Here is a 121,896-nt window from a genome sequence, read left to right as displayed (position 1 = left end):
TAACCTACCTTCTCCATTTTAATTGTAATTCCGAAAATTTGTCGCGTTGCAATCTGTTTTGAGACTTCGTCGGTAATATTGGCGGTGACACTAAAATGATAATGGGATGCTAGCACCCCAAAAATCAGGGACAGAAAAATACATAGGATGTTAGGTCTATTATTATCTAGTCGGTGGTAGAACTTAAGATAAGATAGGATGTCGGTATGTCAGTTTATACGTCAAACAAGCTGCCCCGCCAGTCATGGATTTAGACACTGGCGGCGCCTGAGTAAGGTTCCCAGAACTATGTTTCTAGCAAGTCGGCATAAGCTTATTCGAAATTCCCTGCATCCCCTAAATTTAATTCTGATAGAATCAATGGAGCTGTGTGTACTTCTATTTTCCCTTGTTCATTCCATTTAAGAAACTAAACCATCATCTTAATACAAGTTGTGATTGAAAATCAGTTAATCGCTGTAAAAATATAAAAAATCTGCCTCTAACATCAACTGTCACACCAGAAATTTGAATTTCTCTCTCCACGAGAAAGTGGCAAGGGACATAAAAGAATAGTTTCCTCAAAACATGAGTGTCATCGAGCTTGTGTCGAAACAATACTGGATCTAGAGATATACTTTGATAAGTAAACGCAAGGCGTCGCCGCCATCGCTACCACGTCCACTCACACTTGCGCATCATCAATCGTATATTTGGGAAAGCTTTGGAGGGGGTATGTTCGGCAGCATGCATTCGCGATAGTAGCGGACGATATTTTTCGGTCGACCGTACTACCCTCTGCAGTCAGGTAGCGAAAGGAGGGGGATGCGCGAGTTCGTTCCAACGTTAGGCGATCAGCTGTGCGCGCTCCGAGTGGGCATTCACCGTGCGTAGTGACGGACGTTAATAGTTTCTCCGATTCTCGTCGCAAACGAGCGTATTATCCACGTATCAAGGGCTCGAGCGGTTAGAAGCGGTAAACGTCGACGAGTGTCCGCGGTGGCGGCGATAAATCGGTAGTATTTTCGGGTGTAGGGGGGGAGGCAAGTGAGGCATGACGGGAACAGGTGACAATAGAGCTTCGCCATGTTAGATTTCACGAGATCGCGAAACGTGCGCCGCCGCTACTGCTGCTGCCGCTGCTGCTGCCGCTGCTGCTGGTGCTAGTGGAGAGAGAGAGAATTTATTTTGTTTTCTCGACTCTCGTGCTACTTTCCTCGGCGGTGATCCAACTGAAAATCATCCAAGCTGGATAGGTTACCCGAGTATCTCCGCGATACCGTGGACTGGTTTATGGGGTAAGTTTTTCTCCACCCGTGGACAAAATAATCCGCTGCGCGGCACGAACCCGCGAATTTCCCGAAAACATCGTAGAGAACCGCCAGAGCCACGGGGAGGGGAAATAGTGGAAAGGTTAACCTCTCGACGTTCTATCCTAACCTCCCCGTGTCGAGGTTGACGCTCTCTCGCGAGTACTCGGTCCCTCGCTCTCGATCATCGACCGTCTTCTCCCGTTTTTATGAGAGAAACTAGTCACCAGGATATCTCGTGTCTGTCGCGATTACCGAAACGCACCTCAGCGCGCGATGTCATCGCGAATTTCGACTGCTACTGTCACGAAATAACGTGTGCATAGAAAACAGTGTTCCCTCGATATAGACTCGCTGCTCACTTTAGAACGTAGGACACGTTAGGGTTTCAAACATAGAACACGTTTTTGAGATCGATTCGTGCTTTTGGTAGTTCACTTTGGTCTTGTCAAAGTGCTGAGTTAACTACTTTGTTCTAAATCAGTTTAAGTTATAATGAGTATAGCAACGAGTTTATAACCAGGAATACTGTGCCCAACGTAAAGTGTTACCCTTCCGTTTTCGTCGCGAAGAGCAATGACAGTTTCGATCGGTTGTCGTTGACGAGGGTAAAGTATCTCGCGGTGAGTAGAGGCCTATCGATATTTCGAACGCGTTAAGAAAATGTCTATATGTGTTCTGTATCCTGACAATTCGCGTGTTACTTTGATCGGACCTCTTATTTCTGCCCTTTTATCGTTCGATACGTAAGAGCGAGGAGCGTTTACCTGAAGTACTTACGTAAACGTCAATTATATGATTTTGAATAAAAAGTCAATAATGGGAGACGAAATTCTTGAACATAGTAATCGTATTGAAACGTGTTACGCTTGCCCTTTTGTGTGTAAGGGAAAAGGAGGAATGAAGTTTTGATCTTTGAGAATCTCTAGCTTCCGACAATTCTTTGAGTATTTGTAATAGAGTCCTGCAACTTAACAATTCTAAGAAAGAATAGAATAAAAAACATTAATTTTATTCAGTATGGAACCATTATTCAGTATCAACTCTTTTTAGATTTGAGAAACGCATAATTAGTGTTCGAATCCCAGAGATGAAAACTTATTTCCCTTCTTTCCGTAGTCGTACTGTATCGAATCAAATTACTTTTCATTTTTTTCTGTCGATGCGTCGTAAGTGTATCCAGACGCAGTCGATATCTTCGAAAATGTTTTATCGGCGTTCAATATGTCGTTACTTAAGGTACAGTAGTTGACCGTTGAGGCAAGGTAGTGTGTATTGTTGTCCAGTTTTAGGTATCGTTATGTTGGCTATATGTAGATATAGAAATTGACGTATACATGTGTAAATATATGTCTATGTAGATTGAGAAACCGTGAGTATGTCACGTTGCCTCCATTCGTTTTACCCCTTTTTAATTGTACCGCGAGCACGTGTACGCCGTATTTATTAAACTCGTCACGTCCAGGAACAGTGTCATGTGTTGGATATGCGTTGTTACCAAAAATAAAATGTGGTGTGATCAAATGTAGTGCATTTATTGGGCGATCGTAGTAGATACGAGAATTTGAGTGACGAAATGCGTGGACAAATACATAATCGTTTTAGTGAGTTACATATTCTAGGATCAAACGGTATCGTTAGATTTATTGCCAACTCAAGAAATATTCATGTTTCGGTGGTTGTGAAGCAGAACTACGTAAGTCAAAAACTTGGATTTTCCAAACATCAACGTTCACAGTTTTGACTTTTTCTCATATGTTGAGTGTGTAGCTATATTCATTAAAAATTCTAAAATATTAAAACTTTAAAAAACTTTAAAAAAATGTATGCTTATATGCGTAACATGGCAGTTAGTGTTAAAGAAAAAATACCTTTAATTTAATTCATAAATTTCTAAATTTATGAAAAATGTGATTTATGTCATTTTGCTTTATAGTCACAAATTTATACATCCATAACGCGTTGGTAGTAGATACTGTAATAATTTTTAGTAAACGTCAAAAATGATGAGATTGAATTTGAACAAAGCTTTATTGAGTTTTCGCGCTACGAAATTACCTCAATAGCATCGCAGCGATAAAAATCGGCGTGTCCCGTTAGCTATCGCATTTCGCACATACGAACCATTAAGAAGAGCTGCATCGACAAATAGACAGCTCGTTCTGTAGTTCATGACTAATATGTCATCGAGGTCAGTTTCTCGTGGTATCGCCGCGTAAACTGGTTATCAAACACAGAGACACTATGAGCAAAGTGAAAAATAGATGTTCGAAAAAATATAAGTCTACACTTAATCGGTTAAAGCATTGCCTCAGAAATAATAGATATATTGTAAAATATATTAATTTGTATTTTTAATGGAACACACGGTCAAGAGTGAGCACTCTTAACGATGATATTCGCTTTTCTCGAATTGCTTTAATCAGTTAATGTACATGTAACTGAATGCTAAAAACCCAAAATTAGATTTTTGTCCCAAAATCTTCATTCAACGCACTGTGCCGCGAGGCGAACAAAAGGATGTCGATTTCCGTGAGTGAGGTCTCTCCACGACTTCTTAATGGCTTGCGGTCTACTTTTTTTCCTGCTTGTAACCGCATTTTGCGGTTAGAAACGTATGGTTTATCACGCTGTAACAATGGCCCAAGTGAATATGAAACAAAAAGCGAGTCCAGAAAAGTTGGACAGCACTGTTTGTCAGTTAGTCGCTTCATTGCTTTCTCCCCAACTCTGTTGATCTGCGCTATTATTTCGTTATAAAATTAGTATTAACTCGATATTATTCAAACCAAGAAGTTTTACTTCTTTGCATTTTCACTTACATCTTTGGTAGGACCAAAGTGTCCTACCATAAGCATGAATTCAACTTAGAAAAGCATATCTCGCTAAAAACAATTATGGTCGTTTGATTCTGCGGAACTGTTCGTTTTAGTGGTTTTAATTGATTCATTGTTGCCTCTGGCAAGATTTTTCGAATGAAATTGATTTGAAAACAGGAGCAAGCGGTCAACGTTGCTCGTAAAGGTAAAGGATTCGTAGAGAACGTTGCTCTGGCAGAGCGAGATCTCTCGAGCAAGACGGAAAAGACAATGGTTCGGTGACTGGCCGTTCGATTGGACGTGGGTCGTGCGCTTTGCCGAGGAACACTCGCTCGTGTTTGCACGCGAAAAGTGAGCGAATAGTGTGGTCGCTGGCTCGAGACCGAGCAAAACGATGACTCATGCTGCTCTTTCGCGGCTCGATCGGCTTCCACCAGTGAATCATGTGTCGATCCATCGCTCGCCAAAACCGCGCGCGCGCGCAGCATTCTCGAACTTCGAGACGTCGCATCGTATGAAAATGCGCGCCATTTCCTCGTTTAACTCCTTTGAGACTCTCAAATTGAGAGTTGACTTGCAACACTTAGGAAATAAATAAAAAATTCTATAATTTTAAACTTAAATTTAATAATTAATAAATTTTGAATTTTTACAGATGTTATATATTTTTGTTTATACAGTGATTAGAGTAGAATGTTGTTTGTAAGGTAATCTAAACATTAAAAGAATATAATGCAACCCACTGTATTCTTGAAATAAAGCCGCAACCGACCGAGTATATTGCCTGCACAGATAAGGCAGTGTTACCGCAACGGTTTTGACGATAACAGCTTTTACCAACAGTACGAGTATACGTGTAACCGTTCGTGCGCGTGTCGCCCATCCACAAACGTATTTATCGCTCGTAGTATCATCTTATGTGCACTGCTTCTAACAAAGAAGTCTTTCCTGCCCTCGCGAGACGGCGTATTAAAAAATGCATCGACTAACAACGTTTCATGAGCAAAATATTTATCTCGACGTGGTTTATTTTTATGATTCGTTAACAAATGTATCATTTCAACTTGAACACGTTGACAACGGTATGAAATAAAATATAACTTTATATTTAACTCATTCAGTGTGAAGTCGGTCGAAGAAATAGCCATCTTTCGTATGTACTTTGTATAGCATGTATTAATAATACCAAGATGGTTGATATAATTGTGAATTATATGTACAGTAGCTACCTTACATAATACAATTACATATATAGTAGTTCTTACAGTAGTGAACAATTGTTGACGACAGCAGTTTTTGTTCCTCACAAGATGCTACCGTCCTTTCTTATAGATCTCGTGGACAGAGGACAATTACAGTTTTTATCGCAAAAGAGGGAAGGGGAGGGAGTAGCACAGTCTGTCTCAATCCTGGAACAGACAGGACTCCCGCGGGACGTGTTGGAGCACGTAAACGACCCCAGTGATGTCGCATTTACTTGACATTCATCGGTGCTCTCGTTATCCCCGTGTTCATTTTTCACGGTAATGTCATCCGGCGTTTGTTGGCAGCTGTACTCGTGAATGGATAAATGTCGCCTGATTCATGAGCGCACGGGCTAAAATAATTGACCAGCAGCACGAGTTCGGTGGACACGCTCCCTATTTTCGTGATACGCGCGACGTGTCGCAACACTGACGATCTCGTCGATTTTCGGCAACGAACTTCATGAAAGGGTTGTTTTCTGGACCCTGGCTAAGTGTTACGCAATGTTTGCTGCAAATTCGATTACATTCTCGACTTTATAGGGGGTCGAAGTAGGAAAAGTTGTAGACTGTCCAGGAATCGCGAGATATTATGTAATATCGGGAGATCGATATTAACATTGGTGGTTTTCACGTGCTATGCTCTGGTGACGTCAATAAAACAGGAGTTTAGGGAAGAGGAACCTAAGAAATATTCGTGGTTCGCGTTTCATGTCTATTATGGTCGGGACAAACGTTCAACGTGCGAGATCACCTAGAGATCACGCCTACTCTGTGTCATATTTACATAGTATTCACGTTTGTTTGTTTACTTTGCCTTCTACGTGTTTACGAAACGCACAGAAATCTTTATTTACTAATAGTGTTGTGTCGAAAGAAGCTCGTGACTTGGAATTTAGTGGAAGCTTAGAGAACGTAGGAAACTAGTTTCTCAACCTAGCAAAGTCGCATTGGGAATTAGAATTTGCTATCTCAAAGGCAGAGTTAAAGGAGGACTCCGATTGAAATCGACTGAACTGGAATATAATAAGCGAAAATAGGTCTAAGAAAACTTGTTTAGTTTACTAAGCTTATATTCAGTCAACTGTATAACAAATGCTTGTCCAACAATAATCAGCACTAAGAACAGTTTAGCTTCCATATCTACTTTATCTCTAATATAGTTTACCTACATATTAATTTATTAGTCTCTGTATAAATGTACCAATGCAGCAGTACTGAAATATTGATAATAAGTGTTGATTATCTGTGGGCTCCCTGAGAGAGAAGGAATTTGTGTTAGGAATGTAGAGACACACTTTGATCGCTTTATGTGTTTTACAAGCATATTATAGGTACATGTATGCGATACACTGTATGAATTAACCAGTTTTGCCAGGTTAAAGTATGAAAACATGAGTTACTTCTTTTTTACCAAGAGGAATTGCACTTGGGGACTGGTGTGCTCTCGAGACTCGAGGATGTTTCACTCTGCTGTTATGTCATGTATTACGAAGCATTTATAATATCATGCATCGACTGGCCTTAACCTTTCATATTTTACGCGCGAGCCCGTGAACCAGTTGCGCGCCCACCTCTTCGCCATAGAAAATTGTATATCGGCTTGTGGTAATGTTCGTACGCTGAAGTAACACGATACACAGAGTGTGCATTTTGTTCTATAAACAAAGCACCCTTCGACGTTGGTCTGCCTTTGGGAAGGTCCCGTAGCAACTCTGTTTGCCCCGATAAACAGCGCGAATGTGTTTGTCCCCGAATTCTTTCATACTTGACATTGAAAGAATGATAAATGAGTGCACGTTTTAAATATTTCTTGAATTCGATAAAATGAAATATAATTATGTGGAATATTAAACTGAAACATCCCGGATACACACAAATTTGCGCATATGCCGTCTCCTTTGATTCAAAGTTCAATTTGAAAAAACTATCGAAGGAGTAGAACAAATTTACTGTATTTAAGGTAAAGAGGAAAGAGGAAAGACTAATTAAAAATACAAGGTTCACGTGATAATGATTTCAAACTTTGAAATTGTAAGATAAATATTCGTAGTTCTGCTCATTCGTCACAGAATAGATAGAAGGTCGATATAAAAGAAAAAAATTATAGCAAAAAAGGTAGAGATAAAGAATCGATTACTGAACAGCCAAGGACATTCGTTAGAAAGAAGTCCTTTGTCTTGGTGTTTGTTTCGTTTTATCAGAACGTACATACATAAAGAATCTAAACTCTACAACGATTCATAATTCCGATTGTAACATACTATTTTAGACTCTTTTTTTATAATATTCCTAGAATATTTCTAGGGAAAATTAGTCTTCCATGACGCTATAGTAATGGCCTGAACTTAAACAGTGTTCTGGCATAGACCTTATAATTCGGCTAATCAACTAATCACCATTTCTGATAATAAATTTCCTGTTTTTAGCCGCTGTCATAAAGGAATATTTCTCGAATCTTCCTCTGACCAGTTCTGCCAAGCTTCTCAACTGCAAGGCAATATATTTGTGTCGTGCAGCAACCTCGTCCGTTCTTTATCTCAGCTCGGTCGGGGTCCAGTCCGGTCAACATCTATCCAACCTTTACCGACACACCGGCGCGACCCTGAAGAGAACAGGTACGCGGCGCACTCGCCACGATCCCGTCGCGCGGATGTTAAGGAGAAAGAACTTGTTCGGTTTCGCTGAGCGCGCTAGCCTCTCCTCGTAATTACATTAGACCGACAGAGAGAGGGGGAGAGAGAGAGAGAGAGAGGCAGAATGGCGCGGGAAAGCAAAAGGAAACGCAACTAAGCGCGCGTTGGACAAAGACGGAAGCGCCGTCCTTAGGGAGGAAGCCCCTTTTGTGCAGATTGCTCTATCTTTCTCTTTCCCTACCACGTTCACTCAAAAACACGTACATATTTCTATATTTCTCTTGAGCTCGACAACATACACCCACGCACACGATTTTTGTTCCACTCCAGGTGCACAAAGCACCTCCTTCTCCCCTTGTTTTCCACCTTCGACCGCGATTCTTTCGTCAGTTTCTCTGGTCCCCGGAGAGAGACTAGCGCCCCCACTCCTCTCTCCCCACCCCCCGAGTCGCTTTCTCCGTTTTATCGTTGTAGCGGCCGATAGCCGATAGCGGTCGCGGCGGTGGTACCTGGCGAACGCCTGGAGAACGGCGACGTCAGTCCGTGCTCTGTTGTCGATCGGCTGCGTGCCTCTTCCAACCGGATCGGAATCGAGTTTCCTGCTCTCTTTCCCCTCTCTTCCTTCCTCCCAGCCTCTCTTCTCTCTCGCTCTCTCACTCTCTCACCTTCGTTGCTCCCTTCGACTCCCAGGTGCTTCTTCCTGTTGTTCTGCTTCCTTTCCTTCGTCCACTCGATTCAGTGCGAGAGCACCGCGATCGTCTGGTGCTAGTGTCCCATCAGTGTCGATTCGATGTTCGGCCTGGGAAGCAGAAAGGTGCTCAAATACTCGGCCATCGACACGTCCCTCTCCATCGACGTCGAGGACACCGTCACGTGCTTCTGCAGGTCAGTCTTTGATGTGTCTGTGTCGCGTTCCAATCGCGTTCCGACCTCTTGTTCCTTCGACGAGATTCATTCGCGAACTCCCTTGGCTCTACGAGACGCGTGCATCGATGGACTTTCTCCGTCGACGAGCCGAATGTGGGGAGATTTTGCTCGGCTGAGTGCTCCAGCCTGCAATCGAATTTATCACGGCGGATTCTGTTGTGGGACTAGAAGGGATTCGGTTGGGAATTGGGAATCGAATCGATTCGCTTGAATGATGGTGGATCTCTGGAGTGGAAGATTCGAAGATTGGTTACGTTGTAATGATGTGTTATTGATCGGAGATTGTGGCTCGGTGTGAATTATTGACGGTGACGTGACTCGAGGATTTTTCGAAACTGAATTCGGTGATTTACTGTATTCTACTGTCATGGTTTCTAGGTTTTATTGAGTCTGACTTGTAAGCATTATATTTTAGATTCTAATTGGAAGTTCTTATCTTGTTTGGTATCTTAAATTTCTGGAAAAATTTGTTGGGAAAATTGACATGATTCTGTTTTAATGTGGAGCCATTTTTTATTTATTTATAGAATTTTTCGCCTGATAATTTCTTTTAGATATGTTTAGATCGAACCTTAATTTCCTTTGTATTATTTTAGCTTGTTATAATTAAGGTTAGAAAGGCGGTCAACAGTCAACTATTGAAGATAACTGTTCAATTATACATCTTCCTTAATTACTCAATTACTCTAATTAGTTTGCTATTCTGGTTCGTCCAACAGACTTGTAATTCTCAAGTAGCAGTTAAACCAGAAGCTACTGCATTCTAACTAATCGTATATTCAATAGTTGACCCATGCATAGAAACAATTGGTAACTGTTAGAGGATAATTATTTCACAAATGACACTTTCAGCGTCAGCGCTCTGTATTCGCATGAGCAGTTAGACTTATCGAAGCTTAACGGTACTACGAAAGTGATTGTTGTAGTCGAGGTTTAGAAGCTTTAATGACAGCAGGAGAATTGTTTGAACAGTATGATAAAGAGTGAGCTAGAGACCTGCTTTTGTCGCGTCGACTGTCGTCGCTAGTTGAAGTAATGTGCAAACAATTGGTAGCGAAGGAATTAAGGGTCTTATCAGTGTAAACATAAGTCTCGAAAAGAGGAGAGGAATTAGGTGTAGTATGGTCGATCAATTTCTTTGGTATTACAAGATGTTACGAAAACTTTAAGTTTTGATTAAGTAATGGAAAATTGCGAGACAATCAAGGGTAATCTTCGATTTCAAAACAGAAAATACATTAGTAATTAGAATTTATTATAGTTAAATTACACCTAATTTTAAACCCAAGAAATAACGCAATTCATCTCATTACGTAAGCAACAGGTGATCGTGTTATTAAGTGAGTCACGTGTACCAAAGAAAGATAAACACTTCTTTGTAATATAAGTTTGTATAGATACATAGTTATATTTTCCAATACATACTATTGTGAAAGCTTTGAATCAGACTTTAAAAAAGTAATGTAGTTTTGCTTCGACTCAGCTTCTGATTATTTCGAGTTAGATTCATTCGAAACAGCGATAATTTTGAATCGTGTTTGGATCGATTTTTCTTTTATGTGCTCAAACTTTGATAACTGCGTGATACTAGTCCTAAAACCATGCAATCAACGGGTTTATATACTACATAATTTATATAAAGAAGAATACTAACACAAACTAATATTGATAAACCGCTGATAAAATTCCTGTTTGTGTAAAATTTTAATATAAGCATTCTTACGGTGACCATTAAGGTAATAGGTGTTTCAGTTGAGTTCCCACTGCGCACGTGTTTATTCCAATCGAAAGCAAATCGAGACATTGACTCGTGTCTCGGATTAAGCCCTGGCATTGCCTAAATCGAGGACTCCTAAGTGGAATCGAATTAAAAATAGTTCAGAGTCGAGACGTAGATAGACTAGCTATACTTTAACCAAATCCACCGTTGTTCGGTTTGATTCAGTTTTAGTCAGGAAATGTACTATTTTTGCACTTGTTTTCGAAATGCTTAATTCAAGAACTGACTCCTTGAATCGTAGTATCGTCATTAAGAATTTTCTCTAAATTACCAATGTATAATTAGCCAGCGTAATTTTAATCTTACAGGTTGCAACTTGGAGGGATTTAGAAAGGGTTTTTCTTCCCATCGCCGAGACTCGTTTTTACTCATTTCCATATTTTTTCTTTTACCGTTAATAGCGTTCTGATCTCATTTCGCTGTGAATCGATAACGCGAGGAGCGGCAAAATCATGCGACGAAGGTTTACATTGGACGATAGTTCTACCCTGCAGCCCATCCGTGGTCCAATAATGTCGCATTGACGCAAAAACGTCACGGATGTTCGGTTCCTTTCGCGACCGTCTCTTCCAGGACGCTCGAATGCGACGCGAGCATTAAGGTTAAGTCAATGTTTGATCTCTGTGGAACTCCTATCTGTTGGAACGTCACGCCTCCGCGATAAGAGATCGAAGCCAGAATTAATATGCGACGCTACGGTTCCAATCCTCGCCTCCGATACAGCGTGTCGGCGAAATTGAATTTTCCCAAGGAATAATTGGAGAACCAATATTGACCCGTTACCCTTGTGGAGAAAATTTTGTTATTCGACTCGATCATGGCAGGGTAGATACCTTTTCACTACCCACGAGATCTTTGTAACGCTACGAGTCGCATTACCTGTCCAATCTCGTGTCCAGATCTCAATTTCGAAGATATCTAAATTAAAGCCTTGACGTAGAGAATTCGCTTTACTTGTTTGAAGAATTCATTTGTAGTAGTTTAAGGTATTAAAAATTCAAGTTGTTTTGTATACTGAATCCTCTGAAATTTAATTAAAGAGTAGGTGTTTGCATCTCGAACAACAAGATTTACGAACCTGAATTCCAGTAACCTTAGGAATTCTTGCTACTTTACTTCACAGTCACTTCAATTAATATTATCCACAAACGCGTGAAAGTGAAATCGCGTTCCCTTTTAGGTGTAATTCGAGTCAGTACTCAACTGCAGTTCACGTAACTCCTACTACTTTATCTGTGAATCTAAACTATTCCAGCTGCTTCAAACTCGGCATTGGAATGCTCTTTGAACTTGTTAGTAGGTCCAACTCGTCAGAGTCCAGTTAGCCCGTGCTAGGCTCGTCATAGTGACTCAGGGGGTTAATCGAATAATTTCGCTGTGGAGACAGGCCGCGATGCCTGAACAGGCTCGACATTGGGGAATCAGAGTTTCCACGAGCCGACCTTCATTGTCCTTAACACAAGAAAGAGAGGTCGTATTTGTGGCTGTTTGTGTGGCCTAGTTTTCTTGGATAGACTTTTGCGAATTTGAGCAAGTTTTAGCTAACAATAGTACAGTACTCCAATTTTTCTACTAACCTCTACAGAAAACTATATTGGCCACTGTCATATCAATTGACGTCGAATTTAGTTCTAAAATAATTAGAATCTTTCTGGTTAATTTGGTTAATCTTTCGACCGACATCTAAAACGTGCAAGAAATTTCGCAGACTGTGGTACAAAAGAAGGTCGTGCAAAAGACAGGGACTTGGTTGCATCGCAAGGAAAGATGAAAAAAGTTGTACTCTGCTTAATTAACCGTTTCGCCTACATTTCGAATTTAATTTTAGCCAAGGAACAGCCAACTTATTCGTAATCTTCTCAACCCTGAACATTTCAGTCCCTCCTACGTTCCCTCCTTCAGCACGGAGCCTCGCGCTCCCTAACAAGCTCCTCGCGCCGCCACCACGGAAATTCGTTTTTCGTATTTCTTTCTTCCGTTTGCAAAGGGTAGCGACGATCTGGGGAACACCTTCGGGGGACTCTAATACCGCTTAAGAAACTTCTCTCGGGGATTCTTCCCCGGCATTCTTACCTTTTGTCGTTCCCACTCTTTGTTACCCGCGACAGTTTTCCTGCGATACTTGACTCGCAACCGACAAGTGTGTTCTGTCCAGGCTTCTTCACCCTTTCAACGCTACCATCTGGATCTGTGAGAAATATTGGAATATGTATTGAGTCATATGATACGAGGATATCGTTAGGAAAATCTGGGTAAATATTGTTTAAATCTAGTTTCGCATAGACAGTAAAGGAGTTGAATAGAGGATGTATTAAACCTTTGAAAATACATGCGTAGGTATCTAGTTTTTTTTATCAAATTTCAGATTATAATAATTCGCTCTTTTCAAATTAAGGTATAAGGTTATGGAGAAGTCTGAGTTTTATAAATCAAAGATTTGAGAAGCATGTATAGTATAGACGTCTCATCCTGTATTTTTTTCATTTTATTCCTCCAATCTTATCTTATACTTGAAGTCAAAGAGGGCGATGCGTTTTGTCGATAGAATACTATTCCGAGGTACCAAACATGAAAAGTTCCGAATCGCATCGCTTTCATCACGAACGGCAGCGATATTTGTCCATTTTATTGCTATTTTTCTGTCGTTCTACTTCCCCCTTTCGCTCTGAGGACACAACAAAGAGCTCGAATCGCTTCGATTCCTTGGCCGTTAAACTGATACTTTGATGTTACTTCCAATCGATTCGATAGAGGATGCGTTTGCGTTCACGCTGTTTGACGGCGCATGTTTGAAGGGTGCTCCTTTTACTACTACGCAAACTCGCTCGTTTCCGACGAATCAAGGTCCTTTGTCACTTAAATAGACGGAGGTATTCTGCTGGTCTAAGATCTGTCTCGTCTACATTTTATATAGGGTGTAAAAATATCAATTTGTTCTCGTTATTCCTATATTTTCTGCTCGAGTAGAGACTCCAATATTGAAGCAACACCATTTGTTGCGAAGAAACTGTTTCTACATAGAAGATTGTTAAACTTTCAGTCATTTAGGTCGCGCAGAGTAGCCTGAAGGGATGGTACACTCCCCACACTTCATCTCCTATTGGTACAGGGAAATTCCATCAATTGATGATCATAGTGACTCTCGCTAGACAAAGTTGGGAGACTGAGGAAGACATTTCAATTTTAGATTTCGAGATCGCTAGCACTTCTTGCTACAGAAGGTGGATTCGCTTCTGAAGCCTGTGCCCATTATTTTTTTCTACAACCTGTACAAAGAGTCATTGGTGGGAAACCTTTTGAGGCGTTTCTAGCGTGTTCTTTCGGACGAAAAATGGTGATACCACGAAACCTCCGTAACTCGAGCCGATTAATGGACTTCCGCTCTTTCCTGGAGAAAGGAAACCTTCTTCGAGCAGTGGAAGGACATGTAAAGGGTGCAAATGGTGTACATATGCTCTGTACATGAACCATAAGTCGGCTGAAAGTGGATATACTTTTCAGAACAGATTTTCGGCAAGGTTTAGTGTCTCACTTCTTACTAAAAAAGAAAAGAAACGAGTCCTATAAGTTGATAAATTTTGAACCATTCGAATGATCAGTTTATTACACTATAGAACTACTTGTTGTACCCCAGTATCCAGATCAAATGGAGCCATATTTATAGTAACTTTTTGTCACTCTTATTTCAATTATTATTTGAAAAAATTGAATCTATTGAACAATAATAATTAAAAATATTGAATAGTGGTCATTTTATTACTATGAGCCATTCAATTTTGTTCTTTTTATGATAGTTTTGTTGCCGACACTGAAGCACAATTCTAGAAGTTCGCTACATCTTTTCCATCCCGTATATAGAAGTTTCCCGCGCTGTTACGGAAACGCGTCACTCGACAAACAGCCCGCTGCAAAGGGAGGGGGCCTTTCTTTGATCGAGCGTTCGCGGGGTGTTGCAGAATCGGGTCGAAAGTGGCGTAGGGACAGTTAATGGCTGCGAACGCACGAAGGAAGAAAGCAGCACAGTAAACAAACGCGTAGGAAGAGCTCGGAGCCGTCTCTCGGGCGCCGTTCGCCCATCGATCGCATCCTTCGCGTAAACTATGGATGCTGGCGCCAATCTTCGTAGCAGAGGCTCCTACACTTCACCAGAAAATGCTCGATCGCCTGAATAATCACTACGCGTGGAAACAGGAATCAGTTGCAGAGTCCAAATTTCACTTTGTGGCTCGTTCTGAGACCCTGCTTTCTCTTGAGTCAACGATTTTGCTATTATGTACCTCTTTCGGTGAAATTCATTTATTCTGTCTTTAATGTCTCTCATCTTACTTTTAAACTTCTAAAAGTTGGATCTCGAAGCTCTTTTGTTCCACTGCATAGGCCAGTTGTCGTTGATAAAGAAGAAATAATTTATTTAAATGGTCGATGGAGTATTTACTAAATTTACAGAGACTTGAGGAGTGAGGATCGTTGCAGGCAGTCGATAAGGGCCGCAAATGGCTATGTACCTCGTTAACGTAAACTGATTGCTCGAAATTCAATAAATATTCGAATTACCAACTTTCCTCCTAAATTATCAGATAACCAGGTGTTCTCATATTTTGTTATCGATTTTACTCGTCGACCATTAACAAGCAGCGTCTTCATCGTTGACATGAACTTCCCAGCAAGTAATTATATGTAAACGAAGGAAGTAGCCGGTGTAATTAAAGTGACGTATGAATTTTTGACCATTGACGGACGATACTCCGCCATATGGTCTTCCATTCGACGTTTATTTAACGATAAGCGGTATTGATTAACTTAGAAAACTGGTTCGACAAAAATGACCGAACATAATGAATAATCGAGCAGTTTTTCGATAAAAATATTATATTGAACGGGTGAGATTAAGCAATTTTCTGTGAATCTTACATATATGTCTTGTGATTTCAATTGAGATAAAAATAACCATGGAGGTCTTGTCGTTGCAATTTAACGAGGAAATAAGAAAATCGTGCTTAAGGCAGGAGAATTATATTGCAAAAGGGATAACATGATACCATAATTAACAGTAAATTATATCGGCTACTGTTTAAGTTGTTAATTTCCGCTCTGAGCATACGAAATTATGCAACTTGCGCTTCGATAAGCGTCCTCGGTGGAGCGTAACGTTGAGTACTCTTCCACCTATGCATCTACATTGCTTCGTTTCACGATATTCTCGCGATCGAACTGAGTGATATTTTTGTATAATATTCAAATGAACATTTACAGTATTCTGTCTCGAAAAGCTTGCTCGATTTGCTCGAACTTCAACACAATTGCCGGAATAAAAGGTGCAGCAGGAAATCTTCTGAACGTTTCCGCGATATTATCTCGTGATTCCCTAGGGAGCGTAGCTTTATTAATTTTATTATAGCTTTTATGCAGATACTGGCAAATATTAATTCAAGAAAAACAAGAAATCCCAATAGTGCAATGCAGTTAAAAGAAGCTCAAATAATTTTTCTCAATTTTACTAAACAAAATAAACTCGTTTCGACAAAGATTGATTATTTTCACGCGGTTAACGATATTCATCTTCCTTTCGTGCTAGAAATTTCTTCCTCTGGCTTTCAGGGAAATGAGGCAAGTTTTTAGTCAACTTTGCAACTCTTTAGGGTCCTTTTGTTTTACATAATTTTGTAATAGTGCAGTTACGAAAACCACGCGGAACTGTGGTCTGTTTATGCAAAACGATTTAAAGGAGAGAGAAAGCAAACTCCATGGACGGGAAGAGTATCGAGAAAGAGAGAGAGAGAGAGAGAGATAGATAGATAGAGAGAAAGATCCCTCGTGAACTGTCTTGCAGCTCTCCATTTCCCAAAGGACGTTACGTCATTTTCAGGAAGCGTGTGTGCTAGGCAGAGGGTAAACACAGAATGGTAATAAAAATTGTTGGAAGTTAGAGTGGATTCAGGCACCGTTCGTCTCCATCTCCGATGTTTAATTTAACTCGGCGGTAGTATCAATATTTGAAATGCATCGCTCCCCTTTTTCACATCTTGCGTATGTGTTCTGTTCTAATAAAAACCAGGGAATAAACAGAGTAATGAAGCTAGTGATTGAAGTGTGCGATATCTAGATTTATGTGTTTCCGCGAAAAACAAAGGGGATGAGACAACAAATCGAGTTTTGATGTTATTTGTAGTTTTGTATGTCATATGATCAGAAATTACTGAGATCCAGAAAGTGAACACTCAGAAGTCGAAATTACAGAACAAAATTTTAGGGTGGGGGGCAAGGTACTAGTTGCGAATATAATTTGTACAGAAAGGTGCAATTACAAGTTTACAACTTGATTCTAGTTTAGAATTTCTAATAAATCCATATTATTATAATTGCAATAAAAAGAATTGGAGTTACGGTAATTACACCCTATTTTATAATCAGAGCACTAAATTGATAGCTAGAGACCCTTAATTTGGTCCAACCCCATTAGTTTATAGTATGATATGATTCACTCCAATGACTCTTGAAACATATAACGTTTATTTTCCAAAAACATATAATCAAGTCGCACCTGCAGAAAATAAAACCGCAGTAAAGTTTTGTCAGCTTATCAGAATCGTGTAATATTGCAAGTTGGAGAATGGGGTTTAACAGCTTTATGAGAAAACTGTTCGTTCGCGACATATGGTGCTAAACTTTTTATTTCTCTCCAAATAGAATTTATAACAATAAAGAGGAAAGTACGACCTTATATTCGAAGACATAGATTCGTCTATGAAAACAGTCGCCACGCGTTTTCCACTCGTTTCACGATTGAAATCGCTCTCATTTGAATTCCTGCGATGAATAGCGCTCGCAGTCAGCTGGGCGGGAAATCTCGGTCGACGGCCCTTTTCGATCGCTCGAACGAAGAAATCGAAGGTTCTTCGACGTTGTTTGTTCACCTCATTCGATCGTTAACGAGTCTACTCGCCTCATAGAGACTTTCCACGTTTACTTGGCTCCTCGTGCTTGTCCTCTTCTTCGCCTTCTGCTAAATGCATCATTATCGCGTCTCCTCGCCCTGGGCTCGAGTTTCGAGGGGTTTCGGTAGAAGTCGCTCACGAGTCAAGGTCATGGTCTACTTTTCGCCCTCGCACGCGCTTAGAGTCGCGTGCTCGCTACCTATAGATTCTACATCTACGTTTCCAAAGAGCTACAAACTTTCTGTGGTTAAATTGGAGAAGACACGAATTGTGTAATCTTAATTTCTTTCTTTAATTTTTTAAGTCTCTTAGGAATTCTAGTCTGCTGAGCTTGCTCCCTAAGACACTCTATACTTCACTATCCAAGCTAGAAATTGCGCTAGTGGGTGAGAATACTTAAAAAGTAGAGTGCTTTCTCTTAATCACTTGGTTAGTACTGGACCCATCACTTCTGTTTCTCAATTGAGCACGTAGCATACTCCGCAAAACATGTGTGTGGCGGTACCTATGAAAATGGTCTAAGTAAAAAAATCTAAAAAGTTGAATTTACCACTTATTCGACGTTGCATCCAGTTACATAAAAAAGTAAGTAACAAATTGCACTTTTGTACATTTTTGACTTAGACCACTTTCATAATGAGTGGGACATGCATCCCTCGTTAGATACTCCTAAAAAATGTCTCTGCAATTCGATAGAATGCTGTGAGCAAACAAGGTCAAATTACTCTTCATTTAAAAAGAAATAATCAGGATCCAGTAGCCAGCACCCCATCAGCCAGAATCCACCCTTCGAGATCTCAACACATAAAAAAGAAATAGCAACCACTCGACTCGAAAGCGTGCTGTATCATTCGCAATATGCCCGTACACATTACCAAAGACGCCGAAAGACGATACACTTGCCATCGAAGATCGCTTATCTCGGCTGATAGAAATAGAGTCGACACAGTGCATGACCTTTCGGCTCCACGAGCGACCCAAAGAACACGTGTCGCTTCTCGGTCAGCGAGGAACAGCTCGCGCAGTGGTTCGCGAGGGCCATTAGGGGAAGGTCCGCAGAGGAGGAAAAATTGGGAAAGTCTGGGTTATGGGAGTGCGGAGGACGTTCCGCGCGAAGGGCACCGGGTTCCTCGCGCCGAGAGGGGCAGCTAAGGCGCGAGAGGAGAGGGAGGGCAGCAATGCGACGGTAGTTGCGCCGCGACGCGCTACGCTGTGTGTCGGGATCAGCTGTGAGCTGGCAACTCGAGTCAGCTGACTGGCCGGCCCCTCTGCTGCCACTCCAACTCTGCGACAATCAATATTCCGCTCTGCCCCCGCGAATCCGCCAGTCCGTCTAGCTGCCCTCCCTCCTTTCGGGACGCCACGCACACGCATCGTCTCGCCTTTACGCTTCTTTCCCTTCGCGCCTCTTCCGAATCCGATTTATCAGCGCCCACGGGCCGCTGGATCACGCGTGCATCGGGGAAACTTGAACCTTTCTGGGGAAAAGCCTGAGCGCTGGCTCGTTAAGCCGTGCTCACGAGCGATCTGCGCGCCTGGGGCTATTTACGCGCAAATACCTTGGGGGATGGGATTAACATTCTTTCATCAAATTGAGAGGGTATGATTTTTCTGCTTTTTCTTTAATACTTCTGCGGGGTGTTTTATTGTTAGTTGTATAGAATGTATAGTGTTAGCAGATATTACTTTGAAGTAATCAGTGATATATGAATGTAGCAGTTCTTCTTGGATGATGACTTATTATCCATGGAACATAAGAAGACATTGTTATAATTATTCCTAATAAATGAAAGACCCTCTGTAATCAGTAAATATTTTTTCGCATGTCTCATTGTCGTCTGTCTACATTGTAATAGTATGCACGCACGGTCGTGCTAATAAATTACTTTTAATTCTATCCGTCTGTCGCATTGTGACAGAGCATGTTTCGAAGCGCACTTATCTCAAGCTAGATACCTGCTCGTCGGTTTTATTACGTGATTTCATTAATATAGTTTTTGTGTCAACGTAATTTTCCATGAAAGTCAATTCGCTTATTAAACTGTGTTACAGTTATTTCGATATGATTAAGTAGAAACCTTTATCGTTAATTACTCATACTTCTTATTATTAATTGGACAGAGATATATTTTTATTCCGCAGTGACAGGTAATTGAATAGGATACTTTTGTAAATCTAGAGTTCTTGTTTATAGACTGAAGATAAGAACTTTGCATTCGCTCTGATTTAATTGCCTTCGTATTGTTTCCTTTTTTGTTATGGAAGTTATTCATTGCGATATTGAAGACGCTCAAGTAGGGACTACATGCAAATTCGCGGAAGAGAAATATAAATTATCAAGAGTAGCTATACGAAGGGGTACAGTCAGTCACGAAAATCTAAATTACAATCTTTGAAAAAGTTAATTTCACTGAGTGTATGTCAGCCTTTACGACTGACTGCATCTATTTTGAATGGAATAAATTACTTAACCTTATCATGACAGAATGAATTTTTTGAGCATCTGTTACTTTTTTGTTAATTAAGCTCAATATCATTCTAGGTACGATACCAGAAAAAAATAAGTAGGACGAATACATCCTACTAGTCACGAAAAGGTTAATATTCCTCCAAAAAAGCCGTCTGAAGATGAGAAAAAAAACGCGATGAACCCCCTGAGAAGGAGTGCCGCGGTGACACAGAAAAATTGGAAAATTTGAAGAAGCTCGACGAGAGTGGCACAAACAGCTGTAGGAGCTACACGCGGAGTGATTACTCGAACGGTGACAGGAAAAAAGGAAAATTGCGAGGATTATCAGGAGCGCGCAGATTCGCGGGAGGGTTTCAATCAGTTCCATTTGCCGCGTCGACGCTCCGGATCTTTTGTCCTATCTGTCGTTTCCTATCTACATATTTGCCCATCGTGCTTGGCCGCTTCAACAGACGCCACCGGCTGATCCTGTTTGCCGCTGCAATAACGCATTCTACGTAGCTTTGTTGCGCGCGCTGCTAGGTATTTGTTCGTCATTCCCGGTTCGCCTGAACGCTTTGCCGTTCTTCCATCCCTCCAATCTCTGTATGCCCGCCGCGACACGCCACGCCGCGACACAAAGAGGGTGCACGCTCTGCGCGATGAGCAGTAATTCCGTGGCCTAGAATGGGACGATAACAGTGTCGTAATTTCATTCGAATGATACCTTTATCCATATGTAATTAGACTAAATGCAATGTATCTGGATATATGATGGCCCCAAGGATGGAGAAATGGAGGAAGTTGAAAATCATTTTATATTACAAAATTTTCCATTTTTTACATTTTTAGATATTCAATGTTACAAATATCCAAATTTTGTAGTCTCGCAAACTTTCCACGTGTTTCTTTTTTCATTTTTAAACTGCTATTTCTGGAATATATATCCCATCATTCTTCTCCGACACGTTTACGTTGATCTGGCGGTATCGTTTTGTCGTTTTCATGCCCTTTATTCCCACCTGATAGAGATTAATCCTTACATAACCGACGGCTAAGCTGTTATCTTGGGGCTCGCATCCATGCTAACCCAGATCCTAACCCAGACCTCGTTTTATAACTTGATCCAAACGTGACCCAGATTTTGTTTAGATTCAATCCTGACCTAATCCATTGGTTTTATCTTATCTTTCAAGTTCACGCCCACTGGTACATTTAGACGAGCCTTCTATATCTAAGCCCAGCTTTTCCACCACGCCCAGCACCAATTTCGTCTCGGCTTTTTATTCGTCGGCTTGTGCAATGTAGATATGAACTTTGTTGACGATAATTGAGGCTATTAAAACATGACTTGTGGGAAACGCAATTTCAGATGTTAGTCAGTGCCTGAAGTAATTTTAATAATGACACAAAAATTGAAAAATAAAAGTAGTATTTCTCTCTTACGTCCTATATTGTTCTTCAAGTTTAATGGGATTTGAGTTTAATTCAACGTAAACACTTTCTGTACAGAGCCGTGACCCATTTTATATTCTGGATCCAGTTCCAAGTTTGATATAAGGGGTTTTCTCGGGTTATCTCGGTTTATCTTGCTTTATCTTCATTTACCCTAAATACATTTTATTAGCCACTTCAAGCGCCAATTTGTAATTCATATAAAGTATTTTATACTGAGATAAAATTCTTTTTTATTTTCAGAGCTATAGCATCTTTTATGTAACATGTTTAAAATATATTGAACAGCCCTTAGAAATCAATATTGTTCATTAAAAATGATCTTGAAAGGGAACTAAGGTAATGTGCACATTTAGGGTATAAAAATAACTACCTTCGGTTCTACTCCCAAGCCCTTCTATAAACTGGATGCTTCTTCATCCTTTTAAATATAAATGTTGATCCAATTTTTCTAATATCAGTATGAAAGCTTCGATCAATCTCCGTCACAAATTTCCTCTAGAAAAATTCGCTGACTGATTGAGAAAGAATTGCAATTATTTGAAAGTTTCCAAAAGAATGAAAACTCGTGAGGTAGATATTAGATATTCCCTGGAGTATCTACCTTCTTTACAATTCATTTAGAAAATAAAACACAATTAGTCTATTCGGCCTGACAAAGATTCCTCCCTCAAGAGGGTAAAACTAACCTGCTTTTGCCTCATCAAAATCCAAAGATCACAATTCCAACCCAAGTGCCTCCAGCACCGTCATTGCTAGGCAACTAGCAATAGGCAGGTCAATTAACAGCTCTCCATTGTCACGCCCCATCGACCACGGTCCTTCCAAGAAAGAACCGAACTACCCGTTAATTGTTTAAACAAAGCCCCCGCGGGGCGAGACGCCGAGGCATTATTCCGTCGATCCTCCGCACCCCTTTGTGTCTGCCATTTCCGGGTGATGGGCTTGCACGGCTGGACGCTCGTCGTGTCCTCCCCACCCGACACCCCGGCGCCTGGCGTCGTCGTCGCGGAAGGGGGCATGCAAGGACTTCTGTATCAGTCGCGTTCGAGCACCCGACGGAGCCGCGTCGAGACGATCGCCGTCAACCGGTGAACGAATACGAGACGTCTTGCGGCTGCAGCGGGCTGCACAGTGCCGTCGTCAAAGAACTCTTCCGCCGACCACGTGGTTAGAGGACCATTATCACGCCCCATTCCTGCTCGACGCCAGTTTTCTGTCTCTGCCTACTCCATTCTCGCTGTTCCTCCTCTCATTCACTTGGCCGGTCAATCACTAGAACTCCTTTCTAATTGAACCGAGTCCAAATGTACTTACTCGGGTCCTTGTGTTCTAGACACTGAATGACCGACACAGGGGTGACTCGGATGCTTCCTTCCCGATGTGTCATGGAAGTTTGTGTGGGGAAGCTTTAGAGAGGTACGATGGATTTTCTTCTTCATGGTAGTCCTTGTTATAGGGTGTGAAGACTGGGTGGGTTGAAAGGCAAGCAAGTTGAAACACGTACTAGGGAAATGTTTGATATTGTATTATAAATCTGTGGTCAGATGACCAAACTTGATACATCATGATTTTCTAATTTTTCCTGACGGCAATTTTCAAGTTACGTAAGCCCATATTTCAGGAATTGCCATCTTACTTTTATCTTAATCTACGTGATATCTGAGAGATTTCATCTCTCTCGGTATATATCTGGATTTTGAAAGAAAAGTGATATATCAGGTTTTGCCATCTGGCTACAGATATTTGAAGAAGCTTTGCAAATGTTTGGAGTACATTGATACGTGGAATTTCTTATTAAAGGATCTTGAAGCTCGAGTTTCTTGATTTCGATTTTATCGCCATGTGTATTGGGCAAACTCCTTATTTGAAGTTTAGGAATCTCAAACGATGAGTGTTCTCAGTTAGTATTCCCAGCTAACTGAAACTGCAAACAGGAGATGCTTTCGAAGTCCTTCAGTCACCTTCTCCTTTCTGCTAAACTAATATTTTGTTTAAACTCTCCTGAAATCTAGTTAAAGTTTTCCATTTCGTTTATCCTTCATTCAAATTGACTTAGCAAACTAAAGCGATCACGGCAATCGCGTGCGAATCTATTTTTCAGTACACTTAATGTCACTGTAGTTATTCCAGTCGGAGAGGTGCGCGTTATTTCTGTAATATCAATGAAAAGTGAACGAGGAGGAATGTATCAAGCGCGAAAGTTGCAGCAGTCATCGGGTTCTCCGACAAGCAATTTCCACCGTGATTTCATGGTAAAGCGATGCAATAGTGAAGTTCGCCTTGCTGCCTAAATTGTGTATTCTTCACTTGGAATCGAATTTCTTCCAGACTTTAATCTCTTCCGCGTTGCTATCTTGAAGGCAGTTAAACATTCTGAGAATCAAATAGTAGCTGATGAATTCTTGGTAACGATCTAGCTGTTCCGAAACCATAATCCTAGATGAAACATATGGTAGACTTTATATAGCTATTTATTGATTCTGAAAGGAACAGGATAGTAATTCTGGGACTAAGAAAATTTACGTGTTCCGTGCCATTATATGAATATTTGAAAATTTGAATATTGGAATATTTGAATATTTAAAAATTTGAATATTTAAAAATTTGAAAATTTGAATATTTAAAAATTTGAAAATTTGAATATTTGAAAATTTGAATATTTGAAAATTTGAATATTTGAATATTTGAAAATTTGAATATTTGAAAATTTGAATATTTGAAAATTTGAATATTTGAAAATTTGAATATTTGAAAATTTGAATATTTGAATATTTGAAAATTTGAATATTTGAATATTTGAAAATTTGAATATTTGAAAATTTGAATATTTGAATATTTGAATATTTGAATATTTGAAAATTTCATTAGACTTTTAGAAGTCTTTAGAAATTTTGAAAATTAAATATTTTTTTGATGGCTTTCTTCATTTCTTTATCTCTAGTTTTCTGTTTAAAATCTAAAGGCCAACAAGTAGTTTAGGTATGAAATTTGAGTAGACTGTTAAAGCTTAGCGATCCAAAATTTTACAAGATGTTGGGTCTTACGTCTCGTCTCCGTTACATCTGACGCGCTTTATCAAGAGGCAGTAAAACTTGGATTCGAACTTGAAGAGGGCCGGAAAACGCCTTGGAGTCGGGAAAGAAGGGACAAACAGAGGTTCCTCGATCGTCTCCTGCAACATTCGACTCGACTCTTTGCGACTTACGGTTATGTACAGTTCAGAGAAAGTTTCACGCTCTCTACTGACGAGATTATCGTTGCTTTTACCGGAGACACGAATAGGACGTAATATTAGCTTTGTGAATAAATAATTTATCGATCTACTTGCCGACGTCTCTGTTTGTCAGTTTCGATCAATTATCTGATGCAACTGACGTTATCCGAGCGATATGTCGGCGCCTTTTGATGACAATAGACGCGAAATCCAGTGAATTATTTGGTAGTCCTTTCTTTATGTAACACAGCTTGCATTAGGAGTCTTTATCAAATAGATTGTGTACAATAATATTATTTAATAAATTTAATTCTATTGAAACATAGTGTTTGACATCTTGTGTTACCATTTCATGTCAAGACAAGTTTGATTGGCAGTGTTTGTGTCAACACCTGATATTTCTGTGCGATCAGCTGTCTTACTTCTGACGTTAAGCTAGGCTATCGTGCTTACTGTGTTTGGTGTATATAATGATAATTTTTTTACTGACAGTCAGCACGTGATAACGGTTTAGTTCAGATATTGCCACTTGGGGAATTCGATAATATAATAATTAAGTGTTATATTCACTGTTATACTTATTAAAGTTTCTTTTTTTAGATATACTTCAAAATTATGAATCAGTTTTAGTATGAATGTGAGTAAAATCGATAACTCCATTCACACTTTAGTATATAATATTCAGTTTAATATTTATTTTAAGCGAGAAAAAGATTGAAACGAAATGAGTAAGATGAAATCCACTTAGCCACGTCGCTCCAATAATTAAAGAATAGTCTAATTCACTTTCTGTGAAGCTTGCTCGTGCTAAGTCTAATTAGAATCGACTAGCCGCATTGTCGTCGTTGGTGGCTCATTGGTCAATCATCACGTGTCCTTGATTAGGCGTGGAAAATGAATATCAATGATGTAAATTCGCTAGCGTAGACACGCGCGTAGAGATTCAACGCTGTCGATTTAGTAATTAGCAAAACTTCCGTCGATCACGTCTATTTCTGTTAACTTCGGTAATCCTTGAAGTCTACGCAAAATATCCTGAAACTACCTTCAACTATACAGCACAAAATTGATGGCATATTAAATTAATAGATTCGTAAATGGGGCCCATTAATTTAGAAAATAATTTTGAAAGTTCATTACGTATGTTCGATATTGCCATGATTTGCTATTGACTAGACCTACTGTATCACCGTTATTGATTATCACTCTTAATTGATTTATGGGCACAACCCCAATTTGTAATAGTCAGAACAGAAGAAATTGACTGTTCAAGGGTACTGGACCACCATTCCCAATTACGCCATTAGTTATCCCCATCACGTCTTCAGTTTCCACTACTGTTAATTGTTACATTTCTAGGTTCCCTCAGCTTCCTATCTCTCGCTTAGCTATGCAAGGCTGCAATCAAGATCTCGCTATCTCTTAATCCATCAACTGTGTTGTTTCTCTATTAGAAATCCAATTGGAACTTGATATTCCTACCATTGCAGCGTTCCAAAGATAACAGGACCATCAGAAAGCAGGTTATCTCGATTTTATCTTCGTCTTCTTTATCTGACGTTACACTTTATAATCTTTTATAGAAATATTGAAAAGTGCAGTCTATGAGCTCTTAAAATCATTTTCATAGCAAACTTTACTGTGTCACGAAAAATGCACATTTGGGTCTATTTTCTACGACTTTATTCCATGATTATTTGAATTCAAGTTTCGCTCCAACGATGAATCATCTTTTCTGATATCTTCTTGGGTATTTTGGACAACCTGTACGTTGAACTCACCCACCCCTCCCAAAGCAAAGAGGAAGCGAGACAGGTTGTTGTTGCGCCAATCACGTACGTTCTATCATCCGTCTCCGTGACTTAATGACGTCACGTTAATGAGGCGCTCGGTCGAGCATAAATTTCGATCGTCGATGTGCGATTGATCGCGACCGAAGGCTTGGCTCCGTTGTCGTCGGCGTCGCGGAAATTTTGCAGCAACCACGCCGCTAACTGACGTAAGCGGCCCAATGATTTAATTTATACGGCGCTGGAAAAACCTTGTTTGCCGCGAGCTGCATGTTACATCCATAATACTTTCATCCTATTACTATATCGAGGCGCGACTTATCGTCCCCCTCCCCCTCCCCTAGGGTTATGTAAATTGTTGATGTCTCTATTAGTATCGACCTTTCCGTCAGCGCCGAAAGATCTATTATGTGGCATTATTTTTCGAGCAGAGGATACCGAAGATGTGTAACTTCTCTTCCAGCTTCTAGGTCTTCTTGTGTAAAGAAGATTTGTATCTTGATCACTTTTATTCTGTTAGTGAACCCTGTCGTGACGGAATGATAGTGTTATATATTTTGAAGTATGAATGCTAGGAGATTTTGTTAAATTTTGTGTGGCAAATGTTGAGGTAAGGTTGAGATAATTCAGTTAGAAGTATCTATTTGTTTTATCGGTGAAAGGAGAAAAGTGTGTTTCCTCGAACGTCGCAATTTCTTAAAGGAAATATTTATTCCGAAGTACTTTGTATTCCTCTCACTTATTGTCTCGTTATCAGTCTGCCACTGCCTGTTTTACAATTCAATACAGGCATTTATCGTTGCTGTGTCATTTTCAAACATCATAACAGACAACGATATATGCCAGCCATGTTCTAGTCGCAGTAGCCAATTATACTTTCTGCGAGTAGATTTAGACGTTGATCTGACTTTGAAATTCAATTTAACTGGTCGTTGCTAGAAATAGTTTAGAGAAAATTTAGCGAATACAAGCTTTCGGAAATAGTCGTGACACTCTGGCGTGTATGTTTTAAATTTAACAGGAAATAGAAAAAAAACACGTGTAAAGGAATATTTTGTGTCAAGTACTTCAACAAAACTTTTGTTTCGCGAGAAAAAGTACTTTCAATCTATCGTTTAGTTACTCGAAGCAAGTAATTAAGTTTTTCCTATATATATATATAAAAATTATACGGCATTTTGCCAGCACAAAAATTTTGTGAAGCAAGTAGGGTTCACGTTATAAGGGGACAGGTGATAAATATCGAGGAACCGGAGCGAACTTTGTGAAGAATGTAGTTCCTGCAGGCGGACATTTCTTTAATCGCGCTTGAGGGGTCAATAAATTGAGCCGAATTTACGATCCTGCTTACATTCGATGCACGCTCGTTATTTCCGTCTGAGCAGGCGTCTTGGAAGCCACTGGATTATGAATCGTGCAATGATGAACATAACTTCGTCTCGCCAAAAAGCAAACAATTCTCGCAATGGTACGAAATGAAATTCCGAATACAGTCTCGATATAAGCTTGTCTAAGACACCCATGTTTCTTCTAAACCATTATTTCGCTTTATCTGGACTTCGCCTGTGAGAAGGTAACTTGAAGTTGCTATTGTAAATATAGTGCTGGAACTGAGCTTCCTACGTTCCATTAACTCTTGCCTGATTTTAAGTCGCGAGCTTATATCGTGACAACACTATAGTATGGCTCATAATTGAGTGAAGGTTCTTCAAAGTCTTCCAGTGTTGTAGTTATAATCTAATCATAATCTCGAGACAGAAAATTAATTAATAAAGTTTGTATTATGCGTTCAATAAGCTTCATGAACTCAGGAGAGGCGATAGGTCGATATTTATGTAGGCAGTTCCATGCTCTATAAACGAACATGCTCGTCGCATTTCGATCCTCCGAAGATGCCGAAACAACCACTGACAAAGTCACGCGGCCACGTCCAAGTCTTTGGCGCTGGTCCAGCAGGGTATATTCGAAAAATTCTTTTGCACTCCAACCCTCTCGAGAAACGGGAAACAAGGAAGTGAAACAACCGAGGAGACGTAATCGCGATCGTGATACGTTCTGGTTTCTAGATCCCTCGAGCTGACGAGAAACACGCGGCTTGCTATTCCATTCTTTGTTTTCGGAGAGATTCGTTGTTGGAATATTGTACTATCCAGGTGAATATTGGGTCATTTGGCTAGCCACGTTCCATTATGGAGAGTATTAAAGGTGAAATGGTCAGGGATTTCAAGAAAGTATTGCAATATTTTTTATGAGAAGATAATTTGTTTTACGGTCTATCTTGGTTATGAGGTTCCTCGGATCCTACTTGGAATAAACATTACTTTTTAAAGAACTTTTAAAGTCCTATCCTAAACAGTTTCATTATCAGAGTAGCGAACATCAAAGAGAACGGCATTCCGAGATCCTCACTTAACCTAGAAATCTTCACTTAGTCTCTAAATTTGATATAGCGGCTAATCAGAACCCAGAATACTGGGAATACCCAAGAACGAGTAGGTGGAGGAAGCTAAGTTGAACAGTAATCGAGCCTTGTCGCGCGTACACAGATTCTCGGTTCATCGAGGCGCGATCTTGGTCGAGCCCGCGGTTCACCAGTAAGTGGATCGATAACTATTGGACCCGCAGCGAGGAACATGGCCTCGACGACGTTTTGCTATGACCCAGAAGAAGACTGCATCGACCTAACAGCTTTAAAGTCCAAGCAACTCGAGGCAAAGGAAGTTCGGCTAAAAGCGCCTTGAGAAAGTAACGGATGAACGAGGACTAACCCAAACGCTGAGAAAGAAGGTGGACAATTCGGGGGTCTAGACTTTCGAGAGAGTCGTGGAACAGTAGAGAGTTGAGGAGCTGAAGAGTTGAGGGGGACAGTTGAAATTGTCGTGCGGTAAGGCGAACACCAGGCGATTCGGTGTCGCGGCCGGTGTTCGATGAGAACCGAACAAGATTTGGTGCATACCCAGCGTACGTGAAAAGGTCCTCGGACACGAGGACGGGGCGCCGAAGAGATCGTCCTCGACGACGACGATCACCACGACGACGATGCTGCGCTCCCCGGCGCGCGTCGTTCTCCAGGATTCTTCCGCCTCGACGTCCTCGACCTTATCGGCCCCGCCGACGCCCGTCCACCATGGCGCCGGATCCGCCACCAGCTCCACCGTCTCCTCGCGTCTTTCCCTCCTCGACACCTGCCACAGGAAGATCAGGTTCTTCGGCGAGCTTGTCGCGTGAGTCCCTCCGTCTAGTTCCATCTCGTCTAGATCTCTCTCTCTTTCTATATTATATCTATGTATTGTATATGTACCGCGTACAGAGTGTCTTTGAATCAACGATCGCTAGAGTCGAGAGGGAAGACTGGCTGATCAAGGTCACTCAGTGGCTGCCCTTATTTTTCCTTTATTTCTCTTTTATTTCTCCTTTATTGTCCCTTTATTATCGGTTGGTACGATCATGACAGTGACAGACGCGTCTCATGGTGTACTATAAAGCTAGGTCTCCACTGAAGCAACAGTGAGTTCAACTTCTTCGTTGCTGCTCCGTGTATCTTGAGAAAGTCGCCACTTGTCATCTAATATTTCTCCAGGTTTTTTCGTACTTCTATTGTTAGCGGCAAATATTCCCTTGAAATCGAAACAAAAGGCAAATATTATTCGGATTATGTTGCTTCAGCGGGGATAAAATGTGTCTATAAGTTGGCGTTTGCTAGAAACATTATGGAAAATGTAGCAGAAAAAGGTGACGAGGTGTTCGATGTCATTGCTTCAGTGGAGACATAGCTTAAGTCACCCTGAACTGTAATGCCAATATCCCTTGTATCATTAGCCATGTCCTTACTGTCAGTCTCCTACTGTTTTATCGTTAGCCATGCTCCATTACACGCTACATGAGGGGAGAAAATCGAGGTGAGATGATTAAAGTGTGAAGTGGAAAAGATTCGTAATGATGGAGTGACCTTGATCAGCCAAACTGTTTTACTTCGACTGTACTTCGAGGACACGCTGTATATACAGGATGTGAAATGGATGTATAAGGGGTTGACTGAGAAAATTATGGTGGAAAATGTCGATATTCTCATTTTAACCCTTTTCACTCGATTGTCCCTTCTGAGTAGGTAAAATGTATGGAAAATTCACAAACTTCGAGTGCAAAGGGTTAATACTACGTATGTGAGAATCGATATGATGATTCTTTTGGCAGAATCAGCTCACAGTAAAGTAATTTTCCAAATAGAATTTTCTCAAGTGGAACACAGCTATTCAATTAAATTTCAACACTATTTGTTCTGAAAAATGAGGTTTCTAAACAACGAAAATTACTTTATCCTTCATACGTATGTCGAAAGGAAGAATCACTCTGCTCCTGCCTGCATCGCAGTTTCCGGTCAACCCTGTTACGTCTCTCTGTGTATGGCCGGCTGAAAGTCATTGATTATGTTTTTGCATGGCATATATATCTGATCACGCACCAACGAACGAGGTTTTTCATTGTTTAGCGCTTCCGCTGGTCGGTCTTTTAAGTACCTTTCTGTTTCCACTCGTGTTGAGTCATACGACCCAACGAGACAGTCTTGAAACTCAACGCAGAACTCGTTGCTCTTTTCGAGACTCGTTTCTCTCTTTTGTAGATGGGAATTGAGGAATCCTGGCGCAGAAATCGAGGAATGAAACGAACGTATGCATTGACAGAAAGAGCAGAAGCAATAAATGGTTTTGAAAAATTGCTGGCAAACGAATTGATAGAAAAAGTAATGTCGCGTATTCATTCGCGGAATTGGATATTGAGGTGTGGTTCAAATTGAAAAAGTCGGAAATATATCTTCCTGGTGGTCATACAGTACCGTCCACAAGTTAAGGATCGTCATGAAATGATTTATGCAAAGTTATTGGGACTGTTTGATAAACAGTCGACTTGTTATTACTAAAAGTTATTCATTGTTCATGGTGTTCTTGCATGTACATTGTTTATGTGTGTGGCAATTTATTTTATATTTCAACAATAAAAATAATATTGTTCGACTAAGAAAAAAGCAATTCATTCAAATTTTCAGACTTTCAAATTTTTTCGAATTTGACATGTTACAGAACTTATGTATTGCCATTGTATTATACACTTTGCTCAAGTAATTTTGATTCATTTCTTCCGAACACTCAAATCAAAATCATTTGAGCTCTTCGTACACTTGCTAAATCCATTTTTTAGAGTGATTTCAAAACGTATGGATAGTACTGTATATTATTAGCTATAAAAAAAACCTATAAAAACCGTAACGAGAGCAATTTGTTATCTTGGATAACCCAAAGATATCGCAACATAGATACGTGATTATACGTGCATGAATAAACATGGCTGAGCCATTAATTCGGTGAGACCTGAACAAGTTGAATGGTAAGATGCTCAGTTGATAGCCAATGTGATTAAGTTGATCGAACGCAAGAGACTGATATCCGTGGCGACGTTAAATACCCTCAGGACCGATGTGTATCGGGTTCTCAGAGCGATTACGGAAATAACGGCAACGTGATCGCGCTAGATCTCTCTTTTCCGTTATTCGATATGTCACGGATTATCAACAGTTCCTCTTCTTTCTTTTTTTCTCTTTCTTTTTCTTCTTTTAACGTCAATCAGGCGAACGATTAGAGTAGACCGATAGATAGGCAAGGATTTTATCGAAACGAGAACCGACACTAATTTTTTTTAAATTAGAAAGGAGTGGATTAGCGACTGTCAGAGGAATAGTCTCTAGAGGTGACTGGATGTATGTTTTGCAATTTAGTTGGCGGTCTATGGTTAAAACTGGCAAGGGAGAACGACTCGTCGGTGCCTTTGAAGTTATAGACGATTGGAAAGGCCGGAAGAACGAGTCGGGCCAGTTTTCTCCAAGCACAGCGCAGCTTCTTTCCAGTGGCATGAGCTTCATAGAGGAAAGAGAGTAGTCGTGGCTGAATTTTGTGGCTCCCGTTATATATTGCATGCGAATAGACCGTTTTACGACCAACAGGAATCTGAGTGTGCAGAGCTGCCACGTGTTAGTCGGAGATACTTGCGCAAGAGATACATAGAAATTTTAAGGATCCACTGATTAATTATACATTCTCAGTGACTGAATTCTGCGATATTCCTTGATTTCGATTTTATCATCTTTGATCTGTCAATGTTTGATAGTCAATGGAGAACAGTCTTTAGCGTATAGCGATAGTGAAATAGATTTAGTCACAATTATAGATCTGTATATTTATTAGATATTAGCTTTGCAAACTTATGAAGTGTCTCAAAGGTAAGAAGTCACGAAATTCTCAATGATAGTTAGATAAAATACTAGTATAGAAATTAGGAATTGTTAGAAACTTCTAGTTTACACTCATGCCATTTTTCTAATTTTTTTTACTCCATTTTGTTGAACCTTCAAATGGCAGTGTTCTTTCCCCACACAACAAAAGTTTCACTTTAAAAAGATACTGCTAGAGAACGTTTCATTTAACAATAGTACATATTGTTTAAAAAAAGAAGAGAAGTACTTGTCCTCAAGGTCACCGAGAGTCACTATCAAGCCCACATATTTTGAAGTACCCTGTATACTAAGAAAATTATCAAACATTTTGCAAGTTCGCAACGCGTCCTGTAACGATTATCAATGAGATCCTCAATTTTCGGAGAAATTTGTCTCCTGTCCTCGGCAACGAATGACGACCAATCGGTTAAGCGATGCGAATTTTATCGTTCCGTGAATGTATAAAAAAAAACGTAAAAAATGGATTCCATCGATCTTAGCAGAGAATTGCTCGAGGTATAACGGAGTAAAGGAACTTTAATCAATTAACTTTCCGGCCGGGAAGAGGCCTCATTTGTCGTTCAGAACACGAGCTGGAAAGGAGGAAGAGGGGAAATGTCCAACGAGGAGTTGGCGATAGATTAAAAGCGAATCGAAGGCGAGAAGCGTTCGGGAGCGTCTCGTTTTGCCCTGTGATGCCGATAATTCGTTAATCTAATCAGCGGACCTGGTGTCAGTCGATTAAAGACGAAATGTTCTGTATACGACGCGATTAGTATAGTTGGTGTTCCTCGAGGGCCCTCGGTATATCGTCGAGCGCTCGTGACAACGACGGATTCGTGAATTGCTAATTACGACCCTCGTTTCTGTCTTTGAAGGGAATGATTCTCGAACTACAGCACGCAGACTAATTTTGAGGCTGCATTAGTAGGTTGAAGATAGCATTTCTGGTGGCAGTTATAGGTGCGAGTGTATCCTTAAAATAGCAATTTTTATTCAATTTTAATTTCTATCAGGAGAAGAAGTTAACTAGTGGTGGTACTTTTTGATTTAAATTTCAGTGAAATGTGACGATATTTTTAGTATTAAATGGAATTCTTATTTAAAATTGATCACAAATTTAATTAAAAATCGAAACAGGTACCTTACAGTCATTATTCTTGTAACAAATGAGTAGCTTGAGTATTTTCTGGATCAATCCAACCGCTGCTAATTGCCAAGTTAACAGATACTTTTGATCAAAGAAATATGTGTTAAAAACTGTCTTATCTATCGAGCGAAGCTTTGGTCACCTTTCTGTATTTAATTGGACGTCATATTTGCAATCTCGGAGATGAAAAGTTCATTGCAACGCGACAAATTGCGAATTTTAATTAAAATGTACACCCTTTTCCAAAGCAGACGATGGTGACGTTAATAAATAAAACACATACCGCGCAATTAAAAATCTAGTATACACCCTTCAATCCTTTAGCAGAAACTCTCCCAGACTCGCGTCGGAAATTAGTGTCTTCCTCGAGTGTAACGAGAATTCGTTCCGTGAAAATTACATGAGCGAACATCTTCCTCTTTCTAATTTACTTCAAAGTCTTCTCGAAATAATCTCGTTGCAATATCCATCTGTCGTTATGCAAAGTACTCGAAAGACCACTGACAGTTGGTTTCCGGTTGAATCCAAGTTATAACGAAGCTTTCGTTTCGATTAAACATGGATCAAGTGGTTGTTGGATCGCAAATTGGGATGTCCCGTTTTAGGTATATTCGTTGCAAACCTTAAATAATTAGTTCGATTAAGTTATCTTTTAATTGAGGATATTTTACCACGGCTATATTATGCCTTTTCTATTACTTGCAAAATCATATCTAATTTTGATCATTTTAGCATGGACGATAAAATTACAGTAATAGTTTTACACAGGTATCCTGTACAATTAAAATTAATTCACGTCACCCTAGGTTCAATTAGGATTAATTGAAATTGCTCCACGAAGTGTAAACAATAAATTTGGTCAGAAGGTAAATTGTGAGATTATAAGACTTTCGCCACGAAAGGGTGAACCCCAACTAAGGGTTAAGTCCCCACATTGGTTAAACTTACGTTAACTACTAGATCGATCAGGTTTTCGTTAAATTAAGTTACACCGACTATATCCAAGTTCGATTAAGTAGACCAGAACAAGTTCGGTTCGTTTGCATTCGACGAGTCCACTCGAGTGGATATGTAATCAGTTTCGAGTTGGAGTTTCTGGTCGTTTCAATGGATTTTGGTTTAATCTGAATTAAGTTTGGGTGTAATTTCGCAGTTAAATTTGCTCTGTTCAGGTCAGGCGTTGTTCGTTTTTCGAACGCGATACAATTCGTGAGACACCGTAGCAATTTCGGAGGCTCCTGGATGGAAACTTGCTAATTACGAGACATCCGAGCGGACATGAGAAGAGGCTGACACAAGTGCATCGCCTCAAGTGCGCCGAAACATTTTGGAGCAAGCTTCGCTCTCCAACCTCGTGATTACCTGAAACCCCTACAAGTCCCTTCCTGCTCTCTAGTTGAGTCCACTTTGAAAGAACTTACCAATTTTTTAGCCCAACTTGTGTAATACATACGTACCCCTATTTCATGGAAACCGAGTAAAATGTAGAATTTCTGTTACGAGGACAAACTTCCTTTTTCAATTATTGTGCAATTATTATGTATTTCTTCACACCTCTTAAATTATTAGTCACAATATATTCTTCGAAAAAGGGTATTACATTATTCGGCTTCACAAATCCCAGAAACTGACGGAAGGTTCATTAAAAAGTGAACGTCATACTTGGGTGGCTCTCCACGACAGTAATACTGCCACGTAATAGTCTTCATACTAACTCGTCTTCATGAATACCAAAATTGCACAGTGCAGGTCACCTTCGAGTATATTTCCACCTGATCCTGAAACCGAGTACGGCTAATACCATTCTATCTCTCGGCGAGAACACTCCAAGGATGTAAATCGATAACAGTCTACTTGTATCTGTCTGTAAAGCCAAGCTTAACATTGTCCTTTAATTCCTGGTCGCCTTCGAGCGACAAATGAGGGAAGAATCGATAGAAATGCGGTAACATTCGTGGTACATATTGCCGATAGTATTAGCGATACGGGACTAATGAGCTTGAACATGTTCCAAAATTCGAGAGGGAAGGAAAATCGTGGTGCGGATCGGCCTCTAAAGTGCATTTAGGACAACGTAATATTGTCCTTGGTCCCGGAATGAAATTGCTTTTTCGAGTTACGTTCACGTAACCAGAAACACACGGACACGCTTACTACGATGGCCACTAATTCGTTTTCCATCGGTGCACCGTAGTATATTTCTGAGGAGACCGTTACCAACAGCTCATCAAATTATAACGTACAATTTAGGAAAGCACGTTCTTAACTCTATTTACTCGAATTTTTCGCTCAGTAACTTTCGTTCACCTCGTGGTACAGTTGATCACAGAAGTATCTGGCTACCCTAATACAGTAGTAGACTTTCATCTATTCGTTATTCATTCAAGTGAAAATGTATGTATATTTACAAATAATTTTTCATAGTATTATTGAAGTATTTATTAAAGATTTGTTAAAAATGCATTCTCAATTATCTTCCTCTTTATTGATTACAGGGTGGTACACTTAAATTAGGTCACCTAAATGTCTCTTTCAATTCTCTTATTTAAATGGACCACCCTGTATAATTTTATACAACACTTACTAAACAATTAATGTGGCCATACATTTTTGTACCCACCTGTATATCGCGTACGGCAAATGGCAAAGATATGGAACGAGTCCGTGGATATTTGCGTTCATTTGAACTACTGTGATTCCAAAGTCGGGTCACGAAGAAACGCGTGGAAATAAAAGCGCATTAGATTATGAGAAACGTAGAATTCCAAGCGTGACGGCGATAGTTCAGTCAGAATCGAGGTTATAGAAATCAAAGGAAACCGCCGAGAGCCGCGAATCTCTTTGGACAGAACTTCCGTTCGCTTTTCTTGGGGACACAATGAACGCTCGAAATATAATTACGCTTTCATGCCACGCGGTAATGAAAATCTATTCTCCTTTTAAAACGCGCGGCCGTTGTCCAGAGAATCGCCATTCAGTTTCGAGCAGCGTCACACAAGGAAACGAGAGTTCTTTTGTTTTATTTATTTATTTATTTATTTACTTATTCATCGTTTATAATGCTGGCGTTGGCTACTTCGCTGTCTACATACGCGTGGTCTCCGATAACCGTATCAACGAATCGCTGAATATGATCATCAATGAATAACGTCGAGGGTCTCGTCGATAATTAGCCGTCGGTTATACCCAAATCAATGGAATGTAATTTCAGACGAATCACATATCACGCTCTGGCTATAATCAAAGATCTAACGCGCGAAGAGTAATGCCGCGTGTGTCGCGAATGACGAGGCTATTGATACTGGCTGTATAATTGATGGTTTCCGGAGCGACACGAACAGTAAACTGAAGCTTCGTTTCAATTTTGCACACGATACTGTTTCAATTTACGATAAGAAGCTTATAGGACGCGATGCTTCATATTTTTTCGACGCTTGCGAAAATTGAAAATAATTTTCATTGGTTATTGACAATGATTGATAATTCGGGATAATAAGAAGAGCAGCATTACGTCAATCTGTGGAAAATATACTGCTATGTCTAGGGTGGAAAATGTGTTACTGAGTTTGTGTTGGGAAACGTATTACTAGGTTCACTACATATGAAAAAATGTCCAGGGTGTCTGGTAAATCAGCGGCGACTTTCAAATGTAGTTGGTGATGCCTATGTTGAATTATACGGGGAATAAGTTGCAATGGTAAGACATGTTTTAAAGTTCCTATGTGCAAATAGATGTTAAACTTAGGATGTATGCCAACTCAGGACATATTTCAAAATAGATATTCACTTACCAAACACTCTATACTATACTGAGCTAACAATGAGCTTATAGCACGGAGGCATTTCTGAAGTCAACTGTCCGCTGAAAGCTCATTTTCGTCTGAGGTATAAGCTGGATGACAATTCGTCGAAGCAAAGCCATTTACTCCAAACGATTCCTCAGTACAGTGACTACGATAACAAGTCCATTACAAGAAAATACTGCAGCACATTTCCATTAGAAACGTCCCACCACATCATCTTATGAAACTAAATACGTCCCATTGTTTTCAAGAGTTACCTTTCCACGTACACGTAGCGCTACGTCAGCAACACCCACGTCCAATCAAGAGAAATCTATATCACGTCACGCGTATCGGGACACTGTTAAGCTGGAAAGAACAATAACGATCGGACCGTATTTGTACAAACGGAGAGTTAGTCCTCCTCAAAGGAACTGCCCTAAGGCCAGTCGTCTTTGAACGAAGCCCTGGAATCAGTGCATTGGTTCAAGAAGTCCTCTTCTTTCATTGATTTCACCGGATACCAACTCCAAAGTTCGTCTGAACTTTGTCTCCCTCGTTAATTAACCGAATACGTGACCAGCCGGATCAATCAAGAAGTTTCGCGCGCTCCCCGATCGCGACTCGACAAATATAAATAAAACGTGACATTTGAGGCAATGGGAATCCTCCGAGGCTCCATTCCATTTCCGTTTATTGAGGCAGGCCAGGTTCTCTTAGAGATATTTATGCATTAAGACTTGCGGTGGGCTGCAATCGGACCACGATACCTTTCGCGAGCTCTGGCATAGGAAGACAGCTAATATTTCATGCAAGCACTACATTTACTTATGTTGATGTAACTTCTACCAACCTCGAAAGTGCCCACCACGCGATTTGCCCGTGCTGGGGGGCTGAACATATTAATGCGAAGTGGTGTGTTATCAACCCTCGTCAAGGAAACCATCCGAGTAGCCGTTTCAGTATTTCGGCCTGACGAATCTGACCACTTACCAGGCTGGCTGAAGCAATAATCCATTCTTTTGAAGGCACGTACTCCGTGTTACAGTTAATCTTAACCCTAGAAATAGCGAGCCTTAACTTAAAAAGAATTGTTTTAGTATTTGTACATATCAGGGTTAATGTGTACGGCAAAAAGATTTTTTTTAGAAAATTTTTCACCGAAAGGAAGTATCTCAAATTGAACATTTTTCGAGATGTAGGCCCGAAAAAGTCGTCTTTTTCGGTATTTCTAGGGTTGAAATAGTGATCCGTTCTTTCGAGGGCACTGTACTGTAGTTATGGTTAAAGTTAACAATGTTCCCGCTTATGAGAGGAAGTTGCACTAGACGTGTCGTTCCCAGTCGGGGGAAACGTCGTCCCTGTCATTTATAACTTTGCTACCTTGCATTTGCGGTAACTGCTGTATAGTTTAAAATTCTAGGCAAAATTAGCTGTATCCACGAGTAAAGTTTGCCATTTCACTTATAGAATTTTCGGCAGAATTTGTCCCCTGTCATACTGGTCGCCAGCGAAGTTAGTATGAATTTCGGTCGTATCGTATTCTGTCACAGGTTGAGTTCCAACCCTTCGTGGGTATACGTGTACTAGCAGCACTCGCGCTTAAAATCTTCACTGTCCACAGTCACGCCATACGCATTGCTAATGACATTAGCACGTCATTTTGCGAGTGGGTATATTAATTGTACGTTCATTGGTAGTGCCGTTTTTACCGGGAGATGAGTTAAGTGGTAGCTTCGAAACAATAGCTTGCCGAGACTCGCACTTTGTACCCGTATTAATCACTTATTGTAACGGTGTTTCTGCGCCTCGATATTTAGGCTCCTTCTTCACCACTCGTTTCTCGCGCTCTAGATGCGCTCAATCTCTCGATCGTTGTGCCGATAACGCACGCTACTAGCACAGGTTCGTAACCAAACGTCGAATTCGTGGTTACCACTCACGCTGTTTCCCTCTTCCGTTTTTCTCTCGATTTCGATCGAAGTGGAAGTTTCATTCAGTTGCAGAATGTTTCGGTGATTTTCGTATGGGACATTCAATATTGTTTCGTCGATTCAATGTTTTTTTGCCATTCATCTGTCAAAGTAAGATATTTCTTACTCCCTCGTTCAATAAAGTAATTTCAAAGGTGAATAATTGGATCAACGCATTCTAAAGTAACATTTCAAATTTAATTGACTACTTCTTTTTTTAATGACTATAGTCTGAGCAAATGTAGGTGATCCTTCAAGGTCATACATTTGTCTGCTTTCAATTTCTTTATCTGTCTAACTATGGATATCATGTATATTTTTAAGTTTCAATGACCTTGAGCGACAAGTGGATATTATTTACTTTATTTAGAGTCTACATAATGTTTAACACCCATGCAAAAATACCACCACCATCCTGCGACTATTATAGTCTGAACGAAATCAGGTAGCTACTCAGAATTACTCCTCCTCCCCTAATTCAGTGGTCTCTAGTTTCCCTTCGATTTTGTTCAGACTATAACCATCAGAGACATGGGCTCCATCCCTGAGCGATAATTTGCTTCGTTGCTTGACTGTCAGAAGTAGAGAGGACGCGTGACTGGAAGACGATCCTGACTAAATGAGCGGTATTAACGCTGTTCGTAGAAAAGCCCGACGAAAGGAGAAGGATGCGGGAACCACAGAGGATCCGAAGTTGTACCTCGAGGAGGCGGCCCTCGAAAGGCAACTGCCAGAGCTGGACCTGAGGATGTTGGTCGATCTACCACCCGGTTTGGACTACAACGAGTGGCTGGCCTCCCACACCCTCGCACTATTCGATCACATCAACCTCGTTTACGGAACAATATCGGAGTTCTGCACCATGACGGGCTGCCCCGATATGACCGGTCCCGGCTTAAGGTATGCATTTCGGAATGATCGTTTAGTTTCGATTCGTTCCTAATCACCTTCCAACACTTTTTCATGTTCCACTGACGAAGGACCTTTCGAGGCGATAGACTCTCAGATTTCAATGCAACTTGGTACGTGTGTAGACTTTTTCCTGCGGATACAGAATACGTGTGATTGCAGACACGGACAAACGATGGCCAAACTGTAGCCCCCGAGCCGTATGTGGCTCTTGCAGATATTGATTGTAGCTCCTAGAAACGTTTCAGGAAAACAGAACCACCTTTACTTTCACGCGTCACATCTGTGTAGAAAAATCCTCTTCGAGAAAATCCAATGCAGGGATGAAAAAGTAGAGACAATGCCTTTTAAAGTGAGTCCAGGCTGAAATCTATACCTGTACCAAGTTGCATTCTAATTTTCTCGCGAGAGTGCCATGTCGAGAGGTTCCTTCGTGAGAATTTGACGTTTTCTAATCGTAATACCGGAAGTTAATATGTAATTTTGCTGTTGTTTGTCTTCAATCTACGATTCGGTGGGAGAAGAAGGCTGAGATATTTGCTCACGTTTGGCTACAAAAGAAAGAGCAGGGAAGGATGAAAGAGTACCGATTAAAGTCCATTCTTTGAACGGTTTTCCTCTCGCCTTGACCCTTTCTTCTCTGTTATTTCCTTTGACCGACATTACGCGGACGAATAATTCGCTTTCTTATCGTTTCAGAACGTATCTGTGGTTCGACGAGAAAGGGAAGAAAACGAGAGTGGCAGCGCCACAGTATATAGATTATGTTATGACTTTTACACAACGCACCGTTAGCGACGAAACTATATTTCCTACGAAATATGGTAAGCCATTTTCTGTCTAGCTTCATCACTAATTAAGTAACTCGTCGAGGTAACACTAGGCTTGTGTTAAAAGGGTTAGAGAGAAGATACTGTATTTGTTAAAAACTCTTTAAGTGTAGTGTCCTCGATAGGCAGAAAGAATATTTGACTGACAATTAATTTATTCACTAAATCCTATACCAAGCAACACTGATACTATTCTATAGTTCACTAACACTATTATTTACAATTCCAAACAGTCAGAAACTACTCGATGACAAATTTCACGAATGATGTAGGTTGCCCATGCCAACGAAGGTTATAATCATATTAATTAGTGGCTTTCCTTGGATGTTCCAGCAAATGAATTTCCTAGCTCGTTCGAATCGATAGTGCGTAAGATCCTGCGGCTACTGTACCACGTGGTGGCACACATTTACCACTGCCACTTCAGAGAGGTAACACTTTTGGGGCTGCACGCTCACCTCAATTGTGTGTTCGCCCACCTCACGCTCCTTAATCAACGCTTCAATCTTATCGATCCCAAGGAGACAGAGATCTTAGGAGACTTAGAGGCTGCCCTCTTGGGTAAGCTTAACTGTCTAGAAAATCGATAGATTATTACGTAACGCTTGCCGGCGACTGTATTATCCATAATAAGATTATGTACACAGTTTTAAGCGGAAACATTAGCGATACAGGTGATATCATTCCGCTAAAATTGTGCGACTACGTAAACGCTGTTGAGCCTATTTAGATGCTGAGTGGAGGTTTGTAATTGCAGGTGACTCGACATCATCATCTGCGCCTTCACAAACCTTAGCCATCCAGGAGACTCCGACCACAGCCACCTAGATCGCGATGCACAGCAAGACAGAGGTTGCAGTTCCTGAGACTAGGTGACGATAGGCGTTTGTTTTTCTCCTTTTTCTTTCCTATTTCTCTCTCTCTCTCTCTTTTTTTAAAAAAAGGAAAAATAGAGTACGTGAACAACAGAGTTTAAAGATAATGACTACACGCAGGTGGAGCGAAAGCGCAATTCTGTAAAAACCAGTAGTACCTGTAAATAGCGAAGTGTGAACAACTACATGATGTAATTAGGTTCCTCCGTTTGTTGTTTGTGAGATTGTACATAATTTATTAAACAGTAAGATATACGAAAGAGACGAAGGACGATTATTGATTATTATTGACAAAGTTAGTTGCTATAAGAAATAATTTGTTCTGTAAAAAAATGAAGAAGAAAGATGAAATGAAACAAAGTGAAATGAAAATGATAATAATATTGTAAAGTTAAAGTAATACCAAATATATACCTGGTGTTAAGGCATGTGTTATATTCGTTGGAACTCGGATGAATTTCATTTCCGAATCTTCTTTTAGTTATCTTTATCTCAATCCTGTATATCATTTTATCTACGTCCACTATTACTTACTGTCATCCTTCAGACAAAAAAAGACGAAATTCTCTATCCTGTTATACAAATAAAACAAACATTACTAGGCGTTTCAGAACAGTAACTAACAATTAAAGTAAAAGCAGCATATTTTACATTATTCTAATTTCTTCCGCAGGTGTTCCTGACGAATTTTTGTAGAATTCCTTAAAATCTGCTTTCATTCTACCTCAGTCCATTTACATAGAAATGCAGCGAATCATTTGTTGTCCTTTTCTACCTGAAAACACAAAACGCAAGTGCAAAACCAGGATAGAATTCAACCAATTTCACTGTTTTTTAATGGACCAAAATAATTTGTTAAAATGTTTACTTGCTCGTCACTCACGGAACCACAGTTAACACTTTCTTCCATTCACTCGTCAAGTGCACGGAACCGAAGGAGCAGTGTTCTGTTTAATTTCCACGAGTCTAATCGCGGCACAGAGGTTTGCGATTTCTTTCAAGAATAACCCTATTGCTTCAGCAATTGGTTCGCAAAGATCTCTTAGAGATGTTGCGATGTTGTACAGCAATATGAGCACTGGTTGTATGAACGCATTGAATATGATGGATAAAAATGGTTTCACAAAATAATCCGCGAACAGTTGCAAAATGCCCACAGTAAGCGGTCTTATTATACTGTAAAGAATAAACCGAAATAATTGTAGAATAAACGCTGTAACGAAAGCGGTTCCAATATGAATCGTTCCGAATATTTCGGCCCAGAAACGAGTCGCTGCTTGATCAGTTTTTTCGGCACACTTGTCGGTTATTAATATTGGAGGCGAATCTGTTGTTCGGTAATAACTGTAGAGAAATAACGATTATCAATGGATTAACAGTACTTAAGGAACGTTACTTATTTCTATAACTTTTTAATGAAAAGGTTAAACTGAAAGCAACCTCTGAATAACTAAAAGAGTCATGTAATCATGAAATGTAGTTGTACCTACGCAGAGTTTCCATGATCAAAGTAATAGATGTCAATCCTTTCTGCCGCTTCCCTTTCTTTATGTTTCTGTTTTTCTTCATCTCTTAAAAGCTTGGCCATTTTCTGGTCATCACGTTTTCTTTTATTTGGTATCCCTTCTGATATCTCACAGCACATAAATGGCTAAATGAAAAGAGACTGTTATGGATAATATTGGATAATTGTCCAATATTATGAATATAGAAGATAAAAATGAATCAGTATTGCTGTATCCCTCTATACATATTTTTTAATACCTCTGAATAATGAGGACACTGTCTCTGTTTCAGTTTTACTTCATATGTTTTATCTTTTCTTTCCAAGTATCCCTTCTTTGGCCATTTCCACTTAAAGCGACACCAGAATGGTCGTAAGCACGACGAATCTGAATGTATATTCAGAAAAGGTTTTAAAAAATTTTTTAAATTAATTGTAAAATGAAAATTTAAGTTACATGACTGAAATAATTACCTTTTTTATATTTCAGAGGCAAAGTGTAGGCACTGCTAGAAAAGAGAAATTATTTAATTAACTTTGCCATGTGAAATGAATAGAATGGTATTACATTTTGTGAGTATGACATAAACATGGCATAGTGGAGTCAATTTGCTTCATTGAACACTGATCTTTTAATGCCTCTTTCTGTGATGTCTGTTTTGCTATATCTGTTATTCCACACTGTTCCGGAGGTACTCCAGATTTTATAGGCGAATGTGTCTCGTAACATTTACAATCTTTAACTTAATCAACACAATATTTAATTTATATTTGTTTTATAAATTGTTATAAAATATCAATCTAGTCTATTATAGCTTTTTCAGTTGTTAATCCTTTAAATTACTTACAGTTATATTCCTGAAAAATATTATCCCTACTTATAGGTTCACAATATTTTCTGATATTGCTATCAGTTACACAAGTATCTGACTGTAAAGATGTTATGTTAGAAACTTCTGTAGCATCAGTGCAAGGGCAATCGTCTGCAGAAACCATGTTGAACACATTTCTTGAAAACAAATTGAACAAAATTGAAATTAAACTAACGTGAACTAAAACAGAACTAAACTGTCAAATTGACAGCAATGAAAGTTGATGCATTCATATGTTTACATCAAAAGTGCATTCTTTGGACTTTCAGTGACATTCAGTACATAGTAATTTGATGAAAACATCTTTTTTATTGAGAAAAAACACTATTTAGAAATATTTTGAGGAAATTAAAAGCATGATAAAATGTTTACAAGGAATAATGAAGGAGAAATAAACTGCATACTTGTATTTTCTTTATTTAATAACACTTAGTAATTTTGATTCAATTTTGCGCAATTTACCAAAAATTTTTACACGTCTAACACTTCACGTTTCTAGACTTTATTAATCCTCGAAACGTAGTTCGAAGTAAAAGAGAATAGTATTTACATCGAGTTGAGTTGGAAGTAGAATGGTATATAAATAGCCTATTGCGATTTGATACAATAATTGTAAACTCATCTACGTGACATAATGCCTGGTGAAAAGCTTTATAATTCTTAAACGTGTAACAAGTTACGAAAAGAATTACAGAACTATATATTTTTTCCTTCCACCGGCAACTTCAATTAGAATCTAAGCATTCAAAATGTTATTACATTTTCATTTTTAAATCCTTCTTCCTAAAATTTTTACATTTATAGTGTTTCATTCGTAATCAATTTTCTTACACTTTTTAACACAAGTCATTTACAGCCTACAAATGAAATATTTGAAAATATTAATTATAAAAGATTTTCTCATTTTATATTTATCTGTTTGTTGCGTATATATATCTAAAGTATAATACAATTTGAATCTTTTATTCGTTGATGATGGATCGATAATTATGGAATCCATTTTTGCTTTACACACTTAAAAAATAAGAAGACTACTTATTAGAAATAGTTGGGTGCATCCCATCGTTTTTATGAGGTAAATGAAATGTAAATATCAAATTGCCTTAATATTGATCGGACTAGAACAGAGATATATATATATATATATATAAATACTAAATGTGTATGCCACTGTCTTTAAATGAAGTAAAGATATTTAACAAACGCATTCGTTCGACATAGTCAATAGTCTGGTACAAAGTAATATTACGTATAACTTACATTTGTATATTTATAATATTTATACACGTGTTTCTTGCAATAATTCAGACATGGAGTATTCGTTTTTTAATATCATTGTTCGCGCGACAGTATCTATGTTTAAAATTTGCATATACGTTTCAACGGTTTGTACAAATACCTCTTTAACATTCTGTATCAAGCAGTCAAAGAAGTTGAAGAATTTGTTCTTGGTTAGATAAAAGAATACCGAAAGTTAGTTTTTTCCTGTACACGCGAATACGAAACGTTTTTCGTAACTATCAAAATAAAAGTAAACTAGCTGAATTATTTACACCGTTATATAATCAGACCGAATAACGTACATATAAAAAGTAATCGATTGCATGAGATAAAAATAGCCTGACAACAGAGAAATTATATAATACAATTGATAAAACGATACAATTATCTTCATTATATAGTTATCGTGCAGATATCTAATAATGACCAAATGAACAAATTATTACGCGTGATAGACCTGTTCCCTTAGAAACTATAACTGAAGTTAAAAATGTATCCGCACATTTGCTTAATTCACATATTTTTCATAAATTTGTATGAGACAATAATGGTATATTTAGGCACCTATTTAAAATGCAGTGTTGAATATATTCGCGCTCTTTTAACATAAGTCTTTAGTGTGAATATTCAGTAGTTGGATCATACGATCATCGACCAAAATATTGTTTCCTTTATAGATTTTTCCAGCTTTATTTCAATGTCAAATTTAAATGAAACCTATCCTGTTAAGGATGCAATTAATTATTAACATTTAATCTGCCTGCGTTAATTGTGCGTAAAACACAACTTTCACAGTACTAAATATTTAATTATATTTTATAATGCTAGAAAGTGAATTGACATAGCACTTGCAGCCTTAACAGCACAGTCTGATTTTGACATATGTATATTAGTATTGCTGTAAACTTAAATTAGAAGGGAGCCTTTATTCTTAACAAGATGCTCGTATTAGAGGCAAAAGAAGCAACTCGTAATTGTAGATCGAAGTACATTTTTGGAATGTAAAATATTTAATAATTCTCTATTTTTACTTGTCACGTGTGTAATTACCGTACAAAAAATTCTAAAAGATTTTTTCGCCTGCATCAAATTCCTATTATCTTATATTTTTCTTCTTTCTTGTTTCTTTCTTTTAATATCTACAGACAATTAATAAGATAGTTCATTGAAAATTTTACGATATTATTAAAATGTGACATCCATTGAAACAGACATTGTAAACAATTTATATATACTATGCTGTAAATATTTTATATTGCTATCGATAAAACGTTTTCTCCTGTTTTACGTAATGCAATAATGGATTAGATATAACAGTTAACGTTAATCAAACCTTATAAGATTAGAGCGTAAGAGTATATGTGTACGTGGTGGATGTCTTTCAAAGAGTACAAGCATGGCACTTAAGTCAGGTAAACTTACTCGTAAGTACGAAAAATGGATTGAATAATTAACAGTTAATTTACAATATAATTTTCCTTCGTGTAATCGTATCATACAACATTTGATTTTATTTTTCAAATTGAGATCAGTTTAAATATCTCTAAACACGCGTATGCCATACTTTCTACCGACAATTTTGTCTTTTTTTTGTTTTTAAACTAGTTCTGGGCTCTTCATTTACAAGTTTTATAACTTCAGCAAAAAACTCATAATATCTCTGTCTACAGCACTTATAAGCTACAAAGTACAAACAATCGTAATAAATAATATCGATAAAAATACATTGTACAATTGATCTCATAAAACTGACTGTCATGGCTCTTTCTTATAAAGGTATTACTGTTCTCCAATACGATTAAAATTGTACTTTTTCGTTATACATATGTGTATATATATATATATAAATCATTTATAAGACAAACCTGTATTTCTTTCATAGGATACAAAGTGTTAAAGTAACTAAAAAAGAAACTCTTGTCATTAAATGTCTTAACGTATTCATATTTAATGATTACGTTACGATATACATGAAAAATATAGATATTTACAATGCAGTATAATGTAAATCAACGTTCTATTTATATTGAGTAAATAAATGTACAAGGAGACAAAAAAAAGCTTGCTTTTGTAATCTTTTGTAAAAATAGAGTCAAAGTACTTGTGCAACTTGTTCTACTGGTCGATGCTTAAGAAATAAAATACATAACAGGGGTGGGATATGCATACTTACGTCGTAGAACAGTCTTTTACAATTACACGAATGATTAAAAATCGTGTTCGCTGACCGCGGGGAATTCCTTGCAATATTCCGTACAATTTAAATCTGTGTATGCAAAATCACTGTGTATCTTTAAAAAAGTCACTTCCAATCTTGTAGTAACTCTTTGGTAGCCCAGAAGTGCTTCAGGCATAATTGATATGACACAGGCTGTTAGCTTCCGACAGCTAATTACGCTTGTTCCACAGCGGGTCCTCCAACTGTTAAGAAAATATTCTAAATATATTGGAAATTGTCTTTTGTAGCGAGTAAAGGCAATTTTTCGATGCCTTGTTTATTATCAAAACTATGCAACCAATCTGAGCTGGGCTTCGCTTTCACTCCACAGAAGCTCAAATTACAAAAATCTGCTGCATTTTGAAGGGCACCACGGTGGAAGGGATTTCCTTGTTTAAAGTGAGTGTAGCGTCCAGCGTTCATTCGTTCATTTGTGGTCATACCGAGAACCATAATCTAATCGAAATGATATAGCTTGTAAATATACCTATATTACTTGCAAAAAATTCGTCGAAAAAATGGCAGAAGAAAAAAATATACCTGATAACATTGACACGCTAGTAGTGTGCCGACCCAAAAGAAATGCAAAGATGTATTTGCTGTAACCCACATTACCCAAGCATCACAAGTAGCTGCAGCAACTAGGTAATTATCAGCGCTATGACCATTTGTCAAGTTTGTCCAGCATTCGAACTGCCAATATTGTACACTGGCAGATAAAATGACAATACACAGGCCTAATAATGATGCTAAAAATCCAAGAAAGTACTTGTGGTTATGCGCACCTGAAAATAGTTTTTAAGATTGAAGTTAATACGCTCTCATTTCTGAATTTTTTATTTTAGTCGACATACCGATGCAATTATTGACCCACGGACAATGGTGGTCAAATCGCGCTACGCATCGGTCACATGTAGAACAATGTTTAGATCTCATAGGTCTTCTGACTAAGCAGCTACTGCAAAACGATTGCGGTTCAAAACCACCTGATTCTGCTAACTCTATAATCGTCTGAAAAATAATAAAACTAGAGAATGTACATTGCTTACGAAAGATAATCCCATTTAGTCGGTCATTTAGCATACAAATTTTTTACATTTAACTTATCCTCATGAGTAGCTGTAATTACACCTGGATCACCTCTCCAGGACTGCAAAAAACATATCCAGAGTGGTACTGATCCACTTACTAGTAGTAACCATAAATACCAAGCAGCGTGTATGCCTAGCCAAAATACCCATGTGACATATATCCACATCTGCAATGAATGATAATAGAAAATTATCACTGAGCAAACGTAACGAATATCAATCGAACAAGGAATGTCAGACGTATTTGTATTTTTAATGATAGAATTAACTCAAAAGTTTTTATTGTGTTTCTGTGTGTGTTATCTAAAATGTACTTGTCATGATAAGATGCTTTTATCACCTATCTAAGATATATAACAGGAAACAACTGATAATTTAAGAACTTCTACAACTCAGATTGACAGTGTTACATTTTTACATGAAAGTAACTAATTGTGGAAAAATGTTTTTTGACCGACTGATCTTGAGAACTAGATGAACTTACCTTTGTAGCCAAATAAATTGACATTGGTACAATATGAAACAATCGCTCGTCAAAGACAAAATGATTAGCTAAATATAATGCTATATAAAGAGTGACAAAGGCACCTAATTTCACTAGATAATCTAATCCACTTTGAAAAATCATTCCGATCACATAAAAAACTATAAATGGTGTACTGACCATACAGTACCAGCGCATTCTCTGAAAGAAAAAAAATTAAGAATGTAGAGAAAAACAAGATTACCCAAGCAATGTTATACATACCTTATCTCTACACCATGTTCTAGTTCTTCCCTGTTTTTCTCTGATTTCTTGACTGATTTTATGTCCTAACCAGGCTGCCCCGATATGGCGACCAAGTAATGTCATTGGTGTTTCTTCTCTCAAGTTGGGTACATCTAATGATGCACCATGATGAACTAATGTAGATATTGCTGTACTATTTTCGGCTATGATAGCCCAATGCAAAGCTGTATTGCCATGTATATTATCTGCTAGCCAGTGAGATGCTCCTAAAGTTAATAACAAGCGAGTTGGATCTAAACTGTAAAAAAGAAAGTTTTCAAAGTAACCAATGCAATGTGATTTAAAGCACAAACTGTAGATCTTTTATGTGTACCTATTAACTTTGTAGGCACTCCACATAAGGGGTGTCATTGCGCTTCTATCTGGCATATTTGGATTTACTCCTTTTGCGACTAGATAAGCAACAATAGAAGTATGACCAAATTGTGCTGCTAAATGAATACATGAGAATCCTTCTGAATCTCTGAGAGTTGGATCTGCTCCTGCTCTCATCAATATCACAACTGTAGCCAAATGGCCCTGCCTGAAAACAATTATTTTTCCATTAAAATTATGTATAAATGTAAAGTATTTAATAAAGTATTTAAAGAATGTGATTCAAGAATTACCTTGTGGCCCAATGTAATGGTGTGGAACCAAGTTCTCCACCCACTACATCCACAACAGCCCCTTTTGCAATAAGATATTTCACAATATCTTTTCGATTATTTATTGCAGCCCAATGTAGCAATGTTACTGTCTCTGAATCTGGCTCATTTACATTAGCACCTGCTTCTACCAATTCAGTGACACGATCCAATGCTCCATACTAAAATACATATATTCATTACATAGAAGTTTGAATTGGAAATATCGATACAATAATGCACACTCACTAATGAAAGATAATAGTACCTGTGTTGCCCTAACAATGTCAAATGAACTACAATCCTCTGCTGGAGATCTAGTAGGTTCTTGATGATGCGTAGTTGAATCATCAGGCTCACCACTGCCCTCGCTCTGGCAGGCAGTTTGCATTTTTAGAGCATACATCTTGAATTTGTTAATTTCCTCTACAAAATCACGTCATAGATACAAAAATGAATCGCGTTTTGGAACTTGCTTTTAGATTACTGAAAGGTGACTGAAACAGCAACAAAATATCGTTTCAATGAATTATATATGTTAAAGACTCTCACTTATTTATTAAATATAATTCATCTACATTTTGTACACATTCAAGTCCGAATACTAATCGAAGTATCATTTTAAATAGCGAGTGGTAAAAAGTAAATGCAAATAAAGTACTAGCGCTTGAAATATTTGGCTGCGCCCATGAATGTTAATAGCAGCGATTCGCCGATATTATTTCGCGCGAATGTCCTCCATCCGGCGACTAATATCGCTCAATTTAGCCGGCAGTATAATCAATCTGTCGTTTGTATTCACATAGTACAATGCGTTGTAAATACGATGTGTACTACTTACAGCACACCAAGCATATTAACAATCGATTCTATATTCGAGTCAGAGACTAATAAACGTCGAGATGCACTATTATCTCCAACGTTTTAAAAGATCTACTGCATTACTACATTCTACGATGGAATCTTATCTACGTTATACATGTTGCACTAAATAAAATAGAACGTGCAATCTTTCTTTCGTCGTTGCAAAAGAGAACGACACGTGCTCGTTAAACGTCAAGACGCAAATTGAAGAGAAAAGTTCCGAGTCGGTTGTTCGAGTCATGGAATTAGCTCATGATCGTAAATATATATTCGTAATAATGGGTTGACAGTATTTTATATCTTACCTGGCAAGCAATAACAGCATTAGTAGTAGTAGCCGTACATTGTACGCGGCGTGCTACCCTCGAAATACGTCTAAAAGGGTTAGATTTAAAGGAGAAACAGTCGGTGGGGGTGGGGCGCCGATACATTGCATAGAATCCGGACAAGGGTTGACCTTTTCCTCCCTACTATAGGAATACGACACCCCTCCAGCGAGACCATTCGTTTCTATCCGTGGATCCACGATATAACACGTTTCCTCTTCCCTGCTTTATTTAGAAAAGGATCTCGTATCGACGTTAACGCGTGCCTCCTTTTACGGATGAAATTGTTAAACACGCGCCGCGCACCGCACTGACACAAGATATCATCCTCCTGTCACTTACACATTATGCTTTTCAAAGTTTCGCCACCAACTTCTTATTGACCAAACGGCTTCTCAAGCCGCCCGATCGGTATCCGATACTCATCGAACGAATGTGATGTGGCGACTGTGGCGACGTCTTTTGTATTTCTTACTAGAGGGCGGTCAATGAATATTGGATTCCCGTTTTTACTTGAGATAGCGTTTAGTAACCTTTTCTTCAAGAATATTATAACCGTAAGGTAAATGAGAAAGTTCTGTTGCACTAGAAGTTCCGGGTTGGTTGTTTGTATTTTTTAAATAAAATACTGTTTCACAATTTGCATTGAACTTCCCCAAGAAGAAGTTTCGTACGCAGGTTTCCCTATCCTTCACATGCGGTTTCTTTCTAATGTGCGCATAGTTCGATACATTCGATAGTTAATCGCTAGGAACGTCTCTATAGAATTTGCCTCGCTTTTCTAACGAGAGTATTGCCGATCTCCCTACTCATTTCTGATGAAACTTTGCTCTATAATGCAAACGTATCTTAAAAGTAAGAACTCGAAAGACGCGATCCGTAAGTTACGATAATCGCACAAGTTATTTGTTTCCTATTTCATTTTTTGTAAGTCTTTCAACAATTGTGCTACGGAAAGGTTGTCGTTTCTAGGGAATTTGACGCTTTCTTTAATGCGAAGTTCCGAATTTTGATTGGTTTGTGAACCTAGTTCTCTATTCTATAAATCTGAATGTTACTTAACGTGATCAATCTAAGAAAATCATAGTTCGTGGCTGTACATATCAGGCGTAATTATTCCCCTACTACACTTATTTTCCCGCGGATTTTGTTACGACTATTGTCTGGTCGTAACGCGCTTTCGACGTATTGTTCCTGTAAAAGTAACTGTTTAATTTATAAAACAAGTAATATTTAAAGGCAGCATTGCAATTTTTACGTTAGTATATAATAGTATATGTGTAGCGTGCGGTTGGTAGTGATTTATATGTGGTTCGCGTTCGTCCGGTAAATTATTACGTAGGTTATAATTATGTACCATTGACAGATTCACGTTTAATCTTGTCAGTAATGTTGTAAAACGCAGTTTGTACTTGAGTTTATTTAGGTAAATGAACTGGAAATGTTAGTTTTGAATATTTTCCTTTTTTCATCACTGTTTAAAAGTGAATTTAGTTCTAATTACGTTTCTTATTGTTAGGACGTCTGAGATGAAAATAATGGACATCAGTGAGAATGATTGCTATATTGAGGCGGTTACTCCTCGTAAGAAAAAGATGAAACAAGGTATATAGTATTAATATTCATAAGAAAATATCAGAATGATTATTAATCAGTGCAGTAGTTGAAAAATTACCTTGTGTATCAAATTGAACTTACCACAATTTTTAACATAGTTTTCTGATTTATGTAGAATTTAATATATTGTTGCAGCACAATTGTCATTTCAAAACCAGAGTCCAACAGAATCATCAACTGTCACAAGGAATAAAAAGAGAAAATTAACATCACCTTCTGTGGATGTTAGAAGCCCCAAACTAGTGAAGACATCAAAGAAGAAGTTAAGTGAAATTGTCAAAAATACTAAATTGAACAGTTCTATTAATGGTGCACCAAACGAGATTAGTGAATGCATAGACCTGTCTGAAGACATGGAAGCTGAAAATTTGAAGGAAAATACAACAACCAATAAAGTGGAAAGTGAAAATAAAAAGAAGACTCCTAGGCGAGCTTCCACAGGACAAAAGAAATTGAAGGAAAAGGATAAGGTAAAGTCTAGTCCTTTAACAAAGTTCCTAAAAAAGACTGACAAAGAAGTAGAAAGTTCAAGAGAAAGTTGTCAGAGCCCTTTGCAAGATAAGAGCTCTTCTGATAAAAGTTGTGACACAGATACTCACAAAAATGCATCACAGGTAGAGAATAGCTTCGAAAACAAAATTGGAGATACGCCATCTAGAGCAAGTAGGTCTGTGTGTTATAGTTCTGATTCTGATGTTTCAATTGTATCCTCTGATAATGAGGATAAAGAGGAACAATCAAAGCCAAATGGAGATGCAGAAAAGGATACACAATTTGATAGTCCAAAAATTTCTACAACTCCTAAGACAGACAAGACAAAGCAAAAGAAATTAACACCGAAACAACACGAACAAAAATTATTGAGTGCTAAGAAACAGGAGGAAAGGAAGAGGTTAAAGATGGTAAAGTGCATTACTTACAATTTGATTTTCTTGATTTCTGTATCCATAAACTAATATGTGTTTTTTTACATTTTAGGAAAAAGAAAAGAAATTGGAAGAGGAACGAGAAAATCGGCGAAAAGAAAAAGAAGAGAAACGTAAGCAAAAAAAGGAAAAAGAGAAAGCGGAAAAGGAGCAAAAATTGAAGGAGAAGAAAATGAAAGAACTTAAGAAGCAAATGGAAATTGAGTAAGAATATTTATAACAATTATTATGACTTTTTCTAGTTTAATTCTTGTAATAACATGAATTTGTTTGCAGGCAGAGACAGAAGGAGAAGCAAGCAAAAGAGGAAGAACGTAAAAAGAAAGAAGAAGCTAAGGAAGAAGAGAAAAGGAAAAAGGAAGAGGAAAAATTAGAAGCAGAACGCAAGAAGCAAAAAGCAGCTTCAAATTTCACTAGTTTCTTTGTTGCTAAGAAACTGGAGAAGTCTATCGAAGAAGAAACCGCTACAGAAACAAAAAATTTCATGCCTTTTGAAGTAAAAGCAGATATGAAGATAGCACCGGTTTGTAGAAGAACTTTAAGTAAGGAAGAGAAATTGTCATTTGATGAAAAGTGCAATAACGGAAATACACAATTATCAGACTTATATCTCAATCAGATTAAAAATAAAAAAATCATTCCACGCAAGTCGTTTAAAACTTGGCCACTTGAAGCAAAAGAAGATGTGATTATATTAGGTAAAGATTCTCTATTCTATTAAAAGATTTTATTTTGCGTACAGTTTTCTCATTGAATTTTTTTTCACCTGTAGACGAGGAAAATGACAGTAGCTCGAATATCATTAATCAAACAGTCGTCATAGATAAGCAACGAACGAAATTATTACAATTTTCTGAAAATCAACGTCCGCCATATTGGGGTACGTGGAGAAAGCAGAGCAACAGTATTAATCCCCGAAGACCATTCACCAAGGATATGGTGAGTTTTTAAATAATTTTCTTTTTAAATATAGATTTTAGTGAACGACTATCTCCTCTCGATAATATTTGGAGCTAATAATTATCTATTGCCCTTTTATGAATGAAATGTTTCTAGTTGGCGACTATAAGTTCGTTAATATAAAGTATTCAGTTCAGATGGGACAATTCAGAAACAGATCGAAATATTTTCAACAATATTTATTGTCAATTTTTACGCTCTGTTGTTTAATTTAGTTCAATAGCTTGAACTGTTTTAAAAATAGACTACATAAGTAGCCCAACTTATCAATCTCTTTTAACACTCTCTCAGTACTTCAAATCGATCATTGAAAGAATGTTCCCATCTTTGTAGAAGAATCCTTTTACGTGAATTCTTGTTGCCGTATCTAAGCATCACAAGTCTGTTGGTAATTATCAATTAAGTACATTGCAAGGAAATCTACAGAGAAAATTCTTTCGATGTCTTTTCCCGTCGATGGTGTATTTAGTCTATTAAATCTCCGTTGGTAAAATGTTCATTTTGGCACCACGAAGCCCTCGACCGCCATGAAATAGCGGATATGCGTTCTTTCTATGCACCTTGCGATGCTTTGCTAGGTGGTCGCTGCGCGCGAATCTTTTGGAGCACATCTCACAAGGGTAGGGTTTTACTCCTGAATGTGATCGCCTGTGCCTTGCCAATTCGTCAGATCGACTGAAACGCCAGCCACATCCTGACCATGTGCAGGCGAAAGGTTTTTCTCCCGTGTGACGACGTAGGTGAGCTTTTAGGTGGGATGCTTTGGCGTAAACCTGAAAAAATTAAGCGAAATTAGGTCAATGATCCTATCAATCGATATATTTCTATATATTTGCTGGCTACTGCTTCTAGGTAATACTCCATTCATTTTTATTGCTTAACATTAAGGTTCCTTTATGTAAATATTATATCGGTATGTTCAACATTCTGTGGTAAAGTACTTTTGTAATGTACCTTCACGCATCCTTGATAAGTACAAGGAAAGCATCTATCCTCTGCAGCATTTGCCAAGCTGCGATTAGTATAGTCATGAGTAGCTAGGGCCGCTGTAGCTGCTGATGAGATGAGATTTTCCTCTAGATTATTGTTATTATAATCTGCAATTGATAGGAGCTAATTGAATCACTAGGCAATGGTACATTCTAAATTCACGTTTATTGACCATCAGAATGGTCCTAGCCGAAATACTCGCATTCCATAATTCTCTAACACTTGAAAACTTACCTATCCCGTTCGTATCCAGAGTATCCTCGAGTGCTCTCAAATCGATTCCGAGCACCCATAACGGTTCTTCCCCTTGAAACGTCTGTTGCTGCGGGTTTGGTAAAGGCAAGTGTAGGAAACCCTCGCATCCTGCGGTGCATAATGGTGTCCTCTCTGGAAGGCCCGAGTTCCAACTTTTGTCTAGGCACCATTCCAACTCCGAGTCTAATTCGCTTAGTTCGCTTAAGCACCCTGTCGAGTAACAATCTGTGAAATCCTTGCTCTCTGATCTGTGATAACTCTAAATCTTCTGATGAAATGCTTATCATATTATCTGCCATTTTTCTCAACTCATCTTGATCGAAAATGTTGGTCACTGGGACGCGTTCAAACTGCGCGGAATGCTGGGTGCAAAGGTACTGTTGAGAGCTTAGAAAATATCAGCGGGGCAGCACAAGGGTAAGCGGGGTGATCGGCTCGTTATAAGTAGGTGAATATATAGTAGTAATACGTGTAACCGATTCTGCCAATAAGGGGAATGCGCGTGTACCACCTTTTTGTGTTTTTTCATGAAGTAGATCCACTGACATCTTCTGAGCTCTGGATAGTACATATTTCACGCTCATTGAGCGGTCACATGCGTTTCCCGCGCGACTTACCCGAAGATCCAGGAATGTTATTGGACAACTCGGTCCAAGGTGTGTTCACGGGGCAAGTCAAGTCGGTGTAATACTCGACAGGGTTGATAACGTCAGTCGTCTGGACGTCGAACGTCTCAGAGTCGTCGCTGCGCGGCGTCGTCCCGCAGGACGAGGCCTCGTAGTCACAGGCCAGGCTACTCGAGCTCGATGGGAATAGTTGCCTCTCGACACCTGTGTCCGTGGTCAAGCCCAGCGCGGAGAACAGAAGTTCGTCCGTCATCTGCGAGGAGAAACAAGAAAAGTGGTGTGAATCGATGATGATCTCGCAAATAGGAAGAAAGAAAAACACGGTATTTGATGTCCGAAGAAACGCTCGGAAGACTCTGTTTATATTGAGGATTAATCGCGTGGCTGCTTCGCGATACCGACAAGTCATGTAGCGCGAACGCAGTCTATATCTCGTGATTAAGATTCAATGCTATTTTGAGTTATCGGGAAGCCCGAAAGAAAGAGGGAAACGTAATGCAACGACCGCGATGACGAGCCGCGTTGCTCTTGCTCTTCTTGTCTCTCTTGAATAGCTTACGATTGCGATTTACTCCAGTTGAATTCGTGGGCCCTTACAATTACAACTGGACTCTTGGCGATTACAGTGATGTGAGGATCTCAGAATTTTTGATATTTCAGCCGTTCATGTGCTGAATTAATCGATTGCATAAAAAAAAATATTTCTATTTTAAATATAAAGTTTAAGCATCAGTTAAATGCTGTGACACTAAAATTTTAAAAAATTCAAATTATTCACTTTGGCCTGTGATCGACTCATTTGTACTTGTGGAAGGTACTGAATATATGTTGATTTTGCAACTATGCTTAATGAGAATTAAGAGCTGTTTTGTGTTATTTTTACTTCGAGATGAATTAGTAGAAACAAAGTATTGTTTTGTGATGTGTGGACACCAACGTGTCGCCAGCGTTGCCACTAGCTTCATCAGAGTCGGATGAGACGCTGATATATGGTATCAGTGAAACGTTGGTATCCAGATATTATTGAACGCAGCTTCCACCCGGAAGTCTCAGATCATTATGATACTGATTGCGTCTGAATTTCTCGATTCTGATTCCAAGTGTTGGTTATCTAGAGGGATCATTTCGGAGAAGTTCTATAGAATCTTTTGTCTCTTCTAATTAGGTACAAGAATTAGTGTAGACAATTTATCTCTTTAAACTATCGAATGTAATAGAATTTATTAGATTCTCGAAGCTGTTTTATCTGTACTTACATCAAACATTGCAGTTTCGTCAATCATCCTGTCGTTCTTTACACGAAAATGGAAATGGATTCTCAGCAAAAGTAACAATGTAATCCAGTTCTTCTATTAGGTCTCTATCAGTTCGCCACATACAATTATTCCACCATTCGCTACTATCTCGATCTCTCTACATTATCACTTCCGATTGCCATTCCAGCAACGCTCTCAGTGTCACAAATAAATTGCGATTTCCTTTTGAAATCGATGTCTCTCGAGTTTCACTTTATATTACTATTTCTTCTTCGGTCAACCCAGTCTCCTCAATCACGCCCCGAAGATCTTCACACTATCTTCTCTCAATCCTCAAATGTCAGCTGCTCAGAACAAGATGAATTAAACTCCAGGCCCCTTAAGAACCCAGAAGAAACTTCTGGTGTCCCAACGATCAAGTGATAATTCAGTTATTCATCCTCAAGGAATCGATGCCAGATGAAGCACTCGTCCAATCAACTTCTCCAGAAGGAAATTGCTTCTCCTAACTGGACAACGTATTTGATTACTCCACGCAGAATATCAAGATTAGTGTTACAATCCGCGACAATGGCCACTGCTCCCATAGGAGGAGCTACGGGGCGCCTGAGAGTCCTCGAGTTCAGGAGCAGCGAAGACGCAAGCCACCCTCTGGCGACCGGTAGTTTCGCGGTCGAGGGACGTTCGAAGACTGCGTTTGCTGGTCCAGAAGACTAAGTCGAGTCGCGGCCGAGTCGTGTGACAGGGCAGCACGGTTCGAGAGATAATCGAGGCTGTGCCACCCGGTCCCGTCGCCGTGCTGCTCCCCAGGGATCGCGTCGGCCCGATCCCAGAACACCGGCAGACGCGCCAGCGAATCGGCTTCCTGGCTAATTGGACGGTTAATTCTTCGCTTATTTACGACGCCAACTACCCTGCCCCGCGTCGGCCACGTCCCCCGCGAGATCTCTGCGGCACAGGGAGGGCACAGGGAGGGCACAGGGAGGACACCGTGAGGCTTCGCGAGCCACTTTTTGGCGAGGTTTGGCGAGCGTGCGCCGCACGTGGCCTCTTGCTGCCCGTTGCTCTGTTTTTTCCGCCTGGCCCATACGAGATCGCGGCAGATTCGTGCACCACGCGCGAGACGGTCCCTTTGGTGACCACAGAGTGACTTTTTTTCGAGCCTTCAATCTGACTTGGGATGCTTCAACCACTTGCCTTATGATTTTTCGTAAGCTGCTCGCCGGAGTTGCTTTGCACAGGAGGCATATGCTAATTAGACATTCATCTCCTGTAGGCAGTCTTGGACGGTGAAAATAGAACTGTCTGCAACTTCAATCCCCTCTGAGATATGGTACCTTAATAGTATTAGTGCCCATGTACCAGTTTCAGAAGTCACCGTACCAATTTCATGAAATTCTGATAACGCAGTCCAGAAACATCATATAAAGCAAAATAGACACCAACACACTTACATCTATACGTACAAAGTTTAGTCATCTGCTTTTTGGTATTTTCAGACTGAGGGGACCTCAACGCGTGGAGAAATTGCAAAGTGTCCAAGAAGTTAGAAACAAAATTTGACCAATAGCTTTTCTTTGTTTTATTATGACAGTCGGAAAAGTAGTAATACTAAAACGGATTTTAGTGTTTTATGGAAGCAATGTGCACTAATCCTTGTCATCCAAGTTCCATTTATGAATGAAACTGACTTCTATTTGTTTAATATTTCTATGAAACGTACACTCCATGTTGCTATCATTATTGCATCCATTAGGAATAAAAGTATCTCTAGTAAAACTATCCCGCGAGAAGGCTGTGTATATTTCCGAAGGATGTATCAATGAAATGTCTATACAGTGCAGTGGCTTTGACCTACAGCGACAAGAAGACACAGAGGCGATAAAGTGTTCGAAGTCAGTGCCATCATGCTCGGTTGAATCGCTGGTAGTACGTTTATCCGTGTCGAAGGAGGCTGACCTTAGATACAGCCCGTGTATTTTGCATTCAACTCAAATGTCAAGAACACGGCGCACAGCGAGAAAAGTAACACTGTGCTTTGACATTTACCCCTGTGCTCCACTTGTTTGGACGCTTTGGTCATTAAAGACTTGCTTCAGTATGACGAGAAAAGCTTGTGTCTCCCAATTTTGAACTTACAACAGTCTATGAGATTTCTAGTCTTTGGTTTCTTTTTTGACTGGAGGAAAGGCAGCTGCAGGGTCAATAGGGCAACAGGGTGTGTTTGGTCTTTTAAAAATAGGAAGGTGAAATATTGATTCGCTAGTAGAATATGAAAGCTTAATCATTAAGAGGAAGAAACTAATTGATTGAACTTGACTGAAGCAACTTAATCGTTGATAGCCTCTCCTTTTCATGAGCCAATAAAATGTAGACATAACCTTTAATCTCTTCGCAATAGTGACTTCAAATTTAATTAATTACACTGAATGTAGATAGATACAAGTATCTTATCCGTTTTAAAAATGATTCGACAAAGGTCATAAAAAGATTGAATCTCTATCCTATCACCTACAAAATATCCATCGTCTGTTGAAAGCACTTTTTCTGAAAAGATCAACCCTTAATTCGTCATATCTGTGGAATCTCCTTTCTTCAATCTCTCATTCAAGCTTCGTGTCCCTATATTAGTCGATTTAACTGAAATTAATGATCGATAAGCGTGTAATGGGCAGGCGATCGAAGGAAGAACTTCACGGGGGATGAAGTTTCACGGAGTGTTCTCGAATCGATATTGGTGGACGTAATCGGCTCATAGCGTGGCACGGCGTTAATGGATATCGTTGCGCCTCGTACGTTACGAAAAACAGACCACCGCTCGTCGAAACATCGATCTATCGATGTCTTTTATTGGCTGGATGGACCGCGAGAGGATTATATCTCTACACGAACGTTTGGTGATTTGTTGTACGCGTCAGAAACGAACATAGGAAATCTCTGACCAAGTTAGGAAATCCTGAATAACGAGTTTCATGGGGAAAACACGGAAGCAGGAAAATGGTTGAACAGAAATACATATCTTTCAACGATAATTGCATATTTCCACGATTCATTTTTTAAGATCGATAGGGTATACACAGTATTGTTATACTATTTGGAACCTCGAATGGAAATCCTAGGGTTGTTAGATACAAATTATTTTCAAAGCAAGACGAATCAACTTCAGCTATTTTTTCTAAAGCAAGATTATTTGCTGTTCATAGAGTCTTCAAAGAGAGGCAAATTCTTCTTTCCCAACATAGAGCATCAGTTACGTATTTTTCTTTTCTCCTTCCTTCAACAGTGGCAAACATATTCTCCGTGAAATTTATGCACTGACAGATATCGCGGCAACGTTTATCTAATGACGCATTTGAAAAGCCTCATCGTTGTAGACGATTAACCGTTCCTGGCTGGTCCAATCGCAAATGTCAGAAATTCATCCGACTTCGAAGCTTGGACTATCTACCCTCCGGGGAGATTTATTAATTACGGCTGGTTGCGTCACTTTGTCCCGATAAAAAAGTTCGTTCGATTTAATTTGCTCGTACCGATCGCAATGAGCACCGATAGTGTTTTTATCAATCTTTTTCCTTTCTTCTTTTTTCACTCTCTTTGTTCCAAATCTTTGGCTTTAGAGTTGAATAAAACTCCACCACCAGTCACATAGAAATTTTAATATAGAAAAAAATTGAACTGTTTAAAAGGTTTCGGTATTTGAAGATTTTTTATTCGAGTTTAGGGTATTCAATAATTGCAGGGTAGAAAAAATGTGTGAATTTGAATATTTAAATATTTGAACATTTGAATATTTAAACATTTGAATATTTGAATTTGAATATTTGAATATTTCAAAATTTAATAATCTCCAGTATTTTCAAAAAAATCCCAAGTACTTCAATACTCTAAAAACAGATCAGAAACTGCTTGGAATCGGTATCTTAATTCGTAGCAAAGTTCTTAAATAAATGAAGGGTGTTACGCTGAACAGAGGTGGGAGTAACGACAGACCTCGTAACAGGGCCGAATCTTGGTTTGGGAATAAATCAATCCGACGGCAGGGATTTAATCGTCGGTGTGCAACGAGGAGGAGCACCGTTCGTAATCTTAATGGGGTATAAAACAGCCATTACAGATGGCCCGGCGGGTGACAACACGCTGTAAATAATGTAACGACGCTTCGCCAGGCGTCGTGCATCGTTTGTACGCGGTACATCGCATTGGGGCCTGATAACTGCATTTTCCCTTAGCGGCTGCGTCTTCTTTCCAGACATCGCGCGCCTCTCTGCACCCCAGCGAAATCGTTAGATTGTTCCGCGTGATTAATGTGAACTTTTATTTTGATGCAACCGTCGAGTCTGGCTTAGATCTGGACCAAGTTAATTATTTCCAGTTTGATTGAACCGTCTGTCGTTGCTGATTCGTCGTGAATATGAATGGGTTAGTAAATCGATATTTCCACCTCTATACATAGTGGGTGTTTTTCTTTTATTTCGCCAAATTCTATTCACAATTGCAACAGGAATAAGCTAGTGGCCAGTGTTTATCATACATATTTCTAAATTTAACGTATCAGTGTCCATCGAGGATCACTGCAGCAAGTCTAGAGCGAAAGGCAGTGTTGTGTCTGTTCTGTTTCCGTAGAGCATCACGCGCCGCGGTATCGAGTGATCTCGTGAAAGCGCGAAGACGAGCAATGCAGAGGTAGCCGGGCATAATTTTTCGAGATAAGCTTTATCGTCGCTTAAAAAGTGCTCGATAGTGGTGATGCTTGTGACAGGAAAAAAGAATCGTGTGTCAACGTTGTCTTTCAAGTACGCACAGCAAGTGTTACTCATTACAGGAAAAATTGAAAGAGGACTCGGCGCACTTTTCTTTTTTCATTCACTGTCACTTTTTCCTTTTTTTTTCTTATATTTAAAATATGTTTTCTTTTTCATACTATAAAATAGTTATAGTTTCTTCTTTCTACTTAAAATACCTGTCAATGTGTCATTGACATAAAGGAAAGTTAATTATGAAACCATAAGACAACGTTCTAATATCGTCTGAAAAGAGGGTGAGAAAAATGATCGAAACTCATTACCTACCTCTTCGTCGCTGCCAAAAGCTGCTCAAAACTGCCTCTCCTCTTCCGGCGTGGAAAGAATCGCGGGTTGCCCGCGTTACGCCTCGATCAGTCCGCGATATTACGTTTCCCTCCAATAATAAATTAATGTCTCGCGGAGCGTCTTGTAATTGATGCCCACGCGGAGATGAAATCGACGTTGATTTATCGAGCAAAGGAATTGCAGCGGCTCGACCGGCACAAAAGAGAAAACCGACGATTTATTGACTTTTCGGCAAGGGCCACGGTTCGTTGGAAAATATTAAATCGAAGAGGACTATCGTCTCCCCGAAATTCTCGCCTCGCCCTCCGCGTCTTTCTATTTTCCCACTCTGCTCACGCTTTATCGTCGTATAATGCAGAATTTAGCCGCGATATCGCTTTAAATAGAGTAGTAAAAATAGCTACTAATATAAGCTACCAAGTTGCATTTAATGAGTAATGCGCGCCGCTTCCTCTCCGATTTTTACCGATAACGTCTTGAGAATTCGATCAGTTCAGATTCGTGTTGCCTTGAATCGATGGAGTTGGTGGACTCGCTGTGTTCGACATGGATCTTAATTCGCAGTAACGCGATGATTTCAATGTTTATCTCTGGTTATCACTTCAATGATTCGCTATTGAATTATTCATCATCGCAAACTTGTCCTAGTCACTTCTTCTTTCAGAACAAATTGGAAACAATAACCGAGAACAGAACACCTTTTTACTGGCCACAGAATTGCCTTCACTTTGTCAAAATATTTAATATCCTTGTAGTCCTGCTGGAACATTCGTCCACTGTTCACTGATTTCAGAATAATTTAAGGGTACCACCGATTTTTGAAACTTTCCCAATTTGCTACGCAGATTTCCTTTCTTAAATTCTCAACTTCCTTGATTTTTCGTCGCTAGATCTCTTGATCTCTCTTAGTTTAATCGTTACTTAAAAAGAAAAATAGAGTTGGCTTGAAATTCGTGTTGATAAAAATAGAAAATCAAGTTAAAAAAGAGCGTAGCTACATTTTGCGAGAGAGGACCGTCGCGTTCCCGACAATTGCCTCGTGACTGAGAAGAAGACGAATCAGAGACCGCTGGAAGCATGTGAATCGAGTCGGATGGTCAGTTGGCTTCGGACAACGGCGATATCGCTCGTCAAGGAAGTCGCATTGATACCGACGTCCTGCTTAATCATAGCAGACTTCAGTGAAATCCAGTGGCCGTGATCGTAACTAAAATAAACTGTGTGGAAAACGGACGATAACGTTGACAAACTCGTCTTCTAAATTACGCATGCCTTTGATCTATTACCGAACAATTTTCTATACGTTTCTAATGAAGTGTTGAAGACTACTTATCGCCTTAGTCGATACTGATATTAAATTAACCTTCTTATATGAAATTGGAGCAAAGTTCCTAGGGAAAGGTGTAAAATCTCTTCCTTTTTCTTCTTTTTTAAATGTTTTTTAAATTTTCAGAAATGGTTTAATTATGAAGTCGACTCGGACGAGGAATGGGAGGAAGAAGAACCAGGTGAGTCTCTTCATGGTTCCGATGAAGAAAAGGATGAAGAGAATCCCGATGATAACGAATACGATGTGGATAATGAATTCATGGTTCCTCACGGGTGAGTGTTATAAATGATCTCTTATTAATATTTTTCTATAAATTTTCATCGTCCATTAATGAGTTTTTCTCTTAAAACACCTCAGGTACTTATCTGATGAAGAAGTCAGAGCTGACGAGGAGGATAAGGAGGACATGGTAAGTGTCTTAATATAAAATATTTCTGGTAAAGAATCTTCATTAAATGAGTACAATTTTGTAACCTTCTCTTCATTTTTTAGTCTCCAGAGACGCAAAAGTTCAAGTTGAAAATACTGGGAGAACAATTTGACATGGAAAGGAACGCAAAGACGATGAAACTTAAGCCAAAAGTAATTGGTTGTATTTGGAGGGGAGCTGAAAATACGTTCTCGGAAAACGGTACAGATTTATTCTTTGTTCAATGGATAACCCTTTGATTTACAAAACGAGTAGCATTTTAATATTGTCCTTCGATTTCAGTACCACCAAGAACCGCGGAATTCTTGTCTGCCCACGAAGCTTGGGTACACCAGATTCCAGTGACACTACCAACCGCGTCAGAGAATGATGACATTCCTGCGACCGAGTGTGGCACACCCACGCAACAGCAAGCGCCGATTAGGGCAAAGAAAGCTCGAGTTCCGAAAGAAGCCCTGCCTGACCTAATCCGTTTGGTACACGGTAACACGAACGGCAGAAAATTCCTCGTCAAAGAGTTTATGACTTATTGGAACAAGAAGAATAATTTTAGCGAAAACCAGATGTCAAATTTGAGCTTGATGCGTAAAATCTGCGAACTTGGAAAGTGGATGACATGTCCTGAGGAGGGTCCCATGTACTTGAAGTCTTGTTGGTACGTTCCTGAAGACATACGGAAAGAATACATCAAGGAGGATCTTCAGTTGCCAAATCGATGGTCGTATATACTGGTTCCGAAGAGGAGAAGTGACTTCATAGAAACGGCTGAAAAATTGGAGAAAGAGGAAAAGGAGAAAGAGAAGAAGACCGTTCCATTGATCACTCAGTTCACGAAGAAAATTACTCAGGAGGAGTTGAAGAAACAGTTGAAGGTAAAATCAGATCAAACCTCGTCGCCTCAAAGTAGCAAATCTGCTCATGCGAAAACTCCAAAGAGGGCTACTCTGATATCTGTTGCCAGAGGGGAGCAGTTCTCTAAATCGTCAAAAGAGAGCTTACTAAAGAATTTCGTAAGCAGCAATAAAAGTATGAGTAATTCAAAGGAAAATGGTACTAAGACGGAGGATGATGTTATTATTGTAGATGGTGAAGATAATAAAGAAATTAATGGCGAAAAGAAACCTGTCAAAAAGAAAGATGGGTATACGCTTGACAAAGATACAACTGCAGATAATCCTATAGAAGTTGATATCAGTTTGTCCACAGACGACGATTGAATTGTACAGATATGTTTGTATATTTAGTTTTCGAGAGAAACAAAAAAACGTGACAGAAAATTTTGCGTAAAATGCTACAAAAAAATGTGATACACGAGTAGTAATAGGAGATAAAAAGGATATTAGATTCGATGAAACGAGATAATCGATACTCCTACTGTTTAAATACGTCCCTATGAATGTGTACAAAGCAAATTTTTCTATTTTTGTAAGTCATATAGATACAATTGTCGTAATTGGAAAATACTATTACAATTTACACAGTCTTTATACCGAAACAGTAAGTGTTAGAAATAATCTTTTATCCTATATCAGATAGCTTTTGATACGAACAATATATGTACTATTTTTGAAGCTTATATGTACATTATATACGTTAATGATATTTATTCAAGTTAAGAGTTTGTTAACTCCAATGTGCCACTACGCCTACACAGCATACGATGTAACTCAACTTTAAATTGCGCAGTATAATTAGGAGCAGCATAGTATGGTTAATACAGGAAAAGTAAGATTGTGAAGAGATGTAAAAAATGCTATGTATTTAACAAAGTATTATTTTCATTTGTTTACGATACTGTGTGCTCGATGGTACATACGAAAACGCTCTAAGTAATCGATTCACTAATTATTTTGAGCAATGTAGTTAAAACTTACAAACAGGTTAAAATATTTGTAATCGAAGGTATTTAATTATCTAATATAAGTAATTATTTCAATAGTTTGGTCTAGAATCTAGCAATGATTAATACATAGCATGTTATATAATAAATCAAATTCTTGAAGAACACTTCAAAAAGAGTTAAAAAACGAATGGAAAATACTTGTACTAAATATTAACTGACTACTCCAATATAATGTAATATAAACAGTTATTAAAACACTTTTTACAGGAAAGCAGAAGAAAATTATACGAGTTAAGTGTAACAGTATGCGAAAGCATTAAGCTAAATTTCGTAGAAAAAGCTTTACAGTAATGATAAGGAATTTATATAAAATTTATCGTTGTAAATCAATGAAATTTATGTTGTATGTGATTCTCATCGTTTAATTAAAGCAAAGGAATATGTAATGAAGAACAAGAACACACAAATTACAGATCGTTATACTCTATTAATAATTATACTTTTCTATTAAAAATTTAACGAATAAAGCTAAAATTATATTGAAGTTCTCAGAAGTATTCAGAAAATAATCCAAGTACATCCATCATATGAATCATATCCAACATCAGCATGCAATCTACTGTAAGTTTAGGCCACTTCCGGTAGAGGACAACTCTAGGAACCATTTGCACTGGAATGTGCATGAAATCCAGTCGACTATCAAACTAATTCCTGCACTTTTCACTTTTTGCTCGTATTTTTCGAAGCTTTTCACCACTGCAGCACTGGAAGGAAATAATCTGTTCCAGTAATGTGAATTATCCAAAGGATTCCGCCGCCAAAAGTTTTCGCAGTAGCTGAAGTTTTAGTTAATGCATCGGCGTCGGATTCGCAGCACGTGGAATTGCATTCCGTCGAACCGTGCACTGGAGTTAAATAAAACGGCTAAAACGAAACTTTCGCCGAACATCCAATTATTAGCGACCACACCGGAAACGAGCCTTATTGGAACGTTACAATACATAGCTCGCGCCGATCGCGTTCACGATTTATTGATCCGTTCTAAAATGCTTTAATTTCTTTATTTTGGCGCACTCAATGTTTCCTTTCATTTGTCCTTAATATTTTTTAATTTATCACGTGGCATGTTCATATTTGTCAGAAGTTTTTATTACAAATCTGGAAGCTATTAATTGGGTGAAACACACGTGTTACATTTCGATTTTATTTTAATATTTATTAACTGTATTTTATATACAAGAATATAGGAAAACATTGGTTTCCTGTACGATTTAATTTAATTTTTCAATTTAACGCACGCGTTTTCGAACTCGCAGCGAAGCTTGCCACGTGTCAAGTACGGTTCGGACGAAAACACTAGCGTTATCTGCAATTTGTTTGATTGATCTCCAGTGTACATCAATGCTATTCATGGAAATGCATTTTCACAACTTGCTTCGATTTTAATTAGCAATAATTTCACCGCACACAATTCTCAGTGCGCTTGGTATATTCGAAAAGTAAACAGAATCGAAAATACTAATACTGGAACGATTCTTCTCCAAACAGAAGATGAAGCGATTAACCAAGAAAAGAGCGAGGAAGCTAGTTCCCGAAGATCGGTAGCATCAAATCCCAATATCTGGACGATCCTTGGACAAATAGGAGAGGAAGTAAGCGATCAGGAGAAAAAGGAAGACAAATCCCGAAGGTGGATAGGTGGATAGTAGGAATGGAACGTTCCACCGTGCGAGCGATTCTTCGTCAAACACAAGAAGAAGCGTTGGGCTGAGAGGAAGACGAAGACGAAGAAAAAAGAGAAGAAGAAAGCAGGACGAAATCCGCTGACGAAACCTGCGGCAACGAGCGCAGACTGTTTCCTGAGCTTCCAATCTCCAGTAAGAGTGAAAAGAGAAGAAGGCAACGTCCAGTAGGAAGTTTTACAGTCGGTAGTTCGGGACGTAGCTTCAGGGTATAGTCGAACGGCATATGGCCGGAATAAGGAAAGGAATAAGGAAAGGCCGCCCGTCCAGATTACGGCAATTATCGAATCGCGTTACGGAATCTGGCGCCACGCGGATCCGAAACACAGAAATTAAGTTTTAACCCCTCGAGGATGGGACTCGAGATGACCGTGCGCTCCCGCGAAACGAACATTCGAATATTCGAAGAATGGTTCTGGTATTTGTGCCGCGTTTCAAACTTCTGAAGATTGATTGTGAAAATACATGATGGATATCGCGGATTGATGCTGAAGATTAATACTGAAGAGTGATACTGGAGACTTATACTGAAGATTGATTATGAAGATCGATTAAGGTTGGTTAACCCATTAACCGGGGAAGTCGAGTTAACTCGTCGTCTGGGAATTTTTTGGTACTGAATATAACAGAACAGATTCATTTGTTATGAAAATTGAATGCCCGCAGTCGTATAAGAAGGCAATACTGTCTTATTTAGTAACACGTTTAACATGACAATACTGTTACATTAGCTCATGGTTTTAATTACCATTGGGTACTATATTTCCAAGCTGGAAGCACTTTGAAATAAAATACAAAAATTCATAGAGGAGCAAGTGTATACTTCTAATTAAGAACTTCTATCTGAACCTCAAGCAGAATGCACGTATTTAATGCGTCATAATCTATCGCATTGAATCATTGCTATCTGGCCGTCTATTGTTGTTGGGATTCTCCGAGAGATACAGTACTTATATGAGTGCCTGAGGGTTTAAGGCTACGCGTTCACTCAAGAGTAGGAACTACTGCGAGTTGCTCTCCAGTGCAAAATTTACCAATGTCGGTACACACTATTGAAAACGCGGAGAGCAGCTATCCTAGGAACCTCTCAGATGAACACATACCCTAAATCCATCTTCCTAAAGGCATCTTCAGGAGGTGTCCTACAAGACCTGCAGCCAATTCGAAACGACCCTCCCTCGCCTACAACTGCTTCCAAAGAAGCCAATCAGTCGAACTAAAAGCAGATATCGAGAACAACAGCCTCTCTCCATAACCAGGACCCTATCTTCAGCCAAGATCGAAGCAATCATCGATCCACTGGTCCTCGGTGGACAGCGTCGTCACGGCGAAGAGGTTCCGTCGAAATGTCGCGAGTGAACCGCAGCCAATCAGGTGCAGGAGTGGCCGCTGACCGGCTCGGACCTCCCGAGGTCGTGTCTCTGGATATTAATGAGAGGATAGAGAGGCGGCCACCTCACACCACCGGCGGATCTCGGCGGCAGACTCACGGATCCTCTCTGATGGAGAGAGGTTACCGAGTGCCTCCCTCCTCCTTCTCCCCCTGCCATCTCCACCCCGACGGACGAGAGACGGAGAAGCCAGAAGCGGGCAAGGAGGTGCAGCAGGGAGGGAGGACCAGGGAGGGTCTCCACCCTAGGACCATGCCGGTGGAGGGAGGACGTCGTCGGGTCACGAGAAGCCGACGCTGCGGAGGGAAGGACAGAGAGACGGAACCCAGCCGGGGTCAGGGCGCGGAGGGGGGCAGCAGGGGGTACAGGAGGAGGAGGAGGAGGAGGTGGAGGAGGAGGAGGAGGGGAGGAGGCACGGACGCGGAGAAAGAGAGAAACGGATGGATCCTGGGACCACTGTGGGTCGGAGAGGAAAGAGGAGACGAGTCGAGAGAGGACCAGGAGGAAACCGGAGGTCGAGAGACCGGGAGGGGGTGGGAGAGGAGCGAGCGAGAGGGAAGGCTGAGAGAGATCCGGAGGCCACGTAGGAGACGTTCAATACTGTAGCAACGACGCCGAGCCAACGCCATTGGCTACCATTTTCTCTCTATACCTTCTAGGCATACACCTTGTACTCTATTCCGGTCTACTCCACTTTATTCCTGCTTCTACCACGGGTTCCCGGTCTTTCACTCCTCCCCCGACTCCGCCGACGCCGCTTCACGGAGCCATCGAGATCGCGGAACCAGGAGCACCCGGACAAACGGAAGGGTTTCTCGCGTTGCCAGCCGAACGTCGCTTCTAGACGCGATGCTGCTTCGAACTTACGTGTCTCTCGATTCACCGACTATTTAGAAGAGCTGGTTACATTTCTGTCTTGGATTAGTAAAGGAGTCTATCGATTTTTCTCTTACACGTGATTTTCTTTTTTAGGTGTATAGATTTGCGTGGGGGAAAAGATAGGGCATGAGGAAATAATAGATACAGGGTAGGATTTTCTTATTGCTTGTAGCAGAAAGATTAATCCGTATCTGTATTAGGTACTGTATGCTTTGAGAATAGTGGAACATGTAGATATTCCTGCTTTCCGATTGTAGATACCTATAGATACATATATCTGGACCCCACTCTGGCTCGAGGTCCAGATATAATATAAATAGGTACTATGTATAATCTAGTATTTAGTTATGTCCACTCATCTCAGATACCCGAAGAATCAAACTTACATTCATTGTTCCGGACCTAAACTTCCAAATTGAATTTTAATCTACATCTAGACCAAAGTGGTAGCCGAACTCGAACCCAGCCCAGGCTTAACTCAAATCTAATTTAGACCCAATCCAAACCTAAATCTATTCCAGCTGGACGTACCCCAGACCGAGACTCTCAAACACAATCCAAAGTAAACCTTCCACCTCTATCCTCGTCACTCCGCTCGATTCCTCCCCACCGCCAGTCGATTCTGAAAACTCCCAGAAACGAATTCTCGATGAAGTATCCCGTGGAATCTAAACGACATTGGGAAATCCCAGCTTCATTTCGCATTCAAGGGATGACTTCTCCAAGAGCGTTGCCGTGATCCGCGAGCCTGTGGATCCTTATGATTACTCGTGGAACCGCGGGGGAAGCGAGGCGGGACCAAAGATTGACCGAGGATCGAGCTGAAGTAGCATCTATCGTGCCGATTGCAGGCCAATCTGGCATCATGATCGCGCTTTCTATGCAACTGCGCCTAGGCTTACGCAACAGCGTGCATTTATCTATACGTGACGGCGAGGAGGGCTGGAAGCCGGTGCGCTTTTGGCCTTAGCATAATTGCCCGTAAAGGCCCCTGTAATACGTCTATTACGCCGATGCCTCTGTACACGGCTACTGACACAGGGCATCAATCCTCGCTCCGAGTATTCAATTAAATATCCCTCTCCTGGTGGCGCGAGCGCCGGCCTCGATCCACGCTCGTCCCTCTTCTTTCCCTCTCCCTTGATCCCCTAGTTCCTGGACCTTTTATCCAGCGCCACGAGGATTTTATCCTGGCGCGCTGATCTATCGAACGAGCTACGGGAGATGGCAGCCTCTAAATATTTCCCCGGGAGGATAATCGAAGGCGATTCTCCCGGTCTCCGACGCTGATTTTTTCCCTGAGATTTCGGAGCATCTCGAGCAACGGGGTAGTTCGGGGTACTGCGATGGTAAAGGCTAGATGGTCCCTCGATTGCTCGATTTGGGCTAATTGGATTGGCTGGGGATTTGAATCGCTGGAAATTGGGCACGCTAATTTATTACTTACGCGAGTTAAGTAGTGTCAGGGAAGTCTTGATGCTACGTAGAGATAGGAAGGTATTTTCGTAACACTACAAGGCCCTTAGAGTAGCTGCAGTTGATTCAGAAATATAGAAATGATAGGAATGTTGGAAGATTGGGACTCTAGCCTCTTACAGGACCACGATCGCTTGGTACATATTGGGGGGGGGGGGGGGGGGGGGGGGGGAGAGTTTTACTCAATGCCTCAATTTACCATACTATGTTTCTAGGCAAATTCCACCTGAGAGTACAACTATAATTTGAGAGTACACTCAAGAACAGCTATTGTAGAGACCTCTCAAACGTACAGGTGAAGTAATAGACACAGGGCAAAGAATAACAGAGATCTTATTCAGCATCACATTCACCCTTTAATTTCTCCTCATCCCATCAAAGGACACCACCATCACAGCTACCTCAAAGCGTATAAATGGAACCGTATCGTGGAATAAATTCAGTAGAGGGAAGAAAGAATGGAGGATGACGCGTATCTAGGAGGATATCGGCAGGTTCCTCGGGATAAGGGAGGTGGGGCGTCGCGCGCGCGGTCTGCAGCTGCTGAATCTTATGCTAATCCCACCCCCGGAGGCTAACCCTGGCGTGCGCATCGCATGAAAAAGTTGCTCGTTACACGCTCGCCCATAAATCTCCTTCCTAAAGCTTAATCTGTTCGTCGGTCCCGACCCCTCAGCCGGCCACGGAAAACTCTCTTAGAACAGGGACGCGGCAGGTGTGCACCTATACGTGTGGATTTTCATAATTTTTTATCCTTCGGCGAAATTTCTCTCGCGATGGGGAGAGGAAGCTAGGGGGATCTCAATTATTTCGCGAGGAACTTTCTGGTCGGAACTATGAGGAACTAGGGATTAGACTGTTATTGGAGACTGCATTTTGGTAGCGGAGACCCATGCGAAAAATGTCGTTGAAATGACCGATTATAATTTATCAATCGAATATATTTTTGTGAGGTTTCTATGAACATCGAGGGCCATAGTTAAATAGTAGACTGAATATGAAATAATAGTACACTGAATAAATCTTAGATAGATGTTTAATGTAACACAAAATGAATTGTTGACAAATTATTAACAAATGAATCTCATTTCAAGAAACAGAATTTTTCTTCTTTTCTCAATATCCAATGATATCTACCTGCTGTTCTCTTTCTATGTTCGAAGGAAAAGACGAATGCATGTAAGCAGCCACAGCTATGTACCCATTTACATACTCGCAAGAGAATAACTGGAATTATTGGAGGGGCGCGTAGTGTCATGGTTTACGAGATCGGAACACCCAGGAACTCGAGCGAGTCTCGTGCTGACCGTGGATCGGTTACGCATAATAGGCGCCTCGCCCCCGAACGTTCGTGTTCCCGCGGCGAGCCGCCTGGATCCCCGTGTACGAGCGAGAAGAAAAAAGTCGGCGAGATGCAAGGCGTAGCGTGAGAACTCCCGGCGAGCCGGCAGCCCCTCGAGTCTTTGCCTCGCGTGAAATCCCAAATGTAGATATCGGCTCGCGAGAAGACGCGTCCTAGATCCACGGGAAAAACGCACGGAATCCGAACGAACCCGATGGCCCCTGCACGCTACCTGTCAAGCCACGCTGCTCATCACTCGATCGCCATCTTCCGGTTTCTGCCGACTTTCGAGCCACTTTTCAGAATGCTAAACTTTCAGTGGTCTTTTATTATAATACAAGGTGCAGTTGCACTTTCGTTCTTTTGGAAGCAGAGTGTTCTATTATAGTATCGATACTTTTGTAGTTGGAGTTCCCATCGCCTTTTATTGTCGAAGCTACAGAATTTAAGAAATAATTATTCAACTTTTCTTCCAGATCTCAATGGAAGTCTTCATCAACTTTTCAATCTATCGTCTTTAAGTTTTTTTTATATTCAATCTATCACCCCTAAGCCTTACATATTCAGGGGTTGATTAGGGTGGGTCATTCGTATGTTCTTCTTCTTCCAAATTCGCAAGTGTTATCAACCTCTCAGACAAAGTTCTGGAACCCCGAATCAACCCCATACTCTTCTTCGCTCCATCAGAAAAGAAACTTCCGCGCCCCTGTCGACGCCTCCATCCCTCTCATCCTCTTTCGCCCCTCTGACGGCGTGGTCGCATCCAATCGAACGTCTACATCTTGGCACGTACTCGCGAGTCGTCCTCCATATCCAGCCACGCGCTGGAAGAAGAGCTCGTGAGTTCTCAGCACCCGTGTATACACAATGCGGATGAAGGGTGCGAGAAGCCAGAGGGGGGTCGTAGGGGGCCATTATGGAGATGGATCTTCCTTCGAATAAAGCTTGGGACGAGGCACGCGGGGTAGTTTGAAGTATGCAGGGAGTTGGAGGAAGCAGGAGGAATGGAAGCACTAGTGATGGGCATTTTTGTTTTTCCTTTTTTGAGTAACTTTTAACATTGCTAAATATTAAATAAGCTGACATTAACTAATATTCTGCAATTTCTTTAGTTTCGCTAAGTTCGGTGATGTGGTGACAACTTTCCCCAAAATTTGGAATATATATCATTTGTATTTTAAATGTAATTCCTTGCTCTGAGATCGAAGAACAAGATAATATGTAATTTTGATATCAACAGTTATCAAGTTTTTTTATATTCTTCATCTTATTACTTTAGTCAATAAGTGTCATTAACATACGACGATTTCAAGTTTCAGGGGTTGCATATTTAATAAAAATGTTTAAAGAAAAAATAAAATGGAATAGCAGAAATGCATCGAAGCCATCGCTACTGCTGGCAAACGTGGAACGAAGAAGGAGAGACAGCAGGGTAGGGGTGGGTGGTTCGTGGTAATATATCACCCTCTTGTCGTCCATGAGACGCGAGTAAGCCTGTCGGCCAGTAACCACCTTCTCCTACTCCTGGCCCAACCACCTCCGACTGGAGGTGCAAGAAGGAATCGATACCTAGGTACATTCGCGAGCGACTCTCACCGACGAGTAGCATCTTCGATTGTTGGCTGGTATCTCCTATCGCCGAGACGAATCGATGGTGCGACGGTGTGCCACCTAAATTAACCCCTGATTGGGTGTTCTAATCTTGTACCTTAGCCGCCGATCGATTTAAGGTGAATCCACTACCAATCTTTCATGAAAAAAATTAGTCAATTACGCTTAAAATAATTATTAAAAAATTAAGTCGAACATTTTCTCGATTTCTTCTATTTTATTTCTCATAGTCAGGTCACACCATTAAAAGAAGACCGGTATACATAGAAAACATAAAATTCTTGGAAAAATGTAAAGAAAATTTTTGTCTGTAAATTACTTATTTACAGTTACAAATCTTTCACTTACAATAGTTTTTCACAGGGATGGGGTGAGTCGACTATCTTAAATGCCACTGCCAATTCTAGTTGAAGTTCATCCTTGTAAAGAAAAGGGATTCTGTATCCCATGGCAGCGTTATTATTACAAGAGCTAAACATCTTGGAATTATTTTGATTTTCAGTGGGAGAAAATATCGTGGCAGCAACATAGTAGGGGTTACAAATGAAATGCCGAAAAGGATTTGAAAGCACGAGTTAATCGGGTCATTGGAACGCTGATATTCGATGCCTTGTTCTTCGAGTTCATTCTACTGTGACCTTTGCTACTGGTTGCTGCATTGACATCCGGTTGTCGAGTGCAGATCTAGCGCGCTATAAAGTTCGATCGCTTTGAGCAGTTTTCATCCCCCCTGAGGCGATGCTCGCGGACGATCGATCGCTTTCTGATCCGTTTAAGTGATTCTCGCTCTGGTAATCGCAATTCTGGATTCTATACCCATTAAGCGGCAAGGGAAAGCGATCCTGCGATACGGCTGAAACGATTTGAGACACTGAGAGATTAGGGTTGAAACGAGCAACTGAGAAACTACAAAATTAGAATTAGTTGGATCTTAATTTAAGTAAGTATGTATAGTTAAATACAAACTCCTTAGCAACGTTACTCAAATGGCAAGTCAAGTTTAAGATATTCCGTCCCAGAGAAAAGAGGGCGAACGAAAAGCGGGTGATATTAAATCCCAAAAAAAGAGAACAGTGGACAAAACTTCAGAGAAGCAACAAAAGTAGAAAAAAGTAACAATCGCAAGTAGAAGAAACAAAGATAGAACAGAGACCAGTCCGAAAGAAATGCCTCCCAAGAAAATCTTCGCTCCAGATTTCGAAAATTCATTAAATATCAAACCTTGTATCACGATTCATTCATCCCATCAATACAACTCAGTTCCTCTAAAAAAATCGCCAGAGCAGTTTCCAATTTCCTCGTCTGGTCGACAGAGATGGCAGGGAGGAACGAGGGGGTGGGATGAGACGAAGGAGGAAACGGGAGACAGCGGAACAGGGAAGCGGCGAAAGGAGGAAAAGAGGTCGGGAGGAAGGCGTGGGTGGACGAGACGGAGGTTGTAGAAGCGTGGATCGATGTGTCGCCCGCGTGTCCAGCGGTCACCAGCGCTTGCGCCCTGACGTTTTCCCTGTCCTCCAGGACGTCGCCAGGCTCCCTGATTCGCCGAACACGGTGACAATCCTCTCGCGATTGTCACTCTCTGGAACCTCCCTCCCGCCTGCTACCCCTGTCCCCATTCTGTCGCCTCGTTCCCTCCTCACCCCTGCAGACGGTCGTTCTGTCAACCACCTATCAACGACCACCACCCCGAGGCTCTTGCCAGCGACAGATCCTACGCTGGGTCGCCGCCCTTCGTGGGTGTGTCTCTGACCACGAGTTATTCCAACAGCAAGATTGCTCTGGCTGAGCCTTCTTGCCTGCACGTTATGAACATTAATCCTAGGATATTCTTGGCTTCTTTTTGTATCTAATTGCGGCTTTAGTTTTTTTAGCAGTTTTTTTAGGTTTGAAAAGATAGTAGAACCTCAGTTAATCGACTTAAGAGGAGTGTCTCTCTTGATGGTGACTTTTATTTGTTATATTCAAGATAGTTATTTCTATTATTTCGTGTTATTGGTTATTGATTATTCTATTATCTCTAGGCATAAGTACTTTAAAAAGTCGCTTCAATATTTGTGTTTGCTAAGGTGAATCCAGTTCGTCAAAGTCCACCTTTAACTTTCATTTTTGAGAAACTGAATTATTTTAACAATTCTCATTTCCTAATCTACTGTACCTATTCAAGTGATACCTCTCTCGATCAGCTATCATTCATAGCTACAGTTTTAAGCCAAATTGGTCAATTTCTTTTTAACCATGGAAAATTCAATACTCTTTCTCCAAAATGAATTATCGTGTACATTGTGTATCTAATATTTCTGAGAAATGTATTACAACTGAAGTAGATAGTAGAGGAAGGTTTGAAAATGGCGTTAGAGTTTAGGAGGAAAGCATTGGATGACTCGAGGGCCACTCTCCATGCGAACGGATTCGTTCCCGTCGAGTCGGAATGTCGTCGTGCTGTGTCCCCGCTGCAGGGCGACACCAGCGACAGCGGCGATTGGTCGCCAGAGGGGACAGGGGCGTGGTTAACCTCCATCGCTGTCTTTCGATAATTGCACCGTGTTCACCTGCGTGTCGACCTTCGCGTTATCTTCTCCTTCTCCCTCGCTCTCGCTGTCGGCTCCGCTTCACTTATCGCCGCGACGACTTATTTTTCGTTTGCCGATCCAACCAACACGCGAAACCGACGGCACAACCTCAGAGGCAACGGCCAGAGAAGCTTTTCGTGACTGAACGCGTGGTAAAAGTTAACCAAATTATCTGTTGGTCGTAACAGGCACAATAAGGGTCGGTTCGAATTAAAAAAAAGGATCTTCTCTAAAACAAACGAATTCTTGTTCTGTTTCAAAGCAAAATTCCAAGTTACCTATGTAACCACTTTTGTCTTCGCGAGAATTTATGAAGAGAAGGATCGAGATCTCTGCCTTACGCTCTCTCTCAATTTTATGTAATTCGATGTAATTCCCCGATCAAGTTACTCTCAACAACATAATTCAACGTACCCGATTGCAGCTCGATCCCTCGCAACTGGCTGCATTCTTCTTCCCCATCCGGTGATTTAAATTAGCTCAGATTGGCAACACTTCTTAGAAAGCAATAGCATTAGCAGGATATTTCCCTTATCCACAATCGATTAATATCGATCCTTGTCTCACAGCAAAAATATCCCTTATCGCATTTTACGATTTTTGAAATAAGAGCAGTTTCTAGTGGCATAAACGAGAGTCATAATATAATGAAAACTATTCTATAAAAAATCCAATATACAGGATGTTCGACAACATATATAAGAAATTGGAAGGAGTGATTATATATTTCAAACTAGGAAGAAAATCGAAAGTTACGAAATGCGTTTTAAAATTCGAGGGAAAAGTGTCTGACTTCGAACTTATTCTACTGATTTCACTGTGTCTGACGTACTTAGTGCACGTCGGCAGTAGAATAAATCCCATTTTAGTGTGACAAAACGCCTTTTTAATACTTCTCACATCAGCCATCAAACACTCTATATGCACTATGACAAATACCTTGTAACAAAGAACATTAATCAATTAAAGAACAATTGAAAATATAGTGTAATGGATAAATCTCCAGATGGCACATCCAAAGGTTTAACAATCCCTCATTTAATGAAAGAAAAATTGCACTGCAATCAGAGTAGAGAGAAGTCAGACGTTGGTCCTTCAGGGGAGGGTTCGGCCAGGCAAAGCTGTCCTTAGGCAGGTTGTGCATGCACCGATCGTGGATCCAGTGGGGCGATATGGGGGCGTGTTGAAGGTATCCTCTCTCACGGCGAGAAAGAGCGTGGGCCCTGCCGTGTCGCGGGATAATTGGGACACCGTGTATTATCGGTGTTGCGTGCCATAGTTGCGGTGTGCGGTGTGTGATTGGATAGGCGGAGATGGGTCGCGCGAGATAGCTGACCCTAACTAACGTAGAAACCGAGGGCTATATCTTCGAGGACCATCTCTTCTCTGTCTGCAGCAGCATTACCTATCCACGTCACCGGTTGATGCATGGCGTGGGCGTTCCTGCGTTCTACGTACACCGTGGTTCTCATTTAATTACCGTTCAACCGCCCTCTGACGTTTTTCCTCGATGGGAATCGCGGCTGGATCCGTCGAGTCCCCTCGAATCGCGTGCTCCTTTTTCTCCTACGATCGTTCTCCATTGGGAGAGCTGTCGCTTCTTCGAGGAGAAAATCGCCTGAACGCACCTGGATCCTGGCATTTGCTTCCTCCTTGGCTCGTTACTTTCTTCTATCTTTTTATTCGAGGGGTTTAGCAAAATATTACAGCGTTACATAATTGAGTAAGCGCAATAATTCTAACGTTGCGAGATAAAAATAGTATATATTAAAACATTGGAACTTGCGTTCAGTTATTTCTAATATAAACTAAGCCGATTACTTTGCATTAATTGAGTAGAAATACGCTAGTGATGGGTCGTAAAAGCCATTTACGATTTCTACTTCACTTATATATTTCTAAATTAACCTTTAACTATCCTTATAAAAAGAGGCAATTGAATAATAATCTATCTCGCACCTACTTGCATCGTGAAATCTCAAGACAGAATCTGTAATCGACGTCTTTGCGCCATCATTAAATGTTTCGTATAGATTGCAGCATTTCATAATATCAAAAATCATATTCACTCTACCTCAAACCCATGATACAACAATACATCGACTCTCGGAACAGAAATCCATAAAAACGAAACTCGCAAAAAATACTATCTACAATAATTAATATCTGGTTGAAATATTTGTCACTTTTTTCCCCATCCAATTTGCCCTGATTAAACCCTGCGAAATCGTAGTCCTATTATGGCACCTCATCATCCGCTGCTCGAGAGGAGCATATCGCGTGGCCCAGACAGAAAGAGGACCGAAATTTCCCGTCACTGCGAAGGGATAATCGAGGGTGTCCGAGAGGCGAAGGGAGGACACGCCCGATTATAAATCACGAGGTTCACCGGGCCCCTTTGACGACCCGACACTCGTACCACCCCGCCACCCCCGACCAGAGCACAATATGGCTTGTTACGCACACACGCTTCGATGGGGAACGCGGTACGTACGCGCGTAGAGCATCCCTACCTGCCCTCCTCGCACGCACATACGACACGAGGGGAGGGACGAGAGGCCTCATTAACTGGTTATTAATAGCTTAGCCAGCTCATATTAATGACAGACGCATCTGCTTCTTATATATCTACCTGAGCTTATTCGTTCTTTCTCCCCTCGTGGCTCTCTGAAGGGTCAAACATTTTTAGCGGTCGAGGGGGCACTGATGCTTCATGGATTTTTTTCAACCGGAGGTGGAAGTGACCCTTTGGTGACGTTTTTCGAATCATTTTGTAGAAGATGAGGAGTTATTGTGAAAGACGTGATATGTCGAGAAAGTTTATATAAGGTGACGCCGACTGGGTGGTCCCAGTTTGGTAGCGTATTCTTCTCTTCCTAAGAATGAAGAAGAATGATATAAGTATTTCATGAATAGTTGTTGCACGTAGAATGTGATTTATGATATGTATATGTATGTATAATTACAGTAATAATTAATAGATACGTCAATGGGTGAATTAAATAATACAAAATTTTAGACCCATATGTGTTTGTGTCTAATCTTGAAAGAATTGATTAATTATGAGCACCAATAATATACGACCTTTCTTTGATTTTTAGGAATAGTCAGTAGAATACGCTACCAAAGTCAGACCATTTATGTAAGTATCGCCTAGCATAAGAAGGAACTTGAGGTGACTCGAATGCTTTCAGTCGTGGATAATCGATTGCGTTGCACCCAATTCCTAATTAAATCTTCTACCAAACATCGATCTTGTTCATGGTACCGTTGACCAGGCAAAGCAGAGCTCGGGCGACTGAAAGAGACGAATCAACTTGAATCCAAGGATCCAAGTCGCGGCTCAAGCTGATCGGGTTCAAAGGGTTCGACGACCCAAGGATAACCGGGCATAAAGAGGACAGCGAGAGGTAACCTCGATAGCGAGGATTTTCGCATGTATCAAAGCGCACTGTGAAACGTTCATGACGTCTCCTGTCCGTGATAAATCGCGGAGCGTTTCGAAGCGTGGCGGCCATATCAGCAGCGATATTCAGTAGCCTCCTATGGCTGGTTCCCCAATTTAAGAGGTATTCAAGGGGACACAAAGAGGTCCGGTGGCTCATATGTCATCGTGGCAACTCTATGGTCCACGCTGGGCTTTGTCGAGCGGCTCCCGACGATAGATCCGTGCCCATTTGTGCGTCCACCTCTTTTTCTGCCCGCTGGCCCGTCGCCCTGCCACCATCGAGCCGCGAGCGAATGCTAATCGATGTTACTGACTTCGAGTGACTCAGCTTCGTGTGTGGTCCCAGTGTCGCAACGTCGCTTGCTTTCAATCGGATCCCACAAACGATCGAGGGGGTCCGCCGCAACAACTGGGACGCTTAATTGTCTAGAGAGGTGACGCTAACCTGGATCACTCGTGTTAGGTAATCTAGTCATTAAGGGAGAATGGATGTCTTTTATGCAATTCTGAGGTGGCTGGGGGTTTTATTTCCGATTTCAAGCCATTCAGTGTATCTAACTCCTAAAGTTTGCCTCGCATTTCATCGTACACAGAGTTGAAAAATGTAAGCGTAGAATAGCAAGGATGGTACCGTGACCAACAAACCCCAAATTTCCATGAATTCTCGAGCGACGAGCAGAAAAACGGGTGCGTAACGCGCGGACACGCGCGGCCTCGATTCCTGGGGCCTAGCAGCCGAGGGAAAATTACAGATTTGGAGGAATTAATACCGAAGATCGAACGAAGAAATAAGTGCATCGGGTGGTCGGCGGAATCGCAGCTGTCGGTCAGCGAGCGAGTGCGCCGAAAGCATCACAGGAGCTAGCCCGCGCGTCTATTCGCAGCGTGCTATTATTTTTTACGACCGGCGGAACGGTAAATCGCGTCTAATTCGACGTTTAACGATTTTAAACGTTTGTCTGTGATCGCCAGGACGCGTCTATAATCTGCGGCCGAGAGCCGATCGTTCGGACATGCAACTTTAAGCGAAACGCAGCTGCTCCGAAGGGAAGAGAATCATCAAACAGATAATTTTCTCCTTTTTTTACACTGGTGTCGATCGACGCTTATAATCGATTAGCTTCGAGGGCACTTTGGTTGGCGTTGCTACGAAAGGTACTGAAAATTAATCGACTGAGACCTTTCGCCAATTCCGCGAGAATCCAAATAAACCAGAACTACGGTACCATTCGTCCTTTACTTCGAACATGAACAGAAGCTTGAGGCTGCAGGAAGTATCTCTTCCGCTGATCGAAAAATAACACTTGAGAAATTGAGGTCGCATTGTTGAAATAATGGTGGCTGAATTTGAAATTTAAGCGCTAATTAGGATTTCAAATAAGAACCATATAAAATTCGTGAAGTTTCTACATAGCACCCTCTCCATCCCCAAACCATTTCCAAAAAAATTCAGCCAGGCTACTGGTAGACTGGCCCTCCACCAACATCGCGTTCTCCAGCATAGGCGAAATATCCTGGTCTCGAAAACAGCGAAGTGAAAAAAGAGCGAGAAAAAAGGAGAAGGAAAGGAGCGTGGCTCTGCTCCAGTTCCGGGGCGAGTCCCACGTTCCCAGTTCTCACGGCGCGAGGAAGGTCCCGTGAGAGACTGCGGCAACTTTTGGTCCAGGCTGTCGGGTTTCGTGCGCTATGGTGGCAGAGCAGGCCGGCAGCGTTTCCCGGGTACTGCTTGGCGTGATACCCTTTTCGACAACGACCATCTCGACCGCGACTCGCTGTCCCCCTCCCGCCCCAACCCTCGTGCTCGTCGCCGAGGTGCACACGGAGTGGCGCGTAAGCGCGATTTCCTCCCTCCTCGTTCGACTTTTCGTTTTTCTCGCGTTTCGCTCGGTCGGACGGCCGTGATTACCGAGGAAGAGCAGCGTTCTAAGCTGCTGGCCCGGCGTTGGAGGTGGTGGTGTTGGTCGTTGGGCCGCGCGATGTCGGCGAAGAAACGAGGCACACGAAACGGGGGAGCGAGATGAAGGAACAGGAGGCTGTGGAGAGAGGAAGAGAGAGGGAAGCGAAACGAGGAGGGAGGCCACTGAGAGAGAGAAGGGCTGAGGGGAGGATAGGTGGCCGTTTCGGCGGAGGGACGGGGGTGTAGCAGAGAGCAGAGGTTACTTTTAATGTCTCGCGTCACGCAGCCCAAGGCACCGTGAGCCTCGCCTCGTCCTCCTTACTAATTTGGCGCCAATTTCCAAGCAACCTCCCAACGCAAAAACTAACCGAACCATACACACCGCTTCTATATACATACACTTGCGCGGCGTGCACTTCAACCGTGGGCTCTGATTAAATGCTACCCGCCGTCGCTCGCCTCTTCTTCTTCTTCTTCTTCTTCTTCTTCTTCTTCTTCTTCTTCTTCTCGGCTCTCCTCTCCTTCCACATTTTTTTCGTTGCTTTTTCCTCCTTGCTCCTTTCGTCGCTCTCTCCTCGGGACTCTCTCCCTTTCGACCCGTGTTCCCACACTCCGTGGACGCGTACCGCACGAGAGGGACGATCACATCCCCGGTTTGCACGACGCTCCTCGACGCCAAGGCACGCACGCGTGCTCCTGCATGTCGATTTATCCTCAGCCTCTGTCTTCCTAGTTACACATCTTCGTTTTAATCCCCTTGCTGTGGTAATGAGAGTAGGTACTGCGCAGGGAAAAGTATTTGTACCTTCTTTTTCGTTCTTAAGAAGATTTTTAACCATAGGAGCACGGACAAAATTATATATCACAATTATCGCAGTGGTATTCTATGTCTTTTAAAAAAGGACTAGACACAGAGAAAGTCAAGGACTGTTAGACGAAATTTAGGAACTAAAAGAAGAAACTAGGAGCAGGAACCAGGGACCACAGACCCATAGAATCGTGGATCAAGGATTGAAGAGTGAATTTCTTAGAGCTCGCGTTTAAGCCTGCGACTTACGATCGTACTATAGTTCTATCATTCATGTAACTTCCATTAACTGTCTCCTACAAAAATTGAACGCAGAGGAGAGAGGGTGGTTCCCACGCGGACTTCGTGAGCCTTGAAGACAGCAACCAGTCGCGACGACGTCGATAGGATTGGTCGTATGACGTCGGGTTATGCAAATACAAGTCTCAGCGGGCGTCAATTTAATGGTGAGGCTACAGGTTTGGGTACCGCGACCATCCTTCAGCAATGAATATTGTACAGAGTTGGTTCAAGGGAGAGCGATGGAAAGAGGAACGGGAGGAAGAGTAGCGATGAACGCCCGATTCTCCTTTGCAAGTTTTCTAGCGATTCTGCAGCGCGAAGATTCGAATCAGGTCGACTATTATCGAAACTTAAACGTGCTTCGGGGCGTAGGAAGAATCTCGAAAGACTTAACGATCTTAACGAATTTGGGGAAGTTGGAAGCCTCGAAAGTTTGGAGTACAGAATCCTCCTCTCTTCTGCGAATATTCTTTCTTCTTTTATCGCTCATCTTCTCTAATTACATTGGTGATGCGTGGCAATCTGATTTTGTTAAATGATCATCAAGATTTGAGAAGAATACAAAATTTGACCACTCAACTATTGAATCCAGAGTTTGACAATCCGGTCGCTGAACCTTTAGGAATTTCCCCGGGGACCCAATTTCCCATTTGCAGCGACGTTCGCAGCAATAACGAGACGTCTGGAGTCCATCATCGATGGTCAAGCTGGCGCTTTGGTAGTCAGTGGCTGGACAGGTCGTCGAACACAGAAGAGGATGAAGAGGGAGGGACGAGGTTGGCAGGCATCCACGGGCAGTATATCACGTCGCGGGGATAAGTTTTTGATCGGCCCTCGGTATACGGATGACTCCCCGCTGCTTGACCTCATCACGCCACGCGATGGGGGTCTTTATAAACCACCATCGACTGCGCGTATCCTAATCACCTTTTGTCTTAAGCCTGCCAAACTCCTCTACGGAGGCTGTGCTGGCTCCTGGCGAAGAATACCAGCCACCCGGTTGCTCTTTCGTCACCGTTCTTCTCCGATCATGACCCCGAGTACCTTCGTCGTTTTTGACGTATGACCTTCGAGGTGCTTGCTCATCGGTACATTTGTCTTTTGGGGGTTGATTGCAGGTAGGGAGGATGTAAAGGAATCTTGAGTATTTTTAGATTTTCATTTGTGGGATGCTCCATATTTCCAAATAATGACGATATGGAATTTTAGGGTTAACAGGTTCACTAGTTCTATGACCTATATGTAGGTCAGTACCTTTTTGATGAACTACTTTTAACTTAAAGGCAGAAAAATCGATAAATTTTAAAATTCCAATAGATTCGTCAATTGTTCTCCTAAAGCAAACGTCATTGAGATCACAATCGCGTGATACATTTGAGGTTACTTCCTCTCTTTCAATTTTCATCTGCAGCATCCACTATCAGAAAAAAACGTTCTCCCAAGCATGACCAAAGACGCGTGGAAGCCCGCTTGGGTTCGCGGGAGCGAGATCCAAGAAATAATTTGGATCGGCAAGGAAGTGATCGCTTGGTGTACTGGTGTGCATGTCGTGTTCTTCAACGTCGTCCATCAGACGAAGAGCGTGTACTGGGGCTGGAACCAGGAACTAGGAGAGGGTGCTCGCTGTCTGGCTGGCCACATGAGCCTCCCTATCTTCTGTTTTGCCGAGAAAGTCGTTCACCCCAGAATACTAGTGTACTCCTTCCCCTCGATGACAAAAATCACCGAGTGTACTGGTGGTTGTCCAACTGGCTACTTAGCCAATGCGTTCACAGGAAAAGATTTCTTGGTCTCTGTCGGCTCTTATCCTAATTTCCCTATGATAATCTGGTATTGGAAGACTGGTGAGAAACTGATCGCTGTCAATACTCCCATTCGCGATGAAGTTGGGCAGATCTTGCGGATCACTCAAGTCGGACCTACTGTCATCGCGCAGATGGGCAGAACCTGTGGACAGTTGCTCACCTGGGAACTCGAAGTGGCAGGAAAGACCGTCATTTTGAAAGGTGAGACTCCCTGCAATTCAATCTTTTCTATTTCAAATTTCATCTTTACATTTACTCCAAGTCTCTAAACCTAGATCACGAGATAAACCTGCCAAAAAAGATTCCAATTCACTGGGTGGATTGGTCACCCACTTCCACTGACCCCTTGCTAGCTATCACCGACAAAGACGCTCATGTCTACCTCAGCAATTATGACGGTAGCGAAATCAACCGAATCGTGATATCGCAGCGCTGTGGCGTCTGCATCGATTTCGAACTCCCTATGCTTCGTTGGTTCCGAGAGGGCATCATTCTGCGAACGACCTTCTGCCAGATCCGTTTCTTCACCAAAAACCCTAAAACACAGAAGTGGCGCAAGGAATGGTACATAATGTCGACGACGAGGCCGTGCTTTCTGGTGGCACACCCTGTTCACAACAACTGGTTCTTCTACCACACATTGGAGGGGTACTTGATGCAAATCGACTTCTTAGAGGGGGAGGAGGTCCCTGAGATCAAAAAATACTTTGACTATGGCGCCGTCTACCGATACGCAGACTTCGTTTACCCTTGGTGTCATCATCTCGTCGTTATTGATGATCTCAAAGAACTGAAAGTTGTAGAGTGTTACAGTGGACTAGTTGTAGCGGAGCTGGACCCTGAAATCGAGGGAGAGATTAATTCTCAGGCTTCTCACCCTGATTATCCTCTGATAGTTCTAGGGTCCACGCATGGTGAACTCGTATTCGTTAGTCTAATTGATCCTAATAAACCAAAGGTGGTTGCTTCTCTGCTGCTGCAGAGGAGACCCCTGGATTTGATCAAATTCTCACATTCTGGGAAGTAAGTGTCTTTAATAATATTTAGTGTCAGATCCTATGGCTTTAACATTAAAATATTCAATTTGTAAAAATAAATTATTCTCCATTTTCTCAGGTATCTGTTAGCAGCCGAAAAGAGTACTGGAAATTGCTTCTGTGTCAGCCTGCAGCGCGACAAATGCTACACAGTACAAGCTCTTCTGCAGTACCAACGAACAATTACAGACGCATTGATCTTCGAGTCGTTTAAAAGACTAAAAGTTTTTCTCTTATTCGCTGGAGCGACTCAGTTCGTCGCGAGCCAACAAGTGAGCGTTATTGATGTGCCAGAAGGACGAAACCTAATCACTGGTATCGGAGACATTCTCGATCTACCTGGTCTCTATCGTAGCCTTTGGCAAGTCCCTGGAAACGCGATGATGCTGATTGGTTCACCCTATTTGACACGTCAGCTACGATTGCAGAGACTACAGGACTTCAAGGATTTGATTATAGTGGACGGTCTGATGACGGGACACTATGTTAGATTGGCGAATCTTTTCGTCGATCGAAACTGGATCACTTCCACTGCCTTTGATGGTTTGGTCTTCGTTAGAGACAAAACTGTTCGACGAGTAGTTACCTATGCTATGACGCATCATAGGGCTGACTTTGGCTCTGTCAAGGCAATAGTTAGCAAAGGTGGAAACTTGATTGTCTGCCTTGGATACAATGGCTCGCTGGTTGCGCTGAGGAGTACTGATGAGAAGAAGGTTCGTTTGCTTTCAGAGTTCTTAGGAAGTATAAGAATTAATGGAATAGTAGAAATAGTATGGGACCCCGATTAACTATTTTAACACGAGATGTGAATTATAAGCGCTTTCCTGATAGCTAGTCTAATTATTTTTGATAGACTACTATCAAATTACGCAACCTACTTCGACTGAACAAAAGAATTAAAACTTAAGAAACTGATATTTCTAAAAAATGTCTAAAATTTAATTCCACTCTTCACTTATAATTAATATTTCTGCGTTCGTTCTTCCTTTCTCCAGCGTAGGACAATCCACCTACTTCCACCGCTGATGACTCGAAAAGCATCTGCCACATAAACTACGATCTCTACGAGAAACAGAAAGCCAAGATCCAGTCCGATTACGCTAGTCTGGATCCTGCGATTCAAGATATCCTGACACGTCCAAAGTTCCAATTCCCTGATCCCGAGGAGGGCGACAAAACTTGGTCAGAGTGGAGGGACGAGATGCAGGTCCTAGAAGAAGAAGAGAAGTGCAAGGAGGAGAAGACAGCTATTTTCAAAGACTTCCAAGTTCTGAAGGACAAAGTGAGGAAGATGCTAGATGAAAATGAAATGTGCCCAGAGTTAGAGAGGCTGCCAGTGTCAGCCTTCGACTTGGATATAACTGGCCGCGACCAGAAGTTGAAGGCAGGCCGCGACGAGTGCGAGGACATGCGACTGCAGCTGGAGCACCAGTGCAGCGAAATGAACAGGGTAGCTGCTTGGATACGCAAGACTTTCTGGGACCCTCAGGAGATTTTGGGTAAATCCTTGCTGCCCATATTTGGAGACAGAGAGGTGACCAACTATGCTACTGTCGCGGAGAATCTCGAGGACCAGGACCATCTGCGATGGGCCCTTTTCTGTAAGGAAGCCGTGGGCAAAATCATGGAGGACGAAACATTTCAGCCTTGGAGGCTCTACGACGGGGAGGAACTTCAGGTAGAACTGAACAAACGATTGAGATTGCGTCGCGAAGAGTATAGGAGGATCGATTTGCTGTTGGATGAGGAGGAGGAGGTGGAAGTCCCTCAAGAGGAAGTGCAGCAGGAGATAGCGATGCAAGGTGCGGTGAAGATATGAAATATTATTATTTTTAAGTATGAATGCAGGAGAATTTCACGCACCAATGATATGCACTGAAAGACTACTATCTTTAAATAGCTATATCTAATATAACAGGATTGAATTTTTTAGAATGTTACTAGCTTAAGATTTAGCAACACTTCCTCTTTGCTCGAAGGTACAACCACGCACCGCTACATCGAAGCATCCCCCTATTACTCCCAGATTGAATCATACGGGTTCGATCACGTGATGCTAAACAATTGTTTCCTGACGCACGACTGCAAGAAGCTCCGGGCGCATTTCAACGAAGCCTTCGACATGGTGTACGAGCTCAAAGAGAAAGAGATGAACGTGATACGAGAGAGAGCCGAGAAAATACGACACATAGATTCGGAATTAAGACTCATGTTTGGGCAGGCTGTGTCCTACATACCGTTAGACCCAACATGGGGATGGCAGGTGATTCCCTGAACTGTGGTCGATAACAAGTGTTAGAAATTTTAAGAGATGATTTTACATATCAACATCAGACAAATTCAAGAATAACTAAATTGCGTTTAAAAATGTGTCTGATTAGGGACTTATTTTACTGCCGATGTGCATTAGTCAGGAACGACGAAATCAGTAGAATAAGTCCTGAGTCAGACACATTTCTCACGTGTCTTAGATGTCTTTTAACAATTAATAAATCTTCGTTTTAGCATGTAGAATGACCCTTTAAAGTTTCTGATACCTATTATCGATTACCCTGCAGGTATACTGATTTACTTGAAGATAGGGTTAGTAGTGGGAGACAAAAGTATTTCCTTCTTAGAGACTCACATCTCCTTGAATACCACCTTTCAGTGAGAAGCATTTCCTCCAAATAATTCCAAGATACACTGAATGTAGGCTGAGTTTATAGTGAAGGAGTACAGTACTACACAGATCTAACTCAAACTCGAATCATTTCTCTATAAAACTGTTATCAATTAAAAAAGCAACGTCCTGAGGCACATCAGAATAGTATGTCCCCCATCAATCAGAAATCACAACAGCAATAATGATCAGAAGGAAAAATAGGAATCCATTTGCTATCAGTCAGCATAAATCGTCCGTTCAAGGCCCAATTTCACCTCCTGTCTTCGTGTAACCACCGTTAACCTTCTCCTCTGTGCGTAGGAGAGGCCAGAAGGCATTATCAAGGTTCTCGATCACGAAGTCAAGGCGAAACCGTACATCTCGCCGTCGCAGCAAGAAATCCTAGACAAGGAGGCGGCCGAGGCAGAGCGAATCCGACTGTTGTTGCTGGCTGATGACTTTCGTGAACGCGCCCTCATGGCGATGATGGACGGCGTGCTGGAGGTTCGATGGGAGGACATCATCAAGATAGACGTGCCTAAGCCGGCCTGCATGCTCGAGAAGAAACCGGAAGACTACAACGAGGAAGACATTAAAACTGTGAGACAATACGAAAAGGATGTTCAGTTCCTGCAGGAGGAACGGGAGCGCTACAGGAGGATTCTGGAGGTTGACTACGTGAAAGTCATGAAGTTGATGCAGGATGGGATCGACAATTTCAACGAGAAACAGGATCAACTGTTTCACGTGGGTTTTCTATTACGATCGGTTTTGCGCCGCGTGGGCGAATCGATCAGTTCTGATTAATTATCCTCGCTACTCTTATCAACGAAACTTTTAATTATCCCACAGCTGAAGATAAGCATCGAGGCGGCAATAAACCAGATCAATCTGCGATACATCCGTGGACGCACTGGGATTTATCATCGAATGAAAGCTCTACGCTATGAGCATGAAGTGAAAGAGAAAATCGGCAAGATGCAGGAATACGAGGTTGCTCTGCAGGCGGATCAGGAGATTTTCCGAAATGTTCTCCAGGAGTTCCTCAGTCAACGCGAGACGCTCATCAATCGAGATAAAATGATAGCCAAAAGGTTTAAATCTGAGTTTCCAACACTTAACAAATTATACGTGGAGCTGCTCGAGCGCCAGTACACGCGTCGACCCAGGACGAACTTGAAGAACCTCAGTGCCTCTGAGCTTTTGGAGCTAGGCAGTCATGCGATGTCTAAATCTCGACCCACTCACTTACCATCAGAGTGCAAAGACTATCTGAAAGCACTTGACAATTTAGATGTTCGGCCAACTCTCCTTCCACCAACGATAGAAACTGTTCACTGGGATCACTTGATAAAATTAAGGCGTTTCAAAATTGAAATGGAGCTGAAGTGTAAAGCAAAGGAAGTAGAGATCGCGAGTACTGAAGACACAATTATGGGATTCGAAATGAGAATCGAAAAGTGTAGAATGAATGTAGAAGAGACGAAGAAACATCTCGACGAGACTAGGAAACGTCGAGTAATTTCTGAGCTAGATGTTGAGTTGCAGTTGGTTCTGAAGATGGGTCAGGTGGAGATAAACATTGCAGGCCAGCTAGAAGACACTGAAGACGCGGTCCTGGTATCAAAATCTGAGATCGATGCGGTTAATGAGCTTATCAGAGCCGCTGGGTCCTGCAAGCTCGATGCCTTGACTAATCTACTGAATTTTCAGCGAGGTATAATATCCAATTCAGTCCTCAGTGTCTCAAGACTTCATATCTTAAAATTTGATATCTGTCTTCCAACTTCAACACATCCTAATCACGTTTCCAGGTACTTTGCTAAAAGAGTGGGAACACGAGTGTCACAGAAAGCGTTTAGAAGATTTGCAAGAGGATCTTCGTTTCTTAGAGTCTGTGACAGTGACGAAAGAGATGCAGGCGTACTTGAAGCGCAGGGCCATGGGCCTGAAGGACGACAAGACGCCGCAGCAGCTGAACACGGACATCGAGGCGATGAAGAGTCGGTTCGGGGGTATCGTTGAGGGCCACCGGGCGCGATTTCGCTCCATCGAGAAGGAGATTGCGACGATCAGGAGCAAGAACGAGGAGCTCGATCGGCAGATCTTCGAGACAAATGTGGCGAGGTGCGAGATGGAGCAGCGGCGCGATCCTATCAGCGAGGCGAGGCAGCAGGAACACGTGGAGAGGAAGATAAGGATGTTCATGAGGCGATCCGATCTGATCAAGAAGCTGCAGGATAATTACGCGGAGATGCTCGTGTTGCAGACGGAGCACGAGCTGCTCAGGCTTCGTCGTTACCCCATGTTCCACTTTAAGCTCATCGACGACAGCACAGAGAAGGAGCACACTCGTTCGAAACACGATTTTTGCCCCTGTTAATGAAGGCTTCCGATTTCTATGGATTTCAGAGACTCCTTCTCTGTCCGCATGGACGCTCTTCCTCTTCGTGATGGAATGAACAGCGATAACGAAAAGCATTACTTCAAATTCGATTCCTCGTTCCACGATATTCCATTTTCCAAATTGATGAAATTTTTAAAGACATGCGATTCTATAATTAAGATAATGAGATGGAATTAACTGTAGAACTGCACGATTTAGAGAATTTTACGAGCTTTACACGAGCGAATTTATCCACCAGTTGAACCAATAACCTGACTCAATGGAAATAGAAGCGAAAAGCATTCGGTGAAATGCACGTGAATGCATTCATTTTGAAATTACTTTTATCTTATTTATTCGAATAGTTAATCTTACTTACACGTGCACGTTAATTTGCAATACCACAGAGAATTGAAATTATATAGAAAATCTTTGAGAAGATTTGCAAGTATTAAAGAGGATTTCCAAATACTGGGATCGCGACAAGCCTTGTCCCAGAGCCCACCTCTAAACGTCGTTAAATTACCAGGCTAGCGAAAGGATTTAATCAGAGTCGCTTTGCTGACTCCCACAAAGGACAAGCGGCAATTTGCAGCGGCGCATAAATCACCCCGTTGGACGCGCGGTCTCGATACATAATAGGCGCCGCGATCTATACTCTTTTTCACCATAAATAACTGTACTAATAGTATAGCAGCGAGATGAATGATGTCGGGAAGGGTGAAACGCCAGGATCTACGGATCAGCCGCGAAACGATCGCGTACGAATCAATTTGATCTGAGAAATTCCCAGGTGGATCCGTTTCAACAAGAAAAAAATTCAAGACTCATTCGGCGACGATTAAACGTAGAAGAATCTTGCTCCATCGTCCCCTCGTTGACGTCTCTCGGGTGACATTCACTCATTTTTTACGCCTGAGGGTTGAGGATATCGAGAGACTTCGAAAGGAAGAGACTCTGAACTATCTATCATCGGGAGAGCTCGAATGTTTGGGGCACAATGGGCGTAGAGAGTAAGATACTGTGCAGAAGTTGCTCCAGCCTTGATGGAAAATGAAGCAACAGGCAACGTGTGCGAAGACCAGAGGGATGCAGTCGATCTGCCCTGGAATTTCTTATCTTTTCCGTTCCATCGATCCCACACTGTGTTACTCTTCCTCAATGTTTAAGTGGTCTCCGATCGTCTACAGAGATTTCGATGTAATTCTGCAAATATTATTCTAGTTGCTTTTTTGCATTTTTGCTTTTTTCTAGGTGAATTGAATGCTCTTTTTAAGCTGCTTTAAGTGCAGTGATTTTCTGTACAATCTACTTCTTACGTGCATAATTTTTAGAGAGAAAGTACAAGTAAAGGATACTATTAAAAATATATTTTTGCCTCTACTTTAACATGGACTGTACGTGTATGGCATTTCTTACCCTACTTTCTGTGTACTGTTTTGCATCATTGCACTATTTCATAATCATTGTAATTCACATTACCATAAAAAGAGAAAGAATATACGAAATTGATCGACGGGGGAGACGCTTGACCAACACTCTAAATATTTTCGATTTAACGATCGCATGATTTTTATTAATGAACACGTCGGTATTCAGGCGGCTTGGTCCCCTCGCCAGCAAATACTATGGCGGTTGAAAGGTTATTCATCGACTTCCTCTTCTCGTCGCCGCGGTAGCCGTGACAAGTCACGGAATCCGGGATACAAATGTGTGACCGTCAATCGATTAATCATCGTTTCACCGCTGACACCGACATAATACTGTCGTCGTTACGTAAGAACCTCTAGTCCACTGTTAGGAAACTGCTACTTAGCAGCGAATCCCCTTGTTTGCGAGGTATTTCTAAACTTTGAGCCCACCCTGCCTCGGCATTCTCTGCGGACACTATTATGTCATAGAAGGAGTTAAGGTATAATAGCAATTTGTAGATGAAGTGTGTAGAATGATCTTCACTGAACTTTCTGGGAGAAGAATGTATTGGAAATTCTTTTAGGACAATGGAACAGTCCTACCTATATTTTCCTTTTTATCTCAGCCAGCTTTTTCTGTAACAAATTGCAATATATCGCCGTCGAGCGAGAGACGGAAACGTCGAAGTGATCCAGAGCAGAACTTCCAAGCGTCTCGTCGTGAAATTATCCCTGGGAAAAAGACGAGTGTACGTTTCCAGGATGGCAGCGCGATATCATGGTGCTAGACGAGGTAGGAGGCCGCTGGTACACGGGGGCAGCGTCGGTTATCGGGAGAGCGGCCACTCCAATCAATGCAAATCAAATCGAGAGCCGTGAATGCGAAGAGCGTGTAGTCAAATCAACCGAATAAAAGCTTCATGAATGTAAAAGACTGGTGAATGCGAGCGGCGCGAGCCAATCTGGTAATGCGTCGTTCTCCCTCCCCTTCGGTTCGCGGCTCTTCTGCCTCCCTCTTAACACGACGGGGGTGGGAAGGATAACCAACTCTGGAATATTGCGTCAGCTTGCCCACTCCATCGCTTGGGACCAGACGTTTAAAAAAATATCGCTCTCTTCCTTCGGTGATCAGCTGCTAGATCTTATCTCATGAACAGAGATTTTGATGCATTTACATTTTAGTAAATGGGGTTGAGAGGTTTAGAGAGTTGCAAACATTTCTTTCTTTATTCGTTCAAAGAATTAAAAAATATGTTGTAAAATTATTTGCTTTTGTCTTTCATTCCTTCGAAAATTCCGGGACGTGTGCGCCCTTCCACAGTTATATCGTGCAAGTCCAATGCATCATGGGTGGGTGTTCCAGCAGATTTCTTTGACTCCACCATTTCGTTGTATTCTTAAAGAAGATGTCGAAGTAGTTAATAATAATGTGATTTGGAATATGAGGTTAAATTCGTACCACTTTCAGGCCGATACTTTAGGTCTTCTTTTTGAAACACTTTAAAGTCCTTCTTGTTGCAACTACTATAACTCCGTGAGATAAGACGTCGGCCTAGACGAAATATTAATTATCAATGCTTTCATTTTCTAAGATCTAACATAACTATATTTAAGGTTATCAATTTTGTATTATTTTAAGTAAAAATGCGCAGACTTTCGTTACCATTTATATATCGCCAAGAGGGAAATCGAAACATAGTACTCTAAATTCAATCCAGTTTTGAGATGTCCGTTCACGCTAGAATTTTTACCTAATTACACATTGCGTCATCTCTGTCAATATTCAGCAACAAAAGAAAGATTCGAGGGCACCCAATTTCCACGCAACGAACTATACCTATAATAAAGAATGAAAGAGTCTAAGAAAAATGTCTCACAACAGGGTTCGATCTTAAGTAGCCGCAACGAAAGCTTTCCTCGCCATAAATCACCGATCACTCTATTATATTTTCGAATATCATCGGCAACAAAAGAGGCACATGACCCCGTTCCTCTGGCGCTGCCAGTTCTCAGCCACCCCAATCCCTATAAGGCGAGGATCGCGCGAGACAGGCCCTCGTTGGCGCAATAAAAATTTGACACGATCGTCCACCGGGCACGATGGAAGAAAAACGGTCGGCTGCAAGGAGGGAAGGGCTGGCGAACGGGCAGCCGACTTTACGACTCGCGCTACGCGAAAGGGCGAAAGGGACGACAGCGAAACTCGTTATTATCCGACCGTACTTCTTCGTGGCGTCCCGAGAAGAAGACTGGACGTCGATGGCGACCGGCCGTTCGCTCCTCCACGGGCCACTTTCGGACCATAAAGAGACAAAGGAGTGTTCCTCGGCTCTCTGCGCCTCTCTGCACCGTTCTTCGGCAGTAAACTCTCATTTTCGCGGGACAGAGAGAGCAGCGCTACGAGATACAGGGAGCCAGTGATTTCGAGCGAGTCCCTGAAGTCGATGGTGCTTTCGCAGATCGGGGCAATGCCGTTTCAGCTCAGGGATTCTCGGTACCGTGACCCATGGGATTCGAAAACGACTCGGAATGTGGCGCGTGAGTTTCAACCCCTCGCGGTTTCGCGTGTCTAGCCTCAGTCGTCGTAACCGCGGCCTGTTTCGCGTGTCCGGCATCAGTCATCATAACACGTTGAAATTTCGAAATTGTAGGCCGTCTCGGGGCTGCAATTAAAGGAGGTTAAAGCGCAGGGTTGCTGGGTAAATAAGGATACAGCCGCATGAGAAACGGAATCGTACTTCGGCCAACTTTAATTTGCCATTTTAATTCTGCATCACTAATTGCTCGGAACTGAATCGAACGTTTCGAGCCTGCATTCTGCTTTTATTGTCATAATCATGCATAGTTTTTCTTTTTAATTGATGAAATTACATCTTTAACATATTCGATATTAGCATCATGTATCTGTGAACTACCTACATCATTTTGCAGCCCCACGGGAAAATGAACTCAAAGGAAAATACATAAAATTCTTAAGAACAGTGAAATATATAAAAAGTTATATCTGCTTATGTTATGAAATATGTGCTGGCTAAATCTATGTATCAAAGAACACTGCTCAATTGAATTAAAACTGAAATTCTTTCACACGTGACAGTACTAATTTTGTCCTTTTCTAATTGTATGAAGAAAGGATGTCTGCCTTTTTCATTTATAAAAAAGTCTCGAAAATCCCTGCAATATTGTATCTCGAAATTCTGTTCAGTATTTTCTCCTTCACGAAGCATCGCGACACGGCAGAGAGGTCTGAAAACCGTCTGCTTACATATGCTGCATTATCAGAGTTCCTCGCTACTATCGAGTGGACCGTGTGCCTAAGCGTGACATTAATCCTCGGTAAGCTGGACGTCTTTCTGTACGTTTCGCCACGTTCTACCGCAAGGCATTTACTTACGTATGCACGAATCCACAATGGGCACGATGTAGCACGCCACCCTCGTTCCTTTTCGGCGGATTGGGCTGAATGCCCGCGACGTTGCATCGTCCTGCCGCGATATTCAGCCAACCTCGAAACAGGGCTTGATAACCGCTATTTCGACGCGGCTACGCATATTCAACCGAGATTTTCCTCGAAAATTTTACTCACCGCTGCGATACAGGCTATTTCCTTAACAGTGGGCACAGCTTCAGGGGATGAGTTTAATGTACCACTTTAATAGAACATGTGTACTGTACTTAATATGCTGGAAGCTATAATTAAGAAAAGGGATTATAATATTATTATACAATTTAAATTCGGTATGAATTACAGTTAATATGGGGCGTTTACAAATTTGTTACGAGAAAGTAAATCTACACGAAGGAGAGTGGTGAAGATGAGCGTTTTCAAAAGGGAATCGTTGCTCGGAGTATGGTTGATGAGCAGAAAAAAGAAGGTAGACGTACTCTCTAGATGGCTAAGAAGAAAACATCAAGACAGAAAATTAGTTCACGATTCGCTACTTTGAGACGTTCAGGCCTGAGAGCCTCTCCCACTGCGGTTTACGATTACGAGACTAATCTAGATTTAATGACAGGGTCCCGCGAGCTCGACGAATGATGAAGTGTCAAATCGGACCCCAAGGTAGGCGTTGTTTCCCACTCTAGGCCCAGAATGGCAAGGGCAATGTATTCTATGGGCAGATTTTTAATTAGCGCACGATGGGTCCGCCCTTTTACCACTATCCTTAACGTGTCATTATACCTTCCGAATGCTGACGGTGTTTCTACTCTCGGAAAAGGAGGGTCGTAGAAAATGGACACCTTGGCTGCTGCTTGAAAAGGAAACGAGTCTTTTGTTAGCCCATTGATTTTCATCGGAGATTTATTTCTTCAGCGATGAGAAACACCTGGGATGGTCATTTTTGTGTATTTATCATGTCGGAATAATCATACATGTTTTCTTTACTATACATCTACTACCCAATTATTTATAAGTAGATGTATATATTTTATTAGACACTGTCTTTTTGGAATATTTAGGATTTATTTTTTTTATAGATGAACAGTTTTAGAAAGCACCCTCTACAATAAGTATTTAATTCGAAAGAAAACCAAGTACCATTTCTGCAGGTACAAGATACAACCGAGCAAGAATTTTTCAGGTCTCATCGAGCGAACGAATCACCAGCACGAGTGCCAAGAAGTCTTCTCAACCCTCCTCCCACCCCTGACGCTTGGTGCACCGCAAGCGTACGTAGAAATATGAGCGCGAGGGCCACGGGTACGTTCCCCATCCACCATAGAGTAGCCTCGAAGAGAGATGATCGTGATCCACGAGCGAACACCGGCTGCCCTCAGTCTTCGGGCCCTTGGCCACGGATCACCACGTTTCCTCCCTCCCCCGCAACCCCAGCCGTCGATCGTCCCGTTTCCACGCGAAATCTCGGCTGCCATTAATTCAGCGCCGCCTGACAGGTCACTCGAGTAGAACATCCCATTACAGATATTACGGGGCCGCGTAGGGCCCCGCGTTCCATCCTATCAAATAATTATTATTGTTGTTTGCTTTGCGGCTCTCCCACCCGAGCACCGTGGAGCTTCCTCTCGGCAGCCCCCTGCCTCTCCTCTTGAGAGGATCGTCGGGGTGACCGGCAATTTGTTTCTAAATTTATTACCGATGACCGATATACAGGAAAGTCTCGGAGGCTCCGTTCCTTCTATCCACACGGCTGGTGATATCGAATTGGAATCGGGAGGACGGTGATTCCTCGGTTCCCGGGGCTATGGGGGTTGGTACCGAGAGGGGTCACTCTCGAGGTTATTGTAATAAATATCGGGAAAGCTGATTGTACGCTCGATGCGTTCCTCTTCGCTGGGCTCGCGGGGGATGCTGCTCTGGGAGGGATAATTCGTTGGAGCCTAAAAAAGTGCTCCTCCACTTTGTCTTTGTCCCAGTGGAAGCTGTCCATTGTTTGTGGCTTCAACGGTTGTGGATGCTCATAATTCGTGACCAGAGGTTTCCTTTTCCTGCCTCTAATGATATCCAGCGAGACAAAAGGGGTAACTTATTCCGACTCGGTAAGTGCTCGATTGTGACTGAAGCAAAAATTAGATGTAAATTGTTCGTCTGCAGGACCGAAGGGTTCTGTATCTGAGAATTAAAGAAGCCTGTAGATCATTGATATTTCTCCTCGTTCCAAAAAGTCTCTCAAGCAATACGTGGAAACAGCGAAGAGTAAAGCTAGTGACCTTGAAACATTCTTGGTATTCTCACTCGGAATAAAAAAGTGGCACAGTATGCACAACACCAATATCCTCGAGGCCTTCACGGTTTAAGGTTCTTACAGCATAGGAAAAGCAAGAATCCAGGTTCTCACGTTCGCGTGCAAGCAGAGGGTGCGCGGCCAGCGAAGGGCTGAGAGGGGGAAATAGTCGGAGAGGGCGGTTTGCAAATAAGAACGAAAAAGGTGGTCCAGTCTCGAGCGAGAGCGAGCGAAACCACCTTAAATACAGGTCACGCGTGTTTTGGCCCCGTGTTCGCCCTCCCCGTCCCCTCCCCAACCCCTCCCTCTCTCCTTTTCTTCTCCTTTTGATACCGCGGCCGTATTTACCTGCTGTCCGCGTACAAAAGTCATCGTTAGAAACGATTCCACGCACGTGAACGGGACGAGGGAGGGTTGTCGGTGGTAGCTCCGACTATAATGCGGTCTCGCGCGCGGAATTCGGCGTACCGAGTTCGAGTGGACGACCTCGAGAACGGTGGGAATGCCAGCAGTAACGATTCAAATTGCTAATCGCGGCTCTCGCGTGCTCGCTGGGACGCCTGTTGCAAGGCCAGCCCGAATCGCGAATCGTGCCATTCCCGATGCACTCGCGAGGGGAGCCCACTGTGGAATTATGGGAATTACGCACCCTCGCACGGTCACCGTTTCCATTACAAGGGGGATTATTGTTGTCGTTCCCGCTGCTATCTGTCGATTCTTTATTGCCGCTTTTATGGAGGAATTTAGGTAGCGAATTTCAGGTTTATTTACTGAGGTAAATTTATTATAGCTCTAGAGGAAATAAACAGGTGTTTGGTGCTGCATGGTTCAAAGATATGTTATATATAAAAAGTAATTGTACCACACGTTACGACCAAAACTACACGCAACTACAGCCATTCGACAACTGATCCCGAACCCCTGCGCTTTCATTCTCTTAAAGATTCGCACCTCACTCACGAAAATCGTTCATCTAGCAACGATCATTCTTATCACCAAGCATACTAACTCGCTCACATACCACATAGTTGAGAGATGTTATTTTTTCAAATTGTGTAATATAATCGTCTCTTGTACTCTTTGAAAATCATGTAAAATGAAAAAGTGCTACCTAGAGCAATCTCATTTTATTTCCAACCCCAAAGGTTTCGTTCGGATGGCTCCTTTTAAGTGGTCCCATTCAGTACGATCCAGAAAGGATAATGGTAATAATAGGGAGGAAAATGAGTAGCATTTTATTAAATAGTCCCTCGAGGTCACCGTTTCATTAAGGCAGCGCGATGCAAGGGCTACCTTCTGTCGCAAGAAAAGTGGTCGCGATTAGAAGGAAAGCACCTGCAACAGCGCGAGAAGTGCATCGCCGTGAGCGAAAGCTACATGCGTGAAAAGTGCATCCATTCTCGCGGCTTATCGTGCGCCACCAGCAGCAGTACATCCATTACACCCGTCGCGGTGTTCGTAACGCTACATCAATTCCACGTAACCCGTTCGTCCTGCGGTAAGAAACGTCCACGGTGTTCCCCCCGTGAACCTTAGAACCTCTCGCTATCAATCGCCAGCGATAATACGTGTCTAGAGACGGTACCAGCAATACCACCGCTCTGGGTAATAATTACGCTTTCTTTCTCTCTTCTAATCTGTGTTGCCTGATGCTCTCTCGTGCCTCGTGCTCTAGGACACCAAGTGCTAGAAAACTACACTTCTGATACATGTTCTTATACTGCAGATTCTAGGAGATACTTTACTGAGCACTATGCTTAGCAACAGGAAATGATAGATCGAGTCATTATATGTATAATTAATATCGTTAGGTGCAATTCTTTTAGAGATGAAATAAGGTTCAAAAATGGTACCTAGTTAAATGTGAAGCCTCGATTAACCGTCTCGTAGTTAATCACGATCTCTGGTATCTTGGTTTTCGAGTATTCGCTATATTAGTATGAAGAGCATAGTAGTTTCTTGGTTGAACACAAACGATGATACAGGGTGTTCGATAACAGTGTCTCAAATTTTCAGGAGCTTTTCTACATGCTAAAATAAGTTACTAACTTTTACTTAAAGTCGATTAATCGAGGTCCTGTACCTTTGGTATGACATGATACCCGAATTTTCAAAAGTTGATTATTGTCTCCACAATAACTGGAAAGAAAAAGTTGTCGATCGCGAGTATAAGAGCGGTTTGCGGAAAAGGTCCTCGAGGGAGCACAAGACGGCTCACCTGTTCGCTAGGAAACGCTTGTCCGTCTCGAGCCCTGCTCGCAGTCGCGCCTCGCGGCCTGTTTCTTCCTTGGCAGGGCAGCCATTATATAGTAGTAAATATTCTAACGACCAGCGTTGGTCTGCGCCACCAGCACTACTGGCTGTCCAGAGCTGACGCGCAACAGCTACGAGTAATCGTGTAATTGCTGAAGAATTACTTACCAGACTCGATGGACTCGCGGATCCGCCATTCAGCGACATTTCGACCTTTTTACGAGGCTTTGAGTGGTGGGTTGTCGTCTTCGACTCTTTTCGCCATGGCGCCCCATCGCCCACCGAACCCCCGTATTTTTCCACGTCCTTGTTTTCTGGTTCGCGCGTCTCTCTCGCGTGATATCCCGACGTTCGACTCGCAGTTGCAGCTGTTCGACCATAGCTTGTAACTAACTCCTTCCACCCTGGTTTTATACCGGCACTTTTCTAATTTCGTCCGGCGAGCGGACCGTGAGAGGATCGGGGATCGCTTTACTGCCGAACCCGGTCAGGGAGATGCAATTGCATCTGGCTGCGCTCCCTGATCGCTGCCCCCCGAATTCTGCGTTCTCTACTTTCGTAGGTGAAGGGGGATAATTCTGTGACGATTCGAGGGAAGGTGAAGTTCGGGGGTTCCTGTTGAATTTTGTGAGCTGGCTGATGCTAGGGAATTTCTTCTTGGGGGGACCTTGGATTACACTCTGGATATTTGAGAATGTATATTAGATACATCCTGGATTGTTCGCAGTTCATCCATGTTAGTACTTACAATAGTGGCCAATAATATTGCAACAATGGCTAAAAATACTACTTATCTGTTGAATATAATTAATAATATACCCAAATAGTCCTAATACTTATTAATATTTACCCTTGAGAAATAAAAGGAAGATAATTCCATACTCTGATTCGACAATGGAATTTTTGTAACACCCCTAAAGGAGCATGCTAAGTAATCCAGGAACGTGAAACGTGAAGGCGTCGCTTTCCCGGTCATTAACTCAAAAGTGGAACCGTATTGCTCGTTGATTACAGCTTCTACGCAAAAATGCCAGCACTTCGTGCGAGGGGCGTCTGTGTCCGATTAGAGCGTGTACAATGCTTCTCGCGTACTTAAGGACTCGAGATAAGATCGACCCTTTTCGCGAGAGGACTCGCCGCAATTTTACCGTCACACTCGTGCACCGCGGTTGATGCATTAGCGCGATTATGGAGGCCCAATTTGTTGCTGTTGCGGATAAAGGCGCGTTATCGACGGCTACGATCATCCTCCAGAGCTTTTGCGCCTCGCACGAAAGCAACGCGCGCCACGCTGCCCAACTTATGATTACGTCGTGCACGACTTGTCGTTCCCTTGTGATCCCTCTGGGATTTCCTTTTCGTTTAACCTACCACCTGGGATATCTTTTCGCCAAGTCTCCAACACCATTTTAAGTTTCACTGGTGTTTATGGTGATGAGTTGGTAGTTAGATGCCTTTGACTTTAGTGCTCTGTTTTTGACGAGAGGATGAAATCTTCTCGAACACCTGTTAGAGATAATTAATAGTGGAATTATTAGGATAGCGAAACTGCGGAAGTCTTGGAATAGGTTATTGGATAGTTGATTTTGTATTGGATTTGGTAGTTGATCTATTAAATGGAATGTTACATGGATGTGTAGTTATCTTTCTTACTTATAGTCTCGTGCGCAGAAATCAAATTACGGGGATTGCGATTTCAATGATCGATGCTCTGATTGTTTGCTAATGATTCTTGGCAGGTGCAGCTGCACAATCATTCAACGAGCAGGCTTTGGCCAAATAACATGGTACCGTAACCGTATCATTTCTTCGTATTACGCAAAGGGAGTATAAATTCGTGCTTTTCATCGATTCGATGGGAGATACTTTATCACACGTTTTAATCTTTTCCTTTATAAATTCTTCGAACTTAATGGTTTACGAAGAAAGTATCCCTTTTAGTTATTTTACATTTGGTTGATCCATTGATCATTTCGTCGAGGGAATGATAAATCTACAGCCTATTAAACCTTCACTTCACAGGACCCTAAGAACCTCGGTTATTACAGAAAAATGAAGCCTAAAGTGTGTCCAAGAGTCAAGGTCCCTGTACCCATCGAAATTCTTTTTCTACTCTCATTTCTATTTTATTTTTCAACTAAATTATTTACTTATTAAGGTTCACTTACGACTAAGAATATTGGTCTCACTATAAGATATTTTTTTCTTGCCTTATGAGCAAGGAGCAAGCAAACGTTTCGCACGAATCCTCAGAAAAATGCATCAGAGGGACAAAAGCTCAGGGTGTCAACGAAGAGGTGCCGAAGTTGGCGTTTCTCAAGTGTCGGACAAAAGACTGTCCAGTGAACGAACCTTTGTCGAGTGAATCGCGTGTCCTCGGCCGATCACCGCAAAAGGGGACCAAGACTCGCGTCCCCAAGATCGATGGGCAAGCGGAGAACTTGTCACGTTCGAGCAGCGACAATCGATGGTACCAGATGGTCGCGGCGCATCGCGTGCACTGTCACTCCAACTGACGTGGGGTCGCACCGGAAAAGCTCTGCGGTCGGGCCTGAGAAGCCGATCCCTTGAGATTTCGTTAAAGGTCCTTGTGTCCTTCCTCTCTTTGCAAAGATCACAGCGAGATCAATGATCTTGCACTTTTTTTGGAGGTTCTTACATTGTACACATTCTGCATGTGTCGTGATCACCATTTTTTTTTTTTTAGTAATTCAAGGCAAGTTAGAATCTTTAGAGAGTCTGGCGGATATACTGAATTTCGTGAACTTCTCAGATCAGTTAATAAGAAAACAGAAATTTTATTTTGTAATATAATCGACAAGAAAATGTGAAATTTCTTCTCTGTATTATTACGTATCGGTAGATCATAATTCCAGGTTTCGTTGTGAAATTTCTTTGACATAATTTCCTAAATAAATACTCCCGTTTTATCGACCCACATCTTGTCTCGTTCCACACACCTTCCACAGGATCCTCGATCGTTAAAATCGATGCGTGTGCCGAATATTAATAAGGACTGGTGCAACGTACCTATCTACATGCAAAGCCTGTGAACAAATAAATTGATTTACAAATAGGTCTTCTGACAAAGTGTCGGTTACAGTTTTCGGCGTCGTTAAAGTTTATAGGCTCGTTCATCATGATCGACGCTGGATGTCTATATCCTAGTATCCTATTACACATTACATTAATTTGAACATGCTCCTGTATTACGAGACAAAAAGATTATTTGCAGTTTCTTTTGCAGTCAACAGAATTGCACATGTGGAATGTTATCATATCCTTTAGAAACTTAATTTAAAGTAACACATCATACGATCGTAAATTTCTAACCAGGGGAATGTCGAGAGATAATTAAGTGACAACATTAAATCAAGATACGTACTTTGTAGACACAATACGTATAGGTACATAGATATGCATAGAGACATACGTGTGAACACATTACATTCACATAATAACGATAAAGATGAGCAAGTCTGCTATCATTAATGATCGTTTAACTCGTCTGGGACGGCGTTAAATACGCCTCGTTATTAGGATAAAGATGCCTCTTCTTTGAGAATCTAATATGACAAAAAGTTTTATAGAGATATCCGACAGGTGTGCAGTTGGACCTTCGTGCCCAAGATCGTAGGTTGAAACCTAGGTCTCCCCCAAATTGTGTCCGCGACTAAGTGGCCCCCTGATTAGAAGTACCGAGTTCGATCAACACCGTGCGATCGATAGATCTCCGCGATCAGATAACGCCGCCTTCCGTTCCTCCCAGTGTAGATCCTTGCGCAATACCAGCCCAGGCCGGATGGGACGCGACATGTGCACGATGCCGAAATTACCCGTGGCGATTTTTATCGTGGCGAGATACGAGGGGCCGATATTCACGGTTCGACATGGAAGTTTGCCTGCGGCCTTCGATTAAACGACCGAGTAGCCACGCTTCTAACGTGTATTTAGAGCGTACCGATGCGCCGTGAACATGGTACCTGCTGGCATCGACGAGGGGTAAGATAAATCTATCGTTTTATGGGATTTTGTGTCACATGTTTCGAACTTCAGCTCGTTGAGTAGTGTTGAATAGAGTTAAGAAGTGTTGGAAAGTGTTGGAGCGATGTTGAGAGGTGCTAAGTAGTGTTGAATAGTGTTGAGTGGAATTTTATCGTGTTCTTTACTCATAACCTACGCAAAACTGATCAGGGTTCGAGAAGAGTGTAGACCACCCCGATAGACATCTGTGTTTGCAGGTGTCCTTCACTGTAATAAAAAGTGACAGGTTTCTGATACTATTTTTCGATGCGTGAATGTACGCATGCTTGTTATAACTTTGTCGTTATCGTGCATCGATCTGATAAAATATAATTGAAGGGTAATTTTCGCGATATCCCCGGAAACCTGGTAATTTATTGTCCCTCCGATGAACCTGGCCCACTGTGTCTCCTCAAAATTCTCTCCATCAGGTTTAAATTGGTATGCTGCTTAATGAAAAGTTTTCTGCACCTTTACGATTACAGCAAATTATCATATGTACACTGTACTTAAACTTTCTGTCAGAAACTGATGCGATTTGCATTTGATCGTTTATCAGACTCTTAATAATAGTACGCGACACAATGAGTCTTTTAAGAAGTGCCACGTGGAGCGAGGCAATAACCTTTAACGAAGTGTTACCCCTTTCTACCTGAATTTATTCCCTAAAGTACCCGCGATACACATGCCCTGTGATTTACATTTTCTGAACATTAAGCTTTCGACGTGTGAAACTATTATACGTGTTGTGACAGGGAATTAACTCGTCTTCCACCGTAGGAGGATCAACCCAGCAGTTGTATCGTTCTAATTGCAGCAAGAACAAAATATCCACGTCAAATACATAGTGGGGTGCGTCCGAATTGCCTTCCAACAAGGGTGGGACGCGACGATCGGGGGTGTGCGGGAGATCGATGGGCGAGCCAACGTTAACCAAAGACCGCCTTCTCGTTCTTTCTCCCATTTTCTTCTTTTTCTGCCCTCGTCTCCGTCTTTCGTCCTCCTTTACTTTCTGCTCTACCTCTCTGACCGTCTACCCATCGCTCTTTCCCTCTCCAACCCCTGTTCTCCCACGCTACACCTGTCGTGCGCGGTCCGACCAGCCCAGAGAGATGGTAGGTGAACTTCTGGCTGGTCGAGTACGCGTACTTCAGGTCGACGCCACGCCAAATCCATTTATTTCGTGCCTCAACGCCAGTTCTTTTTTCTTACCAGACCAGGCTACTTTGTCGAAGATTCGAGGTTTGAAATGATTGTGGACTTTGAAATTACGTGGTAGCTTTATTTGAATTGCGTAAAATTGTCTGCGTACATTAGCAAAACTAATTTGAAAATTATCGGAGATCAAAATTGAGCCAAATCACTGATGACAAAGAAGAAATGAAGAAAGAGGAGTCATCATTGCCAGTTTTGTCAATGTCCAAGCACAGTCACTGAATATTACATTAGCAAGGAAGTATTAGTAGCTAATATTAAACAGGAGATGGCAGTGAACATGTTAAAATGTATTCGAAGCTCCATATGGAACCTAATTTCCTCATCCAATTCAGGTGTGCCCTGGGTCTAATCGTGACTCATCGCGATCCACATCCAGGGAAAGATTCGATTTCGCGTGTACCCGTTATTAAGGGGCCAGCTCGTACGTTAGCGGTCCACGGAGTCAAAGGTGCTAATCTAATCTACCTGTCGGATTAAAGGTTTGCCTAGCGAGTTCCGTGAGCCGAGCCCTGGATCGTCTTGCACACGTCCAGACCAGTTCAGGTCGACTTACATACGTGTAATTAACTAGCGAGCGTTGGTTGCTTGCTCCTTGGGCGAACCAGACTGGGACACTTCTAATTACTGTGGTCCAATGTCAGCGTACCTTTTCGTTTGTTTGCGGGAGAATCTACCAACAATTCTGAGACTAGTCGCGAAACTCAGCCAACCTTTGCCAACCTTTCCCCTTTCTTTTTGCCCCTTCGAAAGGGTTCCTCTTCTTCCTTCTCGTGATTCCTCTTGGACCTACGAGGATTGGGAGGCGTGCGAGTGCACGCCCGACGAGATCTCTGATAAACGAGCCAACGTTCCTCAGTTTGGGAGGATTTCTTTCGCAGGAAACCAGGTCGGTTCGAAATCTTAGGCGGGACCAGATTTTTCGTCTTTCTCTACGACTGGTCTCTTCACCTGGAATGTTAGAGGCGCAGAATGTCGAGGAGGGATTTAAACGAGAGCTGGTTGTGATGGTTTCGGGGCTTTAGGTGGTCACAAGTTGGATGGGTTTAGAGCAGAGTTACAGTTCATTTTTTTGTATTGAGGCTTTAAGTGAATGATCTGCGTGCAGGAGATTTTATGAGCAATAATGGTCATTCATTACCGTTTTAGTAATGAATAGTTAGGAGTCGCTCGAGATACTTAGAAACTCGATTAAAAACACCGACTTATATTAAAGAATTAACAAATAGGTGCAAATGACAGAAGTTAAGGCTTGATTTCGATAGGTATTTATTTTCATTAATGATGAGTGATTCTTTATAATCGATCTATAATATTATACATCATAGCGTTCAGTTTATACATAATTACAATTGTAAATCTGGTTCACCCTTAGGTGTGTAATCAGTAGTGGGTTCGTCGTGTGTCGCGAGCTGCCTTACGGCGAGGCAAAGAGTGTAAAACGTAGGCTCAGGCGCGTAGAAAAAGGTTCACCTCCCGTTCGTTCCCTTATTACAGAATCCTTGGCGGTGCCGCAGAAAAAATGGTCACGCACAGACTACGAAAATAACATATAGAATGTATGTACAACCGAAAGAACAAATTCGCCGCGGAACGACGAACGAGCGAGCGTTTACTCGCTCGCGTCCGCTCGCGATCCATCGCGATAAACGAATTCGCGCGCGCTGAAGATACTCGTGATCTGTTCGATTCTACGAGAAGGAAGTCTCCGCGGCAGTGCCCGCTACTGGCCGCTGGTACAGTGTGTGTTTCGTGTAGGATCCCTAGGAAACAATAAATAAAATCTATCTATTCTCATTTATCTAGCGCGAGACGACGTCCGTCACACTTTGATATAGTGGTCGATCCGCTGCATTCTCGCCACGATCGTTCGGCTCCATTCGTTCCTCTCGCTCTCTTTTCCGACTGTCTACCTTCTTTTTCGCTCGCCTTGACGCGTTCACTGTCAACGAATGCTGCGGGAGCTGTCTACGCTTGAGCATTTTTAATGAATCATAATAATCTTTAGGTACGACACTGATCTACTCAGAAGCTTAAAGTCGCATAACTCGTTTTTTCATGTCGTCAAAAAGTGTAGAAGTTATTGAAAATGTTGAAAAGTAAAGAAGGTTGCAGAGTCTTGATAAGTGTTAAGAAAGAATTTTTCACTGATTAAACACGAGGAAGATAAAGATTTTAGAAAATGGAAGGGTCAAATTTTTCTCATATAAATTTGTAAAAATAAATAATAAAAATCGCATATGAATCTATAAAAAACTACCAGATTTCGATCGTATCGTGGTGGCGTACCCCACAGTGAATGCGTCAATTCATCCCTCGGCCCATAATATCACCCTCCCAGATAGCTACCATTTCAGACTCGATACCTCTCCCCGATTTTCTCGGCCTAGATCGGTTCGCCTTTACAAAACTATCGTATCTCCATGTTCGGCTCGTTCCACCGAGATTCTCGTGTCGCGTCGACCGCGTCGATAGCTTAATTGATTAATTACGCGATACATCGAAAGGTACTATGTTTATTATATACAGCGGTAGTATTGATTACTGATTAAATAGTGGCATATTTACTAAACGTTACGTTATCACAACGATGATAAAGTCAGCCGAAGCATCGATTCGTCCGATCTTCGATCCTTCTCCCCCCGTCCCTTCTCCTTCCACGCCTCTGCAATCGCCAAAAGGGACAACGAGGTGGAAAAGCGAATGCATCTCTGTCGACCAGTCCTCCTCTGCATCCTTGGTGCTCCGTGACACGCGGATTGGAACGGGAACCTCCTCGCAAACGAACAAGTGCACCGCGAGTGCAACTCGACATCTAAACCTTGATTCACGATCTCCCAGATTTTTCGATCTCTTTGGAGTTTGGTTTCGAAGGGAAACCTGCCGGAATTCGGGGGCCAAGCATCGACTACGGACAAAGTGAAAGAATTTTTTCGACTCCAGCACCGTGACTGAAGATTTCCGAATTGACTAGATTGGAGCACCTTGCGTTTCACGAAAATGGATTCGAGAAAAAGAGAAATTTGGATCAGCGGTTCCCACTGAAGAACATTATTCTTGGTGGCAAGATTCTTGTCTGAGGAACATCAAATTGTCTAGGTTCAGAACGCGTTTCTAAATCACTCCGGATGAGAGGAACCATCATGGTCCTTCCACTCGTTACTGCATTTTCAGGAACCACTGAACCTTTGTGGCTGACACCACCGAATCCGACAATTACACGAAACAAGAATACGCACGATTGAGTTCTAATAGACGTGATGGAGCGTTCATCTGGAGGTGGCCCATTCGATATTGCACGTTTACGTGAAAGAACGAGGATCAGTGTTCAGCCAGGACCCCGAGTGGCTGGCATCCCACTGATCCCCTCTAATCGAGATCATTGGCGATCGTCAGGTCGAATCGTCAGGGTTTTGGCATCACAGTAGGGAATAGTAATCGCAGAAAGGGATCGGTCACGAGCCACTGGTCGACAGAGCCGGTAAATCGCGATGGGCCTGTGGGTCCCTCGAATGAGCGTCTCTGACAGCCCTGGAACCGAAGACTCGATCACACCCAGGTATCGTACACTTGGCCTCTTCCTTCCAGTCCTCGGGGCCTGGCGAAGACAGCGGAGATCTTGAGCCTGAGGCGTGTCTGTTTCCCTGTTCCTGGGACATTCTAGTCAGGTGGTTCAACTGCTGGTACGTCAGCCCATTCAGGCCAGCCAGGTGAGAGGCGAAGGGGGAAAGGCCCGAGAACGTGGCTCCCAGATGCGGCGGTAGCAGAAGAGGGTGCGGGGGTGGTATTCTCGCCGCAAGATCCACTGCTGATGGCAGTCCAGGTGTCAGAGGATAAGCGCCCAGGGCGCTGATGCCAGCGTCCGCGTACAGTCTCGCGAGGAACTCGTTGTGCAGCAGAGGATTCATCTGAGAGTCATCCACCCTGGGTGACAGGCTTGGCGGTAGGCTGGACGACAGCGGCGGACTCGAGGAAGTGGACAACAGCTTCCGGTGGAGATTCAGGTTCGCCGAGTGCCTGTCGCGAGACCTTTTCGAGGGGAATGCCGCGTTACAGCCGTCTACGCTGCATCGATGCATCAGCTTCAAGTGGACGTTCTGGTAGTGGGTCTTGACGCCAAAGTGGTTTTGGAACTCTTTTCTGCAGAGAGTGCATCGGCGTGGGTTCGCCGGGTCCAGGGGCACCTCCTGGGTGCTGACGAAGCCGCCGTTCTCGTAGCGGGCGTAGGTAATCAGGCTATTGTCCGTATCCATGGCCGCTGGGGAGGGTGAGGCGCTGGATGAACGAGAGCCATGTGAGGAGTTGTCCATGGTGGTCTCCTGGTGCGTCGTGAGGCTGACGGGGCTGGTAGAGCCGCGGCCAGACCTCGAAGCCGCCCGCTGCGTCCCGGTGCACTGCATCGCGCGACCCTGCGACAAGGACTCGAGTTGACGCAAAGTGTTGGTCGAGGAGTCGTGGGAGAGGTCGTCGGCTGTCGTCGGACGGCTGTCGACCGAGCTGGGGGCGCGGGAGGGATCATCGGGACGCTCACCTTCCTGATTGCGCAGCGCTTCGTTCACCTCCTCATCATCATCATCCTCATCGACATCCTCCATCGACTCATCCTCCTCCTGGTTCTCCTCTTCCTTGTCCTCCTGGACCTCCTCCTCGACCTCCGCCTTCACCTCCGCCTTCACATCCGCCTTTACCTCTTTCTTCAGCGACGACCTCGACTGCTCTTCCTCCTTTGTCGCCTCCTCGCAGTCGCTTTTGGTCACCGACAACGCGGGAACAGTGGACTCTACCGAGCGAACTTCCGTCGAGTCGTGCGATGTCTTTGGCTCTGGACTCATCTCTCTCTTCGGAGACTTCACGCTGCTCGCTCTCGAGCTCAGGTCTCGCGGCTCGTCCTGAGGTAGGTCCTCGGCGTTGTCCTGGGAGGTCATGGTGTCGCGTCGGGCTCCGATTGTCTCCCTGGTGCATGTTTCAGGGGAACGGGAATTCGACTCGTGGTCGTTGAAGCTGAGATTCTTCGGCGAATTCGGCGAAACCTTCCGCTCCTCTGCCTCCAATCGAGACATCGACATGTCCTCGGGCTGACTCTGGAAGTCATCCATCGATGAAATACCTGCGCTGTCGGAGAGACAGCGTCTCTTAACTCTCTCCTCATCGTTGGACGAGTCTCCATCAGTCGACGAAGAGTGAACTTCGGTCAAGACAGCGCACCTGGTAGGATGCTGGGACTTTCTCTTTCGCACACCTCTGCTGTGTAACGACGTCGAGTTCAAAGAGTGCTGATTCACAGAGTAGCTCTGTTGGTCGACTGTGCCCATCGAGTCGTTGTCTTCGTTGCTGTCTGGGTTGCTGACGAGGTCCTCGTCAGCGGGGTCACTGAAGTACAGCTTCGGTCGTTTCGTCAGACTAAAGTCAGCGGGTTGCTCGTCGTCTCTTCTTCTCTTCTCCCTGCCAAGAGGCAAGGGTAACCTCGAAGGCAGGTTGCTGTCGTCCTCCGCGACGACTACGATTCCACCGTCGTCGTCATCGTCGTCTTCGTCTCCTTCAGGAGCCGCCGTCGAAGCCTGAGTGGAAGGAGAGACGGTGTCCATCGCGCTGCTACTAGAGAAGGACCCTCTGTTCGCGATAGTCGTGCTAGAACTCTCTGCCATGCTGGTCATCGCAACAGACGCAGTGGTCAGCGCAGTTGTCGAGAGGCTCGAGTTCGAACTCATTCGCTGTTGCAGAGCCTCGTCGTACGGTCTGCCTTGACCTTGGGCGGATGAAAGGTCTAGGTGTTTGAAGTCTAAGCCACACCGAAGATCGGGAGGTGGGGTCAAGAGTGGGAAAGGTCCGAAAGGTAGATGGTTTAGCCCTGTAGGTGGGACAGGCAGTCCAACCTGAGGCGGTAGAACCAAAGCGTGAGCCATGGACGACCGACCATCGTGAGGGGAGATCTTCCGTCGGAGATGAGGGGAATGGAGTTTAGGATTTGGATTGGCGCTGTGTCTGTTACGTGATCTTCTCGAGCTAAACATCATGCTGCATCCCTTGACGGTGCACTGGTGCATCTCTCGCAGATGCACCGCGCTAAAGTGGATCTTCAGAGCTCCCTTGTCGCAGAAAGTCTTCAGACAGACGTTACACTGCACCCTCTTCTTGCCAGTGGTGGGGTTGATGAACGGCGTGCCCAGATTAGGCGGTATATTACCAGAAGCGCCCCACTGGCTGCCTGGCCGTTTGCCCGGCGAATGAGGCTTTCTTCCAGGAATACTAGGCGGCCTGCCTAGAGGGGCGGCCTGAAGAGGTAGTGGAGGCGGATGTCGCTGTTCGGCATGTTTCAACGCGGAATCGCGTCTGCTGAGGTTCAGAGCGCTATCCGAGTTCTTGTCGTCCTCCTCGTCCTCTTCAGAACCGAACTCGCTGCTCTTCTCGCCGCCACTGTGCACGTCTGACGGCGCCGTCATGCCAGCCACACCTCCCGAGGACTTACCTAAAGGTGGTGGTGGGAAGTGAGCAGGGAAACTCGGAGGCAGAGCGCCTGAGGACACCGCCACAGACAAGGGGTGGCCGAAATTAAGCGCAGAGGAGGAGACTGGCGCCACTGGCATGTGAGGCCTCTGCAGCTGGTTGCTGCTCGAGTGGTGAGGTGGACTATGGGGACTTTGAGGATTCCTCATGGACTTTCTATTCTGCAACAGTTGCTCCGCGGATGGTGGCGGTGGTATCGGTGGAAAGGCAGGCAGACCTAGAGTGCCCAGCTTCCTGAAGTCGAACGGCTGCATGCTCTGCAGCTTATTCAGTGGCGAGTCTAGGCTTCTGGGCGGCGAGTTCGCGGTGCTTGTCACTCCAGAGTTGCTACTCGACGTGGACGAGTAGTGCTTCTGGGCCGTCGGTGACATCGACGGGTGAGAGACGGAGGGTAGCGGTGGCGGTGGAGGCAGAGGAGGTGGTAATCTCGAGCCTGGTGGCGGGAGGTTGCAGTGGAACAAGTGCAACGGGGGTGGTAGGTGTGCTAGTGACATCGTCGGCGGCGAAGGTCGTCTGCTCGGTGACATAGCATCCGTACCCAGCGTCCCGGCGGCCAGCAGCAACTGCTGCACGAATGGACGCGTCTCGGCGAACTGGAGGAACTGCTGCAACACCAGCGGTTCCTCTTCAGGCGAGCAGATGCTCCATCGGTCCAGCACCGGGCCGTTCTGCGAGTCCTGCCAACAGATTACCATATTTCGTTACTTTTAAGCATCATTTTTCAATCGGAGAACTAGAGTACTCTACGCAAAATCTCAGATTAAGTTCCTCGTAGTAAAATAGAGAACACGTACACGATCACGAGAAATAAATAGCTTGAAATAATGAGAAAAAAGACTGTCTGTGTCATGGTCATTCGTCAACGAAGCGTTACCTAGATTCCTAATAATGTCGTTTTAATACATTTTTTCTATCAGCAAGTATTTTACACTCATGTGTAGCTGAATTCCACTATATCGGTCTAATTTTCAAATTTCGTGTTAAATTGCTACCTATTACAATATTATTATACCGTTTTACGTTAAAAAAAAGATTAATCGTACAATTTCCTTGCGCTCGTTCTTGCAGGCCCCAATTGCGCAGAAAAAGTGTGATCCAGTTTGGCGACCGCGAGCAGCGCATGATAATTCCGTATCCGGATAAAAACGTTTCCGTTATTCCTCGAACGAGGAAGGTCGCTTACGTAACTCCGTGTAGTTACATTGTATGAGTCGATTAATACGCGCGGATCAATGAGTAATGGGACTAATTTATTCTCCTTAAAGACGCGTGCTATTAGTTCTACTTCAGTTATCGCGTCGTGGACTTAGCCTTCCAGTTTGAAAGCGAATTCGAGAGAACTTACTCGTTGTTTCTTAAATTATAAGTAAAACATGGTTGATATGTGCTCATAACATGGCAAGATTAATTTAGGTATCTGATAGAATATTAAAGTTGTGTTGACTGACAGGTGAAGAAATGTAGCTGGAATTATCGATGGAAAGTTTACAGTACTGGGTAGAAAGTGGCATCAATTTCTTTCGAACCCTTTTGTCATGGACCTTCTTTAAACCCCTGAATAATTTTTTGGCTATATATGGGTAACGCTGGTATCGATAGAATACTTTCGTCTTTATCGACTTGTCTTGACAGTCCTAAAGACGTGTCGTTGATCTGATTAAACTTCTTCCAAGACAGACCTAACTTGCTTCTTTTTCATTGAAGAAATAAATGGGCAACACGTATGGTCAAAGAAAGCCACGGTTTTCACTATTATATTGCTTGTTCTCTGGCTTCCTTCTTTTAATTGCTTGCGAATGGCGACGTCTATGGTCGACCAACTGTGACGACACTTGAGTGCAGTTAAGGCCATTCCGTGGCCCGCTCAGTTTTCTCTTTCGCGTTCTTGATTTCGCTACACCTGTTCTTTTGCCCCTCCGCATCGAAAGTCAAGAGCACTTCTTAGCGATCGATTAACAGGGCGTGATAATATTTTTCATGTTCTTGCGGTCGGGTGGTCAGCCGAGGATCGACCAGAGGAACGTCGATTCGTTCTTCACGATCGAACTTTCTAATTATCGTAGCAATTAGTAAATGGAAATTTCGTAATATTTTTAATTTCCTTGATCCCTTATCACGACGTAACTCCAGGTTATTACTCGCTTAATTGGTCATTCAAATCGTTTCCTCCGCGAAGGAAGTAAGGTAAATGTTGCAACTCTCGTACGCTTAAGATGTCAAATGTCCCAGTGGGCAACCTTTTTAGATGTTTTTATAAGCATCACGACACTTGAATCGTGCCCCACTAGCTGAATACGCTATTTTTTATTTGTTTATTAGATATGTCAGAATTGAAGCTTAAAATGACATAAAATGAACATTAATGTTCAGATATGGTAAGGGACATGGTAAGTTTTTTCGTGAATTCTGCTAGCGTATGGTTTGCCAAAGCTATCAACCGCGAGAGAATGGCTCGTGGTCTCGGTCGTGGTCCAGTTTCCATGGGTTCCTCCCGCGTCACGTATCGGTTGTCGGAGTCACGGGTTCTTCTAAAATCGGGGTGGCCGTCGTATATAGATTCGGCCGCGCGGCTGTCTCTCTCGTTCTCGCGCTGGCTTGTATATTTACGCATACCGACGGGCTCGACGTAACGCAGGACGGCCAGCGCCGCGACGCTTCTCGCCCGCGTCCCGTGTATATTTCTTCAAGCACGCACACGCCGCCGCGAGACGACATACGGCCCCTCCGCGAACCCGCCACCGACGCCACTCCAAATCCGATCCGAGAGCGTTATTTTTCGCAGCCAGGCTGACCACCGCCGACAAACCGCCACCGGCGACTTTGTAACACGAGACACCACCGCCATTTTCTCTTTGTCGCGCCCAGCCATCGCCCTTTCGAACAGTCCTCCTATTCATGAAACTCGAAGATTCTTTTTATGAGGATTCTTGGATCAGTTTTGCGAGAGGGCAGGAAAATTATTACGATACTCGATTGTGAATATTTCAAGAAAATAATTGAAAAAGAAATAGGGGAAGAAATTCGTGTTCAACCTTGAGTCTCCTTAGGAAATAAGTCAGACTAGTAGAAATACGCGGTATGCGATCAGACGCAGGGGAATAGGTACTTCGCGCTACAGCCGTGTCTGATTCTAGCGGAGCAGGATATAAGAGAACACTGACCCGCAGGAGAGAGAATTCTAAGCAGAAGAATTTGAACATAATCTCGTAAAATATCTCTCTGAAAGATTGTTAATAAATAGAAAGAAGAAGATAAACAGCACATGCAAGTTCCATCCAAAATTCTAATTTAATTCATTCACCTCTCATTCTTAGTTTTTCACTAAATGTCTGGTCTGAGGAACAAACAATCGAGAAGCAACGGTATTTCCTCGTGAATAGGAACCAGACGCCAAAAGTGTTCCCAGACGTATCGCGTCACCAGGCTCGTTCCACTTGGCGCGGTGAAAAATACCGAGTCGATCGTCCCCTGCGCCGCAATTCGCAGTTACCTTTGCTAAATATACATCGTTCGATGAGATCTAGAGCCGTGACGCATCATCGATCGTCGAACCGCCGCTATTACGTTCGATGGTGAACGGCGACGGTCGAATTGCAATCAGTCGCGGATGCGCGATAATGAATTACCGAACGACTGCAGTTGCACGGAGGCCCAGGACTTATCCGCTGAAAATTACGGTAATGAAGCAACAGCCACACCGTGACATTCGCCAAGCCTGCAATTCGATGCTTTTTGCCGTCCTTGCGGTGTAAATCGATCGACAGGCTGTTGCATCACGTTAGTCCTTCTGAACCTTTGAAGGATCGGACTCATTTTATTCTCTGGATGTTTCGATACTCAGCTGCCGTTTTCCATCCCGCCTTCTTTGCATGGTCTGCGAATTAAAATAGAATCTGGAGACTGTGCTTTGAGTAGAAAGTTTTCGCTACCTGGACTTCACTACTTTGAGTAATTTTTTAAAATATCTTAAAAAGGGACCCAAGGATCGTAAGAATCACCGGTTTCCTCTGCTCCCAAAAGACAAGATTCATAGAACAGCAATGGCCCTTGGGAAACCCGAAGTTTCCTGTCGACAAAAGCGTCTAAGTTTCCTCAGAGCCTCCACTTTCACCTTTAAACGGTCACAGTTACAAGAAACGCACAATTTTTCTGCTCACTTCCGGTGCACGAGGCCCGAAAACGCGGGAAACCCGCGCTCTCGTCGCTTTCCCACACGAATTTTCCTCTCTGAACGTCCTACTCGATTCTTACACCAGAAGAATGTTAAACTCGGGACGAGTAGTCGTCGTGACTATTTGCGCGTGTGCGTGACCACGGTGGTTCGCGGAGTGAAAAGGTGTTCCGCGAATCGGTTAAACTGTTCGACGTGAAAGGAGTACCGGGGCCTAAACGGTCGTGTCTGAGAATGCTGGGCTACCGTGGGACTCGAATTTAATTCCACACGCGAGTCAGGCTTGATAATGCTGCTCTTAGATCAGAAACTATTCATTTGTCTTTATACTTTCCTTCGGATGTTACCCGCGTCCTTATTACTTCTGACGAATCAATCTTCCCTTGTCGACTCTCTCGATGGAATTCATAATGCGAATGCAGCATATTTGCCAAAGGTGAGTGTGTTAACTTTGCGAAGAACTGTGTTAATGAGATCTGAGGAGACTCTTGAATTAATAGATGATAATTTGCAAGTTGGAGAAGAATTTCGCAATGCACCGAAGCTCATTTAAGGTGGCAAAGTAATATTCAAGAAACGTGGATCAAAAATAGTATTGTGAAACTATGATTTTACAGAACTAAAATATTTCATCAGTCTGATGAACAGCACTGTGAGCATTTTATCGGCGATTTAAATTGTTGAAGGATTAATTTTCCACCAGTGGCATGTCTTGACTCTGCGTGAACTTCAATTAGCTTGAATGCACAGAACACAAATTAGGAGTCGAATTTGGAGTCCGTGAAAGAGAAAAAGCGAGGAACCGAAATTCAGCGTGCACAGGACATAACCGTGTGAGTTGGCTGGAAGGCAATTGGTAATGATCGAACTGGCGAGCTGAAACTCCCGTGAATCCGTGAGCCACCGGTAACAGACGAATTAGCGAAATCGCGCGTACGTGAGGGCGATCGTTAAACTGTTGATACCATGTAATCGGTGGTATCTTCCAGCACGGCAGAATGTCTCTTTTTGCGCGCTGGTCGCTTCCCTGGGGCGATCAATTTCTTGCCTCTTCCTTGATGTCTTTCAACTTCATTTTTTCGGTCCACCATAGAGAGAGGGCTATCTAATGTCCTTTAAATTGGACGATGAACTGGAATGTCGTGGACTCCACTTAGGGTATATTTCTGTTTCGTTTGTCCAAATGACGAGTGATGGGATCAAAATAACAGAGACGGAGAAATTATGGAGTAAGAGTAGTTAGCAGCGGATGCTTAATGCATTACGTATAGTAGTTAATCTCGTTAATTTAATGCAGCTAATGTTAGTCTAACGTTATGTATGAGAAAGTTTGATTTAATTACGAAATTATAATTTTAATGATCCACTAATAAATTACGGTAATAGGAACGTATAAATGTGGAAAATTGACTGTGGAAGAATAGAGGTTGCCTCTCAGGCGACGACGCCACTGTTAACGGGAGCGTTCATGCGCCATTTGCTGTCTCTTAAAGCCCTCCGGGTGCGGTTATTTCTTGCTTATTCTACTTTGTGACCATCGCGCCTTGAGTATTCTTTTCCTGGACATCTTTGCCAGGCAAAGACCACCAACAAGAAGAGGCGCAATTTTCAAGTGTCTTCAGAAGAATTTCAAATCAATTACACTCTGCAACATTTGAAACTTCCTTCACTGGCAACTCCATCATTCGGCATCTCTATGATCAAAAATTTCACTGACCAGTAGCTTATACTATATCACCATTCAGAGACTGAAGAAACTATTGAAATTCAATCGAAGTTCATTACTTTTCCACTGAATTTTTGTAAAACTCTATTCTGCGATCATCTCACCAATAATTGATTCGCCAGATCAATGTAAAATATGAACGGGTGTGAACCCGTTCATGCTTTTCGCTCCTCTCTTTCTTCCTCCGTTTTGCAAACGAACGCCACGACACGAGGATCGTTGGCTTCCTTTCCCCGGCGGCGCGCCGCGGCGTGTCGATCGCGCTCGGCAATTCCGCCGCGTAAACAAAAGAAAGGAAACGCCTGACTAGGATGCTTGCTAATTTAAACAAAAAATAAATCATACCGGGCACGGTGAGAATCGGAACGATGTGAATCGCGTTTAACCTGTTTCAAGTGCTTCGAGCAATTTCCCTCTCCTGCGCCGCTTCTCACGGAAAAATCAGACATGGGCGAGCTAATGAAATCACCGAACAATCGCCGTTACATATTGCGGAAACGCAAAAGAGAGACCTTGCCTAGGAGAAGTCGGTTTGAGTGAAAAAAAGGTCTTGGTTTTACCAATAAACTATTGATTTTTAACCCCCACCTATAGACTCACAATTATAAGATAAGAAGTAGGAGTTGACTAGCACTGAAGGCTTCTCACCCCTAAATAAATAAATATAATGTAATGTAATAATTTTAGATGAATATTAAAAAGAATATTGAAAAAAAGAAGCAACACACACGCGAAAAGGGCAAAAAAAATCCTTGTTCTCTTGCAGGGGGTTCGGTTGGATGAGTGAAAAAAAAAGCGGGAGCGTTGCGCGAGCGCGTCGCGTCGCTGGGCAATTACAAAATCGCTTTCGACGCGAGCGGCGCGCTCTCCTTTCGATCGGGAGGCGCTCGTGCACGCGCCGCTTCGTGGCAAGGCGAGGCGGGGCGGGGCGAGGCGAGGCGAGGCTAGGCGAGGCGAGGCGAGGCGAGGCGAAGCATGTCGCGCGACGAGTGAACGGTCTCGGTTCCAGTGGCTGCTGCCATCTGTCGGCTAGATCGCGAAGCAACCGAGCCGTGTGGCTTTTCCCTTCGAAAGGAGAGACAGGCGATCGACGGCAATGCCATCCGTGACTGGACACCGCATATGATTTCACGGTCGGTGCACGGCGCGTCTTATTCGTGTGTAGAAATCGTGAAGATCTCGCGTGGATATCCGCCTCTAAATTGGATTGCAGCTACCTGCAGTCTCTCTTTCTCCCCTGCGCCCCTCCCCCTTTGTACGTCCGTCTGTCCGTCCGCTCGCCGCTGCGTTTCCCTTCTGGGTGGCTACAGATCATTCTGATTTGTCTCCTTTTATTTTTACTGTTTGTTGCTTCAGCGGGCTTCTTTTCAGTCGTTTCGAGCTTCGCCCGCTTTTTCGCCGGGCTCGCTGCGAACCGTCAATTTTATTTTAAGGCTGGGTTACTTCGATCAGAAGCTTCCCTTGGTGATTTCAATGCGCCTTGGTACGATTAGATACTGAGAAAAGATGAAAGAACGTTACATTAGTTAGCGTTTCATCTAGCACCTGTACTTAAGTTAACTTGTTATTTAAAGACACCGAGAGCCAGTTTGCATGTGGGAATCGTATGTATATAGTACTCGCAACTATGATAGATAATACGAAAGCTGGCGCCGTGATTTAGCTTAGCAGCTATTACTCGTAGTTTCCAGTTTCTTGCGTGCGTGAGAAATATATGTTGAAAGTGGTATTATCGCCTCTCAATAAAGTCACGTCTGGATTTTTCTGAACAGTAGTATCCAATATTCCCGGTATAGCTATTCAGAGTTCTATAAGCGCCTCGGTTATTCGAGGAAACCGCGATAAGAATAAATATCGATCGTCCAGAGACCCGTCAGTCATTCGTCGTCAACTGCCAATCACAGTGGTCACGGTCTCGCGCGACGTTTCATTTCATTGAATTTATTTAAGTTGAAACGCTATACCAAAATCCATCAAACTCTTTTGACCTGAAATTTTCTACCAAAATATCCTTCCCTCGTATTCTACTTCTCCTATTTCTATCATTTCGAACCTTTCGTTTCCCATTATCTCTCTTTGCCCAAAGAATGATCACAGCATCAGAAGAAAAGAAAGCTCGAAGGCTGGTTGGACTCTCGACACGCACAGTTTATTCAGATCCCAGCAATTTCATAGCAACGAGGCACGACAATAAAACGACTCGGTTTCAATCAGTTGCACAGAGGAACACCGTGATTACCCTTGGACGATATTAAACACTGACATTACGCATTAGTACATTAAGAAAAAAGCGGCTGGGAAACGTTATCGATCGCGCCGATCGACCACCGAATCGGTCTTTCACGATTCTCGATCGTTAATACCTGT

The 121,896-nt window shown here is 42.1% G+C and overlaps 6 protein-coding genes across 14 annotated transcripts; 3 read left to right on the top strand and 3 right to left on the bottom strand.

Annotated features, from left to right (window-relative positions):
* Nucleotides 1-784: 784 nt before the first annotated feature.
* Mob2 (MOB kinase activator 2) lies at nt 785-42,762 on the top strand. Of its 5 annotated transcripts, none has more exons than XM_076375805.1 (6): nt 785-1,277; nt 29,088-29,765; nt 40,357-40,611; nt 41,320-41,444; nt 41,784-42,011; nt 42,208-42,762. In XM_076375805.1, exons 2-6 carry the CDS (start codon nt 29,581-29,583, stop codon nt 42,276-42,278), a joined length of 864 nt encoding a protein of 287 aa, XP_076231920.1. In that variant the 5' UTR covers nt 785-1,277; nt 29,088-29,580; the 3' UTR covers nt 42,279-42,762. The 5 variants fall into 5 exon arrangements, with proteins under 5 accessions (XP_076231920.1, XP_076231922.1, XP_076231924.1 ...); XM_076375809.1 differs by lacking the exons at nt 785-1,277; nt 29,088-29,765 and adding exons at nt 8,816-8,873; nt 22,871-22,953; XM_076375808.1 differs by lacking the exons at nt 785-1,277; nt 29,088-29,765 and adding exons at nt 22,601-22,704; nt 22,871-22,953.
* A 7-nt stretch (nt 42,763-42,769) lies between these two features.
* LOC143177696 (uncharacterized) lies at nt 42,770-44,543 on the bottom strand. The gene is made up of 7 exons (XM_076375810.1): nt 44,398-44,543; nt 44,304-44,335; nt 44,090-44,217; nt 43,816-43,976; nt 43,194-43,669; nt 42,977-43,100; nt 42,770-42,897 (listed from the first exon to the last, which is right to left on the bottom strand). The coding sequence occupies exons 1-5, from the start codon at nt 44,445-44,447 to the stop codon at nt 43,243-43,245; spliced, it is 798 nt and encodes a 265-aa protein (XP_076231925.1). The 5' UTR covers nt 44,448-44,543; the 3' UTR covers nt 42,770-42,897; nt 42,977-43,100; nt 43,194-43,242.
* Nucleotides 44,544-47,902: 3,359 nt separating this feature from the next.
* Nucleotides 47,903-52,292, bottom strand: Hip14 (palmitoyltransferase Hip14). Of its 3 annotated transcripts, XM_076375803.1 has the most exons (11): nt 51,877-52,292; nt 50,976-51,204; nt 50,690-50,889; nt 50,395-50,604; nt 50,040-50,319; nt 49,776-49,976; nt 49,297-49,458; nt 49,055-49,211; nt 48,741-48,985; nt 48,473-48,656; nt 47,903-48,403 (listed from the first exon to the last, which is right to left on the bottom strand). In XM_076375803.1, the coding sequence occupies exons 2-11, from the start codon at nt 51,111-51,113 to the stop codon at nt 48,375-48,377; spliced, it is 1,806 nt and encodes a 601-aa protein (XP_076231918.1). In that variant the 5' UTR covers nt 51,114-51,204; nt 51,877-52,292; the 3' UTR covers nt 47,903-48,374. The 3 variants fall into 3 exon arrangements, with proteins under 3 accessions (XP_076231918.1, XP_076231916.1, XP_076231919.1); XM_076375801.1 differs by having other exon boundaries at nt 47,906-48,656; XM_076375804.1 differs by lacking the exon at nt 49,776-49,976 and having other exon boundaries at nt 47,907-48,656.
* A 764-nt stretch (nt 52,293-53,056) lies between these two features.
* Nucleotides 53,057-67,758, top strand: LOC143177244 (uncharacterized). 3 transcript variants are annotated; one of them, XM_076375109.1, is made up of 11 exons: nt 53,057-53,340; nt 53,417-53,502; nt 53,650-53,984; nt 54,129-54,416; nt 54,493-54,644; nt 54,717-55,138; nt 55,213-55,379; nt 65,071-65,219; nt 65,305-65,356; nt 65,440-65,578; nt 65,660-67,758. In XM_076375109.1, coding segments are annotated over exons 1-11 (2,727 nt in total). In that variant the 5' UTR covers nt 53,057-53,338; the 3' UTR covers nt 66,595-67,758. The 3 variants fall into 3 exon arrangements, with proteins under 3 accessions (XP_076231224.1, XP_076231223.1, XP_076231222.1); XM_076375108.1 differs by having other exon boundaries at nt 53,057-53,323; nt 53,650-54,416; XM_076375107.1 differs by having other exon boundaries at nt 53,650-54,416.
* LOC143177044 (uncharacterized) lies at nt 55,585-58,673 on the bottom strand. The gene is made up of 5 exons (XM_076374799.1): nt 58,528-58,673; nt 57,263-57,524; nt 56,625-56,855; nt 56,355-56,497; nt 55,585-56,173 (listed from the first exon to the last, which is right to left on the bottom strand). The coding sequence occupies exons 1-5, from the start codon at nt 58,552-58,554 to the stop codon at nt 55,874-55,876; spliced, it is 963 nt and encodes a 320-aa protein (XP_076230914.1). The 5' UTR covers nt 58,555-58,673; the 3' UTR covers nt 55,585-55,873.
* Nucleotides 67,759-86,110: 18,352 nt separating the features above from the next.
* Nucleotides 86,111-92,617, top strand: LOC143177373 (cilia- and flagella-associated protein 43-like). Its single transcript, XM_076375247.1, has 10 exons — nt 86,111-86,672; nt 86,747-87,494; nt 87,588-88,252; nt 88,406-88,440; nt 88,512-89,318; nt 89,445-89,774; nt 90,477-90,902; nt 91,008-91,872; nt 91,970-92,509; nt 92,568-92,617. The coding sequence occupies exons 1-10, from the start codon at nt 86,111-86,113 to the stop codon at nt 92,615-92,617; spliced, it is 5,028 nt and encodes a 1,675-aa protein (XP_076231362.1).
* The last annotated feature ends 29,279 nt before the right edge of the window (nt 92,618-121,896 follow it).

This window comes from Calliopsis andreniformis, chromosome 3 (assembly GCF_051401765.1).
Source record: "Calliopsis andreniformis isolate RMS-2024a chromosome 3, iyCalAndr_principal, whole genome shotgun sequence".
Lineage (NCBI taxonomy): Eukaryota > Metazoa > Arthropoda > Insecta > Hymenoptera > Andrenidae > Calliopsis > Calliopsis andreniformis.
Note: the sequence above shows the minus strand (reverse complement) of the source record. Positions and strands in the feature narration are given on the sequence as shown.

Coding starts and splice junctions, on each gene's coding strand:
- Mob2 (XM_076375805.1), top strand. CDS start 29,581: ATGCTGCGCTCCCCGGCGCGCGTCGTTCTCCAGGATTCTTCCGCCTCG. Junction 40,612..41,319: donor ATGACCGGTCCCGGCTTAAG/GTATGCATTTCG, acceptor TTATCGTTTCAG/AACGTATCTGTGGTTCGACG. Junction 41,445..41,783: donor TATATTTCCTACGAAATATG/GTAAGCCATTTT, acceptor TGGATGTTCCAG/CAAATGAATTTCCTAGCTCG.
- LOC143177696 (XM_076375810.1), bottom strand. CDS start 44,447: ATGAAGCAAATTGACTCCACTATGCCATGTTTATGTCATACTCACAAA. Junction 43,977..44,089: donor AGTGTCCTCATTATTCAGAG/GTATTAAAAAAT, acceptor CTTTTCATTTAG/CCATTTATGTGCTGTGAGAT. Junction 43,670..43,815: donor TTTGATCATGGAAACTCTGC/GTAGGTACAACT, acceptor ATTTCTCTACAG/TTATTACCGAACAACAGATT.
- Hip14 (XM_076375801.1), bottom strand. CDS start 51,113: ATGTATGCTCTAAAAATGCAAACTGCCTGCCAGAGCGAGGGCAGTGGT. Junction 50,320..50,394: donor AGTGCCTACAAAGTTAATAG/GTACACATAAAA, acceptor TCTTTTTTACAG/TTTAGATCCAACTCGCTTGT. Junction 48,986..49,054: donor GTGGGTCAATAATTGCATCG/GTATGTCGACTA, acceptor AACTATTTTCAG/GTGCGCATAACCACAAGTAC.
- LOC143177244 (XM_076375107.1), top strand. Junction 55,380..65,070: donor GACCATTCACCAAGGATATG/GTGAGTTTTTAA, acceptor TTAAATTTTCAG/AAATGGTTTAATTATGAAGT. Junction 65,357..65,439: donor AGGAGGATAAGGAGGACATG/GTAAGTGTCTTA, acceptor TTCATTTTTTAG/TCTCCAGAGACGCAAAAGTT.
- LOC143177044 (XM_076374799.1), bottom strand. CDS start 58,554: ATGATTGACGAAACTGCAATGTTTGAT. Junction 56,856..57,262: donor TAACATTCCTGGATCTTCGG/GTAAGTCGCGCG, acceptor GTTACTCGACAG/GGTGCTTAAGCGAACTAAGC. Junction 56,174..56,354: donor CTTATCAAGGATGCGTGAAG/GTACATTACAAA, acceptor TAATTTTTTCAG/GTTTACGCCAAAGCATCCCA.
- LOC143177373 (XM_076375247.1), top strand. CDS start 86,111: ATGACCAAAGACGCGTGGAAGCCCGCTTGGGTTCGCGGGAGCGAGATC. Junction 87,495..87,587: donor AAATTCTCACATTCTGGGAA/GTAAGTGTCTTT, acceptor CCATTTTCTCAG/GTATCTGTTAGCAGCCGAAA. Junction 90,903..91,007: donor AACAGGATCAACTGTTTCAC/GTGGGTTTTCTA, acceptor ATTATCCCACAG/CTGAAGATAAGCATCGAGGC.